The sequence below is a fragment of the Nuphar pumila genome, chromosome 10 (assembly GCF_984573655.1).
Source record: "Nuphar pumila chromosome 10, dmNupPumi1.hap1.1, whole genome shotgun sequence".
NCBI lineage: Eukaryota > Viridiplantae > Streptophyta > Magnoliopsida > Nymphaeales > Nymphaeaceae > Nuphar > Nuphar pumila.
This window is the reverse complement of record NC_143258.1, coordinates 5,463,158-5,607,336: the sequence shown is the minus strand read 5'-3', so window position 1 is coordinate 5,607,336 and position 144,179 is coordinate 5,463,158. Positions and strand designations below refer to the sequence as shown.

General features: G+C 37.0%; 5 protein-coding genes across 8 annotated transcripts in view; 3 read left to right on the top strand and 2 right to left on the bottom strand.

Annotated features, from left to right (window-relative positions):
- The first annotated feature begins 4,270 nt into the window (after positions 1 to 4,270).
- Positions 4,271 to 5,944, top strand: LOC149823338 (WUSCHEL-related homeobox 2-like). The gene is made up of 4 exons (XM_090019925.1): positions 4,271 to 4,607; positions 4,823 to 4,836; positions 5,078 to 5,144; positions 5,550 to 5,944. The coding sequence occupies exons 1-4, from the start codon at positions 4,271 to 4,273 to the stop codon at positions 5,942 to 5,944; spliced, it is 813 nt and encodes a 270-aa protein (XP_089876051.1).
- A 31,355-nt stretch (positions 5,945 to 37,299) lies between these two features.
- Positions 37,300 to 39,029, top strand: LOC149823337 (uncharacterized). 2 transcript variants are annotated; one of them, XM_090020029.1, is made up of 2 exons: positions 37,300 to 38,481; positions 38,672 to 39,029. In XM_090020029.1, exons 1-2 carry the CDS (start codon positions 37,591 to 37,593, stop codon positions 38,891 to 38,893), a joined length of 1,113 nt encoding a protein of 370 aa, XP_089876155.1. In that variant the 5' UTR covers positions 37,300 to 37,590; the 3' UTR covers positions 38,894 to 39,029. The 2 variants fall into 2 exon arrangements, with proteins under 2 accessions (XP_089876155.1, XP_089876154.1); XM_090020028.1 differs by having other exon boundaries at positions 38,666 to 39,029.
- Positions 39,030 to 51,472: 12,443 nt separating this feature from the next.
- On the bottom strand, positions 51,473 to 92,553 carry LOC149823336 (KRR1 small subunit processome component homolog). Of its 2 annotated transcripts, none has more exons than XM_090018785.1 (13): positions 92,268 to 92,553; positions 90,634 to 90,710; positions 82,486 to 82,596; positions 81,695 to 81,763; positions 78,746 to 78,802; positions 78,623 to 78,661; positions 78,375 to 78,476; positions 78,204 to 78,286; positions 78,014 to 78,095; positions 76,894 to 77,037; positions 76,643 to 76,714; positions 51,862 to 52,015; positions 51,473 to 51,779 (listed from the first exon to the last, which is right to left on the bottom strand). In XM_090018785.1, exons 1-12 carry the CDS (start codon positions 92,464 to 92,466, stop codon positions 51,908 to 51,910), a joined length of 1,143 nt encoding a protein of 380 aa, XP_089874911.1. In that variant the 5' UTR covers positions 92,467 to 92,553; the 3' UTR covers positions 51,473 to 51,779; positions 51,862 to 51,907. The 2 variants fall into 2 exon arrangements, with proteins under 2 accessions (XP_089874911.1, XP_089874910.1); XM_090018784.1 differs by having other exon boundaries at positions 51,473 to 51,745.
- Positions 92,554 to 99,665: 7,112 nt separating this feature from the next.
- On the bottom strand, positions 99,666 to 102,527 carry LOC149823335 (molybdate transporter 1-like). Its single transcript, XM_090018783.1, has 2 exons — positions 101,020 to 102,527; positions 99,666 to 99,963 (listed from the first exon to the last, which is right to left on the bottom strand). Exon 1 carries the CDS (start codon positions 102,413 to 102,415, stop codon positions 101,033 to 101,035), a length of 1,383 nt encoding a protein of 460 aa, XP_089874909.1. The 5' UTR covers positions 102,416 to 102,527; the 3' UTR covers positions 99,666 to 99,963; positions 101,020 to 101,032.
- A 40,263-nt stretch (positions 102,528 to 142,790) lies between these two features.
- Positions 142,791 to 144,179, top strand: part of LOC149823334 (beta-glucuronosyltransferase GlcAT14B-like) — a 14,692-nt gene continuing 13,303 nt past the window's right edge. Inside the window, exon 1 of one of the 2 annotated variants that reach the window (XM_090018779.1) lies at positions 142,791 to 143,558. In XM_090018779.1, coding sequence (XP_089874905.1) covers positions 143,045 to 143,558 — 514 coding nt within the window. In that variant the 5' untranslated portion in view covers positions 142,791 to 143,044. The remainder of the gene's footprint in view (positions 143,559 to 144,179) is intronic. The other variant, XM_090018780.1, reaches the window with a different exon arrangement.

The following is a 144,179-nucleotide window of genomic DNA, read 5'->3' as shown; positions in this document are numbered from 1 at the left end:
AGCAATGAAAATAGCATTTAGCGACGGTTTGACAGCTGCTGAAAACAAAGGGTCTTTGGTGGTGGTTGCGAGTAGAAAGAAAAAACAACCGAAGGACGGGCATGCGTCCACTCATATATCTTCCAGACTACCACCCTCTCTCCCTCTATATATATAGTTCAGATTTTACGATGGTTAAAACATCAACAACCTATAAGATATCAAATATTTAAACCTTAAAAATGTTTTTAAACACATACATTCAGACTCCTATTAGTTTCAACTAGGGGTTCCTTACATAGGAGGGTAGCAAATGCTATATATATATATATATATATATATATATATATATATATATATATATATATATATATATATATATATATATATATATATAGATAGAGAGAGAGAGAGAGAGAGAGAGAGAGAGAGAGAGAGAGAGAGAGAGATGGGCATTTTAAACACTTTTTTTTTTCTAAATCCAACAATGTGGATGTGCTTGGCATGGTGAGTTTGCTAGGAATCAATCATTGGACCATGTATTTTTTATGAAAAATGTGATTTTTGAATGCTTGAATATTTATAACAATTCTGAGCCACTGATTTTAAAGCCTTAAAAAAATCTTGTTTATGCATCAAAATTGGATGATTCAAATGCTGATTCTTATAAAACCAATCACATCCGTACAGATAAATTCAATAGAAAAGGATAAAAAATCCATGAAAATCAGGGTTGACACATTAGTCCTCATATTTTAGTGACTATATATATAAATGAAAACCTATGTACTGACTACCCACTAAGAATTTTTTAGGTTCTTTTTTCAAAAAAATTCACTTACAGATGTATGTATGATTGAATTACTAGAAATTGACACTTGAATAATGCATTTTGGATGAAAAAAATAGTATTTGAAGCCTCAAAAGTTTATGAAAATTGTAGATTATTGATTTTTAAACTTTAAAAAAACTTAACCATGCATGAGAATCAAATGATCCAAGTGTCAATTTCTATTAAATCAATCATGTTTATCACATCTTAATGTCATAATTTCTAAGAATGCCAAAAACTGATGGTCCCAAGCATTCAGGACGAAGCCGGGTAGCTTCCTACTGCTCATATATATATATATATATATATATATATATATATATATAGCATGGCGGTTTTAAGAGAGAGAGAGAGAGAGGGGTAAACAATGGACAAACAAAGTGTCAATTGTTAATGGATGCTTTTCCAAGGCTGATCCTTACAAATATGCTACAAAATTTTTTATACCTTTTAACGAATTAGCGACCGCCATCGTAAACACTGCTAATTCATTATTTTTTGCCCAGACCACAGGTTACAAAAAAAAAAACAATCGGACAAGCACAACACAACAGACAATTTGGCGTCCATCATGTGTGTGTGTTGGGTATAGTCGATTTACTAAGAATTGACACCCAGGTCAGATTTTTTTATGAAAAATAAATTTTAGTCTAAAATATTTACAAGGATTTTGGATCTTCAATTTTCCAAACTCTTATAAAAACCTACTCATATATCAAAATTATGTGTTGTAAGTGTGGATCCTTATAAAAATAATTGCATGATATATATACATGTATATATATATATATATATATATATATATATAGTAATGGGTAGGTGCTTGAGGCTTTTTGTGCTTACCGAATTTTGAAAAGATTGTTTCTATTTTTTCTAAAATCTGACCATATGATCTTCATGTCTGATTTTATGGGAATCAACTTTTAGATTTTTCGATTCTAACACCAACTTAGGTTTTTATAAGATTAAAAAATCAATGATTTATAATTTAAAAAAATATTCAATATTTAAAAATGCATCTTTTTTCTCAAAAAAACATGATCGCAGTTTGATTTTCTAGCAAAAAACACAGTTGTGGGGTCATATTTTTGAAAAACAACATGAAAACCCCCTATCCACTAGTGCTAGATAGTAGGCACAAAAAACTACCCATTACTATGTATATATATGAGATCTCAAAATATGAGAACTAATGTGTGAACTGTGATTTTCTTTGGATTTTTTGTTCTTTTCTCTTGAATCCAACTGTCTGGATGTGATAGTCCAATTTTGATGCATAAACAAGATTTTTTTAAGGTTTTAAAATCAATGGCTCGTATTGTTCTTAAATATTCAATCATTCAAAAATCACATTTTTCATCAAAAATACACTATTCAATGGTTGATTCCTAGCAAATTCACCATGCCAAGCACATCTACATGGTTGGATTTGCAAAAGAGTATTGAAAATGCCCATATTTTTAGTTCTCATATTCTAGTTCTCAAATTTTAGTCTTCATATTCTAGTGACTAATATTTATAAAGATTATAAGCCATTTATTTTAAAGCCTTAAAACAATATGGTTTATGCATCAAATTTAAATGTTGCAAGAGTATGTTATTATAAAACCAAACTTGTAGATCAAGTCCATACATTTAGACTCAAGAGAAAAGAATGAAAAGATCATGAAAATCATGGTTCACATATTAATTATCATATTTTCAGTTCTTGTATTCTAGTGATTATATATATATATAATCACTATAATACGAGAACTAGAAATATGATAACTAATTGTGAACCATTTTTTTCATGGATTTTTTATTCTCTCTTGAATCTAAGCATAAGGATGTGATCTAAATGCTTGGATTTATAAGAACTCGCTCTTGAATCATCCGATTTTCATGCATAAACAGGATTTTTTAAGGTTTTAAAACCAATGACTCATAATCTTTATAAATATTTAATCATTCAAAAATTACATTACTTCATTTTATCAAAAATACATGATTCAATGGTTGATTCCTAGCAAATTCACCATGCCAAGCGCATCCACATGGTTGGATTTGCAAAAAAATTTTTTTGTTGAAAATGCCCCTATTTTTAGTTCTCATATTCTAGTTCTCTCTCTCTCTCTCTCTCTCTCTCTCTCTCTCTCTCTCACACACACACACACACACACACATATATATATATATATATGAGCCTAGAGTATGAGAACTGAAAATACAAGAACTAATGTATGAACCACCAATTTTATAGATTTTTGTCTTTTTCTCTTGAATCTAACCATAAGGATGTGATCTACATGCGTCGTTTTATAAGAACCCGCTCTTAAATCATTAGATTTTGATACATAATTGAGATTTTTTAAGGCTTTGAAATCAATGATTGGTAATCTTTATAAATATTAAAACATTCAAAAATCATATTTTTCATTGAAAATGCACGATCCAATGGTTGACTGCTAGCAAATTAACCATGTCAAAGACATCCACATGGTTAGATTTGCAAGAAAAGTACTGATAATGCCAATATTTTTAGTTCTTAAATTTCAGTTGTCATATTTTAGGGACTCTCTCTCTCTCTCTCTCTCTCTCTATATATATATATATATATATATATATATAGAGAGAGAGAGAGAGAGAGAGAGAGAGAGAGAGAGAGAGAGAGCTTAGGTGCTTCAACATTTGGTTTGCAATGATTGATGGGTTTTTCAAGTTTTTTTGTTTTATTTTTAAATTCTGACTGTACAGATGTGATCTACGTACTTGATTTTATAGGGATAAGTTTTTGAAGTGTTCAATTCCGACAAATGGGTGGAATTTTATAAAGTTCAAAAAATCGACGGTCCAAAATCTTTATAAATTTTTAGGCTCCAAATATCATTTTTTTCATTGAAAACACTTGATCCAGGTGTGGTTTCCTCATAAATCAACCATGCCCAACACATTTATGGGGTCAAAACTGCCAAAAAAATAACCGAACAGCAAACAAATCCATTAAGCATGTTTCCAAACACTTAAGCTCTACTATATATATATACACACGTGTGAGAGAGAGACAGGCATTTTCACGAATGTGGAAGGACTAATCAGCCAGGAAAGGAAATAAGGAGAAAGACTCCACATCCACCACCTTTGCGTCGCCGCTTCATCTTCCTCTCCCCTCCCACCTTCGCTCGTGCCAACGTTCCAATTTCCAACGCCCTCCCTCCCTCCCTCACCACCAGAACACCTGCCCCTCCCCCCCTCTCTCTATCTGCTGTTGCGCCGCTTCCCTCATTATTATCGCCTATCACACCATCGTCCACCATGTTTTCAGCGATGTCCGGCGCTCATATCGACACGCATGTCATCCTCTCACTCTTATAAGACTCCCCACAAACCCCAACTCTCTCACCTCTCTCTGTCTGTGTTTGCGTTTTTTATACTTTCAAGTTCCAATTCTTCTTCTCGAAGGAAAAAAAAGGTGCTATGATGGAACAGTGCAAGGTTGGTGGTGGTGCAACGGTGGTTTCCGGCAGTGTTGGGGAGGTTTCAGGAGGTGGGGTGAGTTCTAGATGGAACCCCACAAAGGAGCAGATTAGTGTTCTTGAAGGGTTGTACAAGCAAGGGATTAGGACGCCAAGTGCCGAGCAGATACAACAGATAACGAGTAGGCTTAGGGTTTATGGCCATATAGAAGGCAAGAACGTCTTCTATTGGTTCCAAAACCACAAGGCAAGGCAGAGGCAGAAGCAGAAGCAGGAGAGTGTGGTCTATTTCAACCGTTTCCTTCATGCTGCGGTTCCCCTTGTTCCTTCCCCTGCTAATGGTGAATTATTTTGTTGTGTTTCTTTTGGCTTTTCCTGTTCCCTTAGCACATTATCCACTTTCTAGTCGGAAACTGAAGTGCATGAGTTGCATGAGAGAGAATGTCTTATGTTTTTAATGTGTATATTATGAATTTGAATAGAGAAGGTTTCATGGTTTGAGATGAAGATATTTGTATGTTACTTTTTTCATTTATTGGTGTTTCTCAATTCTCAGTGTTGGCTAATCACGTAACTGCCAATACTTCTTTTGCTTTTCGACTTAAATTTAAGAAATGAATAGAGGTAGTTTTGATTACTAAGGTTGTTTTAGGCCAATCTAATACCAACTAATATTTGTTTTCTCTCACTTTTTTTTTTGTGTTGAATCAATCAACTAATAAACATGCTATTGATAAAAAAAATACTAATTTTGTTGTGTAGCCATTGTTTATATGATCTGTTTTTTTTTTTCTTTAATGCTTTTTTGCAGTTGGCAACATACATGAACTCGGTGTTTCCTCTTATATGTTCTAGAATTGTCTGCCTGTACTCTCCAAGTACGCTCTGTTATTTTTCTTTTAATATATCGTTTCTTCTATGTATGCTTGCTATCCTACCGACTTACCATATTAATAACTAATGTGAGATATTTTTTTTCTGGTTGGTTTTCTTGATCAGAGTTGTCAAATCTGCCCGGGTCTAGCCCTTTCCATCTGTTTATTGATCCTTAAATTTTTTCGGTGCTGCTTTTGTACCACTACTATTTTAGTAATGGGCACTCCTATTCCTATAATATTTTTTCTTTCACATGGTTCTTGAACTCTCCCCTTCATTGTTTTGTCCTCCTTGTCACTGTTACTGCAGTGTTTCTTACGTCCTACTGTTCTCAGCATTGTCACTGTCATCTCTCTTTCTCTCTCATTTGCTGATGATGGCATTCCCATTTCTTTTTGAGTCTACAGTTGCTTGCAGCCCGTCGTATGCACCGCATGGGGGCATGGGATACTATGCCCCGTATCAGAAGGTGCTGCTGCCAGGTGCTGTGAGGAGGCACAGAGCAGATAGGATGGATGTCAAGAGAAAGTATCAGGAACACTACGTGACCTCTGATGTTGGCGTTGATGGTGATATCGACAGTACGAGTGGTGCAGCTCCAAACTCGGGTTACCATCAAGAAACCCTGCAGCTGTTCCCCTTGCACCCAACCGGGATTCTTGGCAAGGATTCAGGAGAAAGCCTCTCTTCTTGTGTTACCAGCAGTACTGGTGGGAACCCTTCTAGCTTCTCAGATGATTCAGATGTGAGCATGACAGAGAACACTGACCTTCCTTTCATCAATTTCTTCTCTCAAAACTAGAGAGTGTTTTTTCCTCTTTTGCATGTTTATTGGGGTCAGGAATGAGAAGAGAATCTGGAGAGAAATTTTTTGGTTTAAAGTGTATTAAGGTTAGAGAGCTCAGGTCCTAGTGAGTGGCTATTTTGTGGGTGAGGAGACCATATTGTGAAGAGGTATGCTTTTGTCTAGATCTTTCTAAAGACTTGATGCATGTTTTCATTTTACTTCTTCCCCACCTTGTGATTGATAATAAAAATTAAGGGTTGGGGAAAACATATATATAGAATGGCATTCCCTTTTTTTTCCTTTCTTGATTATGCTTTTCTTCTTTTGATCAACGGGCTCGGTATGAATGGTGACTGAGATACATATGTACATGGCTCGACGAATGCAGATTCAGTGATCAGGCCCGAGTCTTTACAAAGCACTCGGGACACACCAAAATACAGAAAATCACAGTGCGTGTAGTAATTTTCTGTGATTTTCTGTTTTTTTGTTTTGCACAGAAAATCGCTACATGAATTAGGTATTTTTGTGGCCCGAGTACTTTATCACTTAACCACGCCAACTCACACAGTTAAGGCGATGTGTGATTGTTGGGAACATTTTCTTATTAGCTGAGGGGGCAATCTTGGAGTTTTACTACTGTTCAAGCAGTTTGTTAATTCACATGGGTTTTGAACCCACCTATAGCATTATAGTGGTCTGAAACTTTGAACAAGTTTCTGCATCACAACTCGGTTCCACACATCCCTTATGTCATCCCGATTGTCTTACTCCTTTTTGGGATCTCATTGATGCAAGTTGTTTTGATCAAAATCTGACCCCTTACATACATGTGATCTACATGGTCCATCTAGTGAACATTGGCATTTGAATCATCCTAACCAATTATGTGCAGGTAGCAATTCAAAAATCAACGGCTTAAAGGCATGTTTGGAAGCAAGAAAGTCTCATAAGAAAAGAAAATTTTGCCTATGAAAAGTTTTGATATGAGAACTTTTTCAAACGTCGCTTATTTGTGTGTAATAAGAAAATTAGGGTTGGAAACTCTCCCTCTTTCTTTATTAGAGGAAGATAAGGAGGGGATTGATCAGACCTTGTTCCATAGAGAGAGAGAGATCTGATCGAAGTAGGTACACCAAAAGAAGACAAAGATGGAGGAAGGAAGCAAAGTGGCAGCCAATGGAATGAAATACTTTGTAGGTGGTGAGGTGTTGCTGGTAATGCAAAAAGAAAAAACTTTTGATATGAAAAATTCCTCCACTCACTAAGAATTTTTCTGATAAAAAATCCAAGTTTTTAGAAAAACTTTCCTTTCAGAATTTTTCTTTAGTTTTGGAACCGATGGAAAAGTTGCCACTTTTTCTTTCTTGTACTTTTCCTGTCATTTTCTCACTTCCAAACATGCCCTTTAATCTCTATAAAGGTTTTTCTTATGGTGATTTAAAAATCAACAGCCTTAATCTTTATAAAGTTGGGTCTAAACTTTAAGACTTGAAAAACGCCACTAATATCCACTTTTATTTAACTAAAGTCTAAATCTCATAGCGAACTAGAGGGCCGGCTAATAAGGACAGTCAGGCCTAGGGCTGAAGTAATTGGTCTACTTCGGCTTGCTTTTCCTGTGTCAAAATGTGGGACCTTTCCCTGTCATTTTGGATTCCCCAATCTTTTGGGTGACCGTTAGCATCTATAGCGACCAACCCTTACCCTAAAAAACTAACACAAGAAATGTGTGCCTTCAAACATGATGGCCATATCCTATAATGGTTTTGCATAGATAAATTTTACAAAAAGTTCTTTCAATTATATCATGGTGAGAACACATTAGTGTATTCTTTTCAAGGCATAGTTACTAGAAGTTTCCAAAAACCTAAAAAGCTGGCAAATTACCAAGCTTGGCTTCAAAGCATGACATGAGCAGTCACTATTGTTGATGAAAACCATCACAATACCTCCAATAGTGACGACACAAACTGTCACTAAAGATTTCATTGCAACGGGGAAAACCATGACCAATAGTTAAGTATTAATGATGGTTAGAGCTGTCACTATTATTTAAACAAAAAAAGAAACACCACCACCAAGATGTATCATGCAAGAATCAACAGCAGCATCACCAACATTAATTTCAAAATCACCTCATGCAACATTACCACCATAAGCACCACAATCACCACAATCACCACAATCACCAATGCTATTAAAAAACATTATTCCACCTTCAAACATATGAATAAACCAAGATTTGTGTTTTTGAGCGCTTAAAAAAAACATTGAAAGTATATAAATAGAAGAAAAATTTCCACACAATCGCAACCAAATAATAGAAATCATATAGTTCACAATAAAGTGCATATTATAATATACTTGATCACAAAACAAATCCACAATATCAAAGCTAGTTAAAGTTTATAAATAGCAAATCCAAATGAGACACAAACTTTTAGTCTTCCAAATTATGCAAAAATGTGACTTATAATGAGAATCTTCCTTCCTTTTCCAATCTAAAATTGAACTTCCGTTTATGTTGAAAATTCAATTTTCATGTCATTTTTTAAAATTATTTTTATTATAAAACTGACGTGATAGATATTTTGATCGAAAAGCTTAAAATTGCATTTAAATAAAACTGTAACTTTTATTATTATATATTTTGTACTTTCATCATTGTTTTCTCTCATTCTTGTTACATGCATCATGCATTAAGGTAGTTTTTTTTTTAATACTCACTTCTCATTTGACGCTGCATACATTGGTTCTCACGTTTATTTTTTTATCATGGTATGTTCTTTAAAATATTTAGGGACCATTTGGATGACGAGGCAAAACCTGGTTTTGACAAACCTGGTTTGCCAAAAACCAGGCTTTTAACGTAATTGGATGACAAAAGCCCTGAAATTCAGGTTTTTTATAATTAAAAACTTAAAAATATAATGATAATAAAAAAATGTTTTCAATTTTACGGCCAGGAAATTGCGGGGATGGTGGCACCGTTGCAGGAGACACCATCCTAGCCGTTTTGCAGCCATCAGGTGGCAGGAATATAAAAAAACTTAAAAAAAGGAAAAATAGAAAATAGAAATCCGGCCATTTTCTGACCACCCACCAGTTCGAAAATGATTGGTGCCGGAAAAAAAATTGAAAAAAAAATAAAATAAAAACCAAAACAAAAATCACGAGCATTTTATCGGCCGGCCACCGACCGGGATGGTGTCACCTAGACCAGTCAAGTAGTACCAGCCTAACAATTTTCTGGCCAGTGCCCAACCAAAAAATGGCCGGACTGAACTCGGTTGGGAGAAAGCACCCAAAGATATGAGGGGCTGTTGGGAGTTGGGATGAACCCATAAACTGGGTTTTCAACCTAGGGGGAAGGGTTTTTCACACGGCTAAATTTTTTTGACAAAACCTGGTTATGAAACTAGTTTTGGCATCACCCTAACGATGCTAAAACCTGGTTTTGACTCAAAACCGAGTTTTACCACCAAAACCCATGTTTAAACCGGGTTTTGGGTATACATCATCCAAAAGAGATTTCACAAAAGTGACTTGTTATGGCTTTGCTGTAAGGACGATGTTGAGTTACAACGAGATCTCACAAAGAAAGAGATTCACTATTCAAGAGTTAGACAAGTTTAGGAAAATATTAATATCCATAGGAATGAGTTAGCCCCGTGCTCACTAAGGCTTGTCATGGTTTGATAGGAAGGCATGGCCGATCCAAACCCGAATTTTTGGATATGGGCATAAAAAGTGCTGACCTAAGGAATTTGCAGGTCGAGTTTGGGTTATCATTTTGTGTTGGATACCCAATCCGATTTGAGTATTTAATTTATACATATTTTTAGTAAAAGTAAACTTTTGAAATTATATGGGTCTGGGTTTGGAATTTTATTTTCATAACTCGGCAGAACCCAAACCTAACAAATTACACCCAAATGCTTGACCTGTTGACAACCCTAGTTACTGCCCTTCTTTTATCTTCGAAAATGACCATACTATTCTTGCAAAATGGCACATTCTCTTAAATTCCTCATTTTACCAAAATCGTATCCATATCCAAAACATCTGATTCTTGATTTTTTAAGACACTTTTGCCTTCTTGTAAATATGGTATGAACATTGCAAATCATTTTTTTGAATGTCACCTAAAATGTTTGAACCTTCTTTAACTAAATACTCTTGACATATGTCCACAAATATAGTATGACCTATGCAATTCATGTTTGTGAATGTCGTCCAAAATGTGTGAACCTTTTTTAACTAAACACTCTCAACATATGTCCGTAAATATGGTACGACCTTCGCAAATCATCTTTATAAATATCACCCAAAATCTACAAACCTCATTTAATTAAACACTCTTGATGTATGTTCATAAATACAGTATTATCATCACAAATCATGTTTGTGAATGTCCCCAAAACCTGTGAATCTCCTTTAACTAAATACTCCTGACGTACATACACAAATATAGTTCATCCTTTGCAAATAATTTGTGTGAATGTCTCCAAAATCTACAAACCTCCTTTAACTAAACACTCATGATATACATCCATAAATATAGTACGACCTTTACAAATAAATTTTTTAAATGTCTCCAAAATCTATGAAACCTCCTTTAATTAAATAATTTTGACATACATCTGCAAATATAGTACGACCTTTGCAAATCATTCTCAATCTCATTTTGTGAATGTTTTTACCTTCACATGCTTTCTCATTCAAATATAGTTATTATGGTTCTTTTTATTTTTTAATTTTATTTGTTTCTCATTTGAATCCCAACCCTTTCTCATTTCTCATTTACAACAATTCATGTGAAATTCATCTTGCAGCATTTCAACGAGGTTGTGACATCCTTTTGGTCAACTTTTCCATCTTCTGGTCAACTCTAGTAATAGATTGAAAGGTGAGTTCCATATGTTTTCTTGCATGCTTAATTTTTTTTTTTAAATACCCTTATAGTATTTGTGTTTGGTTGTTGTCGATGATTTATGTTTCTTTTGCATGTGTTTTCTTTAATATTTAGCACCAGATTGTAAGCTTTGGGCTAACTATGTTTGGGGTTATATATATATATATATATGTTAGTCTTGTAATATTTATATTTAGTTATGGATGATTTATGTTTGTTTCCTTCTCTTTTATTTAATATTTGGTTGTTTTGTTTTTGGGTAATGAAGTTAGGGCACAAGCAACCAATTAGTGTACTGCATTCAATAGGGTAATGGAGTTATGGTTGAAGTGACTAGTTTTTAGAGTGACTGTTGTAAGCAGTTATTTTAAATTAATGTATAAAGGCTATATGGATGACTCTTTCTTATATGTTACTTTTATTTGATAAATAATATGTTGTGTAGTTGGTGTAGGCAAATAATGATGGCCTCATAAAGGGTTAAAGTATACTATCGTATTATTGATTACCCTCGTTGGAGATCTATAATGGTGTCAAAAAATAATATTTTTAAAGAATTTATGGCTTTAAAGTCTCGTAACACTGGATATGTGGAAGAGTTATTGAGTCTCCAATATAGTTATTCTCTAAATATAGGAAGCCTACAAATATAGATAAATTTTTGAATGATAATGATGTAAACTTGATGTTATGTAGTAGTAATGTTTATTTAATTATTTTCATTGTACAAGATGACAATGTTAAACAAGAAGTAATTGGAAGTGATTTACAAGAAACATTTGATGAACAAAATATCTACTGAAGAATCAATAATGAGAATGATGAAAATTGTGTGGAGAATATGCATTTATCTTTGACATTATCTGTTAAGCTCAATTCTAAGGAGAACGTTCAATTCTCCTAAGCAATTAGCGATATTGATGTTCATAACATGCACGTGAAGGGCATGCAATTGTCTCAACCAATTAAGAATATAAATATCATATGTGCATGCAATGAACAACTTGTACTAACAATTAATTTTGTACAAGATCAGAAGATGTGAAACTACGTCAGCAAACATGTGCTATTGATGCTCACTATAATAATGTGGATAGCATCCAACCTTCTAGAGTGGATGAATAACTAGGTACAAGTTGTTAGACTTTGTAATTTATGTTTGATATGTAGTTGTGATGATGAAAGTGTTATTTTTATAGATAATTATAAAATTTGAAAATGTAAGAATGATGCATACATGAAAGCAAACAAAGAGATCAATGTGATGATCATTGATTTAGCTTGTGCATCAGAATATCCAATTAGTGGTTGCAACAATCATATATTTAGTGAAGAATTAGATGATGATGATGAATATATCATGTTGGATGAGGATGACTATGGAATGATAAGAGAGCACATATGTGGTGGCTCATTAAGCAACCTTTAAGTGAAAAAGTGTCTTCCATATAGATTTTAGGTATTCACGCATGTCTCCATGATAACTCGAAGATGACTCCAAGAGAAATCATCAATGACAACAATCGATAGGAAAGTGTAAAGATTAGTTAGAAACAAGTATGAGGCGTAAAAGAACACACAAATGAATAGCTATATGGCTTATATGAAGAGTCCTCCAATATGATTTCTACATATTTGGATCATTTGATGACAATAAACCTAGAAACGGTAGGGATCATTGAGATTGATAAGAGATATAAATTTAAGTAGTATTTTTTATCATTTCGTTTATACATCGCTGACTTTTTTAAAGGGTGTCCTCCAGTTCTTATAGTAGATGGCACATTCATAAAAAAAATACATGGGTATATTGTTATCGGTTTATCTTATTGATCCTTGTGGTGAGATGTTTCTAGTAGCATTTATAGTTGTAGATAAGGAGTTCAAAAAGTCATACACATGATTTTTAGAGTGTCAAAGCACCAAATCATAAGCTTCAACAAATTTAGATAGAGAATAAAAATTATTTTATCTCAGATAGGCACCCAAGGCTATTGCAAGTCATCCCTTATATATTGTCTAGCAGGTATCATATTGGCATAAAGTACTTGACAAAGAACTTTGCTAGGAAATTTGGTTTATCACTCAGTGCGCTTTGGTGAAGTACGACTCGAGCAACCATAAAACAACAATACACATATTTTCTTAAAAAAATCCTAGAGCAAGATCAAACCACATATGATTATATTATCATTGACATGAAACCATAGTTTTGGGCTATCTTACTCTTCAAGAAAAAGATATGAGTGTTTGACATCTAATATATCATGGTACTTTAATTCCTAGATTTGTTTTATACGTGACAAGCTCCTAGTGTATCTTTTTGAGAGACGTTGTCTCATGCTAATGATACTATTTGAGAAAAGAAAGAATAGCGGGCAAAAAATATCAGGCATTGTTGTGTCTTAGGTAAAAGAAAAGGTAAAAACACTAAAGAAAAAAATATAACTATGTGTGGGTGTCAGACATTGTCACTGGTGTCTGTATAAGGCTCACGACCGATCTCATTGTTATAATGTTGATCTTGAGAATAATGGATGCTCTTGAAATAAATGGCATGTGAGTGGGATTCCATGCAAACATCTAATTGAATACATTTTGTATGAAGGCAAGTTACCATCAAATTACTACAATGAGTACTTTAAAGTTGATTTGTATATAGCTGCAGATCGTACATTTGCATTAGTTTTCAGAGTAGATAATGTTCAACACAATGCTCCATTGACTCTTATTCAAGTTTATCCATCGAAGGTGACATGTAAATCTGGGTAACCTATGGTGAAAAGACACAAACAATATCAAAAGATATTATGCCATACAAGTGTAGTATACCTGATGAGGTTGGCCATAAGATAAGGAAGCACACATAACAATATGTTTAACTTTTATTACAAAATGTGTGTTTGTGTTTTTATGTGTGTATTTATTAAGAATTATTTGAATAAATTATTTCTATGTATTTATCAAGAGTTTTTAATGAACTGTTTCAATGTCTTATGTCTTCTATGTATATCTTAAGTCTTTCGCGATATAACACCTAAAGAAAAACATGATAACAAAAAGAAAATCAGGTTTCCATTCCCATGCACGGATCCAGTTGTGATAAGATATATAATGAAACATGTTATGTGTATATACAACTAATGATACTATATATATGTTTATATTTAATTGCAATTGACCATTAAAACAGGTTGATGAGAATTAGCTAGAAGTAGAAGTGCTTTTTGAGCATAATTTTTCATATACTTTGTCGAACAACGATATATGTGTTAGATTTGCATGTTTGTTTGTTTGTTTATTTATTTATTTATTTGTATATTGAAGAGTTATCAAGGGTTAGGTTTGCATGTTTATTATGTTTGCATATAGATTTATTTAAATCTAATATAAATATATCATATATTTTGATTATGTAGCATCTAGAAATATCCATAGCAGAATTAAAGAGAAGCACAAATAGGACATAGCGGAATGAATAAAACTACCAAAGAACATTTACCTGATCATATATTTCTTGGTAAATCTCAAAACTGATAGTCTTCTTGTTTTTCTACCGACTAACATAAATTAACTACTTAATATTAATTGTTCACAACAAATGGTTGCATCTCCTGCTTTGTGATTAGGGGGTCGTTCTTTCTTGAAGAACAAACACTTGTTGTATTCTTTTGAAGAATGTGACAAGGTATCCGTTGAATAACATTATATACTTATATTTATATTTATAATACATATGATATGTACTTATGTTTTGAACTTGATTTATGTTGCAGATCTTAATCCCTTTCAATCGGAGCAATCAACACTAGGTTCTGTAAGAAATACTCATGAAAGAAAGGGAGCCCAGACTATATAATTTTACGGGAACTACAACTCATGCAGATGAGGATATCAAAGATCTAGTATAAACTTGTTACTTATTCAATAATATCTTTAGTTTTATCTCATATTAGGTAGGATTAATGTTGAGTTTCAATTTTTTTTTACATAGTGATTTGGATATGATGCTTACTTTGATTGGTAAAGTTAACTTATAGATGAGATTTCTCAATAAAATAACAAGTAATTATTTTGCATATGATTATTAACTCAATATGTACATGTATATTTCTTTTATTTCGTATATGATTGTTGCATGCATCATTATATTATATTTGTCCTATTGTAAATGCAATTATTAGGCAGAAATATTGACCTCAATTTAATGCATGTATATTATCATGTCATATTCAGTTAGATGTTTAGGATATAAGCTAATTAGTTGTTTGCTAATACCATTTTTTCAAGATGATGTAATACATGTAAGGGTGTGTATGGTCAAATACTATGAAAAACTGAATAAAAAGAGTTGTGAAAAAAGCAAGCTCGACAAAATATGAAGGAAATGAACATAAAATGTCAGGAGTCTAAAACAAAAGCAAGGGAAGCGAAGCCAACCATGACAAAAGGTCTACAAGCCAAATAAAAGACAGAGAAGGAGAAGCCAACCCTAACATTAGATCCATGGGCCAAAAAAAAACAAGAGGATAAGTCGATGGCTTGTGATAAGGAAGCTTATATTAAGGAGATGTGAAATTTTCTAAATCCTCATTGATATTTGTAAATCAGATGTTTTATAAATTTACATTATCCTTAATATGTAAGATTTATACATTATCTTCTATATTATGTTATTAATGTATGAATTTACTGAAAGATACTATAAATTTTATGCAAACATGAGTTTATATGCAAAATAACATGTTTTGAATTCATGATAATAACATGTGTTGTAATCAATATCTATGAATGATGTTCGCACCATAAACTCATGACATTCATGACCACGTGACATTTGTAGAGGTCATTAACCTCATAAATCGATGATGTTCACATATCACAGTATGCAAACATAGGACATTCACAAATATAGGTCACAATTTACAAACGAAGGACATTCACTTAAGTTGAACACCAACATTCATTGATACTTGTTAGAATTCATAAATATGTGTTGCGAAAGTACTAACCTTAGCAACTTTGTGATGATTACAAGGGCCACAAATACAAACCAAAGTTCACAAATATGTGTCGCGAGCATTCAAACCTTCTCAACTCTTGGATGACTATGAGGTATGCATGTTCACATCACGTATTTGCAGAACTAATGACCTTCACAAGTTTATTGCATGCAGACCTCATTTAAGTACACATTCGCTTCAGTTGAACAATGACATCCACAAATACAGGCCAAAGTTTGCAAATATGTGTTGTGAATTTCCAAACCTTTGCAACCCTACGATGAGTATGAGGTTTGTATGTTTGCATCACATATTTGTGAAGCTGAAGACCTTTGCAAGTTTATTACATGTGAACCTCCTTTAAGTATATATTCACTTAAGTTGAACAATAATTTTTGTAAATATAGGCTAAAATTTGCAAAAGTATTGTGAACGTCTCAATGTTCGTAAATTTATGATGATTACTATGTTCACATGTTTGCATCACATATTTGTAGAAATGAGGACCTTCGCAAGTTCATTGCATGCAAACCTCCTTTAAGTATACATTTTCTTAAGTTGAACAATGACATTCACAAATACATGCCAAAGTTCATAAATATGTGTGAACGTTCAAACCTTTATAAATATGTGATGATTACGAGGTCTGCATGTTCACATAACATATTTACAGAATTATGGACCTTTGTATGTTCATTGCATGCAGACATTCTTTAAGTATACATTCACTTAAGTTGAACATGGACGTCTGCAAATACATGCCAAAGCTTGCAAATATATGTTGATTGTATGCAAACCTACTTTCGATTCAAGACTGACAACTATGTTTTTGAACTTCACAAACATACATTGCGAACATCTCAACCTTCTCAAACATGTGTGTGTAATTGTCCTCATGTTTTCACACTTTGATGTATGAACGTTAACTAATACCAAAGTATGTGAATGTCCTCATGTTCGCACACTTTAATGTGCAAATGTCTAAATACCAGACTATGTGAATGTCTTTATATTCACACACTTTGTTGTGCGAACGGTCCTATTCATAAGATTAATACCAGAGCATGTGAATGTCGTCTAATTGATAAGGTTAATGCTAGTGTGTGAATAACATGAAGATATTCATAAATTCTGATATGCAAATGTCATCAAATTGATAAGGTTAATATCAGAGTATGTGAATGTCCTCATGTTTGAACACTTTGATATTAATCATGTCATGATTCAAATACAGTTTAAACATCTATTATTTACATATCCTACTTTATAAAACTTGTTATAAATTATATATGCATTCATAAATTATACATATATCTATATATAAAAACTTGTTAGTACATCCATACACAGAAAATATAGTATACACATCCACACATTCACAGTATAACAAACCTGTTACAAATTATATATGCATCCATACATAGAAACCTGTTACAAATTATACATATATTCATACACAAAAACCTGTCAATACATAAAAAACATAGTATATATATCCACACATTCACAATATATACATTCAAACATTGAAATAAAAGTATATATAAAAAACATACAAGTCTATTTTGATTTAAACATATCATTTCATTACAATTAATTACAACAAAAATATATACAAATTATAAGAGTATCTATACAACATATAAATGTTTGTGAATCTGATCCAAACTATGAAAAATGTAGGGCTTGTGACTCCTTTGGATGTTGCATATTCTGCCCTCGTGCTTTTAACTCCTCAGGCTCCTTATTTTTTATAGAGAGCAACTATGCCTTTGTGTATAAAAGTTTTTCCTAAAATCGTATACATTTGTACACAAAAAATATAGTATATACATCCACGCATTCACAATATCTACAAACATTGAAATAAAAGTATATATAAAAAATATACAAGTTTATTTCAATTTAAACATATCATTTCATTACAATTAATTACAACAAAAGTATATACAAATTATACGAGTATCTATATAACATATAAATGTTTGTGAATCCGATCCAAACTATGAAAAATTTAGGGCTTGTGACTCCTTTGGATGTTGCATATTCTTCCCTCGTGCTTTTAGCTCCTCAAACTTCTTAGAGATACTCGTATAAAAGTTCTTTATAGAGAGCAGCTCTACCTGTGCATATAAAAGTTCTTCCTGAAATTTTTGGAGTTGATTCACAGTGAGTTGCTCATCATTTGCTGCAAGCAAATTCTGTAACCTATAGATTTCACCCTTTGCAAGAGCTAACTCTGCCACAACATTCACTCCACTTGAAGTCATTCTAAGCTTCGTACTCCGCACTCCAATTTGCTCAAATCTCTTGCATTTGTAATTAAAGTGTATATATACATATATATATATATATTGTAAACCGAGTTCATTTATAATTAAAGTATAATCAAATTATAAACATTAAAGCGTACGAGAATCAAAGTATATATGTGTAAGTGCATTATTATCCCACTACCCCCATGGTGTTGGAACTACTTGCCAACTATTGATTGTGAGTAGCTATGTTCTCCTCATAGACACATACCATAGAATAGTAATCAATGTCATCACTGCCATCACATCAGTTTTCAAGTTCTATGAAGAACATGGTGGGGTAATCGTTCGACTGATCTTTCAAACAACATGAGATGCTTCTGCTAACACAAGGAGGGTGAGGGGGTTATCTTACAAATATGTTTTACATATATATATATTACAATTTAATCATTGAATTACAATATTCAAACTAGTTATCTTACAAATATGTTTCACACATATACATATATGACAATTTAATCAGTAATTGAATATAACATTGAAATTGATTACAAACATCTTATAAACATATTGCATATACTAACAAATTAAGGAAGTATCGTCCACGAGCATTGGACCTTCTTTTCCACTGCGATCTCTTCGTCAAAACATGTACTTCCTTCTCTACCTGATCCTTCTCCTCCTTATCCACCTCAACCTCCTCCTTTGCTAAGGATCCTTCTCAACCCTTTCACCGACCACACACTCGCTCTCCACCTCACCCTTAGACTCTTTCATTTGATGAGATTCCTTCTCTTTTCTCTCATTAGCCTCTTCATTTGCTAGAGGCAGGTTGCTCTATTTTTCACACTCTTTTCCACCTCGACCTTGGTATCCTCTCCTTGCTAAGGTTCTTTCTCCACCCTTCCCCTCATTGTGTTCACATTCTCCATCTCTATCTCACGACTGTAGGTTGCTAAATCTCCTACTTCATCCAATTGGACATGCAGGTTAGCAACTATTGAAGACTCATATATCAATATCTCATTTCACTTCTTTACCACTGACTGCTCTCCGTCCTTAGATGCTTTCTAGATGAGAAAAAAGTTTTTGGACACTAAAGAAAAAAAGAGAAACACAAAAAGCAGAAATGCATAAAATATATGTGGTTCAGATATGGAGATTCTATGTCCATAGAGAAGGAAAATAACTTTGGTTAACTCAATGGAGAAGAATACATGTTCTTTAATAATAAATAAATGAAAGGCAGGTCTGAGAGATAATTAATCAACTTGTTTTCATGTATGGTTATCAACTTCACATTTGGTGTTTTACGTGTAGCAACCATCTCCACACTTGGTGCAACTGACTCCACATTTTGTGGAACTGATTCCTCAACGTCATCCCTCTCATTTGATGCTATACGTGGAGTAACTGGTTCCATATTTGGTGCAATTGACGATAAGCTCTTATTGCTGATAACAGATTTCAAGCTCTTATTATCGATAATATTGGAAATTTGTTTTGACTTAGCTATCTTTGTGGCTGATGAAGATTCCAGCATCAAATTTGATTTTACCTTCACTGGATTGACCACAAATGTAGCAATATTGGTTACATTTCCTCTTTTAATAGCTGTAGCAATAGAAATCTTATTATCATGTATTATTTTATTCTCCCTCAAACTAAGCCGACTGCATATGCCAAGTTTGCTCCTCAAGGCTCCAAAAGAAGATTTTCCCAATGCTTTGGTAAAGATATCGCCATGTTTCTTATCGGATTTGATGAACCTTGTAACAAGATTTCCATGGGCAACCATTTCTCTCACATAATGAAAGACAATCTGAATGTGCTTGGACCTGTTATGAAAGACAGAGTTAACTGACATATGAAGAGCACTAATGTTATCACAATAAAGTATAGGCAGTTTTGTGACAAGGATTCCAATGTCACGCAAAAAGAAAAGGATCAAAGTGAGCTCAGCCGCAGTGGATGCCATGGCACTGTACTTTGCCTCAGAGCTAGATCTAGCAACCACCCTTGGTTTGAAAGATTAAGAACTTTCTTGTTTACCTACGGTTTTGTAAGTTGTATATCAGATCCCTCCATGTTCACATTTTGTTCTAAGCAGGACATCATGATCTTGTTAATCTATGTTGATGATATGGTTTTGACGAGCAATAACAATTGTCTTCTTAATAATTTTTTTGGTGATTTGCAAAAGAAGTTTCTAGTTAAAGATCTTGGCCATCTACATTATTTTCTTGGAATTGAAGTTCTCTATACTCATGATGGTTTGTTTCTTTGTCAAACCAAATATGCTAAGGAAATTCTGGAATGGGCGACCATGTTGGATTGCAAGCCAATGACCACACCAATGATATCCAAGGGACAAGTCAACATGGGTAGTGATCAAGATTTTGAAGACACTACCCTATATAGAAGCATTGTGGGGTCTCTGCAGTACCTTACTATCACTAGACCCAAACTTTCTTTTGCAGTTAATTATGTCAGTCAGTTTATGCATGCACCAAAAGTTGAACATTTTCAAGCTGTTAAACGTATACTTCGGTATGTCAAAGAAACCAAGCTTTGATACCATAAAAAAAAAAGAGAAACACAAAAAGCAGAAATGCACAAAATATACGTGGTTCGGATATGGAGATCCTACATCCATGGAGAAGGGAAATAACTCTCATTAACTCAATGGAGAAGAATACATGTTCTTTAATAATAAATAAATGAAAGGTAGGCCTAAGAGATAATTAATCAGCCCATTTTCACGCATGGCTATCAACTTCACATTTGGTGCTTTACGTGTAGCAACCATCTCCACATTTGGTGCAACTGACTCCACATTTTGTGGAACTGATTACTCAACGTCATCCTTCTCATTTGATGTTATACGTGCAGTAATTGGTTCCACATTTGGTGCAATTGACGATAAGCTCTTATTGTTGATAACAGATTTCAAGCTCTTATTATCGATAATATTGGAAATCTATTTTGACTTAGTTGTCTTTGCGAATGATGAAGATTCCAACATCAACTTTGATTTTACCTTCACTAGATTGACCACAAATGTAGCAATATTGGTTACATTTCCTCTTTTAACAACTTTAGTAATAGACGTCTTATTATCATGTATTCTTTTAGACACTACCTCTTCAACCTTTCATGCATTAATAATTTTTCTGAATGCCATTAAATATGTTTGTTGCTTCTTATTTGAACACAACATTCTCGACCTCCACAAATTAATGTTGCATTTTTTTTGAAATATGTTAGCTACCTATACTTTTGGCCACAGAGCAGGTTCCTTTTTTATCTACATGTCAAGCCTCTTACATACTCTACAAGTAGGATGAATCACTCAGTAAGTCATTTTTTTATTGCTCTTGCTATGTTCCTTCAACATGTGTTGGTGTAGGTGTTGTTGCCTCCATGATACTCTCTTTATAATAAACAAATAAACAATTTTATACAAAAACAAATTTGAGGATCGAGGTAAACAAGCAGGCAAAGGAAAACAAAATAGGCTAATTATAATAAATAAACAACATAAGCTATTAAAAATGCAAAAATAACTTAAAAATCATGCAAGTGTTCTCTAGTCATCTTTATAATACAAGATAAACAATAGATAAATAACCAAATTTGAGGATCGAGGTAAACAAGCAGGCAAAGGAAAACAAAATAGGCTAATTATAATAAATAAACAACATAAGCTATTAAAAATGCAAAAATAACTTAAAAATCATGCAAGTGTTCTCTAGTCATCTTTATAATACAAGATAAACAATAGATAAATAACCAAATTTGAGGATAAATGCTTACCAAATTAAGAAAAAGAAAAAGGCAAAGGAGACTACATGAAAATGACTTAAACAAAATAAAATTGAATAGGCTATTGAACATGCAAAGATAACTTCATAACCATGAAATTATTTCATAAAATAATTGTTTCATGCCAATGTTTTACAAAATAACTGACTCATGTTATTGATTCAACCGTTACAGTGAGAGAAACATGTGCTTACCATAATATCTCATTATCGATGATATGCTGCCACACGATAAACATAAAGCAATTACGATGAAGATTCACCAAACAATATTGTAAGGAAAACAACTTGGGGACCACAAAAACCATAATTTTATGTGAAAATAGCCTTCAAATGCAAAAGTGTCACATTTAATGAGCATATGGAGGTTCATACCTTTTGGGGACATTCATAAAAATGATTTGTGAAGGTCGTACAATATTTGCATACTTTCGTATTTAGTTAAAAGGAGATTCACTGATTTTGGGGACATTTGCATAAATTATTTGCGATAGTTGTATTATATTTACAAACATTAGTATGTTGTTAAAGGAGGTTCACAGATTTTTGAGACATTTACATAAATTATTTGCAAATATCGTACTATAGTTGTAGACATACTTCAAGAGTGTTTAGTTAAAGAAGCTTCACAAATTTTGGGAACATTCACAAGTATGATTTACGAAGGTTATAGTATATTTTCAGACGTACGTCGTGTGTGTTTAGTAAAAGGAGTTTTGCAAATTTTGAAGATATTCACAAACATGATTTGCGAAGGTCATACTATATTTGCGGACGTATGTCGGGAGTGTTTTAGTTAAAGGAGGTTTGCAGATTTTGGGGACATTTGCAAACATGATTTATGAAGGATGTACTATATTTGCAAATGTACCTTGGTAGTATATAGTTAAAGGAGATTTGCAGATTTTGGGGACATTCACATAAATAATTTACGAAGGGCATACTATATTTGCGAATATATGTCAAGGGTATTTAGTTAAATGAGGTTTGTTGATTTTGGGTGACATTGACAAACATGATTTATGAAGGTCGTACCATATTCGTGGATATACGTCGAGAGTGTTTAGTTAAAGCAGGTTTACACATTTTAGGTGACATCCGCAAACATGGATTGCAAAGGTGGAACTATATTTGTGAACGTATGTCAGGAGTATTTAGTTACACATTCACAAAACGTAATGATTTGTGATGGTCGTACCATATTTATGAAAGGATAAAATGTCCTAAAAAAAGTCAAGAATTGAAGATTTTAGATACGAAAAGGATTTTAGTAAATTATATGAGGTATTTCGGAGAACGCACCATTTTACAAAAATAGTAGTCATTTTTATTTTATCTTTACTTCTCAACTAAAGCACAAATGACTATTGGACAGGACAAAGTATATAGTTGGTCTATAAGCCTTTGAATGTTGAAGGCATTCTTGAGTGAGTGGAAACCAGATTTGCCAAATTGTGTGTGGTAGTGGTGCAAAACGGTAGGACTGAACTTGAATCCCAATTGTGTGTAATAGATTTTTACTTTGTGTTTTTATTTTTTTGCAAAATAGTCCCTGCCTTATTAGTGACTTGCAAAATAATCCTTGCCTCATGTCCCACCTTTTCGTTAACCTGCAGTCATTTAAGGGAAGGCAAATTAACGGTTCTGCCCTCACAGGAGGACCATTTTGCAAAAACCAAGACAAAAGCGAGTCAAAATGACTTCTACCTGAATTGAGGACCATTTTGGAAAAAGAACTAATAAAACAGGAATTGATTTGCAAAAATTGTGAACACATTTCAGAGGGCATAATGGTTAATTTTGTTAATATATAACCATAGTCAATGTCTAACCTTGGTTAACTTGATGCCAACTTAACAATAGAAGGACTATTTTGCACTAACTGTGCAAAAGGCAGGGATCAAAAAGTTCATATTTTGCAAATAGCCAATAAGGCAGAACTACCTGGGATGCACACCCAGTGCAGATTTGAACTTGTATCTGAATGAGATATGATGAACTGGTGTTGAATCCAGATCCAATATGTATATGGAAAAGCTAGATCCAATAAAAAACGACTGAAATTTGACTCCTTTTACATGTGAAAAGTTCAAACTGAATTAATTTGATTCAAGTATTTGCTTCGAATGTGAGAATGTAACAGAGCAAATCTGAATCCAACTTAAAAATATTTTCAATTCTTGTTTAGAGATCCATATCAGGAAGTCAGATTCAAATTCGATGTCCGACCGAGCATGATTCATTTGCTCCTTTTTTTTTTCGATAACTGAGGAAAAACCCCCTTGCCCCACCAATGAGTACATCCAGTTTCTGCCTCATGCACGGCAAAGGATGCGTGACTATGAGTTTCGAACTCATAATGTCCCATCAATTGGATGATGTTCAAAAGTACCTCAGGTCTCCCTTGCCCACTAAGGAGTCTCCAGCTTTGGCGCCACTGAAAGGAATGTGCAACCACGGGTTTTGAACTCGTGATGTCCCTTCAACTTGGTGACGCTCACACAAGTCGCCCATACCTACTATGACTTGGTGATGATCACAAAACTTGACCATGCCACTTTCAAAGATGACCAACAACTTATCCATTATGGTAAGACTCATCTTTATGTTATGATTATACAAACAGCAACAACAACAACTACGCCTTCATCCCAAAACAATTGGGGTGGGCGATATGAACCAAAAAAGAAAATCATTCTGGGTCTTTCACATGAATCCTTCTCCTCCAATCATTTCTATTCAATGCCATGTCCTGGGTGAGGTTCAAAGCATTCATATCTTGCGTTATGATTATGAATAAAATATATACATATAAAAATCTATTTTTTTATATAATTATGTGAGCCAAGCTTACTTGAACTTACCGAGCTTATTCAAGATGGACTACATGTTCAAGCTCCGATCATTTATTTTTTTGAATGAGTTTAAGCCAAAGCTTAAACGGGTTGAGCCCATGCTCGAGCCCGCATTTTATTTTTTTGAATGAGTTTGAGCCAAACCTAAATGAATCGCAGAACACGGGGAGCCCGAGCTTGTTCGGCTCATTGTTCATCCCTATTCACATGGGTCCCATAAGGGTCCAGCATGGCGCCAATGGGCTTGCCTAGCTTTTGCCAAGCTTGAGATAGTCTGTCCTATTTGGGCCTCTCTTAATATTAGACCCACTGCACAAAAACCAAGCTCAACCCCAACCTATTTAGAGAGAAGATCATGTGCAATGTGATTTCACATTTTTTGTTTTACTATTAAAATATCAAAATAATTTATTGATTAAAAAGTTAGTGTTTTACTTTTCAGTTTTTTTAACTTGGTGTCACGAGTTGGATGGTACCTGTTGCATAGGTCAAAAACTATTCTCAACCATGAACAGGTCTAACCTCTGTCATACAGATATGTGGACGGAAGGACACATAACAAGAGTTAGACTTGCAAATTCAAATTTTTTCAAAAAACAGGACACAATGACAGGGTCTATTTTAATTTTTAATAAATAAAAAACAAATTTTATGATATTTTAATAATAAAATTATATTTTAAATGTAAAATATAAAAATACAAAAGTATAATTACAATATTAAAATAATACCCATACATAGTGCTTATGTCACCAGGTTTGCTCGTCAACAAGGATACATGCCCAAAATGGTGTGTCCCTGTAACATAAGTTCGATTAGAGGGGTTCTCAATCTCATAAAAAAAAGGCTCAAAAGAGATAAGCACTAAAAAACATCAATCTATTGAATAATATTCTTTACTCATACTCAAAATATATAGTCCATAGGTATATATAGAGTTGGGGTTCTTTTCTACACATCTCTTGTGCATAAATGATAACTTTTGACTTCTATTTCATAAACCTTATCTTTAATTATGATTTTTTATCTTAATAACTCACTTAATGACTACTAATGACATACACCACTATAACCACTATTTGAATATCTTAATTCACATAACTCATATAACTTCTCTAGACTATTTACATGCGATCTTAATAGCTCTACACTTGACACATGTCTCACTACATCTATTATATAACTTGAGAATTACCCACTATTTTGCATTGGTAACCTACACAATAAACTCATGAATATTTTTTTACAACCCCATGATACCTATATTACATTATGCAAATGCCAACTTTGCTCATGAAATCTTCATACACCACAAATTAACAAAACTACTCATAACTCCTAATTATATGATAAATTCAACATTCACCTTTGACTAGCAATCCAAAATGAGTTTACATTTGTAACACCCATATAGCCTCCATCTTGTTGACAGGGAGACACCTCTATACCCCGAATTCGGGTCCGGTGTGAAACCCCTTTCTATAAGGAAAACAAGAGGCTCCCTGGAGGTTAGGGGCACTACTGTTTTATTTATGACAAGCAAAGTCTAGTGCAACCATTTATGAGGGTGGATTCTCCATTCCTCAGGCGAAAAAATGGACAGGAGCAAGGCTGTGTTGACCACAACACTTCATGGTTATTGAAGGTGAAGTACTCCATCAATGTATGGATAATGCTCTAAGCAGTATTAGTTCAGGCAAGCCTTTAGACAAAAAGGATAAGATGGAAACAAAGTGAAGAAAAAGAGAAGAAAGGCAACAAAACTCATCATGCACTCTTCTGTTGCCTCTTTCACTTTTTGTGGTACCACCACAAACAAATATTTCCTTTAATGATGGCTAGGCCATAAGTCCTAATGTGTATTGATTACTTTGGTTGGTTTATCACCATTTGGTTGTCCACCATGAGCACTTGTTTCCACTCATTCACCACAATAAGGGTGTGTTTGATTGCTTTGGATTTTATATTCGAGGTAGGGCTAGGAAACAAGCCAAGGCACTCATGGATCTAATCATGTTTGGCTAGTAAAGAGCTCGTTCAAACTTATGAAATAGGTTCGACAAGCTGAATATGAATAATAGATACTCGGCTCGGCTTAACTCATAGAAGCTCGTTAGGTAATAAGAAATACATTTTAGATATATTTTATGTGTTTTTCTTTTTGTAATCCTATTTCTTTCAGCTCTAAAAACAAGCAAGCTCAAACTCAGTTCCTTCAACTCGGGCTCATTATGAGCTCAAACTTGGCTTGGCTCGCCACAAGAATGAGTCAAGCTTGAACACTTCAAGCTCGGTTCGTTCAACTCATTTACCAGCCCTAATTCGAGGCAATGTGAAATCATACAGTACGATCTCAAAACTATATACAAATCATCCACCCCCCCCCCTCCCCCCAACACCAACACACACACACACACACACACACACACACACACACACACAAAAGATCTCAGAATCCTTTGTTTGCTTGGCTGTCCATGAAGGATGTGACCTCAATGGTCAGAGCATTTAGATGTACCCTAAAGCTTTTGAGCCATGGTCCAATCTGCTAGATCTTATTGTCTGCCACAACTAATAAGATGCTGCAGCTCTAGAATCCTAGTGCCCTTTCTTTAAGACCAAATTTGTCTTTTACTTGTGGAGGGGAAGGGTCTTTTATGAGACGGGCACATTTTTAAAACTCCTAGCTCAACCTTCCCATGAAAGTTCTCCTATCTAAGGTTGTACTAGGTCTAATCTAAGCCTTACTGACTTAATCAGATCCGTGTTCGAGATTTGGAATTCAGATGGGGATCAGTCAAAACTGAATTTGGATTTAACCTGCTTCAAATCCAACATTTACGTGTAACCAAATTTGGAGTTCTCTTGGATTCAGATTTTTTCCAATGCAAATGCAAAACTTGATACTGGATCTGGATCTGATTTTAATCGGATCCCATTATGGCTACTCGATCTAACAAAACAGATTCGGATTTCGTCAAATATCTAACTTGAATCCTAACGGTTTATGTCCTTAAATTTTTTATATGGAGGGAGGTACAAAGGGATTTACATATGTAATGAGGAAGGTTATGAGCAAAGCTGGACTTTCTCACTTGCGCCAACATCACACTTTCTCACGATGCTTAGATGTTTGTTTTATCTGTAGTTAAAAAAGAGAGAAAAGGGATGCAGCTCAAAAAATTTACATAAAAGCTACATGAAACAATTGCAAATAAACATTGTTGGTTTCTGCAGTGAAAAACTATGTGAAACAGGAGTGAGCAATACTTGGCTACATTTATTAATGTTATTATTTTTCCTTTTAAGCTATTCAAGGATTTGAAGATAATCCCACAAAGGGATTAGCCTAAGACCCCCTGTACAAAGCATAATTCTACTGATCAAATTATCACATTTGACCCCCCCAACACACACACACACACACACACACACACACACACACACACACACACACACACATTATATGAGAAAATATTTGCTATTAATGAGCTAAAAATCATAGGTGCAAGTTGTATCATGTCGACTCAATCTAACCACATAAATGTGTTCAGCATGGTTTGTTTGCTAAGGATCAAGCATTGGATCTTGCTTTTACGATGTCAAAATGTGATTTTTTGAGTTATGAAATTTTGGCACATTGTGGGCCATTGATTTTTGGACCTTTTTAAAAACCTAATTACTTATCATAATCACATGATTCAAAACAAGTTTTCTACTAAACAAACCATGTATATCACATCCTTAACATTTAATTTACAATAAGCTGGAATTTTTTTTAAGAAAATAATATTTTCTACTCATTAGTAGCCAATATTTACTCTATATAGCTTTGTATTTAATAAATTGATTGTAAGTGCAATCTAGTTGGGATCTCACGATAGAAGTTGTCTCGAATCAATCTAACCTCAAAGATGTGTTCATCAAGTTGAATTTGATGGGAAACGACCCCTTAATCATGTTTTCTCGATGAAAAAAATGAGAAGAAAAATCATTGTTTACAACTGTTATTTTTGCATCTCCAAAAAAATCTGTACACATTCCAGCATTTCAAGCCATAGTTCCCACTAAAAATAGCATGTAGGGCACATCCATAGGGCTATTTCAACAAAAAAATAATTCTAAGTTGTTTGCACAAACAAACGATAGTAGAAAACTTTATCCCACATATATATATATATATATATTATTTATTTATTTACTTATTTATTTATTTATTCTTCCTAACAGTCCATAAGGTGTCTAATGGTATTGATTTTCAATGTTTTAAGTCATATTTGCTAAATCAGACTTCATAGATTTGTTTAGCATGTTTCATTTTGCTACGATTCAACTGTTTTAACATGTTTTTTTAAGTATGTATATGATTTTATGAGTTTTAAATTTTATAAAAATTCTAAGTTATTGACTTTTGAATCCTTATAGAAACCTGCTGACATGTCATAAGTGGATGATTCGAAAGCCAATTCCTATTAAACAAATCACTTACTTCAATCGGTATGGTCAGATTCCCAACAAAAATTTGAAAAAAAAAATTAGATCCACACCCTTTTATTGTTAGGAGAAACCAATAACTATATATATATAATTATAATTATAATTATAATTATAATTTTGTAAAGATTAAAAATTTGGCACATTGTAGAAACTTAGATACACATTAGAATAGCAAAATCATAGCACCCATTTCTATTAACTCAAACATGTAGATCATATCTAGAGCGTCACATGTGTGAAAAACATTACCAAAGCAGTTTTTTATTAGAGAGTTTCTTGCCCATGAGAGTAGCAAACATATATATATATATGTGTGTGTGTGTGTGTGTGTGAAATAGACAGGCCCTATGTGTTGGTTACATTCCTATCTCTGTTTTTGATAGGCATTCACAGTAGCTTGCTGCAAACCATGCAGCAAGCTTAACCCAGTCATTGTGCTATGCACTAGGGGACAAACTCATATGTAAAGGTAGGTAGGCTGCTTTATCAAAATTTCATCATAAAAGTCTGCACATCGCATGCATCTCAATATACAAACGCATATTTGCATAGATAACTATGCAGATGATGATCCAAGCACTGTTAACCCAAATCCAAATAGTGGCTGCTCTAAGAGTAAGATTTGATAAACTTTTCTTTTCCTTGCCTTTTGTTTTCTACAAGGGCAAAACACTACTTGTAAACACCATAATTTTGTGCTAGTAATCTTGTGTCCAAGGGAGATGGCATAGTGGGATGGGGCCGGACTCATTGACGGGCAGCCTAGCTTTCAATACCATGGGCATCACTCCTTGTGTAAGCCGAAGCTTGGTGACTACCTGGGATCGGGGTAAGCCCTCGAAGTTTTACACCGACCGAGACAGCGACAGTATGTATGGCAGGCTGAGCCAGTGCAAGTAGGTTTATGCGGGTTGTTTTTACGAGTAAAATTCAAAAAAAAAAGGTTGCCTTTCAAAAAAAACCACTTGCCCTTAGTCTTTTCAACATATTCCTGACTTTCACTATATTTTTTGCTTACAAAACGTCTTCATGGTTTTTGTCCAAAAAAGAGTAAAAAACTATAGAGTCTTAGCTTTCAAATGTGACAAAAATCAAGTCATTTTGATGCCGGACTACAAAGTTATGACTAAAAGAGTTGATTTGTTCACCCTAAAAAATTACTTTTGGGAAGGATCTATTTTGAGTTTGATTTCCTGAATTTGGTTTTTCAAGATGGATTAAATTAGAGGATGTTATCTTTCAAACACACTCAACCGCACCAGAAAAGGATGCACAGTTGGGAAGATATGGCCAAAACAAGTCAACCTGTTATAATAGACCCAACCTGTATGTTTGACGACAAGTCACTTGTCGTTAGACCCTTCATTTGTTCGTATGATGAAAAGTCAATTGTCATTAGAAAACTTGCCGTTATACCTCAATTGCCACCAGAGGTCCTTCAATTGTCATCAAACCCACTTGTCATTAGACAAAGTTTTCTAATTTGGCCAAGGACGTGTGGGAATGAGGATAAACCTTCCTAAAACCTAGAATTTCGTGATTAGATCTTCCTAAACTCAAAAACTATCCTCCCAACCTACCAAAAACTTATTTCTTATCCTTTAAGAAACTCAATAACCAATTAGAGCTTGCCACTTCAAATTATCAATCAATCAGAATGCACAACAAACAAGTCTGGATATCTGACTAAAAAATCCCACCATTTATTATCTGAATCTTGCAGAAAACCTATAAATAAAGCTCATCTCCAACCCTCTCAGCATCTAGTATCTAGAAACTAGCACCTATAATATGGTATTTGTAGCTTAGCCCCTCTCAAAATGAAAGTATTGAGAGTCTTGCCTCCTTGGCCTAATCGTCATCGCCTTGCTAAGCCCACTAGTCATCCTCCTAGGTGTAGATTCACTGCTCCATCGGGTTCACTTTGCTAGACTCAAACCCTTTAGAGTCCTAATTCTGCGAAAGCTTTGCCGAATTCATTGGGCTCATCAGAGTGATTATAAGAGCTACCTAAGCCTATAGTAAGCATTTTTTATTTATTTTTATTTATTTTACTTATTGGGACATGTTTATCTCTAATTTTCACATTTTTATTGGTTTCTTGTGTTTTCAAGTGTTGGTGGTTTCCTGTGCCTCAACCTCACCTTTTTTTAGAAAAGTAGATTGAGGTACGTCGAATCACATGTTGGAAACCATAAAGTGAATACTTTGAGCGCACTCTTGGCATCTAGCTCACCATCACCGAAGGAGGAAAGGCTTGTATTCTTAAATAACATAACCCTTATCTCTCAAAGTATAAAATTCAGATCCATTTTCAAAATATCCATTTCAAAATCTAATGCAATGCATCTGGACCAATCAAGGTGTTTGATATAAATGGGACCCGATTCGACAGGCATCCCCGCGACCTCCTAAGCCAAAATGATTCATTTTGATCTAAAAAGGGATCTAAGGGCATTTTGGTCATTTTGAATGTTTCAATTTTTTTAGATTTTTTCATCAATCTCAGAAATTTAATGTTGTTATATGGTTTTATTTTTGTCTTTTGAAATCACTCATATATATATATATATATATATATATATATATATATATATATATATATATATATATATATATATATATATATATATTTGTCTTAGATTCTACTAAATAGTTCTGGCATCTCTTAGGCTTAACTTTGAGTACTAGAGAGTGTATGAGAAATATGGGTAGTTTTTATTTTTTATTTTTATTCAGCTTTGGATTTGGACCTTGGGTCCATTCTTTTGCTTAAGATTTAATTTTCGTTTGGATCTTGAGAGGAACCAAAATTCAAACTTTGGATCTACATTGACCACGTTGAGAGAATGCATTTATTGAGACAATGTGGATTTGGATTCATTGTGTTGTAAGGTTCACTACATGTGAGGTAAGGTGGCCTCTTATGTGGTCAATCCCTCTTTAGCCATCTCACCATTCATCCATTGGCCCCTCTTGACGTCCCTACTCTTTCTTCTTTTGAAGGATGATTTTCTATTGAGCAGTTGAGTGGGACAAAGAGAGTACATATTTTGAATTAAGGCCTTTCATTGGCCTCAAGAGTGGTTGTCTCCCACATGATCAATGAAAGGCTATGCTAGTTTTGACTTCTCTATAAAAGTATCCTGAAAAAAATGCACATGGCTTTTTGTCACTTGTTTGTAATTTTTTGAGGCTTTGAAAATGGTTGGAATGCCTCCATTGAAGGTGACGTGAGCTTGAATCCTTGAGAGTTCAGTTTTGTCATGAGTGAGAAAATTGTAAGTTCATGAGGAACTCGCGGAAAGTGTTTGGCATGAGCTTCGAGGCAGTGGAGATTACTGCTGCAGGAATTCCTGGTGAACCCTTGCTGCTGTCATAAACCCTTGTGTTGTTGGTGTTAAACTTGTGGTATTCATGGGCTACATCCTTCCCATTGCTGCCATTGTCTTGGAAGAACATCGTGCTTGAATCGACTATTATCTCGAAAAAACGAGCTGTTCATGGCTTGGCTTACTAACTATACGAACTGATCACGAATGAGTTGGATCCAAGCCGAGCTGATCGGTTCATTACCAGCCCTAGACCTAACTGCTTTTGTTTCTTATTGAAAAACTTGCGTTAGTTTGTGTGAATATAAAAAACAGTATTTACTAGATTTGCTTTGTGCGACGGATCAAGAGACAAGAAATGCATGAGAGAAAGATGCCTAATTGCTCGTTAGTTTATAAGAATAAATACAGAAACACCTTGAACCAAGAAAATAAAGATATTTTAATTGGTCATGAGTTTGTGAGAATATCCAAAAAAAAAAAAATATTCTGCACTTGATTTTCACCAAAATTCCCATGGAACTGTTTTCAAAAACCAAACGTGGAGACCTTCAAATTCATCAATATTGTTTCTCTATCTATGACCACTAGAGTTAAATATTTTCATGTATGTGTAATCAAAAGCTATTGTTACCTTGAAAAGTGATTTTCAGTTCTCATCAACTTCAGAAAAGCTACCAATGGGCTTCAAATGCTGCCAACCTACAAACTTTGTGGGACCCACCCAGAGCCGTACCTGTGTTTTATGGGGCCTGAGGCGGAGGGAAAAAAATGGGCCCCTATTAATAGTAGGAGTTTAGGAGCAGCGCCTCAGGATTTTTTTTAAAGAATTAAAATAATAATAAAATTTGTATTCACATTAAACAAATATAATATTCTAAATATTTAAATTATATTAAATAAAAATTGAAGAAGACGAGGGGGCGTATGGGTTTTTAATGTTTAATCGGATCCGGGTTGGGTAAAGGATCCGAGTCTAATCCTTTAACCGAACATTTTCTAAACAAATGGTAAGCTCAGGCCTTAAAAATGGGCCCCTAAATTTTTTTTTGGGCCAGGGGCCCTGAGGCCCAAGCCTCATTGGCCTCTTTACAGGTCCGGCTCTGGACCCACCAATCTTTGGTGACAACATTTTTCAAATTTGAAAACAAATGCAGACACACTTGAATTGGAAATCTCATTAAGAGTCTATTTGCTTTCTAGGTATAGAAACTTTCTTCATCTTTGGTTGGCAAGGTAGGTCTGACAACTCCATTATGATCTAAAATAAAATAATCCACATGGGCTCACTTATCCAGATAAACAAAGGCATTGTCTTCAACTTATCTCGATTATCTGGATAAGTGGGTGAATCCAAAAAAAAAATATTATGTGAAACCAAATATAGTGGCCTATCCTGAGGCACCCACAACATGATCCCAACTAAGCTTAGATATATTTTTTTGATGCTAGCAGTAAAATTTCAAAATAAGCTACAAGCTGGACTGCAAATAGGCCGTACATGATTAGCGTAGGATGCAACTATCAACAATTTTATAAATCTAAGAGAAGTTGGCCTAATACAATTCAAAGTTCAAAAATTAAGGACTAACCTGCCATCTTTTGTGGGAGTTGATTGCTCAATCAACAGGGATGACAGTGGATAGTGAGGAAACAGGGCCTCACCCCACCTCGCCCTCTTTGGACCAGAGATGGAGGACATGAAACAATTAAAGAATGGACCGGGGATGGAGGTTAAAATCAAAACCCGTGCGAGGTGAAGGCGGAGATGGACTTACTCTTTCTCCGTTTCGCCTTGTCTTCAATTTTCGTTAAGAAAATTATTATTAAACTCTTATATATATTCCTAACCCTAACATAAAACTCTTTTCTCGAATCTCTCCCATCTCCTTCCTCTAACAAGCCGCTCAAGCTCCCATTTCTCTCCTCTCTTTTCTCTCATTCTTCTAACGATGGAACGCGACTATGGCATAAAGCGATAGCGATAGAAGGATTGAAAAAATGGGGTCCTGCCTCGCTCCGTTTGGACTGAGGATGGAGGTTAAAATCAAAACCCGTGCAGGGATAGAGACGATGATGGAGGGCAAAATTTTGAGACGGGGTGCGGGTGACCTTGTCCCCTGACCTTTATACTTTCTTATTTATTATTCTTAACTGTTTAACAGTTTACAGTAGTAGATTGACTCAATAATTCTGTCTTTAAGATAAAAAATTGGTGATATTTTGTCTCCTAAGATCTTAATTAACTCTAGTAAAAAAAACTTTGTAACCGTGTGATTTGGGTCTCACTCCAAAGTTGCTGCTAACCCTCCTAGAAGGGCTGGTTTCTTTTAAGATAATTTTCAATTAACACCTTGGTTTCTGTGGAATTCCAAATGCACATATGTTTTGAAAATTTCAAAAATGCACCTAAACTTTGTTATGGTTAATAAAAAAACTCAAGCACAAGTTTGGCCTTAGATTTATAGCACTGTATCAAATATAACTTTTAATCATTTATTAATCACTTTCTTTCTCTTATTCAAACTTTGGATTCTCTTTTCTAATTAGTTGAACCAACTTTTTGTGAAATGGGAATGGTGATGATATAAATATCAATAATTTTGAATGATAAATCAAAACAGTAAAATAAAAATTGAGGAAAAAGATGTGAAATTAACCGCCCCTTATTCATAAGCCTTGTGAACTTAGGGACAAATGGGTGTAAAACGGTAATATTTTTGTACTGAGCCAAATAGATTAATAGTAACTGCAGATCATTTTGAAAAGGTTTGTTTTTTAATTTACATAAACAACAACTTTGGTGCTTTTTTTCAAAAAAATTACACATGTTAGGCTCATTCTGAAATTATATAAAGTTTAGATGCCATTTTGAAAAGAAGCCATCTTTTATGCAGCGGTGCAGCTCCACTAATGCTGACCATTCATCTCAACATTTCTCGAGATCAACACCACACCCATCTCGAGAAATGCCAAGATGGATGGTTGTCAGGCAGGTCTTTTTATGGGGATATAATGTGAAGTCTTTTGAAATTGTCCCTTTCTTTTAAACAATTAGCCGGACTTCACCCTCACCAATGAACATAAGTCCATAAATAGCATCATTCACATGCAACATGAATGATTTTCCAAAGGATAGCATGAAAAACTAAGAAAAGTCATGTTTATTAAGAGGATGGGGGTTAACCTAAGGTCTCTATTGAAACTAGGGGTGTCAACGGGTCGGGTTTGGTTTGGACCCAGATGGAACCAGACTTAGACCAGATTTTTGGGTAAGATATCGAGTCCAGACCTGGGATCTAATCGGGTCTACTATAAGAAAAACCATACTCAAACCCAATAAGAACTACATGAACCAGACGTGGACCGTACCTGTAAACTAATATTTTTTATCATTTTTACATTGAAATTTTGTGGGTCTTAATAGAAACTCAAGTCGGGCTTGGGTCTGGTATAAAAATTCAGAAACTATACCCGGATCCATGTATTAATCGGACCTTCGGGTTTGGACCTGGGTCTTAATCAGGTCTTTTTATTTGTCACCATACCCGGATCCTATAAGGTTTGGTCTGGGTAAACCTGACCCGATGACACCCCTAATTGAAACTTATGGCTCATGTCAGAAAATTCAGAAAATTCAAGCCCTTCTTTAGAATTATGATCGAAAGGTTGGCCCCCAAAATAAAATTTTCTATGAGAAATACAATTTAACTTTCCAAAGACAAAGCACAAAACTGGATTCACATATACTTCTTTCTGTTACTTGAATATCAAGAGGTTCGTGCTTCCACAGGGCAGGTTGAGCTGAATATTAAAGAAAAGAAGCATAGAGGTGTGGCAAACATGAAAATACCTAAGGTCACAAGGGTGTTTTCCTAATTTAGAAAGAGAAAGGACTAGGGGCATGCCAGTATTTTCTTTTCTTTTCCTGGCAGTAATGGAAAATACCTCCTAATTTTAATGTTTTGAAAGAATCATTTAAATAATTTAAATGTTGTTAAAATCAAATGAGTTCGCCTTTCTTCAGTTCAACTCGAGTCAATTCAAGCCCCCTGTGGGCCGATTCAACTGTATTGACCCTTTTCTTTATATTTGTTTTTTCAGTTGTATGTCTGTTCTTTTATTTTTAGAAAATTCATATTCTTAAATGAACCAATTCAAAATGATTCAACTCGAATCACAATGATCCGAGTCTTTTGTAACAACTGATTCGCCGATTCTGACAACACTGCATTTTGACATAAAAGCAACTGTAACTCTTTGCAGGGACATCCTGCCATCACCTAACCTACCTTTGATGAAGCAGAATCACAATTAGGCAAGAATTTGCTTGTAATTGCTACCTTTCCCAAACAAGGAAATTGGCAATACTGACTTTCCACCTTCATGCAACCCATGTTCACACACACCAATGTAAGTGCATAAGAGCTGTTTGGTCTGAAAATTAAAAGAAAGGAAAAAGAAAAGGGAAAGACAACTAATTCTAAATTTTATGTTAATCCTTTGACATTTGCTTTGAGAAAAATTGCGTTTTTTCTTCCTTTTTGAGGACCATGTGAACAACCATCGATGTGACTTTTCCAACGGTACCCCCATTTCCTTGCCTTCATCAAAACCACCACCTAAAGATAATCCCTTCTGCCATACTCCCGGGGACATCATGAAAATATCATTATGGTGGTTTTCTTCTGCCAACCACAAAAAATTTCAGAGCAACGGCTCACATATCCAAAAAAGTGAGGTCCTCATGAGTTCTGCTATGTTTTGAAGATATTTCAGGGAAGTTTGATCTTGGAAGCCTCTAAATATTTTGTTTATGTGGTCAATATGGCTTTTTCTTCTATATTTATCAACATGGTTGTTTTCTGGATGTGAATATGACTTCTTTCTGCAGTACCGGGGTCTTTGATTCAAGAGAGAAAAGATGAGATTTTTTTTCAGGTTGGTGGTTTTGTAGATAAGTTTGAAAAAAAGATGAGGTCTTTGAGTAGTTTGGGTATTGGTTTGAGTCTTGTGTTTGGATGTCTCCTTTTGGCTCTGTTAGCTGAGCTCTACTATGTTCTGTGGTGGAAGAAGAGGCTGAACAGGGAGATTGAGGATGAGTACAGCAGCTCTGCAAGGGAGCTCTTTTATCTCCTCTGCAGGAAGAAACCTTCTTTGAGTTCAACTGCACTAAACCCACAAGAGATTTGCTGTTCAGTGAGAAACCAGGGTGCCCACATCCTACATGAAGAGAACCAGCAATCAGGTTCAGGCAAGGATCTGCTTCTCAACCCTTTTGGGGAAGATGGTATTGAATGTGAGATCATGAGGCTTCACCATCTATCTGGTCCTCCCAGGTTTCTCTTCACCATCAAAGAGGAGACCAAGGAAGATTTGGAATCTGAAGATGGGAGATCAAGGTGTGGGAGGAGCAGAAAAGGGTCTAGATCAAAAAGTTTGGGTGATCTTCTAGTTGCTGTTGAGACCCCATTTGCTACCCCACTTTCCTCTCCTCAATTTTTCACTCCCCCTCTCACTCCCATGGATTACCATCACCCCAAATTCCCATTTTCAAATGGGTTCAACCCACTATTTGAGTTGAGCATAGAAGGGGAGCTCAACAGGTTGAGATCATCCCCACCTCCAAAATTCAAGTTCTTGAGGGATGCAGAGGAAAAACTCAACCAAAGACTCTTGGAAGCTCAGAAGATTCAAAGAAATTGTGGGTTTGTTTCAGAGGAGAAGGTGAACAATCCCAATAGTTTTTCTGGTCCATCACCTGGGGTTCAAGCAAATGAGGAAGAAGGGTCTTTTATTACCATCATCATCAACAAAAGTGCAGAGAACCAGCATGTTCAGCAAACCCCTTCTGGGTCTGCACAGGTACTCCCATTGCAATCCTCTCCACCAGCAAATACAAAACCAGTTACCAAAAAAAACATGTTCCATTAACATCTCAAGAATGGGATTAATCTGTTTGTTTGTTATATTTAATGATGCCTAATGAAATTTAATGGCTTTGACATTATGGATTTTCCTTTGTTTCTCCACTGTTTTTTGTATGGAGATGAAGCCAAGCTCAGATTCTTATTTCTCTGAATACCAAAATGGAAAGCTCATAATGCAAGAGGTGTTCAGGAAGCATCGTCATTCACAGGAATTAATTTCTGGGCTCGAGTCTGTTAAACTGGTTCTCTTGGCAGCTGGTCTTCTCTTCATATTGCTTTATACATCTTCCATCATCATCATCCCCAATGCCATGGAGATGGGGCTTCCAATTCTCAAAAGAAACTAATATTGTTTGATTTTTGAATTCATGGAACCCCCTTGTTTCTATTTTTTAGAGACTTGTTTTTTTGAAAGGTTCAGTGAGACTTGTCTTCATATGGTTTTTACTGTAAATATATATACTTTGTTCTTTGAGCTTTGAACTCTAGCATAAAAAACACTCATAAATTAATAAGGTTCTTCACACTCTATTGGCCAAAAGAAGGGGCATTTTGAGCAGTATCTTCTAACTAGTTTTTGACTTTTGTATCCGTTTTGGCTATTTGGAGACAAATAGAGTTGCTGTTAATCTTCTTCCTGCATGTGAATCTTTTGTTTTGTTCAGGGCGGTCATAATCAACTAAGTATTGGTTGAGGGAGATTTCATTTCAAATATTTTCCTGAAAAAAAAAAAGTTAAAATCTCAAACTGATCAGCCTGACAGACAAAATTGTCCCTCCCATTTATGTAAAATTCAAATGATAAAAATGTCTTACATGACACATCTATTCCTATATTTGATTTTGATCATTTTATACTCTTTCTTTCACTCGGAGAAGCCGCCCCTCTGTTCATGTCTGCGTAAAACTCTGAGGGCTCACCCCTCTACCCAAGCTTGGGCTTATGGAGGGAGTGACGCCCACGAGATTTGAACCTCTACTGTCATTTTATCAAATTTTAAACAACTAGGCCCGGGGGACAACTAGGCCCGCCCCACCTTGCCCCGTTTGGACCGGGGATGGAGGCGGGGATGAAGGTTAAAATCTATCCCCATGCGGGGATGGAGGCGGGGATGGACTTACACTTTCTCCCGCCCCGTCCCCATCCCCGCCCTGCCCCATCCTCAATCCTTTAAGGGATGACTATAGACCGAGGGGAAACGGGGCCCCGCCCTGTCTCGCCCGTGTTTGAACCGGAGATGGAGGACTTGAAATGGGGATGAAGGCAGGGGTGGAGGTTAAAATCCATCCCCGTGCAGAGATGGAGGCCTACTTTGTTAACTGACACTTAAAGAAGGCTTCTGCTCTAATGGTTTTCCAAACTCATGACCTATGCTTGCCCTTATTTCCTTGGCAATTTAGGTAGAGGAGCCTATGTATGGGAATTTTTTATTATTATTTATTTATAACTCAAAGAAATAGTACCTTGAACTAAGGTTCTATTTGAAAAGTGAATCTTTTTTCAGCAATATTTCACAAGCAACAAAAAAATAAAACTTTTTTTAGCACAGAATTCTAAGGTGGTGCTAACCTCTCATTATGAGTTCGAATCATATTGTGAGTGCTTATGTGCTGCTGGGGTTGGATCAAAACCGGGTTTTTCCTCAGCTTAGCCAAAAAAAAAAAAAAATGGCCAACCATCTGAATAATTTCTTAAAAGGTGAAGGGTTTTATCTTAAATATTTCAAACCTGAAGCCTTAAATGTAAATTTGTCATACTTTGGGTGCCTCTCTGTAAATTACCCTTATTTTCTTCTCCTTTGTTATCTTGTCCTAGCATCATCAGGTAGGCAGCCTTTTCAGAATTTTCTGTACTGCACACCACCATGGAATAATGATGTTAGGAAGAGTGAATCACGGGCTAGGGATGGGAAGTGTCATGGTGGGTCCCACAAAAAAGACTTGACGCTCTCGTGACCATTTAAATTACAAATTGAGCAATAATATACATTGATGATAAAATATTAAATAATGGACTGCAAATTACAAATTAAATGAGCAATATGCATTGATGGCAGAATATTACATAATGGACTGTATGGAACTATTTTATTACATTGAGTAGTACTCAAGAAATGAAATTTTAGGACTCCCTAGGCAGACTTGACCACTTTCTCACGTGGTGGTGGACTTGATTTTACCAAGGATGAATGAGATGTTAGCTTGAAAGAAAATTTTACTACCCTCTCATTTCAAGTGGAGGTTTTAAGGGAAATTTTTTATAAAAAAAAAATATTAATAAAAAATATTTAAAATTAAAAACACATGGTTTTTTCACGATAAATAGCTATTTAAAATGTAAATATTGTGTTTAAATCATGGTATTTATGTTTTTTCATAAATCTCACAAGAATTTGCCATTTATCGCAAGATTTTCATAAATCTCGCGATATTTGTTACCGAGTTCGTGACATGCAAACGGGCTCTTAGTGCATCTCACCTTCCAAAAGGTGATTTACATGTTTGGTTTGATAGGAACCCTCTTTTAGAATCCCAGTAAATCAAATTTCCATTGGCATTTGAATGTGATTTATGCATTGGTGTTGCAAACATGTGAAAATTACTCGATGACCAATGTGAGTAAAAGATTCACATTTAAATACCATTTACACATAAACCAATGTGAATCCCATATTGATAGGTTTGAATAAGATTCACATGCATCTGATTCTCATGTGAATCTGATGCTTGTGAGAAGGGCCAAGCAAAAGTGACAATGGTTGCTGGAAGCTACTTAATAGCATAGGCGTTTTCCTTGGAAAGTGTGCTTCTAGAAAAATAAATGTTTGCTTTTTAGGTAAAGCTGCCAAGTAGGGATGGCAGTCGGGCGGGGCGGGGGGACAAGGTCTCCACCCCCGCCTCCATCCCCGGTGGGGAATGGATTTTATCCTCCATCCCCGCCTTCATCCCCGTTTCATGTCCTCCATCCTCGGTTCAAACGGGGATGAGGCGGGGCGGGGCGGAGATATTGCGGGGAAAAGTGGTCGGGGCGGGGACAAAGCCGGGCGGGGAAAAGTGTGCGTCCATCCCCGCCTCCTCCCGGACGGGGATGGGTTTTAACCTCCGTCCCCGCCTCCATCCCTGTTTCATACCCTTCATCCCCGGTCCAAACGGGGAGAGGCGGGGCGGTTCCCCGCTTTCCTCTTGTCCACTGCCATCTCTACTGCCAAGCTTATTAACTATTTTAGAAAGTTGCTTCATATTTTGATAAGTACATTTAACTTTTTCTTTTCATATTTTATATTTTAGAGTCCCACTTGGGGTTTGGCTCAGTAGAAGGGAGGCTTGGCCACTAGGTGGGTGGTCAGAGTTCCATAGATAAGCATTGCTCGGCCAAAGTCAGGCAACTAGTTTGAGGCAACGGGTGCACCACGGGTTTACACCATCAGGACAACGATCATAAGTACAACGGGCTTAGCCAGTGCGACTAGGTCTTTGTTCCAAGAGTGATTTTTCCATCATTAAAAAAAAAAGTCCCACTTGGGCCTTAAAATCATTTAGTTGACCTTTAGTCAAATAAAGGGACTAAAGCACCCTCATTTTTCTGGCTAGTATGACATAAGATGAGTTGTACAAAAAAATGAACAAACTATAATTTTATACCTCAATGGGGTATTGAAAATGGTTTCAGATAAAATAGGCCATTGAATGTAATAACGCAAACATTAGACAACTTCTTATGACTTTTTTTTTTCAATATGAAGTCGAATATCCTCGAAGGAGCCCCCCCCCCCCCAAAGATGGTTGTTAGCTACATCGTGTGTTTGGGGGTCCCAATGAGCGCCACGTATGTAAGCATGTGTGGCTCGTATCCCCATGTTTGTCAGCATCAGTTAGCATGCAATTTCAAAGACTTAAGTACTCTTTCCTTTATTAGTGCCATAAAACGACGATTTTAGAAAAGGAGCGGTTGCAAAGACTTACGTACTCCAAAGACGGTTATTTAAGACCCACTACCTGCACTGCAGGATTATTCAAGAAAGGAATCCCTCCTGAAGAAGGCCATGAACATCAACCCTCTCTCACTCTCTCCCTTCTCTCTTTGCCTTTGTGCACATCCAACAGACGATCCTACATTGCTTCACCAAGCACCGACTGACCTGCACACTGCCTTTGTGCACATTTAGCAGACGATTCTATATTGAAGCATGGTTCAACTTGATCAGTTGTGGAGCCTGATTCAGAGTTTTTGCCCTTACAGAAGGGGGGTCCGGGGGCTCCCCCCGACGTGGGGGGCACCCCTGGCGGGGTCTCTGGGGGGCAACGCCTTACAAAACAATTTTTTTGGGGGGGCCTTGTATAAATTCTTTTTTTTCTTTTTCTCTTGTAACTGTCGAAAAAGAGCCATAAAGTGTTTTGTTTAATCGTGGTGCTTATATGTTTCCTTCGGTTGTTTTTGCTTGAGGTTTTTGTAACACTTTTTTCTACGAATTTTTGTTTTTTTTTTGCTATGTAATTTTCGTAAATCGCTACTCAATTTAGCGATTTTTTCTTTTTTCTTTTTTTTGCTACGCAATTTTCGTAAATCACTACTCGATTTAGCGATTTACAAAAATCGCATAGCAATTTGCCATTGATTTGGCGGGGAGGTGGGTCCTGTCGAAGAGAACGGCGTCGGAGGTCGAGATGGGGACTTCGCGGTGCCAGAACCCGACGAATACCCGCCAACACTTGAGGGTGCGAACGTCCGTTTTGAGCAGCGTCAGGGTGGCCTTAAAGGCATAGCCCTGATCGGAAGTATTGTCGACGTAGGGGTAGACAGATTATACTTTGAAAGACTCTGTTGTAATTGTACTAGAGGAAGATTTTGTTCTAGGTGTCCCTCGAAGGCAGCGAAGAGGCCGCCGCTGTGGGTTGCTTGCTGGACAAGAGCAGCATTTCGACCACTGCTAGCAGAAAGACGACAACGATCACCATCGGATTGCCGACTCTTTGCCTCCCTTAATACAGTGTTTCACGGAGAAAGAAGAAGAAGAAAATGATGACGAAAAGTTCAAACAGAAAAGAAAGAGAGAGTGTTTCAAGTTTGTTTCGCAGTTTGGACTTTGAAGAGTTAACATCATCCTCGACTTTCTGGATGAAAGATATTTTTATCCTTTTTTCGAACAGTCATTTTTTTTAATAAACATTTTTATCATTTTCTCAAATCGTTATTTCATGGCGAGAATAGCAAGAAAGGGTATTTAAGTCTTTGCAAGCGCACCGAACTTTGATGCTGACAAACATGGGGATATGAGCCCCATGTGCTTACATACGTGGCGCTCATTGAGACCCCCTTGAACACGCGATGTAGCTAATAGTCATCTTCGGGGGAGAACACACACCACCCTCTCAATTTCCTTGTATTGGAGATATATTTTTCATGCCTTATTCATTGCTTCTTGCTTCTACTTTTTAGTTTGGTAAGTATGGCTTTAAACCATTATTTAGAGTTTAAGTCATAGTTATTTTAAGTTTCTTCCTAAAAGGGGAAGCGCTCTTCTGAAGCATGAAGTGTCACGCTTTTTTTTGGGGATAAAGAGTGGGAAAAGTCACTTTCCATTTTGAGGAAGCATGCCCAAATTGCTTCCTTCTTGTATCCTTTTAGTTTCTCACATGTTTTCCTTTAGCTTACCACTCACTTCTCCCTTGGTTTTTCTTAGCTTCTACCTCATTTCATCCTCACTTGTACTTTTTTTGTGCTTTTTATGTTATTATTTTGTTTCCTCGCTTTTTTTTCCTTTTCTTCCCACTTGTTTAGGGGCAGATCCTAAAGTTTTGAAATTTTCCTACGAGGGGCGAGTTAGGTCTTAGACTATTTGACAATTGGGAATGGCATTTCAATAAGCAGTAGACTCAAAGTTCACCAAACCGCGTGAACTTTAGCTTGTGGAGCTGGAGGTGTCAATCTTTTAGTATTTCATTAATTTAGTCAATTTTTCGTCTTTATTTCCGAATTTCTGATATTGGGTGTTCCAAATTGATGTATTTCCATGAGATAAGGCTCATAAATAACCTCATTTTGGACTATCTTATTTTATTTTATTATAAAAAAAAAATTTGCTCCCCATTTAAGCAAAATCATGGATCTCCCACAGCTCTTGTTTCCTTTTGTACTTCTCGCATACTTCCACTATCTCTTTTAAAATGAATCCCTCTTTAAGCTTCATACTGCTTTTTAGTGTGTGGGTGTGTATGCATGCACACTTGTTTATGTACGTGTGGTAGGATGACATTTGGTCATAGCTAGGGGTGGCAATCGGGTTGGGTTGGCGGGTTGGCGTGTCAGCATACCTCAACCCGAACCTGACCCGTTTATTAAACGGGTCGGCTGTAGCAAACACGAACCCGACCCGTTTAATAAACGGGTAACCCGACACGACCCGCCAACCCATTTAATAAATGGGTTGGGTCGGGTAAACAGGTTTTCAGGTTCTCGGGTCAGGTTGGCGGGTCGGGTTGGCAGGTCGACCCACCCGCCTAACCCGTTTATTAAACGGGTTGGCGGGTTGGCATACCCCCAACCCGAACCCGACCTGTTTAATAAACGGGTTACACAGGTCGACCCGTTTATTAAACGGGTTGGCTTAAGCCCAACCCGAACCCGCCTAAGAGGCGGGTTGGTGGGTCGGGTTGGCGGGTAGTGTGAGAAATTGCCACCCCTAGTCATAGCATTATGAGGTACAAATGCATCTATTTTTAATTTGAGTATTTTATAAATCTAACCTTATAGATATGATCTACACTGTTTTGTTTAGAAAATCTGCTATTGGATAGTATAAGCAGGTTTTGGAAGGCTTGGAACTCAATTGTTCTCAATATATAAGATTTTTTTCAAATCCTAAAATATCTCTCTCTCTCTCTCTCTCTCTCTCTCTCTCTCTCTCTCTATATATATATATATATATATATATATATATATATATATATATATTACAAATGTTTTTTTTTAGTTCTGGTTGTTTTTCATTAAGCTAACCTCACAGATGTGATGTACATGTTTTTCTTAATGTGAATTGGCTTTTAGATCGTCCTGATTACAATATGCAAGCAAGTTTTTATTAAGCTTTAAAAATCAAAAGCCTACAATTTTTAATACTTTCATAGCTCATAAAGTCTTGCTTCTTCATTGAAAAAAATACAATTTAAATGTCATTTCCACTATTTTGGGTGTTGAACCCATCTATAAGGTCCAATTGGATCAAAGGAATCTATGTCATGGAGATCAAGAGGTGTTTGTACCTATATATATATATTATTTTTATTTTTATTTTTATTTTCATTTCCATTTTTATTTATTTATTTATTTATATATTTTTTATATTTGCTACAATCGCTTGTATGTACACACAACTTGGCAAATCTTTTTTTTTTTACATTTTTTAATCCTACACATGTGATGTACATGGAACATCATTTAGTGAAGATTAGCATTTGGATGGTTGAATTTGGACTTGTGGGAATGATTTTCTGATAATGTAAAAAATCGACAGTCATAAATGCACACAAAAAAAAAACTCACTTTTTTATCAGAAAATAAACACAATTTAAAAGTCAATCCTTAAGAAGTCAAATATGTTGAACTCTAGATTGGATTGAGTCCAACAAAATCCTAACTCATTTACACATTCAAACAATTGTAATAAATATATTATTTATATAGCAAATAATTTTTCATATATAAATGGTTCCCCTTAATAATGCATATGGTGTAGAGTCACAGTATTCATTTTTCGATATTTCAGGCCACCCATGGTAAATTTGACCTCATGGATGCATTTAGCATGATCCCTTTACTAGGAATAGACGGTTGGATCATGTTTTTTTAATGAAAACTATGATTTAATGAGTTTTTAATTTTATAAAGTTTTTTTTAAATGAACAAATTTATAAAAGTTTTGAATCGTCCATCTTTAAATCCTTGTAAAAACCTACTCAAATGTTGTAATCGGATTATCCAAAAGCCTATTCCTACTAAATAAGCCATGTACGTCACATCTGTAAGGTTAGATTCTCCAAAAAAAATAAAAAAGTAAAAGTTAATACTCTCTCTCTCTCTCTCTCTCTCTCTCTCTCTCTCTCTCTCCACAATCATGCTAGATAGGGTGCAAACGGGTCAGATTAAGCTGGATCCTTTCAGATCCAAATCTTAAATGAAAACAGCATATCCAAATAAGATCGGAAGAGGTTAGATTGAATCCGAATCTGAATCCAAAATACATGTGGTCGAAATGGATCCAGAAAAAAATAGAATAAAAATGCTATTTACATCTAAAAACTGCATTAGGGTCAGATTTTGGTTTGGATCACCTCTAGAACCGAATTAAAATGCCATTTACATCTATTCAGGTCAGCATTTTAATTTGGATCTGATTGAAAAGATCCAAACCCACATTCTGATTTTACTTAAAGGATCCACATCCTAAAAAAACATGTTAGACTCGGATCGGATATCCCGTTTGCAGCTTTAATGCTAGATCTTCATTCATAAATTTAAAAATCTAAGTAAATAACAATTCCAGGATGAGAAAATTGATTTGATGAGCCCATAGTGACAAAGGTTAAAAACTGCAAAATCTCGTTTTCCAACAACTCGCGAGAATTTGAAAAATGTTCATAAATCTCATGTTTTTTGGGCAAAATCTCGGCAATAAAAAAGTAATTAAAATATATAAAATGTATTTATTATAAGAAAATATTAATACAAATTATTTAAAAATAAAAACACACTGTTTTTTCATGATAAATGGATGTTTAAAATGTAAATATCGCATTTAAATTTGTTTTTTAAAAAATCTTGCAATATTTTAAAAATCTCATGAGAAATTGCCATTTTAAACTTTCAGGCAATTTCTCATGAGATTTTCATAAATCTCGCGATATTTGTCACTATGGATGAGCCTCATCTTGGCTTCATGACCAAATCAAGACTCAAGAGCATGTTTTCCCAAGCTGTCTCTGCTCAAATCCAATCCAGATGGTAGGCATCACAAGAGAAGAAGTAATTAACAAAGGCAAAAACTAATGAGAAAATTAATAGTGAGCTGTATAATGCAAAATTATTATAGGATGGTAAACAACTTTTTCAGAAACAAAGGTGAAAATTGATCTCACTAAAGCATTTTTAACGCAAACTCAATGGTTCTGACCTGAATCCAAATCCGATTAGTCGTATTCAGTAGCCAAATCCAGAACGGTTAGAAATTGGATTCGGGTTCGGTATTGAGTTTTTCATTGAAACCCAACCTGAACCCGATTAAGTGTAAATATTAGGTTTTAAGCTAGTCAGATCCGTATTCAATTTTGACTTTTCCATCTGAATCTGAATCCAAATCCAAATCCAATTAGATCGGACAGTAGGGATGAAAATGGGTAGGGTTTTGGATCCCAAAAAATACATTGGGACTCGTGTCAAACCGGATCTGGGACAGCCAAATTTTGCAAAATTCTCTTCCTGGATCCGACTCTTTTGCAACCCTACTAATAAGAGGTTCTCTAAGGGTTGAAAGGGGTGTCCATGGAGTTTTAAGCTGCCTAAACAACAACTGTCCATATGTGATGTGGTGAATAAGAAGATCGCTCCTGAACCCCGAAAAATCGATACCCTAACTAAAACCCTAATCACCTATGAAAGCAAGAATTAATAGAAAACAACCGAAAATTGATGAAAAAATCCTTTGCAATGATCATTTATAGCCAACAAAAGAGAAACCTTGATCCTAACATGAATATGAGATAGATCCAGTATCAAATAAGATCCAAAACATGATCCCAAACTAAGATCCAAACTAAATAAATAAGCAAAATGGATCTGAATGAACCCGGCAGTGTCTTGGTTCGACTCCTACATCAATACGGAGCATGGTCACGATTTCAACCCAGGGTGCAGTTTCTGTGTGTAATAAAAGAAAAAAAAAACTCATACTTTGGCCTATTTTCATTCTGCAATTCTCTACTTTCAATTATTGATAAGTGCACACACAATTCATCTTTTGACTAAAATTATGGATCTTAACAAGGCGATGGTTGAGCAGGTAGAATGAAGAAGACATTCATCACCAACTTTCTTTTTTTTGGAGACACACCAAGAGCCAAGCATAGAGATAAACGTTAAAAACGGCAAAATCTCTTTTTTCAAAAACTCGTGAGAATTTGAAAAAAAAAAATCATAATTCTCACATTTTTTTGGCAAAATCTTGGCAATAAAAAATTAATTACAAATATAAAAAATATTTTTATAAGAAAATATTAATAAAATTATTTAAAAATAAAAATACACAGTTTTTTCATGATAGATAACCGTTTAAAACGTAAATATCGCGTTTAAATCACAGTATGTGTTTTTTCATAAATATCACGATATTTTGAAATTTTCACATGAAATTGTCATTTTAAACTTTCATGCAATTTCTCGCGAGATTTTCATAAATCTCGGGATATTTGTCACTATGCTTCCAAGCCAAAATGTAGTCACTGCCCAAAAGCTACACATCACTTTCAGCATTTCCGTGCAACAAAGAACAACAAAGAAAACACCGTGGATTGAGGAGCCCTCTCTCTCTCTCTCTCTCTCTCTCTCTCTCTCTCTCTCTCTCTCTCCTTTGGTTTTCTCTTTTCTTTATCATGTTTTCTTACCCCCAATCATCAAATGGACATGCTATGAAATTGACTTGGAGGTAGCTATCTTTAAAGTAGAAAGTACCCAATTTGGAGGTTGTCCTTGGCAGAATGAGATATTGATGCAGTGAACAGGAGGGTCCCACAGGATTCGATACCGAACTACTTGAATCAACTATGAAAATAAAAAAAAATAACTAAAATAATTGAAAAGTAAGAAAATACTAAATTCAATATTTCAAATCAACTTCATTTTTTTTACCGTCCATCTACAAAGGTCTCCTCATCTATAAATAGATCATGATTCTAATCCAAATAAACTTTCTCTAATAAATTCTGGATATTGAATGTAATGCATAATCTAATATCTATTTCAAATGAACCAAATACTAAAATGATCCAAATGATAAAAAAAATCTAAAATATAAATTGGATATAAATGGATCCTTATGAACCTGGGTCTTATGCTTCAATCCTAAATCAGATACTAACTTCGCTCTCATGATATAACGGGGTGTTGCCTTGTTGAATAGTTCACAATATCCGCTTGTTCAGACTGAAGATTCGACATGATCATCCAAATTGTCCTCTTGAACTGAAAAAAAAAATTATGCAAAATGAGAAAAAGATAAGAAAACTTGAAATTTTTTAATCTAGAAATGTTCCGAGGGGTTTGAGTTTATATAGGGTACAGTGAATGATTGCACAATGGTTAGGTCAAACAGTCGGGTAGGTTTGGGTGTGGTGAACGATCAAACTGATTTGTGAGCAGGTCTAGAAAGAAAATTGTTAAAACATTAAAAAATATTCAATGTGATCATTTAAAGGGTCAATAACTATCTCAAATGGTCAAGAAGACCCATGCAGCACCACACCCACGAGAACTGTGGTCTAATTACAAGGTTCAATATCCAAGCCCAAACTCCACCTGAAAATGGTTAGCCTAGTTGGAGCCGGCCTTAGCTGCCAGACAGTCGGTCAAGGTTCGACTCCGGTGGGCGCTATTTTATATCACTTTCACGGTATTCTGTCTTTAACTATATTCCCTTTCCTTTTTTTCAGATCTTTCATCTTTTTATTTCAGACTACTATTTTTGGAACATGAAATCCTATCTCATATTTGTTGTTTTGATGCTCAATTGTGAAGAATAGCCAATATGGTCATCTTTAACCCTTTTTTTTTATAACCAAGAAAAAAAACACCCCCCTCACCAAGCTCATTGGGCGTAAAACCCCAGAATAATGATGAATATTTCCATTTTTTGCAGAGCAATTCGAGAAAAATAAAAAAAAAATCAATTTATCAGGGGACTTTGGCTGTCCATATTTACCCAAGAAAACATTTTGTCACTATGAACCCCCTTGGTCACCAGGGAGTACACCCATCCATAGCCACCTATGAACCCAGATGGACAGAAAGAGGTTACAATGACTAAATGCAGACAAACCAAAAAGTCCTTTAAATTGAACATCATTCCAACACTAATATTTTTACCTACCAAAAAAAAAAAAAGATAACCGAAGGAATGCCATTGTTGTTGACTGGAGCTGTAAAGAAATATTTGCACAATGAACAGATCCCCATGGTATACTGTTGTCAACAGAACTTTTTAAAGTCCCCCACTGCATATTTGTTAATGTTAGGGACATCAATGAACCTGATGGCTACACCACCACTGGTGAGCCACTTTTGAACCTAGCAAATAGTAGTACAACAGCAAGTCATGAGAGTGCATACTTAAATAAAAAAGACAAACATATAAATCATATCCACAAGATCCACGTACAAACAACTTGGCGAACTCGTTTTTTTTTTTAGTCCAAACAACCCCATATATGTGAAGTACATGCTTTCAGCGGGAACCGACTTGAATCGCCGGAGTCCAACCTGCCTAGAAGCTTTTCTGACGATGCAAGAATCAATGGTTGTAGATGCACTGATTTTTTTTTTTTGATAGGCAGATGCACTGATTTTTTTACTAAAAAAACATGTTTTTTCATTGAAAAACATGATCCAAGGGTCAAATCCCACTAAATCAACCACGTTGAGCACACCCATGAGGTTAGATTGAATCAAAACAACCTGCATCCTAGATTCCCACTAGAATGCGTCTACAATCGACTGTATTAAACACACACACACACACACACACACACACACACACATATATATATATATATATATATATATATATAGAGAGAGAGAGAGAGAGAGAGAGATTTACTGTGAGATAAAAGGTGACCCCCAGATGCTGTTTTCTTGCAGTTTGCTTGACACTTACAAAACCATAAAGAACTTCCAATTTCTTTTTATTTTCTTTTTTTGTTATTCATGTGTAAATTACAGAAAGCGTACAAGAACAAAACTTGAAACAATCTTCTAAAGGTGTTACAATCAATCGCATTGTTCATTAAAGTTCAGGAACTCTAATGTGATTCACAAAAAAATCAAGCATTTTGCAACTAGCATTTGCCTGATTATTTGTCAGACCTTCGCTCTCCAGTTGATGTATCCAATGCAGTTGTCCTCTATCAACAATGATGACCAGCAAAGAGGGACAAAACTGAAGTAGAAGAATGAGTCTCATTCAGTAACCCCTAAATGTAATTGGACGAGTAAGCAGTTCAATATTATGCAATATAAATAATCTCCAAAATGAGGCAGCATCAATCACCAGACCTTTTGTGCATGTAGGAGAGGGAAAATCCCATATAACACCCAACACTCAAGTCTCTTTCCTCCTCTTCTTTGAATATTTTTCTGGTACAGCAAGGTATTCTTCTGCATTTATATTTTCAACCTTATTTTTTTGGCGATGAGCCTTTGCCTTCTCCTGCAAAAGGAACATACCAATGAAGCAATGAGATAGCGTGCCCACAAACGATCCACATAAAAATACAATGATATTTGAGTGGTGTACAAATAAATCAGTCAAAAGTGTGAATTGCAACAGCGTGCAGTTTAAACCAGTTTATGAGTTGCATGCACACACACCCATGCACACACGCCCACAATTAGCAATATAAAGCAATAAAGCATGATTATCATCTTTGAGTTTCACACACAAAAAAAGCACACACATGCACGTGAATATAGGCTATAAGTGGAGCACAGTCACCTAGCAATTATTAAACTGCAAACAGTAAATAGAGAACTCCTTGTGTTGAATTTTTGAAACTTCAAAACCTAAAAGACTTGAGAAACTTCAACACAATTGGACAAAGTCACCTTAACGAAATCCAAAAAAATGGACAATGTTCTCAACGTTGACCAGTCCAAAAATGGACAGATTTAATCAGGGTTTCTTGACTGGACCCAGCAACATAGCAGTCAATAAAGTGCTATGTGTCCTCTAACATGGGTACTTTTGAAAGGCCAAAGTATCCATGTTGACAGTGCGACACAGGTATGTGTACAAGTAGTGGCTGTGGGTGTGGTTTGGTGATTAATGCAGAGTCGGAATTGGTCATGAAACTCAAGACCATTATTTTCCATTCTAAGATGTGGCAACGTTGACCGGGATGATTTTGACTATTTGTGGATTTAGTCATTGTTGAGTTGGGTCAATGAAGAGGCATTTGTGATTGAGATTTGTATTTAGACCCATAAGTGATCCTTGTTCATGTGTATGGTTCTTGCCCACAAGAGGCTTGTACTTGTGCATTGGGTATTTCATTACATGGTATCAGAGCCTTGACACTATCATTGAAAGTTGCATTGAAAGAGTGGAGCAGAACCTCAAAGACGAAGGAGACTCGGTTTGTTGCCTTGAGAAGTGTTCCATCAACATTCTTCATTTTCTTCCATTCTCTCTACCCCTTATCCCTCCATGTTTCTAGCTATTTCTTCTTACCTCTATGACCGAGAAAGAAGTTGTAACCGTTGTTCCCATCAAATTTGATGGGACCAACTACAATGTATGGGTCACGACAGTAAAAAGAATACTAGTGAGAAATGAGCTATGGCATTTGGTTGATGGTTTCACTCTCGAACCTCAACCATCTCTTACCAAAATTATTATTGAAGATAGTAGGCCTAAAGAAGAAATTCTTAAAGACCTTGAAAAAGACAAGGTTCTTCTTGAATACAAGGAGCAAAAAGCATCGGAAGTAGGTCATGTCAAAGTCCTTTCTGTCTTTATGGGAAGTATGTGAAAAGATGTCACGACTGGGCCTGGATCTCAAGATCCATACCCAATCTATTTTAATTTTATTTAAACACATGCTCATTAATGGCATGTTGTAATTTTCACACTTTATGTAATACCCTAATTACACTGTACGTGTATATAGTTAATGAAGCAAAACCACAGACCCTAATTTTTGGGTTTTCTGCAGCCACCGACGCCTCTCTCCCTCTCTACTCCTCTTCCTCTTGTGATTGACGGTGGAATACCATTACCTAACATGGTATCAGAGCATCAGATCGTTCCTTGAAGATCGTGTCCAGCCTCTTTGTCATCTTCTAAGGTATTTTTCTCTCGGTTCATATCGTTTCTTCTTTTCCTTCACAATCCAAAATATTCGATTTCTTCTTCTCCTATTTGTTTCTTCTCTCACTATTCTTTCTTCCATACTGCTGCATCTGATTTCACCCATACAATAATCTTTCCTAACCACGCAATATCAGAAAACTCGTTCTTCCCTTTCTTCGTATTGACGTCAGAACTGAATCTGACCTGAACCTGATCTCTAACTGATCTTTGTACTGCCTTGATTGATTAATATCACTCTATCTACCTCTCAACTTTGGAATTTTCCCTTTTAGAAAGAAAACACGTTATTTTCATATTAACGTGTTTTCTTACTGATTGATACTTATTTTTTCTGCCTCGGGTTTGCAGGTTATTATTATTTAAAAAAAAAAAAAAGCAGGCAGCCGAGTTCTCTAAAATTCAATTATTTGTTCTAAGTTTTTATTTTGTTTGCTCTAAAGTGACTTCTCTTTCCGGTCTCTTAATCCTTCTCATTTTTCGCTTCCCACTGACTATGGATTTATTTTCTTCTTCGCAATCTGGCATTTCTTCCAACTTTCTCAGTCAGCTTGTGTCTGAGAAACTGAACAATTCCAACTTTTTAACCTGGAAGAGACAAATCATCCCATTCATAAGGAGTCATGATCTTTCTGTACATCTGGATGGCTCTATTCATGTTCATCCAGACTTCATATCACAAGAAGGCAAGAATGGTGAGGGTGACACTTCAATTGATTTTGTTAGAAATCCAGAGTATGTATCCTGGATGAAGCGAGTAAAGGCTTTGGTTGCCTACATCACTTTAACTCTGTCACAGGAGGTGCTTGTGGCAATCCCAGATGATTGTTCAGCTATGCAGTTATGGCATCGTCTTGTTCAAACATATTCTCAAGTTTCTCATGCTAGAATTTTATTTTTAAAGAAAGAGTTTCAAATGTTGAGGAAGGACTTCATGACGGTCATGAAGTACTTAAACAAAATGAAGACTATCACGGATCAGTTGGCTATCGTGGGTTGCGCGGTCAGTGACAAAGATATGGTACAACAGACTTTGAGTGGGATGGGACCCAATTATCACATGATGGTTACTTCTTTGTTGTGTTTGCCAGACTTACCTACATTTGAAGACCTTCGTGCTAAGCTCTTACAGTATGAGATGACCTTAAAGGAATTTTCCGAAGGTACTCACAACCCCATTGGAGCACACGATGTTCTTGCCACAGAAGTTACTTATGGTCGAGGACGTGGCAGATATGAATCTCGAGAAAGGGGAGGTCAAGAGAAGAATGGACAAGGAGCCCGTGGAATATTACCTACTCCCAGTATGCCTCATAATCTGCAAAGGCAAAGGACAATACCTACCTACTTTCTCTGCAACAAAAGGAGGCACATCAAAGCAAATTGCTGGTATAACCCGTAAAACAGAAGAAAACAATTGAAGACAAGAAAGGGAACAGATACATTGAAGAATACTGGAGAAGTCAAAGATTTGTTGTTATCTGCCTTGACTGAATTGAACATCAAACAGAATGATCAAGGTACTTGGTATGTTGATTATGGTGCAGCAACTCATGTCACTGGTGATGCTGATAAGCTCCTAAATCTTGTTCCTTATGTTGGTAGAAATAGTATTGTCACTGGAGATGGGTCTCATCACCATATTTTTGTTAAAATGTATCTCTAAAACCATTCTTGTAAGTATATATATATACTTATTCTCTATATATATAAATATATATATATACATATTTTATTTTCTTATACCCAAAAAGGTTATTCTTGTAATTTCACATATTGCGCATATTCCACTTGGAATATGTTGTAATTTCTTTTTATTTTTTTGTATTTCCTTTTTTCTATTTTTTATTTTTTATTTTTTCATAAAGGTGCATTGAGGGTCCCCCCAACGGTCGTTGGGGACTCCCCAACGACTCCTTTGGGAGCCCCCTTTGTACCCCTTTGCTTTTGTATAAATAGGGGTGTTCCCCCTTGTTATTTCTTAAGCTTGAGAGTCTCAAGCATTTGCTCTTTTCTATAAAATACATGCCTTAGTGCATGTTTGCTACTTTTACGCTTTTGTGTGTATTTTGTTCAAGTGTTGTGTGAGTGCCTTCGTGCACATCTTTCATAAATTATTTGTGCTTGTATGTGTATTGTCTCTTCATAGACAATTTTACATGGTATCAAAGCAAGGTTGGTGATAGAGGATCGTGGGATTCTTCTTTTTTCGAGTGCTTCAAAAAGTGTGCCTTCGGATCTTTGAAGTTTGAAGTGGTGGATCTTGCTTCTCAAATATTTTAGAAGAATCTTGTGCAAGTCAGATTTTGAAATCTTGTATTGGTACGCATTTTCTCCCTTCCTCTTTACTCCTTAATGGGCAAAAAAGAGACTCATTTTGCTCTTGGCTTCAAACTAAATGGGTCCAACTATCATGTTTGGGCCAGGAACACGGAGGCTCACATAAAAGGAAAGGGGCTATGGGGTTACGTGCAAGGCACAATTCCGGAACCGGAACCCAAAATTATCGTGATAAAGGGAAGTGAAATCAAGATTCTTGAGGGAGAAGAAAGAATCAAAGCCCTTGAAGAGTATTCTAAGAAGCATGATGAATGAAAAATGAAAAATTTCAAGATTCTTTTTTTGTTTTTCTCATCCGTTGAAACTAAGATTAATGCCAACATTATTAAGTTCAAGAAAGCATCGAAAACTTGGCATTATCTTGAGAAAATGTATACGTCAAGGGACTTATCTCATAAGTATTACCTTCAAAAGAAGGCTCTCTCTCTTACTCAAGGTGAAATGACTATTAGGGAATATTTTACCGATCTTTCTTCCATTTGGGACGAGCTTGCTATGCTTGAACCAAAATGAAGTGGAGAGGCGATTGAACTCCGTCACAAGCAACTTGAAGAAGATCGGTTATTCAACTTTTTGAATGAGTTAAGGCCCGAATTTAAGCAAATAAGGTCATCGTTTACTCCTCCCTCTCTTGAAGATGTACTCACCAAATTAAGTATTGACGAGACTCGTATGGGTTTATGTAAACAAGGATCAAATGTTCTTGTGGTTCCTTGTAATTATGAAGAAAACAATAGGGTCAATGTCGTATCAAAACCCGAAAACGATGTAAAAACCTATCGTCCTCCTCACTTTAAACCACAAAATCAAGGTGAAGATGGTGGGCAAAGAGGAAAAAGGGACTATAGCAAAATTATTTGTCATTTCTGTAAAGAATCGGGCCCCATATGTCCCAAATGGAAGAAACTTCTCACAATCGCTACCACCGGTGTACCGCAAAAAGAGGTGGCATCTTCAAGTGGATCTCTCTCCCTAAGTCAAATAATGGAAGCCCTTCAACCTCTCCTCAAGGGAGCTACCTCCGGTGCCGCCGTGTCTACTCCTTCCTCTCCAGGTAAAGTCTCTTGGCTTTTGGACTCCGGTGCATCTTTTCACATGTCCCAAAACATATTTTCGTTTTCCAATTACTCAAAAAATGTTTTTTCGTCTTTTGTTTCCACTGTTGATGGAACCTCTCTTGAAATTAAAGGCATAGGTAATTTTGAAACTCAAGATTTTTTTATTCCAAAAATTAGATTTATACCTAATCTAAACTTAAACCTTCTCTTTGTTTCTCAATTCTAGGACCATCGTTGCGATATTAAATTTTTTTGTGATAAATGTTTAATACAGAATCGCCAGTCCAGGAAATTGATTGGGGAAAGCTATAGGAAGGGAGACTTATACTATATGGACTATCTTCAAGTTCCAACTTTTTTTTGTAATGTTGCCCGACACAAAGATATAAATGTATGGCACAAAAAACTTGGTCATCCTAATATCACCAAGTTATCTTATTTACACTTTACAAAAGACCTATGTAAAAGTTCATTTTCTTGTAATGATTGTATTCTAAGAAAAATGCGGAGTTTGCCTTTTAAACAAAGAACTATATTCTCTTCTAAAACTTTCAAAATTGTTCATTCAGATGTTTGGAGACCCGCACCTGTTGCTTCAAAATGAGGCTTTTCTTATTATGTAATTTTTGTGGATGACTTTTCCAAATATTCGTGAATCTATTTTCTTAAGTTCAAACATGAAGTATTTTCGTGTTTCAAAACTTTTCATACAATGATCAAGAATCAATTCAACAGTAACATAAAGATATTTAGAAGTGATTCTGGAGGAGAATATCTCTCCAATCAATTTAAAGAGTACCTTGAGGATAACAGAATTGTTCACCAAAGGTCTTATGCTAAAACTCCTCAACAAAATGGGTTGGCCAAAAGGAAACATAGGCACATCATTGAGACCACTAGGACCCTTTCTTAGCTCTCAAAACATTCCTAAAAACTTTTGGGTTGAAGCAACTCTTGCTTCTGTTTATCTGATAAATCGCTTACCATCTAGGATATTGGGAAAAATATCTTCTTTTGAGGTATTACATAAGCTTGAACTTGATTATAATAGGTTACGAGTCTTTGGGTGTAAGTGTTTTATACTTACTGATAAAAATGGCAAGCTCTCTCCAAAGGCTATTCCATGTGCTTTTCTCGGATATTCTGAAAGTCCAAAAGGGTTTCGTTGTTATGACCTTAGAGATGATAAGTTATATGTCTCAAGAAATGTTACATTCTTAGAAAATGAAAGCGGCTTTGAAAAAAATATTTCTCAACAAGAAAATGTTGATTATTCCTTATTTGACTTATTGTCTAGTAATGATGATATATCTAGTGATGATGATGTATCTGTGAAAATATCTCAAAAAAGAGATAAAGTGTGCGATAAGCACAACACCACCAATGTGCACAAATGCACAAGAACACTTAGAACAAATGTACACAAAGGTACAATAAAGAAACTCAAATGCACAAAGGCATACAAAATATAAAGAATTTTATTGAGAAGAATGGAGAACAAAAGCTCCAAGAAGTGCATTTTACAAAGGGGGAACTCCCCTATTTATAAGAGGAAAAGGAGCCTTGGAAAGGCGCCACTAGCTGTTGGAGCCCCTCCAACGGTTAGAATTCTAACCATTGGAGAGGCTCAACAGCTAGTGTTGAGCCCTCCAAGTTGACTTTGAGTCAACAAAAATAAAGACAAAAAAAACTGAAAAGAAAAAAGGAAAAAGAGGAAAAGTAAAAATACAAAAAGAATTACAACATATTCATAATTATGAATATGCGCAAAAGAGAAATGACTAAAATACCCTTGCGGGTTTTACAAGAAAAAGGAAACATATATATTTACATATATATATATAGAGAGAGATAGATACATATACATATATACATAATGTATATATGTATATGTATCTCTCTTTATATATATATGTAAATATTTACATAAAGAGAGATACATTTTAACACCCGCCCTTAAACTTAGGGCACAATCACCGAAAGTTTGCTAAGGAGAAAGTTGAATCTTGGAGAGCAAAGCGCCTTGGTGAAGAAATCTGCCAACTGATATTCTGAAGTTACATAAGGAAGATCGATGACTTTTTGTAGATATGCTGCTCGGACATAATGGCAGTCCATCTCAATATGCTTTGTCCGCTCATGAAACGTGTGATTCTTAGCAATATAGATTGCACTCTTATTATCACAACACAACTTTGTGGGCTCTTGAATTGGAATCCCCATGTCTTGCAGCAACTGATGAATCCAGACAATCTCCATAGTTGTAGACGCCATGGCTCGATATTCTGCTTCGGTGGATGATAGAGACACCTTCTGTTGTTTCTTACATCTCCATGAGATCAGGGATTCACCTAAAAAAATGCAAAATCCTGTAGTGGAGTGACGATTATTTGGATCACCTCTCCAATCAGAGTCAGTATATGCAATTAAATTCAACTCAGAAGATGAAAGGAAAACTCCCTTGTTTAAAGTTCCCTTTATGTATCTGACAACTCGGAGAACGGCACTCATATGAACGGATGTAGGAGCATGCTGAAATTGGCTTGCAGTATGCACGGCATGAGAGATGTCCGGCCTTGTGATGCTAAGATACATTAGAGATCCCACAAGTTGCCGGTAGGGGGTAGGATCCTCCAAAGGTTTCCCATCATCGATCTTCATTTTTTATCCCACAATTTCAGGGGTCTCACAGATTTTATCATCATTAATACCTGATCTGTCAAGAATCTCACAGGCAAGTTTAGTTTGAGACAAAAAATAGCCTCTATGAGAGTAGGCTACCTCGATACCAAGAAAGTAAGTCAGATACCCCAGGTCTGACATTTCAAACCTTTCTTTTAAAATGGTTTTAATGTTTCTGATGCCCTTTATGTCACTACCTGTTATGAACATATCATCAACATACAACAGTAAAATCACAATTCCTGCATCAGACTTTTTGACGAATAGAGCAGTGTCAGTGTAGCATGAGGAAAAACCATTTTGAACCATCACATCATTAAATTGATCATACCAAGCCTTAGGGGCTTGTTTTAAACCATAAAGCGCTTTTTGCAAACGAAGGACTTTCCCCTTTGGTACGTTCATACCAGGAGGAGCATCCATGTAGACTTCATTAAGGTCCTCATTTAGAAATGCATTTTTAACATCCATTTGATAAATATTCCATTTTTTAATAAATGCAATGGTGATCAGACACCTTACAGTAACCATTCGTGCAACAGGAGCAAAGGTTTATTCGTAATCGATGTCGTATTCTTGACTATATCCTTTTGCGACAAGACGGGCTTTATATCTTTCGAGAGTGCCATCACTCTTGGTTTTGACTTTAAAACCCCATCTACATCCTATTGTTTTCTTTCCTTCTGGAAGACATTGAAAAACCCACGTTTTGGCTTTGTTGAGGGCTCTAAGTTCGTTGTCCATGGCATCCCTCCATTCTATCATTTCCTTAGCTTCTTTAAAATTTCTAGGTTCTTGATATGAGTGAATGGCACTAAGACATGCCCTATGCTTTGGAGAAAAAGACTCATAGGATATAAATCTAGAAGGATTTTTCCTAGATCTTTCAGTTCTTGGAGAGTTGTTGGAAGATTCACTAAGCTCACTATATTTCTCTATAGCACTTCTAAAAGTGTTTTTATCTCTATGAGTATAGGTAATTGGTTCATTTATCATTTCTTCTTCATCATGAATGGTTTGAGGAATACTTTCACTTATATCCTCATTCTCATTTAATTCATCATCGCTAAAAAAATCTTCATTTCTAGATAATAGTTCAAACAAAAAAGAATAATCGGCATTATCTTCATGAGTTTTGTGTTCTTCAAAACCACTTATGTTTTCTAAAAAGGTTACATTTCTTGAAACATATAGTTTATCATTCTTAATATCATAACACCTAAAACCTTTTTGGGTTTCCGAATATCCTAAAAACGCATAAGGAATAGCTTTGGGAGATAATTTATCATTCTTATCGGTGAGAACAAAACATTTACAACCAAAAATTCTTAACCTATTGTAATCGGGTTCTTTTTTATACAAGATTTCATATAGAGATATTTGATTCAAGTTTTTGGATGGAAGTCGGTTGATGAGATAAACCGATGCAAGAGCTGCTTCGGCCCAAAATCTTTTTGGAATTTTTTGAGAAATTAGCAAAGTTCTTGTAGTTTAAATTATGTGTCTATGTTTTCGTTCGACCAACCCATTTTGTTGGGGAGTTTTGGGACAAGACCTTTGATGAACAATCCCATTATTTTCAATATAACTTTTGAAATCATTTGAAAGATATTCTCCCCCAGAATCGGTTCTAAGAATTTGTAATTTACTATTGAATTGATTTTGTATTAACATGTGAAAAACCTTAAAAGTAGAGAAAACCTCATGTTTATGTTTGAGGAAGAATATCCAACTATACCTTGAAAAATCATCCACATAAATAACATAATACGAAAAACCTCCCTTAGACACAACGGGTGCCGGTCCCCAAACATCCGAATGCACAATTTCGAAAGGCTTAGTTGAAAACATAGTTCTTTGTCCAAAAGGTAAGCTTCTCATTTTACCAAGAATACAATCATTACAATTGAAATTGTCTTTACATAAGGTTTTAGCAAAATGTAAATACGAAAGCTTGACAATATTTGGATGCCCAAGGCGTTTATGCCAAACATTTATATCCTTATGTTGGGCAACATTACAAAAAGAGGTTTTTGGAATTTGAAGAAATTCCATGAGATAAAGATCTCCCTTCCTAGAGCCTTCCCCAATCAACTTTCCGGACCGGCGATCCTGTATCCAACATTTATTTGATGAGAATTTGATATCACACCCATGATCCGATAGTTGAGAGACGGAAAGCAAATTTAAATTTAGTTTTGGTATAAATCTAACTTTTGGAATAAAAAAACCTTGTCTTTCAAAATCACCAATTCCTTTTATTTCAAGAGAAGCCCCATCCGCGGTGGAGACAAAAGACGGTGACAAATTTTTTGAGTATTTAGAAAGTGAAAAAACATTTGGAGTCATATGAAAGGATGCACCCGAGTCTAAGAGCCAAAGAGTCTTACCGGGAGGAGAGAAGGTGGTCATGGCGGCTCCGGAAACGGATCCCTTGAGGAGTGGTTGAAGAGCTTCCATGATTTGATTGAGAGACAAAGTAGCATAATTGGAAGTAGAAGGACCTTCCTCCTTGGTTGATTGGAAAGTAGTAGACATAGCCACCATCTTCTTCCATTTAAGGCATACCGGTTTAATGTGACCCGGTTCTTTGCAAAAATGGCATATGATCTTACTATAATCTCTTCTTCCATAATGCCCACCATTTTCTCTTCCTCCATGATTTTTGTTAAAATGAGGGGGTTTATAGGTTTTAACATTATTCCCCGGTCTTGAGACGGCATAAGCACCCTCATCCTCATCTTTAGAAGGAACGGCCAACACACTTAGATTGGTTTTATTCATTCTCAATCTAGTTTCTTATCCACTTAATTTGGTAAGCACATCTTCCAAAGGAGGGGAAGAGAAAGAAGATAAGAGAGAGGATCTAGTTTGTTCAAACTCGGGTCTAAGCCCATTTAAAAAGTTAAACAAATGATCCTCTTCTAATTGTTTGGCTCTGAATTCAATAGCCTCACCACTCCATTTAGGTTCTTGGAGGGCAAGTTCATCCCAAATAGTGGATAACTCGGCGAAATACTCTCTAACGGACATTTCTCCTTGTTGAAGGGTTAAAGCCTTCTTTTGGAGATAGTATTTATGGGACAAATCTCTTGAAGTATACATTCTTTCAAGATATTCCCATACTTGATATGCCTTTTTAAACTTTAGAATGTTGGCATTAATTTTGGTCTCAACCGAAGAGAAGAACCATGAGAGTATTTTGAAATTTTTCACTTCCCATTCTTCATGTTTCTTATTGTAATCTTCAAAAGCCTTTTCACTTTCTTCTCCCTCAAGAACCTTGATCTCCCCTCTCTCAAGGGTAGTAATTTTTGGTTCGGGTTTGGGAATAGTTCCTTGAACATATCCCCAAAGACCCTTTCCTTTTATATGGGCCTCCATATTCCCGGCCCATACATGATAATTCGTTTCATTCAATTTGAAGCCAAGAGAGAAGTGAGAATCCTTTTCGCCCATTAGAGAGGATACAAAGAGAAATAAATGTGTACCACAATGCGAAATGAGTCCCTTCTTGATGTAGGAAGCTTCTAAAATATAGAATGAAGAGCCGAGCCTTCACTCCAACCACCACAACTTAATGGCACGCTTTACGAGGTACTCCAACGAAGAGAGAAAAAAGCACGATCTTATTTTCCTTTAAGCCTAGTTCTGATACCATGTGAAAATATCTCAAAAAAGAGATAAAGTGTGTGATAAGCACAACACCACCAATGTGCACAAATGCACAAGAACACTTAGAACAAATGTACACAAAGGTACAATAAAGAAACTCAAATGCACAAAGGCATACAAAATATAAAGAATTTTATTGAGAAGAATGGAGAACAAAAGCTCCAAGAAGTGCATTTTACAAAGGGGGAACTCCCCTATTTATAAGAGGAAAAGGAGCCTTGGAAAGGCTCCACTAGTTGTTGGAGCCCCTCCAACGGTTAGAATTCTAACCGTTGGAGAGGCTCAACAGCTAGTGTTGAGCCCTCCAAGTTGACTTTGAGTCAACAAAAATAAAGACAAAAAAAACTGAAAAGAAAAAAGGAAAAAGAGGAAAAGTAAAAATACAAAAAGAATTACAACATATTCATAATTATGAATATGCGCAAAAGAGAAATGACTAAAATACCCTTGTGGGTTTTACAAGAAAAAGGAAACATATATATTTACATATATATAGAGATAGATACATATACATATATACATGATGTATATATGTATATGTATCTCTCTTTATATATATATATATATATATATATATATATATGTAAATATTTACATAAAGAGAGATATATTTTAACAGTATCATCAAACCATGATGGGGGAAATGATGGTGATGTTGGTGAATATAACTCACCCAATGAACAAGAAGGTAGAATTTCAAGTGATCCAATAATCTATTCTCGAAGAAACCAAGATACCTTTAGAAGTGTTATTGATCAATATAGTGAGTTTGTTCTTACTCTCGACCACAGAAGATCTGAAAGGAATAAGAGACCTCCAACTCGTCCTTCTCACCCCGATATAGGGCTTATCTTAGTGCTATTCACTCTTATTTTGAACCTAGAAATTTTGAAGAAGCTAAAAAATGTATAGAATGGCAAGAAGCTATGCAAAATGAACTTAACGCTCTTAGGAAGGCTGAAACCTGGGATTTTCAAACTCTACCCATAGGAAAGAAAATTATAGGTTGTCGATGGGTTTTTAAGGTTAAGACTAAGAGCGATGGATCACTGGAAAGGTATAAAGCTCGCTTAGTCGCAAAAGGATACGGGCAAGAGTATAAAATTGATTATGGTGAAACTTTTGCTCCTGTAGCCCGAATGGTTACAGTTAGATGTCTTATTACTATTGCATCTATTAAAAATTGAAATATTTTTCAAATTGATGTGAAAAATGCTTTTTTGAATGGTGATCTTACCGAAGAAGTTTATATGGATGCTGCACCGGGCATGAAGATTCCTAAAGATAAAGTTTTTCGTATTCAAAAGGCCCTCTATGGTTTGAAACAGGCCCCCAAAGCCTGGTATGATAGATTCACCAGTGTAATGCTGGAAAATGGTTTTTCCTCCTGTTATACTGATACTGCTTTGTTTACTAGATAATCTGATGCAAGAATTCTGATACTATTTCTCTATGTTGATGACATGTTAATTACAGGTGATGATGTTCAAGGAGTCAAGGGTATTAAGTCCGTCTTGACTTCAAAATTTGAGATGTCAGACTTGGAATTGAGGTTGCATATTCTCAACGTGGTTACTTCCTATCTCAGTCTAAACTTGCTTGTGAGATTATTGACATGTCAGGGATTTCTGATGACAAAGTCTGCGAAACTCCTGAAGTCGTGGGATCAAAAATGAAGATTGATGACGGTGTTCTTCTAACTGATCCTACTCCTTACAGGCAGTTGGTAGGCTCTTTAATGTACCTTAGCATTACTCAACCTAATTTGTCACATGCTATTCACATCGTCAGTCAGTTTCAGCACACTCCTACAACAGTTCATATGAGTGTTGTTCTTCGCATCATCAGATATTTAAAGGGAACAGTGAATAAGGGAGTATTTCTATTTTCTTCTTCTGAATTAAAATTACTTGCTTATATTGACTCGGATTGGGAAGGTGACCCTAATAACCGTCACTCCACCACTGGCTTTTGTGTTTTCTTAGGAGAGTCTTTGATTTCATGACGATGTAAAAAGCGACAGAAGGTCTCTCTGTCATCCACTGAAACAAAATATACAGACAGGGCATCAACTACCATGGAAATTGTATGGATTCGACGCCTTTTGGAAGATATGAGAGTGCTTATCAGAGAACTAACTAAGCTATGCTGCGACAACAAAAGTGCAATTTATATTGCCAAGAATCACACCTTTCACTAGTGAACAAAGCATATAGAGATGGACTGCCATTATGTCAGGGAAGAATACTTGAAGAAGGTCATTGATCTACCGTACGTGACGTCTGAGTATCAACTTGCGGACTTCATCACAAAAGCTCTTTGTTCACCCAGATTTCATTTCCTTCTTAACAAACTTGCGGTTATCGCACCGTAAGTTTGAGGGGGGGTCTTAAAATGTATCTTCAAAACCATTGTTGTAAGTATATATATATATAGAGAGAGAGAGAGCTATGTCACAGGGATTCGGCTAGCAGGGTGTCGCACCCGCGTCGATGCTACTCGACGCGGGTGCGGGTGCGGCCCCAGGTGCGGTCAACCCGATCCTGGGTGCGTTGACTGCACCCAGGGTCATTTCGGTCCATTTTTGTTTGGATTTTTTTTTAAAAAAAATTGCCCTACGAAATGGGTTGCAAAATTTAAAAAAAAAAAATTGGACCGCTGCTCTTGTTTTAAAAAAGGGGCACTTGTGTCCACAACATCTTACGAGCTTTGTTGGCATCCCATGCTATTCCTGCCTCCAAACAATTAATTCACAGTGTTGGAAAACATATTGTTAACTTGGAAATGATGATCCATCTTCCTCAAAAATTAAAACCAAAATTCAAGAGCCTTTTGAAGTCTTTATGCTTCAACCAACCAAATCCTTTTTCGTCAAGGATTTTCTCTCTCCATAATAAATGATAATGGTGGTGGTAGAGTAGAGCCTTGGTGGCTATTAGTATTCACTTTTCTCCTGACGAGATGGGTGCTCTAGTCGTAGCCTTGTGTAGAGCTCTCTTTTCCACATGTCAAATCCAATAAATTTCTTTTAGCTGTCATCTGTGTGCAACTGTATATAAAATGAAATTTGAAAACCCCTAGGCAGTGGCGTGGCAGTGGCAGTGGCATCGTAGGCCTCGTGAAGACTTTCCAACAAACCACGTCAAACCTTTCGCTTATATTTTTTTTCGTGAAGACCAGGGAGTTTCAGACATGATTGAATCATGACAATCAGCAGAATGCAGCAGGCTGGGTCGATCAGATTGCCAATCCTTCTGGTTCATCAATTTTGTCCCGTTGAGCTAAAGTACACAACAAGCAGAACGTGGGTAACAAGTCTTCAAACAAACACACCAGCAAAAAAAACTGAACCTCGACCCGTGCCGATGGAACCCCCGACCCCCTTCTATATATATATATATATATATATATATATATATATATATATATATATATATATATATATATATATATATATATATATATATATATATATATATATATATATATATATATATATATATATATATTTACATTTTTTCCCCTGCCGCACCCCCGCACCCGGGTTTTTTGGAAGTGCCGAATCCCCGCACTCGCACCCATGTGACATAGATAGAGAGAGAGAGAGATACATATACATATATATCATATATGTATATGTATCTCTATATATATAAATATATATATACATATTTTATTTTCTTATACCCGAAAAGGGTATTCTTGTAATTTCACATCTTGCGCATATTCCACTTGGAATATGTTGTAATTTCTTTTTATTTTTCTGTATTGTCTTTTTTTTCTATTTTTTCTTTTTTCTTTTTTCATAAAGGTGCATTGGGGGTCCCCCCAATAGAGTCGTTGGGGACCCCCAACGATCACAAATGTGACAGTTGGGGGCTCCCCAACGACTCCTTTGGGAGCCCCCCTTGTGGGGGTGTTTCCCCTTGTTATTTCTTAAGCTTGAGAGTCAAGCATTTGCTCTTTTCTATAAAATGCATGCCTTAGTGCATGTTTGCTACTTTTACACTTTGGTGCGTATTTTGTTCAAGTGTTGTCCCTTCGTGCACATCTTTCATAAAGCATTTGTGCTTGTATGCGTAGTGTCTCTTCGTAGACAATTTTACAATTTCGCACATTGGAAATTCTGTAATTCATATGTCCAACTATTCCCTTGCTCTTTCAAATGTCATTTATGCTTCTAATATCAAGAAAAATATTGTTTCAGTCTAAACTTGTCGATGACATTAATGCTTCAGCTGACTTTACTCCCTTTTCTGTTCATGTTAAGGACCTTCACACGAGGGAAATGTTCACTGAAGGAAAACGATAAGGGAATATGTATGTGTTCCAAGAGAATCCTTCCTCTCGTGTTCAACCTGTTGATTCCATCTTGAAGCTCGCATCATCATCTTCAGCCCCTCCTGAGAGTGTCCTTAATATTTCTGAATGTATTGAGTCGAATCTTTGGCATGGTCGTCTGGGTCATTGTAGTAATCGTTTTATTGATAAGCTTGTTTCAAGCAGTCTTATTCCCAAGTCAAGTCTGAATTTAAGTGTCATTAATAAAAAATGTTCTAGTTGTCTTCGGTGTAAGAGTCATGTTCTTCCATTTCATTTCATTAATAAAAGAGCTTAAAGACCATTTGAAATTATATGTTCCAATGTTTGGGGTCCGGCTCCAGTTCCTTCCATGTCTGGCACTAGATATTATCTCATTTTTGTTGATAGCTATTCTCGATATACATGGATCTTCTTTATGAAAAGTAAATCTGAAACCTTCAAATTGTTTCAGAATTTTCATTCTTTTGTTCAAAATAAATTTTCTAAGAATATTACTTATTTCCAATGTGATGGAGGGGTGAGTTCTCTTCATGACTATTAATTTCCTCCAGACAAATGGAATAAGTAGGCACCCTCATACACCTCAACATAATGGAATTGTTGAACGGAAGCATCGCCATATTGACGAAAGTGCAATGAACATGATGCATGATAATAATCTTCCAGTTACCTTTTGGGCAGAGGCCTTTCATACAGCAGTCTATGTCATAAATCGATTGCCCATGAATATCTTGGAAAACAAATCACCCTATTTCTCTTTGCATGGTGTGCATCCAAATTATCATGATTTGTGTGTATTTGGGTGTGTATGTTATGTTCATGTTGACAGTTCAATGCGACACAAATTTCAGGATAAGGCCTTACAGTGCAAATTTGTGGGATATGATTACAAAGGATACAGATGCTATGATCCCGTGAGCAAGCACATCAAGATATCCAGAAATGTTGTGTTTGATGAATCAAATTTTGGTCATAATGTTGACACTCCTGAAATTGAAATCTATCACCCTTGGTTGAACTCATATCTCTTTTCTAGTATTGACGGTGTTTGTTCTTCAGACTGTAATCAAAGAGATGAGGGAAACGTGTCTACTGTTGCGCAAAGAACTCAGGAAAGTGTGATCTTTGAACCATCATTGGCCCCCGAAAGGTATAAAGGCATTGTTTACTCTTGACGTGAGAAGGAGATATTCCCCAGCTCTAATCAGGAACTGAATTCTCCTTCTTTTTCCATTCAATCACCTGTTCACAGAAGGTCTACCCGACCTCGACATCCTATTGATAGGTGGGTTAGTTACGAGAACTTCACAATGGATTTTCAACTTTTCTTAACCTCTTTGGGCAAGGAAGATCAACCCACCACGTTTTATCAAGCAATAAATTCTAAAAGATGGATTGAAGCTATGAACGAAGAAATGGAGGCTCTTTATGAGTGTGGCACTTGGGATATTGTTCTCAGACCACACAATCGAAATGTGGTTGGTTCAAAGTGGGTGTATAAGATAAAGTATAAGCCGGATGGTACTATCGAGGGATACAAGGCTAGACTGGTTGCCAAAGGCTTCACACAGGAGCAAGGGCAAGACTATGATGAGACCTTCAGTCCAGTCGTGAAAATGAGCACTATCCGCATCATATTATCATTGGTTGTTGAGCACCAGTGGACTCTCAGTCAACTAGATGTAAAAAATGCATTTCTCCATGAAACTCTGAAGGAGGAAGTATACATGGAGCAACCTACTGTGTTTGCCGAAGAGAATTTCAAAGAATGCGTGTGCAGGTTAAAGAGAGCTATATATGGTCTGAAGCAGGCATCTCGATCTTGGTTTGACAGTTCTCTCTTGAAGTAGAAAAATATGGCTTTTGTCGGTCTCTTCTTGACCATTCTCTTCTCATATTAAAATGCAAAGATATAGTTACCTTGTTATTGATATATATTGATGACATTATCATTACAGGTAACTCTAATGAACATATTGAACAGGTCAAAGAACTTTTGAGTCATAGATTGAAGATGAAGGATCTTGGTAAACTGTGATACTTTCTTGGAGTAGAAGTTGACAGGACTCCCAAAGGCATGACACTTACTCAACATAAGTATATTGTTGATGTTCTTAGCAAGGCAGGTATGACAGATTGCAAGCCTCTAAGCACACCCAGTGTACTTCATCAGAAACTCAGTTTCCAAGATGGAGATTTGTATGAGGACCCTACAGGATATCGCAGGGTAGTAGGAATGTTTTAGTATCTTACCTTCACTCGGCCTAACATTGTCTATTCGGTCAATCAAGTATCTCAGTTCATGCATGAACAGCATATTGGACATATGGAAACTGTTAAATGCATTATTCGATATTTGAAGAGAACTATTGGAGAAGGTCTTTTGTACAGAAAGAGTATGTATGGCCATCACATGCATGAACTTCTTACTTACACGATGCAGATTGGGCAGGAGATCCAGATGAGCGTAGATCAGTCTCAGGATACTGTGTTTTCATTGGCCAAAATCTTGTCTCCTGGAGTAGTAGGAAACAAAAGGCCATAGCCAGGTCGAGCACAGAAGCTGAATATAGATCAATGGTAGCTGCTACAGCCGGAGTAACATGGATCAGACACATGTTGGCAGAAGTAGGAGAATCGATTTTTAAAAGTATTCTCTTGTGTGACAATCAAAGTGCTATCAACATGTCATTCAATCCTATCTACCACAGTCGTGCCAAGCATATTGAAATTGATCAACATTTTGTAAGACAGAAGGTTGAAGAGAAGGAAATTAAACCAGAATACGTTCGGACTGCTGATTAAGTTGTTGACTTGTTTACAAAAGGACTTATCAAGGACAGATTTTGGATGTTAAAAGGCAAGTTGTTCATGGTTCAAAACCATGTACAACTTGAGGGAGGGTGAAAAGATGTCACGCCTGGGCCTGGATCTCAGGATCCAAACCCATTCTGTTGTAGTTTTATTTAAACACATGCTCATTAATGGCATGTTGTAATTTTCACACTTTATGTAATACCCTAATTACATTGTACGTGTATATAGTTAATGAAGCAAAACCACAGACCCTAATTTTTGGGTTTTCTGCAACCACTGACGCCTCTCTCCCTCTCTACTCCTCTTCCACTTGTGATTGACTGTGCAATACCATTTCCTAACAGTATGAGTACCGAGCAATGTAAAAACATTCTAAAATTTGAGAGAACGGCCCTAGCTTGAGTGTTTATCAACCAAACTTACACTAAAAAAGATGGTGCTCACAAATAGGAGATTCGCAACAAGATCTATACTTGCAAACAAAATGACAAAAATGTAAGTAAATATTATAGCTCCCTAAGAAACTATGGGACCAAATCGCCAAGTTTGAACCCATTTGGGATACTTTCAATGACGCTTGTGACAGAAAGGAACAAATTTTGGAAGAACAATTTTTTCAATTTATGCAAGGCCTTAGACCCGAATTCGAACAAGTACGAGTCAACATCACTCACCGCAACAAGGGAAATTTTCAACCTCTAGATGAGGTTTTGGCCAAAGTATGTAAGAAGCAACAAGGTTGAACATCTTGAAAAATGTCTGAGCCAAAAGAAACCAAGAAAATATGTTGGCGGTCTCAAGACCCGAAGCGAACACTTACCTTATAGGCCTCCTCATTTCAACAAATTCAACTATGGAAGGCCACGTAGTGATAAAAGGAAAAAAAAGATTATTTACCACAATTGGGGCAAACCAGGGCATATCAAGCCTTATTATCTCGAATTCAAAGGAAGAGATGAACAAAGAGCGCCAAGTGTAGATTCATCACAAAAAGACCGAAATGAAACCAATGGAGACCTCAAATTCGTTGAAACCATAATTGTATCTCAACTAGTGGAGGCTCTACAACTTCTCAAATGTTCATCATCTTTTACTACAGGTGACGATGTTTCCCCATCTTCTCTCCCAAGTAAAATATGTTGCCTCTTATACTTTGCTGCTTCTTTACATATAACCCCTAATATTTCTTTACTCTCCGATTTAAAAAAACAATTCAAGTAGATCTAATGTTTTTACTGTGGACAGCTCTTCTCTTGAAATAAAAAGCATTGAAATTTTTAAAAAAAATTCAAAATTTTCTATTCCAAAAATTAGATTTATCACAAAACTTAATTTAAATATTCTATCTGTTTCTCAAATTGCCAACCATAACTGTAAGAACTCTTTCTCATCCAATCAATGTGCAATACAGGATCTCTAGTTCGGGATGCAGATTAAGGAAGGTCATAAGAAAGGAGATCTCTACTACATGGACCGACTAATTGATTCTACCAAAAACTCCTTTTGTCTCAATGTACAAAATTTGGATATTATTTTGTGGCATCAAAGACTAGGACATACTAGCATTTCCAAATTATCCAATGTACCACATTTGAGAAAATTTTGTAATGAAAAAAATTTATTGTACTGATTGCATTCTTGGCAAAATGAAGGTCATTCCTTTCCAAAACAGAATTTTTTTCTAAACCACCTGAATTAATTTGGATATTATTTTGTGGCATCAAAGACTAGGACACCATAGCATTTTCAAATTATTCAATGTACCACATTTGAGAAAATTTTGTAATGAAAAAATTGATTGTACTGATTGCATTCTTGGCAAAATGAAGGCCATTCTTTTCCAAAAAAAGAACTTTTTTTTTCTAAACCACCTAAATTAATTCATTTGGATGTATGGAGTCCGGCTCCTGTTACATTTAAAGGTGTCCTTGCTTATTATGTGATATTCATTGATGATTATTCACGATTTACATAGATCTATTGTCTTAGGCACAAAAATGCAGTTTTTGAGACCTTCAAATCCTTTTATAACTTAGTTAAAATTTTATTTCAAACCAATATTAATATTTTTTGCTCTGATTCACGGGGAGAGTTTATGTCAAATGATTTTAGAAAATACTTAAAAACTAATGGCATTGTTCACCAAAGATCCTGCCCTTGTACCCCCCAACAAAATGGTTTAGCCGAAAGGAAGCATAGACACATCATAGAAACCACCAGGACGCTACTTATTTTCAAAAATATTCCGAAAATGTTTTGGGCCGAAGTCGCAGTTACTGTTGTTTACCTCATAAATCGAATTCCTTCAGTAAAACTTCAAAATATCACTCCTTTTGAAAAACTTTACAAACTTCCTTCTGATTATGCTAGATTAAGAACTTTTGGTTGTTCATGCTATGTTCTTGATAAACAAAAATGATAAGTTATCCCCTAGAGCCATTCCTTATGTTCTTTTTGGGTATGGTGAGACCCAGAAAGGATTTAGATGTTATGACATTAAAAATGATAGACTATATGTTTTCAGAAATGTTACCTCTTTGGAAAAAGAATGTCCTTTTGATCAAAATGTGCCCAAGAAAACAAGAGACTATTCTTTCTTATTTGAGTTACTTCCTAATAAAGATTCTATTAGTTTTGGTCGTCAAGATGAACTTATTATTCATATTCCTGCTAATGAGGACCATGATTTAGATAGTAATGAACCTAATCTCCTTCATTATAGAAGAAGAGGTGTCAAGACGCAATCTAGTGCTTTAGACAAATATTCCAACCTTGAGTCACAAGATTATAGTAACCTTAGGAAAACCATTAGGGAATCTATAGATTTGTTTCATATGATTCTTTTTCTTCCCAACATAAAGCTTGTCTAGCTAAAATCTTTTCTTATTACGAACATGTTTCTTACAAAAAAGCCAAAAATCATCCCGAACAGATAGACGATATGAACCATGGTTGCCAGTTGAGGAAGCGGGAGCGGGAAGCGAGGCACTTTCCAAATTTTAGGAAGTGTGAAGCATGGGACGACTTAGGAGCGAATCAGGAATCGTCTCGGAAGCGAACCGAAAGCAACCTAAGAAGCGAGGGGAAAGCAAAAAAAGAGAAAAATAAAATAAAATAAAATAAAAATACAAAAAAAATGAAAAAATGGGAGAAGCGAGGGGAAAGCGCAGGAGAAGCGACGGGGGAAGCGTGTTTCCCATTAAAGGGAAGCATGCTTCCCCATGCATTTCAAAAGCGCGACGTTTTGCGCTTCCCCACTTACCTAGGCGTCTCTAGTAACTCTGATATGAACCATGAACTTGAAGCCTTAAAAAAATCTCACACATGGAAAATAGAAGATTTACCATCAGGAAAAAAAATTCATAGGTTGTAGGTGGGTTTATAAAGTAAAAACTATTCTTTAGAAATATATAAGGCTAGATTTGTTGCCAAGGGATATTCACAAGAATACGACATTGATTATGATGAAATGTTTGCACCTGTAGCTAGGATGACCACAGTTAGATGATCTAACTTAGATCCCTTATAGATTTAGTTGCCATTAGAAATTGGAATATCTGCCAAATGGATATTAAAAATGTCTTCTTGAATGGCGAGTTAAAGGAAGAAGTTTATATAAATCCTCCGCCAGGATATGAGATTACTACAAAAAAGGTTTTTCATCTTCATAAAGCCTTGTATGGTTTGAAACAAGCCCCAAAGTTTTGTTATGATCGTTTCAGTATTGTTAGGCTTAATATTGGTTTTAAATTGTGTTATACTAACATTGTTATATTTGTTAAGCATTCTTATGCAAGTGTTGTAATTCTTCTTCTATATGTTGATGACATGATCACTACTGGAAGAGACAAACGAGGAGTTGTTCATATTAAAAATGTTTTGAAACAAAATTTTGAAATGATTGACCTAGGCTTTCTTAGATATTTTTTAGGGATTGAGGTAGCATACTCAACTAGGGGATATTTTCTAACTCAATCTAAGTTTACTACTTAGATTATTGACTGGTCAAGCATTTCAGATGAGAAGATGGTGGATATTCCTGAAGTTATCAATGCCAAGATAAAAATCGATGATGTGACACTCGTGGATGACCCCACTCCATACCACCAAATGATGGGGCTCTTACCTACTTGACCATTACTCGACCTGACATCTCTCATGTTGTTTATACAGTAAGTCAATTTTAGCACTCTTCTACTATTGTTCACATGAGTGTTGTTATGTGTATTGTTAGATATTTACAAAATTCTATTTTTAAATAAATTATTTTGTCATCTTCCTCCTCCCTTGAATTAAGGGCATATACTAACTCTGATTGGGGGAGGAGATCCCAATAATAGACGCTCAACCACTGGTTTTTGCGTCTTTATAGATAACTCGTTGGTGTCTTAAAAGTGCAAGAGGTAGCAAAAGTTTTTTTGTCATCAACTGAAGTTCAATATCGCGCATGGCTACCACGACATCCGAGATTGTATGGTTGAGACGATTATTAGAAGACATGGAAGGGTTGATGAAGTCACCCTCGTGGTTATGCTATGACAACAAGAGCATCATTTATATAGCGAGCAACCACACATTTCATGAAAGGACTAACATATAGAGATAGACTACCACTATGTTCATAAAGAATACCTTAAGAAAACTATTATCCTGCCATATGTAGCATTGGAATTTTAGTTAGCCGACTTCTTCACAAAGGCGCTTCCTTCTTCCCGGTTTCAATTCTTGACAAAATTTCGGTGATTATACCGTAAGTTTGAGGGGGGGGGGGGTGTTAAATTGTACATATATATATAGGTGTATAATATGGTTGTATATGCAAATATATACATATAAATATGTATATATATTTTTCTTGTGCTTGTAATAGGTAATACCCATTAGGGATATTGTTGTCACTTCACTTTGTGTAATAGGCTGTGCCCATTAAAGGCACTTTAATATTTTTACTTTTTTACTTTTTATTTTGTTTTCGTCTTTTTATTTCTAGCTAAGGACATAATGGTCCTTAGCCATTAGAATTGTTGGGGTGGTTCCCAAGGTCCCAACAGCTATATTTATAGCTGTTGAGGTGGTTCCCAAGAGCTCTATATGACCTCTCTTCTCTATATATAAAGTGGAGTAATCCAATTCTTGTTGTATGTTTGTTTTCAACCAATTATCCAATAATTCCTATATTTTTTATGTGTTGTTTTTGCCCATCAGAGGCATTTGTGATTGAGTTTTGTATTTAGACCCATAAGTGGTCCTTGTTCATGTGTATTGTTCTTTCCCATAAGAGGCTTGTACTTGTGCATTGGGTATTTCATTACATATTCGTTCTTTTACTATGTCACATGGACATGGCTAAAGGATATGGGGACATCTATTCTTGTTTTGTTTCACATTAAGAGTAGTCGATAGGGGGATGCAACATAAGAGTAAATTGGAGTATCCACTATGCCACATGGGCAGGGGTGTGGGTACAGGGTACAACACCGGAATGTCTAAAAGGATAGGTACAGGAGCATGGCTATATATATATATATATAGATAGATAGATAGATAGATAGATAGATAGATGCACAAAATGCTCTACAACAGAGTTTTACTAAAGGTTTAAAACATCTTATAGATGAAGAATTAACTAACAATTAATAATTAAAACATTTGGGATCTTTTAATCCCCAGTGTTATCTACACATTGATTGGATCATAAATAGACAAAATGATTCAAGTCTAAAACTCAGTTGGCCCATACCTGAAGTACCCAAGTACCAGTGTGGATACAAGACAGGTACAAGGGACTGGTATTAGTACCCATATTACTTAGATTCAGAGCCATAGACCACACAAATAACAATCAACAAAAATTGAAGCTACTAATTTTTATGTCCAAGAACCAAGTCCACGTTTATATTTATTTGTATTTTGCATAGCATGGATAAATTTTGCCTCTGTTCAACTCTGGCCTCTGAAACTAAAAGAAAATGCACATATTTGAAGGTACTTTGCCATGAGGAAAAATGATAAATTTAGTCATATAGCTTGTGATGCAAAAACAGAAGAATAAGGGCATATTCTATAGACATACCTTCAAGGATGCAGCCATCTCGGCCAACTCACTGTTGCCATCCCCAGATGGCTTAGAGTGGGAAGATATCTCCTGCATAGAGAGTCTCAAAGGCTATCAAAAGAAGAATGTAAAATCATTGAAGAAAAAAATGCAGCAAGTATCTCTCATGTACATGCATGCACACAAGGATGAGAGAGTGAGAGAGTTGACCTGCACCAGGAACATACACAATTCAAAAAAAAAAGAAGGAAACTAATTCAAGATTGAACCTTAGGAGGAATAAATGCAGCCTCTCTCTTTCTCTTCTTTTCTGCCGTCTTTTCAGCTTGCTTTTCCTGCTTCTCCAGCCACTTCTTTTTAGATTTCTTTTCAGCTTTTAAGAAGTATTCACCGCTCTCTATTTCGAGGTCAATCTAAAAATGCAATATTTAACAGTAACTTTAGCTGCTCTTGATGTTTATGGATGGTAATAAACATTAAAAATCAAGCGTACAGAATAGCAAGCAAACAGTAATAGACTTCATTTAGGCTCTGTATGGAGCCAAAGATGAGAAGGGAGACAGTATTTAATGAGGATTTAATAAATACCACCTACCCCCACAGGTGCTTGGGAACCCTGTTTTGGAAGAAGAGAATGGTGTTAGGAGTGGAGATGGCCCATTTTCAATTACACCCCCACAAGGATGTTGTTGACAACTCCAGCCTCGTCTCCTATTTTCTTCTGCACTCCCATCACCACTCTCATCTTCTCCCCAACACCAGCTCCCAAACAGAGCCTTATTGAGGTTTCACGGGAAACAGAAGAAACACAAATAGATGAAAAAACTCGTGCCACAACTATGCATCAAGAGCACTAGGTGATACCCAGGCACCAGCGTCCTAGCTGCCCAGGCGTCACTAGAAACTCGAATAAATGCATTATTTTACAAAGCATAATCTTCAAATTGGCACCTAAGTTTTCAGCGTAATTCAAAAATGCACCTAAACTTTGTTCTGGTTAATCAAGAAAACTCCATGGACAGTTTGGACATTAAATTTCTATCAAGTATCAAAGATGACCTTTAAGAATTTATTAATCAATTATTCTCTCCTCCTCTACAAAGTTTGATCTGTCTTTTCTATAAGTTGAACAAATTTGTTGTGGCATGGGGACAACAGTGATCTAAAAATCAACATGTTTTATAATATCATATTCCTCATGATTTTTATTTTTTTCAGATATCGAAGATCACTAGGAACTATAAGCATAAAAACAAATTTTGCATCTGCAGGGCAAACTGATATCCAGAGATGCAGTAGAGAAATCTTAAAACAAAGATCTCACCTAAAAACCATATAACATTAATCATATTTCAAGGACCATGTACACAGGAGTGCAAAGTATCTAACCTTGCTGGGTTGTGGTGGTGGAGGGAATGGTGTATATGGTTTCTTCTCTTTAGCCTTCACCTTCGGTCGCTTAACATTTTTCCTAAATAAAGAGAGGATGTAGTACTATTAGATGTGAAAATAAATAAATAAATAAAACAAAAGAGTAGCAGCAAAGAGCAATCAGTAGATAGTTTAAGAGATATTGCACTTTTTATATTTAGGAAGGAAGTTGTCCCAGTTCTCATTTGCAAGTGCAGGGTTCTTCGCAAGCTCTCGCTTGATCATAAGAGTCTAGCAAGAAGACAAATATTAATGCACGTCTCTAGCAACTGCAGACAAATTTTTACTACCAGAAACAGAGGCAATTCCTTGTGTATACCTTGATATGATATATTGGATGTGTATTATGCATGCAATCTTCCACAATCCTTCTAACCTGTTTCAAGCCCTTGAATGACCCCATGGAAGCAACAGTATATCCCTGGAAAAAGGTATTACTTAGCCCATGGAAAGAGAATTGATCCCACAACTGGATTCAAATTGAATATATCAGAAAGGAAAAAGAAAAAGTGTATGACTTCACAATTGGCTGATGCCAAAAACAAATAACAAACCATGCTTGCAAACCTGAACCAGAACATAACAACCAGTCACCAACTCAATGGCCTGCATTTGCCAAAAGGGATTCATTTTAAATTTTCCAAGAAGGGTTTAATTTCATAAATTGCAAAGAGTGAATCATCTACATACCCTCAGAGTGGTATTATTGGTACCCAAGAGGCGTTGTCTTCTCTTGTGGAAGCGTTCCTACATAAATTAATTTCCATCAAATGATATAGCTTTAGTTAGAAGAATATTCTTTTCCAATAAGAAGAGAAGAAAAGGAAAGCATGCTTATCTATCAAATGCCTTATTCTAGTCTAATACATCCATATACAGGAAAAATATTGAAGCCCTCAGGAGTTCAGAAGTTGATGCTTCATACACTAATGGCCTGCAAGGTAACTCCACTCTCCACTATTTACAGAAAGCTGATTGGTTTGCAATGCAAACATAAGCGCCAAAGGGGCATTCATTAAAAAAGAAGAAGAGACACCTAAGAATATGTTTTGCTGCTATTGCCCAATGTATGTCATCCTACATCTCAAAGGAAAAAGGCTTTGAGTTCTGTTAGAACTGCAAGAGCTGCCATCATTACCACAAGGTACACCATGTCGCCCCTGTCAATAGACCCAACTTGAAGGCAAGAGTGATGCAGGGTCCAGTCCCAGGTTTCATATAGTAACAAACTCCACCTAGCTCAATTAAAACATGGAATGGCCGCTCTTTAGCTTATAGAAATAACCATGGAAGTAGGGGTATAACAGGGTCGGGTTGAAAAGTGAGACCCAAACCCGATCCAATCTAATCTGAGTTTGGGTTCGGGTGCAGCTAGAAATTGTGGACCATATGGGTTAACAGGTTCGGGTATGTATCAGGTTGGGTCTTTAATAGACCCGTTTTGATTCAGGTCAGGTTTGGGTTCGGGTTTGGGTATTGCTGAAAAAAAGTAGACCCATATGGGTTAACGGGTTCGGGTACGATCGGTTCAGGTTTTCACTCGGGTATTGATATGATTGGTATTCTAGACCTAATTGCCCGCTTATAAAAAAATATGTAAATTAATGGAATCAACTATTCATTAAGAAGATTATATCCTAACAAATGAGAAGCTTATTAATTATTCTAAATAATGCCAAATTTTAAATATAAATAAAATATTTCTATACCAACCAATCATTTCAAGTTGAAATAAAATGACATCAATGATAATATCATATTCAAAATGTATTAAATTCAATGGGTTCTTGAGTATTATTCTTTAGAATTGGGATTCACTTTAACCCAACAATTTCCATGATATAAGGCAATAGGAAGTATCAGAAAAAAATGAATTAAACTTTTGATTACTAAAAGGTAATGCATATTAAGTTTATCAACATTTTTAAACATTTAATTGATTATATAACATAATATTTACAAATTATTCTAGTTATTTCCTCATACTACCAATTATAAAATGGGTTTGGGTACATATTGGGTTCAGGCCAGTTCAGGTACGAAGCAGGTTTGGGTTCAGGTTGGTTCAAGAATAAAACAGGTCCGGGCTGGTTCGGTTGTACAATACGAGGAACCATTTAGATCGGGTATAAAAGCGGGTCGGGTACAAACGATTTTGGTTTTTTTTTCAATACCCAATACCCAACCCATTTTCGTTACGGATCTATATTTTGGACCCGACCTTAACCCATGCATCCACTAAAATCATGTCAGGTAGGATATAATTGATTTGGGACACCCCTACGTGCCAGCACTTATCCTTAGGATAAGCCATGAGTCTAAGGGTGGCAATCGGGTCGGGCCAGTCTGATTAGGGCTTGATAAGGGCCCGACTGACAGCCAATCCCAAGCCTGCCCGACCTAGTTACAATTGGGCTCGAGCTCCGGTCGGGCTAGGGCCTTTAAGCCTGACCCAATTAACGGGTTGGGCTTGTCAAGCCCAGTGCATTTTGCACATGGGCCGAACCAGATTTGGGCCCGATTATCTAATTGGGTCGGGCCCTGACTTCATTCAGGGATGGGATGCAAAGTGCAGCCCAAGCCTGACCCGATATGGGCCAGGTACCCGACAGCTCGTCGGGCACCAGATCCAATGGCCATGCTTAGCCATGACTTCATTTACAGTCAACATTGCAGGTTCTGAAACAGTGGCACCAGAAACAGAATTTGTTGTCCCATTTATTGGAGATAAATCCAATATCACCATACGAAGTTGCATTTTTTCCATGTAACCATTAGCTCAAGTCAACCTATGAACCCTTTTCAAGGATCCATTGCACCTCATCCACAGCCCATCCACCAAGAATTTAGACCTTGCGGATGGCTTGATCTGTGAATAGCCCTACGTGACTCAGCATGAAAGTCGCCTCATCCAGCAATAGCTCTAGCCAAAAAATCATTTCTCCCTCCCTGAAATGGGTAGAAGAATGAGAATCATCAGCCTTCACCTAGCATAACCACGACATAAGGTTCCTATATTTGGGTTTCCTTTGGAAAATCGACTGAAAATTCCCAGTGCCCTCAGATTCTTCTTTGAGCTCCAGGGTGACAATTACTGTCATTCCTAATTTTTAAGAGCAACTTTTCTCCCCTTTTCTCATCGTGTAACATCTCTCAGTTGAAACCTTCCCTCTTCCCTTTCACCCACCACCATGTTCATGCATGTGCAATCCCAAAATGGCCAGAATGTGACTTAACACGGATAGGTTCCGCTAGGATAGGTGGTTAATGTTGTTTGTCTATGCTTTGTCTTCTAGTTTTGGTGATTTCTCATCACCCTATTGTGAAATAAGATTTTATTATTCCTTCACAAAAAAAATGTCCTAAGTCCCAACAGCATTTTTTTCTCTTTCTGGGAGAGGAAGGGTTGTTAAGGTTCGGGTTGGGAGAGTGAGTGTGTGAGAGAGAGAGAGAGAGTAACAAATGCTTGAAGGCAGAAAAGACACCAATAATGCAACATTTTGACACAGGTTTTTTGGAAATTGCCTACGGAAAAAAAGTGTGAAAGGACATTCAGACATGCATGCATGCATATAATAATTAATGAACCATTAGCATAAAGAGGTACAATAAAAGAGGGTGGAAAAGAAAGATAGGTACCTTATTGCGAATAATGTTACCAATCTGTATGATGTCACATTGTATTTCATCATCCAAAATTTTGATTGCCTACAATAAAAAGCAAAGAAATTAGCAATTTCCTAGCCTTAAATCTATAATCAGAATTTATGCACGGGAAGCACAGCCAATTCAAGTAGATGTATGAAACTGCAGTGAATATATTAAGGTACACACATTGATGACAGAACAGGCCAATAAATAAAAAAACAAGAGTAATTTACAAAAAGCCACCTAACTATTCAAGTTATCAGCTGCCAAAAGTCACCCAATATTTGTGTTATTACATTTAACTGCCTACCTTATCTGAATGCATTTCAAATACCTGCCTGAGGTATAAAATGACATTTTTGTCCATTTTTTAGAACTACACATCTCATATCATGTTATGGTCTTTTTTAAGCAAAAACTGAAGGAGTTTTAGTCGCTTTCTTGGATAATAAATAAAGGCCAACTAAGTGATTTTAAGAGCATCTGTGTCTTTGAAACATAAATTACAGAGCAAATGGCTAAATAAATTTAGCAAAATGTTAGGCGGATTTTTGTAAACAGCTGATACATTAGGTGGTTTTTTGTAAATTACTCGAAAGAACATGTCTTTTCAATTATGGTGAGAACTTGCTTGACATAATCACAGGAAATATAGGAGAGAAGGGTGATTGTATGTGTGTGTGCACAGACGTCTGCAGATGAGAGAGAGACTATATTTCTGAAAATAAGAAATTCATTATTGGTAGAAAGTATTAACAAATGGAAGCACTTTATGTATGTACCTGAGGCGCAGGGACACTACGAGCTAGAAGCCGCAAAAGATCTCTAGCCTTTATAATGATGTATGGGTCCCTTGTCTTCCGAGTTGTTGAAACGCTCATGGTGCCCTCAACCTGCAAACAAATATAATTTGTAATCAAACTCATATTAACCAACAGCAACCTTCTGATATAAATATAGCCAAATCCCTTGTCATACACAAGATAATACATCAGTATATCTCAATATCATTCAAAAACAAAGTTCATTTGAGATATCAATAATCCTAGAACCTGTTTGACCAACAACTCGAAGAAACCACAGGCCTACATATATTTTATTAATATTAGAAAATTTTGTAGTTCTTTCTCAGACCTATCTCACAAGTGCACCTATTAAAAAACAAGTATGAGAAGAAGATTCCCCAGAAAAGTCACTCTATCTGAACTCCTAAAAGAAACAAATAAAGAAAAGGAAAAGATGCTGCCAAACTTTGAACTTCTATGGACCTTCACCATTTACATCTTATGATGTTTCCAGAAACTATATTACATATTCTCTATAAGTGAAACTAAACAAAGTAACAAACAATAGCATATTACTTAACTTTTGACATTGTACAAATCAGCATAACTTGCTCAATCACACTCATAACCACAAGCTCAATGAACATCCATCCTCAAATTGTACATCAGAATCAATCAAGTATTCACAAGTTTCAAATAAAGATGTTGATTGTAGCAAGGGTTTGTGCCCGTAGTTGGACTTGCACCACCTGAACTCCAGTCTCCAACGTTTGTGGATTTCCACATTTGCAGTTACAAAGTGGTTTTCTGAAAGTGGCATGTGCAATAGCACTCAGGTATCAGTTTAGATCACAATAGTGTGTACTGAGTATCAATACAACTCATCCTGTGAAAGACAGCTTGCATTGTTTTCTATTTCATTCTTTTTTATTCCATTACTGGAATTTCAAATTTGCACTTTTTCAAACTTAAGCTGTGCCTTAGGCAAAGTTCACCCATGCTACTGGAAACACAAAGAAGTATGGTTACCCTGGCTTGGGTGCAAATAATCCAGCAACCAAAAACTTGTTCCCTTCACTTGATCAAGAACAGTTGTTTCTCCCCCAACATTTCTAGACAACCAGATGACATCAGAATTTTATGTGCATGGATAAGTTGTTAAAATGTAAACTGTAATATATATATATATATATTATTTAATATTTAATATTATTATATTTTCTTTTATTATTTTCTTTTTCTATTTTTCTTTATTTTCTTTTTTAGCATCTAGTTCAATAGAAACTAGATATTTGATCCAGTCAAGTTCCTGCTGGAACTTGACTGTGCAAATAGCTGTTGGACTGTAGTCCAACAACTATAATAATAAATGCTGTTGGACTGTAGTCCAACAGCTATATTAAGAGACGTTGGACTTCCAACGTCTCTTTTGGAGAGCTCAAAATGAGCTCTCCTCTCTCTTCCACTTTTTTGTATATATAGGGGTGAAACCCCTTCAATGTAAACTACTATGCTTCTTAAGCATTTTGTTCATGAATAAAGTATTATTTATTTTTCAAGTGTTCTTCCTTTTATACCCTTTCAAGGGTCATGCTTGTAGTGTCTCCAATAGACACTTGTTTGTGAGTTATTCGTGCATTTGTTGAAGACCACCATTTCATTACATGGTATCAGAGCTACGAAATCCTTAGATCTTGAAGTGCTTTCGCCTCAATTTCCGTGCCACATTTACAAAAGGTGTTTCATCACCTTGTTCTTGGCTCACGAAGATTTGTTTGAAGAAAGGTGAACTTGTGCTACAAAAATTTTGGTTTTGTATCCTCTCTTATTCCTTTGTCTACTCTTTTTCTTTTCTTTTATTTTTCTCTCTCTCTCCCCCTATTTATTCCTCTCTTACCCTTGTAAAAGATGGATGACAATGATAAGATCACCATCATTCCTATGAAGCTAAATGATACTAACTATGTAATGTGGGCTTCGATTATGAAGCACCACATTTGGGGAAAAGGTTTATGGGGTATAGTGGATGGTTCCGATTTGGAACCTAAACTATCTCTTACCAAGAAAGAGGGTGATAAAGAGGTTCCTCCAACGGAAGAAGAGAAGAGTAAGGCGTTAGCCACTTATGAAAAGAAATGGAAAGAATGGAGGATAGGGCATGCAAAAATTATGTCATGGCTCATCAATAGCATAGACATTAAAAAATGCTCTAGTCTAGCTAAGTTTGAGCATGCCGATAAGGCTTGGGAATACCTCAAAAACATGTATTCCCTTAAAGATATTGCACATGTATGCAATTTTCAAGATAAAGTTCTGACAATGACTCAAAAAGATAAAACTATTCGAGAATATTATAATGAGTTGTCCGAACATTGGGAAGAGTTGGCTCTTCTTGAGCCCAAATGGCATTGTGCCGAAGATATCGAGTTCGCCAAAAACAACTCGATATGGAACATTTCTATCAATTTGTGAATGGTCTAAGGCCGGAGTTTGAATCCACCAAATCGGCCCTTTTACATCGTGGAAAAAATCCTTCTATTGTTGATACTATAGAAGAGCTCACTATGAAGGAAAATAGACTTAGAAAAAGTACTCCAAAAGTTGATGATGACTCTGTTTTAGCTGTATCTAGACCGAGGAATCAGACTCGTACTTATAAGCCGCCTCATTTTAGAAGACAAAACGGCAACTTTGATAAAAGAAAAGTTATTTGTCATCATTGTCATGAACCGGAGCACTATAGGCCTCAATGTCCAAAGTTAAAAAGAAGAGAAGAAAAAAGAGTTGCATCTGTTGAATCCGAGTCAAAAGATCAAGATGCACCTGTGTCTATGGCTCAACTGATGGAAATCCTTCAACCTCTTCTTAAAGGGGTATCCTCCTCAACCGAAGCCTCAACTGGAGCAGCAGTTGCATCTTTCTCTGGTCCAGGTAACTTTCCTTGGCTTTTAGATTCTGGTGCTTCTTTTCATATGACCCCAAATGTTAATAGTCTATCCGAATGTCTTAAAAATAACTCAAGTGTGTCAAAGGTTTTTACAGCCGATGGCACATCTCTTGAAGTAAAAGGATTAGGATGTTTTTTTGAAAATATTTAAAAATCCAAAAAAAAATTTATCCCAAAGTTAGATATATCCCTAAACTTAATTTGAATCTCTTATCTGTCTCGCAAATATCTGATTATAGATGTAATATCTCCTTCTCTTTTCATGGTTGTTGAGTACAGATCACCAGTCAGGGAAGCTAATTGGAGAAGGCCATAGAGAAGGAAGACTCTATTACATGGACTTTTTGGAATTACCCAAGAATGCATTTTGTTATAATATTCAGAAATTAGAATTGGATTTATGGCACAAAAGGCTTGACCATCCTCATATGTCTAAAATAGTAAAATTCAATATTTTCCAAGTTTGGAAAAATTTTGTAATTCTGAAAATTTTTCTTGTAAAGACTGTATTCTTGGCAAAATGAAAATGTTACCATTTCTTAGTAGAACTTTTGTTTCCTCACGACCACTTGAGTTAATACATTCGGATGTTTGGGTCCCGCACCAGTTATTTCCAAAGGTGGTTATACATATTATGTCATTTTTGTTGATGAATTTTCTAGATATACTTGGATTTATTTTCTTAAACATAAATCTGATGTTTTTGCTAACTTCCAAATATTTCATAAAATGGTTAAAAATAAGTTTCAAAATGATATTTTTGTTTTTCGCACTGATTCAGGGGGAGAATTTATGTCCAACGAATTCAAAGACTATCTCAATTTACATGGTATTACACATCAAAGATCATGTCCACACACTCCACAACAGAATGGCCTAGCCGAACGCAAACATCGGCACATTATGGAAACTATTAGGACATTGTTAATTGCAAATCAAGTTCCAAAAAGTTTTTTGGCTGAAGCGGTCCTAACTGCCACCTACCTCATTAATAGGATGTCATCTTCCTCATTAAAGAATACAACTCCAATAGAAAAGCTTGTTAATTTAACTCCAGATTATTCTAGATTAAGAGTCTTTGGATGCAAATGTTTTGTTTTCACCAACAGAAATGACAAACTCTATCCTCGTGCAATCCCATGTGCCTTTTTAGGATATGCTGATAATCAAAAAGGCTACAGGTGTTTCGATTTTCAAAATGACAAATTACATGTGTCAAGAAATGTATCTTTTTGGGAAAAAGAAAGCTTCTTTGAATTTGAAAAATCCAAGGATGTCACTGAATACTCGTTTTTAATTGATCCAACTTCAAAATCCAATGAATGTGATGTTGGATGTGACCTTGACAATGATCAAAGTACTATTGTTGTTGAAAATGATGATAATGAAGAGCAAATCCATAGGGATGTTAGTCTACAATATTCAAGACGTAGAGAGCAAAATTTTCCATGTGCATTACAAAAATACTCTAAAGTCTCAACTAGAAGAACGTCTAGAATCTCTAAACCTCCAGAAAAATTTGTGTCTTATGAATCTTTTTCACCCACGTATAGGGCCGCCATTACATTAATACAATCATACGTTGAACCATCATCTTATTCTCAAGCCAAAAATCATATAGAATGGATAGAAGCCATGAAAATAGAATTGGATGCACTAGAAAATGCCAATACTTGGACGATACAAGATATCCCTCTAGGTAATAAACCTATAGGTTGTAGGTGGGTATACAAAGTCAAAACCAAAAGTGATGGGACCCTGGAAAGATATAAGGCCCGTTTAGTAGCAAAAGGATATGCCCAAGAGTATGGCATCGATTATGAAGAAACATTTGCTCATGTGGCCCGTATGACCACTGTTAGAACTTTAATAGCCTTAGCCTCCATTAGAACATGGCCTATCTTTCAATTAGATGTCAAAAATGCTTTCCTGAATGGGAATCTCGTTGAAGAAGTATACATGGAAGCCCCACCTGGTATTAGTATCCCTAAGGGTAAAGCTCTTCGTCTACAAAAAGCTCTTTATGGTCTTAAACAGGCTCCAAAAGCCTGGTATGACCGATTTAATCATGTTATGCTTGATATTGGTTTTCAACCTTGTTTAACTGACACTGCTTTGTTTGTTAAGAAATCTGATGCAGGCATCATTATTCTTCTTCTCTATGTGGACGATATGATCATCACCGGAGGCGATAAACAGGGAGTTGCAAATATCAAATCTTTTCTTAAAACTCACTTTGAAATGACTGACTTAGGTTTATTAAGATATTTTTTAGGCATTGAAGTTGCTTATTCCCCTCGAGGATATTTGATATCTCAATCTAAATTTGCTCTTGATATCGTTTCCAGGTCTGGAATTACAGATGATAAGAAAGTAGACACTCCAGAAGTTGTCAATGTTAAAATGAAAATTGATGATGGAGAACTTCTTGATGATCCTACTCCTTATAGACAGCTTGTTAGAGCTCTTTCTTATCTTTCCATTACTAGGCCAGATATAACTCAAGCGGTTCATACAGCCAGTCAGTTTCAGCATGCTCCCACCTCCGTGCACATGGGAGCAATTTTGCGTATTATTAGATACTTAAAATCCTCTCTTTCACGAGGACTCTTCTTGTCTGTTTCATCTTCATTAAATTTAATTGCATATATTGATGCTGACTGGGGAGGTGATCCCAATAATAGACACTCAACTACTGGTTTTTGTGTGTTCCTAGGTGAAACCTTAATTTCGTGGAGGTGCAAGAAGCAGCAGAAAGTCTCTCTTTCCTCCACCGAAGCTGAATACAGAGCCATGGCAACCACCACTATGGAGGTTGTTTGGCTCAAACGATTGCTAGCGGATATGGGAGCTAAAGCAACGCAAGCTTCAAAGATGTGTTGTGACAACAAAAGTGTGATCTACATTGCAAGCAACCGGACATTCCATGAGCGCACTAAACACATTGAGATGGACTGTCACTATGTCAGAGAAGAATACTTACATGGAATCATTGATCTGCCATATGTTACATCAGAATATCAATTAGCAGACTTCTTCACCAAGCCTCTCGCTGCTCCCAGATTTCACTTCCTCTTAGACAAACTTTCGCTCATTGTACCGTAAGTTTGAGGAGAAGTGTTAAAATGTAAATTGTAATATATATATATATATATAATATTATTATATTTTCTTTTATTATTTTTTTTTATTTTTCTTTATTTTCTTTTTTAGCATCTAGTTCAATAGAAACTAGATATTTGATCCAGTCAAGTTCCTGTTGGAACTTGACTGTGCAAATAGTTGTTGGACTGTAGTCCAACAGCTATAATAAATGTTGTTGGACTATAGTCCACAACTATAATAATAAATGTTGTTGGACTGTAGTCCAACAGCTATATTAAGAGACGTTGGACTTCCAACGTCTCTTTTGGAGAGCTCAAAATGAGCTCTCCTCTCTCTACCACTTTTTTTTATATATAGGGGTGAACCCCTTCAATGTAAACTACTATGCTTCTTAAGCATTTTGTTCATGAATAAAGTATTATTTATTTTTCAAGTGTTCTTCCTTTTATACCCTTTCAAGGGTCATGCTTGTAGTGTCTCCAATAGACACTTGTTTGTGAGTTATTCGTGCATTTGTTGAAGACCACCATTTCATTACATAAGTAGTATACCATACTATATACATGCAATGTTAGCGACCTCACCAAATATAAACCTTATCAGCTAGAGCAAAGTAAACCTCCAACATGCTCTTGAAACCACAAATATCACGAGATTTATGAAAATCTCACGATAATATCGCGAGAAATTACTTGAACGTTTTAAACGGTAATTTCTTGCGATATATTCAAAATATCATGATTTTTTCATCAAAACATAAATATTGTGATTTAAACGCGATATTTACATTTTTAACGGCTATTTATCAACTGTGTGGTTTTTTTTTAATATTTTTTATTTATATTTTCTTATTGCGATATATTAAAAATATTTTTTTATATTATTTTTTTTTTATTGCCGAGATTTTGCAGAAACAATGCAAGATTTAAAAATCCTTCTTCTTCTTCTTCTTCTTCTTCTTCTTCTTCTTCTTCTTCTTCTTCTTCTTCTTTTCTTCTCTTTTGCCCGGCAGGGGCGACGCCCTTGCCGCCTGTGTCTGACTAGTCGGCAGGGGCTTTTGTCACGGTTTGAAAATGATGATAATATCAAAATATTGATGACAGTGGTTAATATCATAGTCACAAGGGTCCTCCATTACAGGTAATGGGTCACCAAAGCAACCACATCCAACATTGGGAGTAGGATCATTTGAAATAAAAAAAAAAGGATGTTGGTTTGTAAGTCACGGGACAAGGGTTGCTACCAAAAATATAGAAACTGGTAAATGTGGTTCAGACAAAAACAATGCTTCTATATTGAAAAGCACATCTCTCATGAATAGTAAACTACATGTATATCGAGAAGAACTTGGTAGAAGGTTCAAACTTCAGGCTGCTGCCACAGATGCACAACAAAATATCATTAAAAATGGAGAAACAAATGACTTCTAGAATCTAGACATTGCTCAAGTGCTTTTACTTGGTAGGAATGTCATGTAGTCAAAAGTCATATGTGCTAATGCATACTTGGCTGATTCAATGCTCTCAAGTTTTCTCAAAGTAAAATATCCCTTTCACATAGTATGCTTTCAGTTCGATACAGTTCATGTTCATCCTAATGCTTCTATTATCATGTGTTTTGTGCACATCCTTATGCCTCATAAAATCACACATCACCATGATGCATACAGTGGAACCTATTCCCATAGTGTTTCAATGTTGCATTCAAACTTCTCATCAAGCTACCGTTGAAATCTTATATTGGACCAAATGATGTACTTCTCATAGAAATTTGTTTCGTCTGCTAATTGAAAAAGAGAATTGAGAAAATGCATTAGAAGAAAATATAAAGGTCCAGAAAAGAGATGCACTTGGATGAACGAAAACAGCTGATCATGATCCCACTGTGTATTGGTTGTCTTTCATATGCTCTTTATTTCGCATGCATACAACTACAATAAGAAAGCAGGAAAACAGCCAATAATTTCACAAACTTATCCAAAAGATTGTGTAGGACATAAAATACATAATTCCAAGCATATTTACTAAGGTAACCAATCCATCATAAGTTTCTGTAACTGCCATAATATCGCAAAAAAGACAGACTATTCTTACCAAGTTGAGCTCACATGCAACACCATACTCTTTCAGTGCTTGCTTCACGATATGCCATGCTTCTTGCAAATATTTTTCTGAAACAAAATAACCACGAAGATGGTCAACAATGAGCATATGCTCATTGCTGCTGACATATCTGCTAACACTAAGAACAAATGTTCAGTTTAGAATTTAGAACTGTCAAGACATTTTAACCAAATCCTATGCACTGAAAAAATAAATTGTGCCATTGATAGCCTCATTAGTAATGGAAACTGAGCCAAAAGCATTAATAATGTGTCAAATTCGTTCACAAAGCATTTTTCATTGTCACGCAAGCCTGCATGAGACAATGCACTTAACATGGGTGCTCCATTTTGACTCCCATTCTGTATCCCCTTATATAAAAGTCGTATTCAAAACTTGATAAAAATGGTTGTATCACCATATCCTCAGCAGTGCCCATGCAACATAAGTAACAACCTTTGGCCATTCCAAGCTGTGAGTTACCCTTATGCGTGTACTGAACATATAAAATGAAAAATCCAAGGTATCCAACAGGAAAACAGCTGATCATTTGTTTCCACATTCTGGCAAGTAAGTCTTGCAAATTTTCTTCCACATAATGATCATAAGTTAAGACTTCCAAAAGACTACGCACGACCTACAGCCACGTGAAAACATTCAGCAACAAACTTCATCATCCATATGTATGGAGTGGACGCATTGGAGATTACATACCATCAGCCTACTGCAGAACAGAAATCCTGTTGTCACCAAGGATACAAATCCTTGTAGTGAACTTCAACTTCGAGGCAGCATTTTTGGGGAAGATAATAGAAAGCCTATACCACCATTTTGAATAGAAATCAGAGACAACAATCCATCTGTCTAACACTATTAAGAGGGCCTCCAAATGCATCCACTTACCGAGAAAAGTGGGATAGTCAGTAATTTTACATCATGGAGTAAAATGAGATTTCCAAACTTATCCCACTCTTGCTGATAAGCTAGCACAACCAAGCACTCTCTAAATGCCCAAAAAGAACCGACAACGAATGGTCATTACTTATTGGTGAGTGTGAAAAAAAGAAACCGAAACTGCACCAATTAGCCCCAGTAAAACCACCATCACGAACATACCAAACCAAAAAATCATACACCACCTGCACAACCTCAGTTAGTCATAAACCAATCCCCAACCAATGCATATACCGATACCACTGTGCTAACCTTGCTTCCCTCACAGGGCAAGACATCCCAGAAGTGTTCATTCTCAACGGAACGTGAACCCGCAAACCATAAAAGCTCAATGTTATTGAAGCAGCAGCAATAACTATTCCAATTTCTACGATACGAAGGTTCCGCAACCAGACAACCAATGCATCATCACCCGTGAATGCCATACAAAGCCCGAGTATAGAAAACTAGGGTTTTTCAAATTCAATCCTACGATTCCACTACCGCAACGAAGAGATGAGAAGTTCAAACACATTATACGACGCCGAGATTCCAGAATACTCGGGATTTCAGTTTTTACGATCGTATTGACGGAAGAACGAACGCACGAAAACGGGGAAAAATAAAGAAGAGGATCGAGAGACGAGGACGAAAGGAGATCGGGTATGAAGGGAAGGTTTTGGTTGTTATACCTCTATAGCTGGGGAACATGACGGAGAAGGAGCTGGTTTCGAGCATGCCGCCTTCGTTCCAGGAGGGTTCGAACTTCTCGATCTTCCAGTGGTCGATGGAGGGGTCGTCCCACGGCTTCGGCTTGTCGTGCTTCCCCTTGTGCCTCGGCTTCCGCTGCTGCTGCTCTCCTTCCCCTCCGGCGACTCCATCCTCCTCCATTCCCCTCGCTCCCCTCCTTTTCTTGCCCTAACCCTAACCCTAATTTCCTGCTTTCTCTGCTATTCTGCTTCACCTCACCTCTCTCTCTCTAGGGTTTTTCTATGCCCTTGCAGCTGTTTGTTCGGTTCGGTTTTTCTGCCGGGTGAAGCTTCCAGTTCCTGACTACCACCGACCAACGAGCTCAAAGGGGGAGAAATCTATGTCACAAGGACACGTTGACACGAGGACGCGTGATTCAGATTCGACGGGCAAATTCGGAAAACAAAAATTGAAAACGGGACACGGAATTTTTTAATTTGTTATCAATAGAAAACTAATTTTTTAATACTAATACTAAAAATAAGTTTTTTTTAGTTGAAATAAAAATACGTCTATCCCCGCATGCGTTTTGATTTTAACCTCCATCCCTGCTTACATCCTCGTTTCATGTATTCCATCTTCGATCCAAACGGGGCAAGGCGGGGCGGAGCTCCATTTACCATTTTAGTTATTTTACTAAAGGGGATTGACGAAAAGGGGCAGGGGAGGAGAAAGCGTAAGTCCACCCCCACCTCTATCCTCACACAGATTTTGATTTTAACCTTCATCCCCGTCTCCATTTTCTTTTCATGTCTTCCATCCTTGGTCCAAACAGAGCGAGGCGGGGCAGGGCCTCATTTTCTCCCGATCCACTGCCATCCCTAGGGGGAGGGGGATGTTGTTGGGTGTGGCGTGGGGGCTTGTTAACGGTCGAGTTTGGTTGGGAGCCAGATGGTACCATGAGACCCGATTTTTGGTTATGGTATTGGGTCTAGACTTGGATCTAATCAGGTCCACTATAAGAAAAATCTTTTTCTGACTTGATAAGAACTACATGAACCAGATATGGATCTTATCCCGTAAAAAAAAAATATATATTATTTTTACATTGAAAATTTGCAGGTTTGAACTTGGGCCCAGTCTAGTATAAAATTTCACAAATTATACCTGGGTCCATGTATTAATCAGACCTTTGAGTCACCCGGGTCTTATTATTTATCACGGTACCCAAACCCTATAGGGTTTGGTTTGGGTCAGGTCTGAGTAAACCTGACCCGTTGATAATTGACACACTAGGTATAAGGGTACGTCCCACGTAACGTAGGGATGGCAGTGGACGGGGGAAAGCGGAGCCCCTTCTCGCCCCGTTTGGACCGGGGATGAAGGTCATTAAACGGGGATGGAGGCTAAAATCCATCCCTGTGCGGGGATGGAGGCGGGGATGAACTTATGCTTTCCCCCACCTGCTCCATCCCCGTCTTGATCCCCGCCTTGCCCCGCCCTACTCCATCCCCAATCCTTGACACTAAACCGAGGAGAAATAAGCCCTGCCTCGTCCCGTTTGGACCGGGGATGGAGGTTAAAATCCATCCTGTGCGGGGATAGAGGTTCGGATTTTGAGATGGGGCGGGGGTGGATACCTTGTACCCGCCCCCGCCCCTGTCCATTGCCATCCCTAGTAACTATTGACGTGGATTCAAATTTTTTAGGAAAAGAGAAAAGAACACGAGGACATGGATTTAAAACCGGTTTTTATACTTTAATACAATAAAAATATAACTAGGTTGAAATGAAACTATTAAAGTACAGGTCGCCAGGACATAATTCCGTGATCTTCTCTAAAAAAAAAATAGCCAGGTGGTAGCTGCCGTGAAAACATAGTGTGATATGATTGCACAAATATTTGTGCATTAAGCACCTGATCTCCTTTCCATCTTGTGGAGACCCGCCTGTCAGTTGTGGGGGGCCAAGGCCTGATGAAGTCAGGTGTTTAATGTATAAATTTTGTGCCATGTGATTGAACCTGATCGAAACTCGTAGCTGCCTACTATCTTGTGTGCTAAACAGTGATGAACCGCGGTCGCTAAAGCTTTTTGGTGGACAAAAAATTTTGACATGCACATTGTTCGCTTGTGCATCCACTCAGGTCTAACTGAAAAAGTTGTAGGCAGCTACCACTTTCTCTCACTTTATATATATATATATATATATATGTGTGTGTGTGTGTGCACATGAACTGAACATATTAGGTTATATTTTCTCTTTTACCCCATTAGGCTTCATAGTTTGAAGTGTTTTATGATAGATCTGAACTGTTAAATATGTCTAGCATGCTCGATTTAGTGAGAATCGACTTTTTTATCATGTTTTTTTTATAAAAGTTTTATTTTTAGAATCAGCGCATTACTCTCTCTAGAGAGAGTAAACCTTTTCTCGTTCTCCCCTATTAAGCCCCTTCAAAACTCATAATTTTTTGTGTTTTTCTCACATCTAACACCATAGATATGATCTAGAGGTTTTGTTTAGTGGAAATCGACTTTTGGATCAACGAAATCTGACCTGTATGTAGGGTTTTTCGGTGATCTAAAATCAATGGCTATTGAGGGCATCAATGTTTTTTTACTCATATTTTTTTTTGTCTAAAAAAACATGATTCAAGAGTCGATTCTTATTAAATTGAGCATGCTAAACACATCTAACTGTTCATATCTATCATAAAACACTTCCCTGTAAGGCCTAACGGGCAGAACAAGAAAAGGGGGGCTAATATGACAGTTTTGTACCTCTATGACAAATTAGATTTGATTTGTTTTTTTTTTTTTATAAAGAATTGGATTTGACACCCTAATTAGGGGTGTCAATGGGTCAGATTTAATTTTAAAGGCACCCTAATTAGGCGTGTCAATGGATTTGGTTTACCTGGACCTGATTCGGACCAAACCCTGTAGGGTATGATGATAAATAAGAATACCCGATTAAGACTTGGATCCTGACCCAAAGATCCGATTAGTACATGGATTCGGGTATAGTTTATGAAATTTTATACCAGACCCAGGCCCGACCTGAGTTTTGATTAAGACCCATAATTTTTCAATATAAATATGATAAAAAATATTATTTTACTAGGTACAGTCCGGGTCTGGGTATGGTTTCTCTTATAGTGGACCCGATTACACTCGGGTCTGGACACAATACCATACCTGAAAATTGGGTCCAAGTATGGTTTCACTTGGGTCAGAACCAAACCCGACCCGTTGACACCCCTAACCCTAATGCATCATTTATAGAAAAAGCTTAAAGGTCATTTTGGTTCCTTTGCAAGGGAATGATATATTATTTAAATAATCTCAAGCTAACAACTTTTTTTTTGAAAGGCAAGTTGGGGTTAGTCCAACCCCTACCAGTTAAACAACTATACCATTGGGTTTTGAACTTGTAATGTCTCAACACAAGGTGATGTGCACTAGTGGTTCCTACAAGACAAGCAAAGCACCGTTGGTCCAGTTATCTATAGTCCAATATCCAGGAACATTCTAATGCAATGTTGTTAAGTACCTGCGCCTTGAGGCATGAAGCACACACCTCAGGCACATGGCTAAACTTCATGCGAATCATGCCTCAAGAATCATTGGTGGGGTGCATGTGTAGTTGAGATATACGCCTTAAGCCGTGAGGCGCATGCCTCGCTCAAAGATGTGCCTTAGGGCGAGAAGTGTGTGTTTTTATGCCAATTTCCAAGTAAAAGTTTTAATAAAAAAAACTTTTCAATTTAATATGTTTGCATGGTAATCATGCACATATTTATGTTTATTTTCATGCATTTATACATATTTGGCTTTGATGGCATTAGTTATCCTCTCTCATTGCCAAACATTTTTTAACTTGAGTTTGTCATATGGTTTGCTCTGTTGAAGTGAACTGAGTATATGCCTTTTTCACTTTTTGATTCTGTAAGCAGACCTTGACGACTCATTTTGATCCACCATGTTCTCTTGTTGTATTGGTCCTATTGATATACTTGTAGATGAGATATCAAAAACTTGTTACTATTGTACATAGCTTCTCATCTTTCCAGTATTTGAGTTAGCTTGTTAGTAACAGGTTTTCCTCTACTCTGCACATAGAGAGAAGTCATTATTCTACATCTAAAAGGCTTTTCACCTTGAAATCATTTGATATGGGCTATTATACTGTTCATCTTTTATGGAGTCTCACTTGCAAACTCAATGTGACTAAGCTATTGAAAATCTTTAAACACATGGATGACTGTAGTTTATGCTGTAAGAAAAACTCTGATAGTGTGTTTGCTTGTTTTTCTTTGTCATGAAACTCTCACTATTCAAAGCAGTGACTAAAAGTCGGACGGGTTTGAAGTTTATGAATTCCTGAATCAACATTTTGAAGTTCAAGAAATTGTGAATCAACTGTGCTTTTGAGATTGTGTGAATGAAACACCTGCTTGAGATGCTGGCAAAATTATATGGCATCATCCTGAATGCTATAGCTGGAATATTTAGCAGGAACAAGGAAAGGTGTTAAGAGTGTCCAAATGTTAATGAAGATGTAAAACAATTCTTTGTGGAATAGTTAAAGCGCCAAAAAAAGGAAAAATGAAAAGAAGATTCTATTTTATAGATTGGCAAAGATGAATTTTTTTATGAGTCAATACTTAAGCACTTAAACAACACAAAACAATGATTTCAAAAGAAAAGAAAGAAAGAAAGTTTATGGTGCCATAGGAAGCTTTTTTTTTTGCAAATACATTATCATTTGATTTATACAATAGTCCATATTTTAGGCCTATATGGGAAGATGTTACAAATTTTGGGCAAGGTTTAAAAGCACTAAGTTATCATGAAATTATAACTCTAAACGCATTGCTTGCAAGCCAAACTGTTCAAGTATTTATTTACACTATTATTTGATATAACATATATGTACCACTAGGGATGCACAACGAGCAGAGCTAGCTTGGGCTTGGCTTGAGCTTGACCCATTTAAGCTTGGCTCAAACAAATTCGAAAGAATAAATGAGCCGAGCTAGAACACAAGTCCAAGCTCGGTGTGGATAAACGAGCTAAGTTTGATGAGTCTTTGAACTCGTTTAAGATCGAAAAGCTTGGTAAAGCTCTCATAAGGTCTCTCTCTCTCTCTCTCTCTCTCTCTATATATATATATATATATATATATATATATATATATATATATATATATATATATATATATATATATGTGTGTGTGTGTGTGTTTGCACTGTAAAACACTAAAATCATCATTTCATTAATGGGTAGGGGTTAGTTACTTTCTTAAAAGGTGTTGAGTTCGAATTTCATGCTTGGGGTTGAATTCCACATTTGCAAGACCCTTTCCTGGTAATATTTTTTGGAACAACGGCCAAGCTTGGCGTGGCTTGAGCTCGGAATCGAGACGAGTTTGAACAATGTTGTTCAAGTTTTGAAACGAGCCGAGTTCAAACGGCCTAGGATTGGCCCAAACTCGGCTTGTGTGCATGCCTATGTACCACATATTTATTACATTTTTTTTAAAGTCATGATGGGGTCAGGCAACAACTATACCATTGGGTTTTGATCCTGCAACGTCCCAACACAAGATGACGTGCACTACTTTCTCCTACCCGACAAGTGAAGAGCGTCTACTAGTAGATTCAAGCTGAATACCTATTGTTTGTGTTTTGATTTGTCAAACCTATTTTTATGAGTTTCAACAAATTCTTTACGAGCCAAGCACAAACAAAAACATGAGTAGCTTGTCTTGTATTTCACTCTTGTCCACGGGTTTAGAACTAGGTCGGATCATGTCTTGCCAGTTTAGGACATCATACTCAACATGGTGACACCCCTACAAACACCCGAAGTGTTACTACCCAAATTTCAAAAGATGGTGCAGATCCGAGCTCTAGGATCTACATACCTTTTCCTGCAAGCAGTGAAAGCCATCTAGCCCTAGGTGGGACCCAGAAGAGTGATAAACTATCTTCTGAAATTCGGGATGTAACACAAAGTATGGTTGTCAACGGGTCAGATCTGGTTAGAACTGAGGTGAGTATGAAACCATATCTGAATTTGAGGTGTGGGTAACAGGTCTGGAGCATGTGTGATCCAGTCCACCATAAAAAAAAACCATACACCAGTCCTATAAAGATTACATGAACCAGACCTCGCTCATACCCAATAAAATAATATATTTTACATCTTTTGTATTGAAAAATCACACGTCTTAATCAGAAATCAGGTTGAGCCTGGGTTTGATATGAAGTTTCACAAACCATACCCGACTCTATATACTAATCAAACCCTTTGTATCTGACCCCGTTTCTAATCAAACCACCTTTATCACCAAACACTAGGGATGGCAGTGGACCGGGGGAAAGCGGGGCCCCGCCCCGCCTCGCCCCGTTTGGACCGGGGATGAAGGGTATGAAACGAGGATGGAGGTGGGGACGAAGGTTAAAATCCATCCCCGTCCGGGGGTGGAGGCGGGGATGGACTGGCACGTTCCCCCGCCCGCCCCGCCCCGCCCCGGCCCTGCCCCAGCCCATCCCCGCCCTGGCCCCGGCCCATCCCCATCCCGGCCCATCCCCGCCCCGGCCCCGCCACATCCCCACCCCCAACCCTTTATATTTTTACTGTTTACTAACCCTAACTCCCTTCCCTAATTTCCTAACCCTGGAGCCGCCGGGCCGTCGCCTCTTCCCCTTCCCCATCCGCATTATCATTGTAGTCGGGCCGTCGCAGGGGGAGGCCTCCACCCTCATACTCAGCCTCCTCTGCAAGCTCGACGGGAGGGCGGAGCTCTAGCGAGACGTACCCCTCTCCTACCTCTTCCTTACGAACAATCTTCAGTACATCATCGTTAAGGTGCAGAGCTTCGATCTCCGACTCGTCCTCGGCGACGCTTGGGTGCGAATGCACACCAAGAAGCTTCGGCAGTACGTCGCTAACTACGAGCGCATGGCGTGGAGCGAGGTCGTGGTGGCCATGGCGGAGATGCCGGTGGTGATCGATGCCGAAAGCACGAGGCAGGCTTTCAGGCGGTTCAACTCCGCCTTCGAGGAGGCATACCGGGCGCAGACTGCGTCGATCGTGGTGGAGGACATGAAACGGGGATGAAGGCGGAAACGGGGACGGGGCGGGGGTGGAGGACATGAAACGGGGATGAAGGTGGGGGTGGAGGATAAAATCCATCCCCGCCGCGGAGGCGGGGCGGGGGTGGAGGATAAAATTTTGAGGCGGGGCGGGGGTGGAAACCTTGTCCCCCGCCCCGCCCCGCCCCACTGCCATCCCTACCAAACACTAACCCTAAAGGGTTTGGTACGGGTCGAGTCCGGGTCCAACCTGACCCATTGACACCCTTAACCCCAAGCACCGTAGGGAGAAATCTGACTCAAGGAAAAGCACTGTAAAATTAAATATCATGAGAAACCAAATATCACCATATCATACAATGCAGATTTAGCTACTAATACAATGGCCACTTATGGGCACTAGAAAAGGATATCCATGCACTGCTGGTTGGTGATGGGTGTACTAATGCTCCACGAAACATATGGAATATTTGATGACTTAGAGATATGATACCTGTCTAGCAAGCACATGTAATGGAATAAAGTCTTCTCTTATCAGCATTTAGCCAATGTTTGGGAGCCTTGCTGTTACGGGCATAGAATTTTTTGCAAACCTGCGACGCGGCAAAAAGGCTCGGTCCGGGACACTTGCAATAGGATGAAAAAATAAATAAAACATTTAAAACACACATAATGACATAATATTTTTATGAGTGTTCTTCTTTTGATTAACATTGGCCCACTTCAATAGTTTAGTCCATAAGCCAATCTTCTAGTGAGCCATTGATAAAGAATCAATTATCTTATCTTATTTACTTATTCTTTATTGTGCTTATGATAATTTTATAATGATGCATATTTATGAAAATGTGGTAGCCACAATACTTTGGTCATTTTCTTAGCATTCAACTATAAAAGTAACCATCGTAAGCCATAGATTAAGTTGGGCCACAAGGGTTACTTTTTATTTAAAGAAAATATTCGGCTTCAAATGAAGGGTCAACTAGAAAAGGTATGTTTTGGTATTTTTATGTGATCTAAAAGATTTTTTTTTTATTAAATTATTAATTATTTCAGTATTTTTTAATAAAGGCAAATAAAAGCAAGTTGAAGAGTTGGAAAATGAGAGTGTGAATGATGATCAAACAGAAGATGAGGAAGAACTTATTCCTTATATGGATGAATCAAATGACAACAAACTATCCAATGAAGATGCACCTCAAAATGAAACATCAAGTCCACTATAGTTGAATTTTTCATTTTAATTTCTCTTAGACATTGAATGAAAATAAATAAAACATTTAAAACACGCATAATGACATAATATTTTTATGAGTGTGCTTCTTTTGATTACCATTGGCCCACTTCAATAGTTTAGTCCATTAGCCAATCTTCTAGTGAGCCATTGATAAAGAATCAATTATCTTAGCTTGTATACTTATCCTTTATTGTGCTTATGATCATTTTATAATGATGCATATTTATGAAAATGTGGCAGCCACAATACTTTTGCCATTTTCTTAGCATTCAACTATAAAAGTAAGCATCGTAAGACATAGATTAACATAAGGGTTACTTTTTATTTAAAGAACATATACGAAATCGGTCAACGAGATATGATTGACCAATAAGTCCTCTAGCTCAAACATCAAGGGATATAAAAAACTCACAGCAGTTTGGTCTTTAGGCATCGGTTCGGTCTCGGTTGAGATCTTTGACTTTAATGAACAAATGAGTGGCCATCCCGCACAGGAACCCAAGGGCAGCATTGGACCCAACCAACGAGACCGAGCTCACCACTAGCATCACGAACCATTCTGCCTTAGAGTTCATGTCCCTCGCCGCTATGGCAAGCTCGATCCCGGCGAACAGCAGCAACACCCCCAACAGACCCACCGGAAATTCCTTTAATATCCCCACGAGAGAGCCACCTATGACCAAGCCCACAACGAACTTGACCACACCCAGCAACGCGACACATGCCCCGGACCTACCCCCAAACTTGTACTGCCCGGCCAGCCCGCCTGCACCATGGCAGCACGGCAAAGCGCCGAACCAACACCCTACTAAATTCATGATCCCGACGCTGACCGAGATTCGTGTTGCCGAGAATTCCTTTGCCGGGAAGAGGTCAACGCCGAGCTTGCAGACGGCGATGACCGAGTTCAGAATCGACAAGGGCAGCTGAGGGACCGCGCCCTTGACGAACCCTTCCTTCCAAGCGTGCGAGGAGATCTTGACCACACGTGCGCGAGAGGGCCCCACCTTCAAGTCGCTGACGACGCTGGGCTTCCCGATTATGGCAAGGACCAACCCGAGAACGAACACGATAAAAGCGGACGGCAAGTACCCTAAAATTCGTACCACCCTATCACTAATCGACACGTGTCCTTCGTCCTCGTGCTCTGATGCCACGTCATTCCTCTCTTCGTTGACGGAGCTCACGACAACGATGAAGCAGAAACAGAAGAGTGATAAAATCAAGCCATCTAAACCCAACCATGGTCGACTTCCCCCTGACTTTCCTTTGGAGAAGTCTTGGTTATACCTCACGTACTTAACCGCGGTTAGAGCGAAGGATAAACCCTGGGACAGCTGGATACCACGGACCACCGGAAGGGGGATGAGGCGGTAGGCGAGGCGCATGAGGCCGGTGGCGCCGAGGAGGAACAGGGCGCCGGAGGTGAGGATTCCGGCGGCCATGATCTCCGGGACGCCGAAGGAGTTTCCGCCGGAGATCGCGGCGGCGGCGATCGACTTCATCGGCTGGACGGGCATCGGGACGCCGAAGAGGGCGCCGGTGGCGATGTTGTAAATCCCGGTGAATATCAGGGTGGTGCCGAGGTCGAGGCCGTTGACGAGGGTGAGGGAGATGACGATGGGGATGAAGGTGCCGAGGTCGCCCATCGCGCCGTTGATCTCCGCCCACCGCGACCGGAATGCGAGGTTCGTTCTTAGGGCTTTGAGGAGCGTCGACAGGAAACCGGGGAGCGGATCATCGGTTTCCGGCAGGGAGATGGCGGTTTCCCGGCAGGAGGATGTAGGAGGCAGGCAATTTTGGGCCATTTCGTAGGGGACGGTGGCTCAGAGTCTGACGCTCACGGCCACTTCGGCTTGTGTGAGGTTTCTGGCTGCGCGGTGGGGTTTTATTATAGCGGTGCCTGGAGAAACGGGATCCCTTGATATCTTCACTCCACACGTAGGCGTGGCCTCTACTCCACACATCCCCAAGTGAGATGCACGGTTCCTATCGAGGGAGATTGTCTCATCTTGCGAGGTTTTTGGTTGCCAAAATTTTATCATTTTTAACTTTTGTCCGAGTATGGTATGGACAGCGTTAGTTTTCGTATAATGGATTTAGATTTTGGATCTAAATCCAAATCCAAATCCAAATACCCAAAAAGAATCATAGTGTTTTTGGCTTGTGTAAAGTTATTTCACATTGACCACAAGATACCAGACGGAAAGAGGGGAAGGGGGGAGACGGGTTGTGATAATGGCCATGGGATCTAGAGCAGTGGGTGTAGGGGTGGCAAAACCTGACACGACCCGCCAACCGGCCTCTTAGGTGGGTTCGGGTTTGGAAAAAATGAACCCGTTTAATAAACGGGTCAACCCGCCTAACCCGTTTATTAAACGGGTCGGGTTCGTGTTAGGGGTATGCCAACCCGCCTGACCCGTTTAATAAACGGGTTAGGCGGGTGGGTCAACCCGCCAACCCGACCTGCGAACTTGAGAACCCGTTTACCCTACCCAACCCATTTATTAAATGGGTTGGCGGGTTGTGTCGGGTTACCCGCTTATTAAACGGGTCGGGTTCGTGTTTGCCACAACCAACCCGTTTAATAAACAGGTCGGGTTCGGGTTGATGTATGCTGACCCACCAACCCGACCCGCCAACCAGACCCGATTGCCACCCCTAAGTGGGTGAGTCCATGGGGAATAAAGGAGAAGAAGAGGTGAGGGTGTTGTAGGAAGATGAGGATGAGGAAGAGGAAAAAGAGGAAGAGAGAGGGTTTGGTAATGAAGAGAGGAGTGGAAGAACGTTATCTGGTGGTGGGTCCATAGCTCTATAACAAATATTGGAAGATTTTATAAAAATTTAGCTATAATATCACCAGAAATTGCTTGAAAGTTTAAAACGGTATTTTTTTGTGAGATTTTCAAACCGTGACAAATATCACAATATTTATGGTTTTAGCATATATTTATTGTGAGTTTTTTATTTTTAAATGTATTTTATTTATATTTTCTTATAAAAATTGCTTTTTATTGCCAAGATTTATGAAAAATTTAAAAATCTCTTGAGTTTTTGACTCCCAAGATTTTGCCCTTTATAGCTTTTGTCACTATGGTCTACAGTAGAGCTGTAGAGGAGGAAGAAGGGGGAGGTCATGTCATGGCCATGGTAGAGAGAAACCTACTGTCTGATGGAAGTGCAGGTCACACATCATTGTTATATATATATATAAACAAGGGAGAGAGGGAAAAGGGTAAGTGCCTGACTCTATTTATGTCTATTGCATGCCTACCAACCTTGGATATGGTTTTTAGGTTGACCCTACTATATGTGCATGATCAATTTATTCGGAAATCATACTTGGATTATACTTTTTTGAGAAAAGAAAAGTTTTTTTAAGTATTGGTTATTTTTTGAAATTGTATCCTTCATTTTTTTAATCTTATAAAAAACTAACTGTGTTAGAATTAGACTATCCAAATGGTCCAATTTTAGAAAAAAATAAAAACAATATTTTCAAACTTGATAAGCACACGGTAGGCACAAAGAAAGGTCAGACACCTACCCTCTCTCTCTCTCTCTATATATATATATATATATAAAACTTTTGGAAGTCATTTTTGAAGAAAGAATAAGGTACAATGTGATTGGACAATTTTACAGTGCTGCTGTGTCTGATCATCCATCATCGTTGGGATACAGGCTGTAACCTGTGGGTCCCCATAAGAAGTGGGGGGTGATCAGGTGCAGCAGCACAGTAAAAGTGTGCAATCACATTGCACCTGATCTTCTTTTGGAGTTAGCATTTCAAATGGATCAAGAAAATTGCAAAATTTGGCTGTTTGGGATTCAAACCAACCCGACTTCTCAATGTATTTTGAGATTCCAAACCCGATCCGTTCGCATTCTTACTGCCTGGATAAATGGATATTCTATTTCTTCGTCAATCAATGGAACAAAGGTAGGCTTCCATTACTATAATCTTTTACACATCACTTCTAAGCTACTTCAAAGTCAAACCATATACTAAGCAATGCTGCCAATGGGGGATGAGTTAAAAGATCTCTACAAACGCTTTTCCACCATGTTTAAAGTTGTAAAGTTATAAATAATATGGAAATGACAAACCTTTTTCTTTTATGATAGGCGAAATGAGGTCAGGCAAACCCCTATTAAATATACAACAAGATGTATCTATGATAGGGATGGCAGTGGACCGGGCGAAAGCGGGGCCCCGCCTCGCCCCGTTTGGACTGGGGATGAAGGGTATGAAACGGGGATGGAGGCGGGGACGAAGGTTAAAATCCATCCTCGTCCGGGGGTGGAGGCGGGGATGGACGTGCACTTTTCCCCGCCCCGCCACGATCCCCGCCTCATCCCCGCCCCAACCACTTTTTCCCGCAATATCCCCGCCCTGCCCCGCCTCATCCCCGTTTGAACAGGGGATGGAAGACATGAAACGGGGATGAAGGCGGGGATGGAGGATAAAATCCATTCCCCGCTGGGGATGGAGGATAAAATCTTGAGGCGGGGCGGGGGTGGAGACCTTGTCCCCCACCCCGCTGCCATCCCTAGTCTACGAGCATCAAAGTTGTCTTGGAGAGAAGATGAGACGAGTGATGAGAGTGAAAAATAAGATGGGAGATGAGGTTATAGTTGTCAAGTATCAACTATAGAGGTGGGCAACAAAACCATGGGCCAATTTAACCTGCCCGCCATGGGTTGGGTTTGAGTCAGGGTTTTAGGCTCGAGCCCATTAGCCATCAGGACGAAACCTGGTCTGTTGTATATGTGGGCCGGCTTCGAGTCAGCCTGTGGTTTATTGGGCCAGCTCGACATGCAATATCCATGATTTTTGGCAAATATTTTAATATATATTATTGAGTTATGCGGCGGTTAATTGTTTACTTTGTTTATTTAAACATTTAATTAAAAATTTATAAGGTTTTTAATAAAGTATCTCGATCTAGATCTGAATTTGAATCTTAGAGAAGATCCAAATTAATCAATCTATGTGATTGGGATTGGATCCCATTAGGGGACCCAATCTGAGTTTGAACCATTGTGTTTGGACCTGAGAGGGGTCTAAACTCAAACGAATCCATATTGGTTTACGAAACTTTGATATGCACTATTTAGATCTTTGAATGTGTCAGGTCAACCTAATTGGATATCGCTAAATGAATAAAGTTTTTTTTTATCTATTTGAGACCCAAATGGATCCTATTACAAAAAAATAGTTGTTCGAATCCGCCTAAGATGCAAAAAGATCTTTCTTTAAAGAAAAAGTGATTTGGATTTATTAGGAGACCCAAATGTATCCCACTAAGCAAAATAATATTTAGATTCATTTGGATGATCCAAATGGATCCCACTAAAGAAAACAAGAGTGTGGATATGCTTGAGTCCCAAACGAATCCCATTTAATAAGAAAGGATTTGAGTTTGTTTATGGTCCAAATAAATCCGATATGTGTGTGTTACAGATTATGCTAATGTAAATAATTGTATCTTTAGTTCAGTCATCTTTTGCACTATATCATGAATTAGAAAGTATAATCATTTTCTTAGAATGATATAAATTTCTATGCTGGTTATATCTATAGTTGTTGCACATACTTGTACACAGGACACTGAGCACCACATATAAATATAATGCTTCTTACGCAGACAGGGGAGTCTGACCCTTCTGCTTTAAATATTTTTCAGGTAGTAATTAAATCGGAGCATCGTTGGCATCGCGTATGGAAGTAGTCAAGAAATCTCAGTTTTTCAGTGTTTACTGTTCGAACTCTGATTAGTAGATTTACATTTCTGTTATGGGATGTAATTAATGACATTAATGTTTCAATTAATGAATGGTATGTTTAGTACTTCTCTGTTTTACCCTGTAATGCACCCGACTTGTGTTTTCGCACTTCCGCTATTTCAAAAAAAAAAAAAATTTACTCTAAAATTTTTACTATAAAAAGTCGGGGCGTTACAGTTTTTGGTATCAGAGCAGGACTGAATAATCTGAGATCTTGGCTCTTACAGCGACCGCGATGACTCTGTAAGTATGTAAAAAAAGTTGTTTTTGTAATGTAGAGATAAAGATCATATGAGTGTGTACGATTAATTCACAAAATCATAGCTCAAGTTGTAACGAATTTTATTTGCTCGAATAGATGGCGTGGGCAAATCGTTGCAACGATATTATGGAAACACTACATAATCTGGCCGAAGTAGTAGGCCAGCAAGCTATGACAATGCAGCAGATGGGCGACAATCTACACCATGTGGCCCATGAGAAGAGTACAAACGGTGGGACTATGTCCTACAAGAAATTCATGGACATGGATCCTCCTGCTTTCTCCGGAAAGACGGATTCAGAAGCTGCTGAGAGTTGGATTCAGGAGATTGAACGTATCTTCCGTGTACTGGAGGTGCCCGAGGAGCGTCGGGTGGACTTTGGGACTTATCGTCTCAAGGATCATGCTGAAAAGTGGTGGAAAACCACCAGGGCAATCAAGTTCCAGGACGGCCCAGTATCCTGGACTGAATTTGTAGAAGTCTTCAATGCCACCTATTTTCCCAAGCATGAGAGGGCAAAGAAGATGCAGGAGTTCTTGGACCTGCAACAGGGTGAGATGTCCCTAGCAGACTACATCACTAAGTTCCACAGTTTGGAACGATATTGTCCGAACGTGTACACATCGGACGAGGATCGGGCAATGAAGTTTGCTCGAGGCTTGAAGATGGGCTTGAGGAACCGTCTATACACTCGAGGGCCTAAGAACCTAGAGGAGGCTATTCAGGTAAAAGATCATTTCTCTCCGTGTCATAAATTACATAAAAATTTATAAGGTACCGTTAACCATTAAATGGTAATGAATTGTTCCTGTCTGTCCTGGACACACAGGTGGCGACTCTCCTTGATGACGACTGGAAGGAGGGACAAAGATCGCAGAAGAACAAAATCGGGGTTCAAAAGCCCGAATTCAAGAAGAAGTTTGGTGGGAGGGGATTCCACCCTCAGAACAAGAAGCCACGACACGAGAATGACACCAAACCCAGGCCAGGACAGAATCAAAGGTGTCAGAAGTGCAATCGCTTTCACCCCGGACAACAATGCCCCCGGGAGACAGGAGGGTGTCTTTACTGTGGAAAAATGGGACACTATATCAAGGAGTGTCGGAAGAAGCAAGCCGATGATGCACGACGTGGTACTGGAGGACAACAACCTCAACAACACCGTGCACCACCACCACAGCCTCAGGCTGCTCCACAACGCGTAGCAGGACGCGTGTATGCCACCACAGCTGACCAACTGGAGACGGGGAACCTTGTGCAAGGTACCGTGCTTGTTTCGGGCCAAGCTGCGTTTGTCTTATTTGATTGTGGAGCTTCACATTCCTTTATATCTGTTAATTTTGCAAAACAACTTAGAAATCCCACAGAATCACTGAACCATGAATTAGTGGTATACAACCCCATAGGGCTCAATGAAATCTGTGTGAACTATATGCCAGAAGTAGAGATCATATTAGGGAATCACAACCTACCTGCAAATTTAGTATTACTCGATATGACCGAGTATGATGTCATATTAGGTATGGACTGGCTATTTGAACATTACGCCAGGATTCTCTGTAGAGAAGGAAAGGTTGTCTTGTCTCGACCTAACATGCCAGAGGTTGTATTTCGTCTAGCAAGACCAGGTATTCAAAAAAAGGTTGTTTCGACCCTCAAGGCCCAAAAGTATCTCCGTCGTGGAGATATGGCCTTTTTAGTCAGTATGATCGGAGGAGAAGGAAAGCTGACTCCGATTGAAGAGCTGGAAATCGTCCGCAATTTTGCTGATGTATTCCCAGAAGAACTTCCTGGACTTCCTCCTCAGCGGGAAGTCGAGTTTGGGATTGAACTGATGCCAGGTACAAAGCCAATATCAAGAGCACTTTATCGGATGGCACCAGCAGAGTTGAAAGAACTGAAGAAGCAGTTGCAAGAACTGATGGAGCGTGGTTTTGTACGACCAAGCACGTCTCCATGGGGAGCACCGGTTCTGTTCGTGAAAAAGAAGGACGGGTCTATGAGACTATGCATAGACTATAGAATGTTGAATCAAGCAACAGTGAAGAATAAATATCCTTTACCCCGTATTGAGGATATATTTGATCAATTGAAAAGAGCAAAGGTCTTTTCTAAAATTGATTTGAGGTCAGGTTACCATCAGTTGAGAATAAAGAATGAAGATATCCCAAAATCAGCATTTCGGACCAGATATGGACATTTTGAATTTGTGGTGATGCCATTTGGACTCACGAATGCCCCAGCGACATTCATGGACCTGATGAATCGGGTATTCAGGCCATACTTAGACTCCTTCGTCATTATCTTCATTGATGACATACTGATATACTCAGAAAATGTGGAGGAACACAAAGAACATCTGAAGATCATTTTAGAAACCCTCCGGACACACCAGTTATATGCCAAGTTCTCAAAATGCGAATTTTGGCTTAAAGAAGTCATGTTCCTTGGACATGTGATCTCGAAGGATGGAGTTTCAGTAGATCCTGCCAAAGTCGAAGCTGTGATGAATTGGTCACAACCAAAGAATATCAGTGAAATTCGAAGCTTCCTAGGATTAGCCGGCTACTATAGGCGATTCATTCAAGACTTCTCTCGAATCGCTATGCCAATGACAAAGCTTTTACGAAAAGGGGTAAAGTTCGAATGGAATGAGAAGAGTGAAGAAAGTTTTCAAACCCTTAAAGTTAAGCTTACCACGGCTCCGGTGTTAGCCTTACCATCTGGAAGCGGAGGATTCGTGGTGTACACGGACGCTTCTGCTACTGGACTGGGGTGTGTACTGATGCAACACGTCAAGGTCATTGCCTATGCATCACGACAACTGAAGATTCATGAGAGGAACTACCCCACTCACGACCTGGAGTTGGCGGCCGTGGTTTTTGCTTTGAAGGTTTGGAGACATTATTTATATGGGGAGAAGTTTGAAGTCTTCACTGATCACAAGAGCTTGAAGTATCTGTTTTCTCAGAAGGAACTTAATATGCGACAAAGAAGGTGGCTCGAGTTCATCAAGGACTACGAATTTACAATCTCGTACCATCCAGGGAAAGCAAATGTGGTTGCTGATGCCCTTAGTCGTAAGGCTGGGGGAAATCTCTCTAGCCTGGTAAATCTTGGATGGAAGATGATTTCTGAGTTCACAGAATGGAGACCTTTCTCCGATGATCAAGGCGTACTTAGGTTGGCTAGCATGACTGTACGATCAGAACTACAAGAGCGGATCAGGATTAAGCAAAAAGAAGATTCGCAGTACGGGAAGATGGAGGCGTTTGCATTGCAAGAAGACACTGCTTTCCAGCGCAAAGAGGATGAAAGTATATGGTTTAAGGATCGACTATGGGTGCCGAGCGATCCAGAGACCAGAGAAGAGTTATTGGCAGAGGCACATAAGAGCAAGTATACCATTCACCCGGGCAGTACCAAGATGTTTAAAGATCTACAACTCGGGTACTGGTGGAATGGAATGAAGCGTGATGTTGCAAAATACGTTGCAAAGTGCTTGACGTGTCAACAAATCAAAATTGAGCATCAAAGGCCAGGAGGAACGATGCAGCTGATGGAAATTCCTCAATGGAAATGGGAACATATTACGATGGATTTCTTGATGGGGTTACCGCGAACCCGAAAGAACCATGACTCTATTTGGGTAGTGGTTGACCGACTTACTAAGTCAGCGCACTTCCTACCGATGAGGAAGGGTCAGTCACTGGAGAGCCTGACTGATCTGTATATCCAGGAGATAGTGCGACTACATGGGGTGCCAGTCTCGATTATTTCTGATAGAGACCCTCGGTTTACCTCACGATTGTGGGGGCAGTTACAAAAGGCATTGGGAACTAAGTTGAAGTTCAGCACTGCCTTTCATCCACAAACCGATGGACAGTCAGAAAGGACCATACAGACACTGGAGGACATGCTACGAGCCTGTATGTTGGATTGGAAAGGCGAATGGGACACTCACGTGGTACTAGCAGAATTCGCTTACAATAATAGCTACCATGCGAGTATTGGCATGGCGCCCTTCGAAGCACTGTATGGGCGGCCTTGTAGGTCACCAGTATATTGGGATGAAGTTGGCGAAAGAACAGTTGAGTCGCCAATGGTACTTCAACATTACACTGAACAAATACAGAAGATACAAGATCGACTTAGAGCAGCACAGAGTCGACAGAAAAGCTATGCGGATCAGAGACGCAGAGAGCTTAGTTTCGAAGTGGGAGATGCAGTGTTTGTCAAGGTATCGCCGACCAAGAGCGTTTTCAGATTCGGAAAGAAGGGAAAGTTGAGTCCTAGATACGTCGGACCTTTCCCGATATTAGAGCGGATCGGTGAAACGGCTTATCGAGTTGAGCTACCATCTCAACTTGCCAAGATTCATAATGTATTTCAAGTATCGATGTTGAGAAAATACATTCAAGATCCATCACACGTGATTCAGTTTGAGGACATCAGTGTGCAAGAAGATCTGACCGTAGAAGAGAGACCGATTGAAATCGTAGATCGCAGTGAGCGAGTGATACGAAACAAGATCATCCCACTAGTCAAAGTGAGATGGAGACATCATGGCTTAGAAGAATGCACGTGGGAACCAGAAGCAGCAATGAAGGACAAGTACCCTCAATTGTTTGATTGATATGTATTACAAATTTCGCGGACGAAATTTTCTTTTTAGAGGGGAAGGATGTAAAACCCGTGAAATTTACAAAATTCTAAATGAAAAAAAAAAAAATCCAAATATGACATAAATAGAATTTTCTTGCAAAAAGTAAACACCAAGTGATGGTGTGTAGTGGTAGGATGCACGGTTGTGGGGAGCCACAACCCAAGTTCAAAGCCCCGGAGTGCCTACCTAGAAATGAAAAACATTATTTTTTTTCATAAAATCCGAAACAAGACTAAAGAGTTAAATACACTTTAATTCACACACTTTGCAACGAAAAATAGTGTAGCACAAGTGGTGGGGCTCGTTACCCCGTAGGTTGATGACCCCGGTTCAAAACCCCTTGTGCATGGATTCTTCATTTTTGCACAAAAAGGGGATAATGTAGGGAAAAAAAAAACTGCTATCTCATAACCACCTCCCACCAAAAACGTGTGGGAGTTGGTTTGAACTCCACTTTTTTCAAGAAAGTAGTTAGAGAAACTTGTGTTGAAGGTAAGTGGGGGCAATTTAGGAAATGTATACACCCACCAAAAACATGGGATGAGGGTTGAGAATTGAATACTTGAAACTCCCCTAAGAAGGGGGGGAATTAAATGAGAACATTAATTATGATGGGGAGCCACACGAGACTACCCATCTCTCTCTCTCTCTCTCTCTCTCTCTCTCTCTCTCTCTCTCTCTCTCTCTCTCTCTCTTGTGTACAACCACCATTGTTGGAAGGTGAAAGTTTTCTTCTTCGTGACCAAGTGTGCTCCAACGTGGAAAAAAAAAACCCACCATCGTTGTCGGTCAAAGCTTCGAACGAGGTAAGGAGTATTATATTTTATTTGTGCAAGTGTTCGATGTCCTGTAGCACAACCTTGTTGCAGCACCACCTTGTTGCAGCACCACCAAGGTTGTTTGCGACAACACCATCGACTTATGCAGACCATAAGATTATTGAGGCCACTTGTGTTTGGGGTTGAGCCACCTATCCGTCTATATGATGGAACGCAGTGGTCCTGCCAATGGTTTTGGCCATGATGGGCATTGAGTAAGCTAGGTCTTACTGCTACACGCTTATACCCGAGTCAGCATTGTGAGTGGGCGTTGATTTGGTTACACTATATGTATGGGCGTGCACCTGTATGCCAATCACTATGATGGAGTTAAGCATTCAGCAGTATATGCAAGCTGGTTTGCATATTTTGTAATGAATACAGACCAAGACAATTCTGGAAAAAAAACGTTAGGTAGAATCTTACCTACGCACAACCTTATGCATGCTGAACATTATAAAATTTCATATATAAAAAAAAAAAAAAATTAAAACAATAACAGGCTGAAGGGAGCCGTCACATGCCATCGTGTAACCTTATTGATGCTGGTGTAAAACTGCTATACATATAATATATATATATATATATATATATATATATATATATATATATACAAGAGTACCAGGATAGAAATATATAGATCTTCAGGTTTGTAAGTTCAGAAATTTATATATTAGAAATATAGCACAAACAACTTGTTTCATCCCTGTTGTATCATGCTAATGCACAGGTCGATTACGGTAGTTCTTGTTTAATGAAATCTGCAATTTAGGAAAGCATTAAAGAGGTTTATATGTGTATGGCATAGCATTAATTAAATGCTTCTTTTTCTTCACCTATGGCTGAACGTTGGACTGTCATAAAGGTTCTTGTTTTCAATCAAATAAAATTATGTGCATAGATGTAATTGTAAAAGCATGTATATTAGCTCCTTGTTGTAACATGCATTGTGGTGATTACGTTACCACTATTTAACATGAGAAGTGAAGATTTCTTTTATGCTGTGTATGACAACCAACATATATAGTTAAGTTGGATTGGCATCAGCCATACAACTATCCACCTCGAAGGGGTGTGACTGATGATATTAAAATATATATATATATATATAGTTATCTACCTATACTATTGTTGTTAAAATCGGTTCTGTACATAGGTGCAGGGAGATCGGGCTGGTTCGCTCGTTCCTTGTTGGAGTGAACCCAACCCACTGTGGGGTTAGATCGGATGGTGGCTCCTACCATCGTGTGGGGATAGTAGGCTAAATTAGTAGTATTTCAGCATTGGTGATGAAATTGGCCATGCCAAAGTAGGACTGGAACACCAATCTTTTGTGACGTGTTGGGCTGAATACCGATGCTAAATTTTCAATAGGTATGGGTGTGCCATAGTTAGCAGTGCCCATACCAGGTTTTGGGCTGGGGTCGGTTTGACTCCAGTCTGGTTCGGCTCATACCATGGCCGCAATACTGAATGGACCATGTGGGCAGTAGGCATCCGGAATATGGTTAGGTATGGTGCAGCCACAACGTCTAACTCTTCTCAAACCGGTAGTTGTAGCCTTGTACCAGTGAGGGTGATAACCAGACCAAGTGGTCCAACTCCTTTTGAACCAGTGGCGTTAAAGAGGTTACATGTTTCGGGTCTCCTACATCATGGTGGTAACTATAAGACCACCTCTAGTCAATGGTTCATGGTGCTGGAGCGTGCCTAAGGTTTTACCAAATCATGCAGGAGCCTGTAAAATATATATATATATATATATATATATATATTAAGCCGCGTGGGTGGCTTGGTACGCGGGAGGCAAGTGCATACACCTTGCTCCTAACTTAGATGATGACTGTGGGCTCCGAGTCAAGCCTTATTCCGAGATATACTATCTTGATGGTGTTCATGGCACCCTGACAAAAAAAAAATATATAAGAACATATGATGTGTGTGAACCCCAATGCGGGTTCGGGATTTTTAGAATCCTCTGTGGTGCAACGACTCGCACGGGAAAATAATTGAGAAATCAAATATGAGGCTCTGGGTATACCTAAAAGAAGGTATATGTTACCGGACCCCTCGTAGTGTGATAGCTCGCACTTGGTTATAAAGAAAATTGTAAAATGAAATATAAAACCTTTGAGACTCTGGGTATACCTGAAAGACGGTATATGTTACCGGATTCTTCGGGCTCTGGGTACACCTGAAAGATGGTGTATGTTACTGGACCCATGATCTACCTCGGAGAGGGTAGGTGGTACAAGCTTCGTGGACATTCTTGTTTTCGTGAGAGCTAGGCGTCTCACTGGGTCCCCAGTCCACGAAGTTAGGGGACCAGGACTACCAGTGCGTCCTAGGTGGTAGATCCAAGTCTTCTGCAGAAGTACAGGGTGCATCCTAATTTTTGTTCTAGCCACTGGGGAGTTCTCTCTCGGTCACTGACCGTCCCCTTTGGATATCCGTACGGCTAGTCATACGGGTTATTAAAAAAAAAAAAAAACACCCGTATGGTCTCGGTCCGCTACGAGGTCTATGCCTGTGCGTACCCACAGGGTAAGAGTAAGATAAACATTAAATATATTAAGTTAAATGAAATACTCATTCTTGAGGAATCGTGAATTGTTGATATGTCTTTCGTAAAACTTGTAGAATCTACAGATTATGCTAATGTAAATAATTGTATCTTTAGTTCAGTCATCTTTTGCACTATATCATGAATTAGAAAGTATAATCATTTTCTTAGAATGATATAAATTTCTATGCTGGTTATATCTATAGTTGTTGCACATACTTGTACACAGGACACTGAGCACCACATATAAATATAATGCTTCTTACGCAGACAGGGGAGTCTGACCCTTCTGCTTTAAATGTTTTTCAGGTAGTAATTAAATCGGAGCATCGTTGGCATCGCGTATGGAAGTAGTCAAGAAATCTCAGTTTTTCAGTGTTTACTGTTCGAACTCTGATTAGTAGATTTACATTTCTGTTATGGGATGCAATTAATGACATTAATGTTTCAATTAATGAATGGTATGTTTAGTACTTCTCTGTTTTACCCTGTAATGCACCCGACTTGTGTTTTCGCACTTCCGCTATTTCAAAAAAAAATAAAATTTTACTCTAAAATTTTTACTATAAAAAGTCGGGGCGTTACAGTATATATATATATATATATATATATATATATATATATATATATATATATATATATATATATATATATATATATATATATATATATATATATATATATATATATATGAGGTTTAGATTTGATGAGACCTCAATAGGTCTCGCCAAATCCAACACAAGGACCCCAATGAACTTACCCACTTAATTTGGATTGGGTCCAAATAGGACCCAAACCCATCCCCTTTCATTTTTATTTCAAAGCTTATAACAAGGTTATTACCTCAAGTGTTTTTTTTTATTATTATTCTCTGCCTGACACCCACCACCACCTGCTTGGTGGGCCACCGTCGGCGCGGTGGTGCTCCCGCCACCACCATGCCACCCGACATGGTGACTTGAGTTATGCCCCAGCGGTGGCTGATCACGGCGGTCGCCACTGCCGAGTGGTCTGGCATAAGAGGTCTCGAGCAACACCGTAGGGGGAAGGGATCACTACACCTGCCACTCTGTAGGGGAAGGGGGTGGAGGTCACCTCCCCCACCACCCTCGACAGGACCCGAATTGGGGGCGGGGCCGCGGGAGTCACGTCTCCCGCTGCCGTCCTTGTCACCCTCTTTCACGGAACGACGAGGGTCACATCCCCCGCCACCTGCTCACCTCCCCCTCTCCCTTATAAAAGGGGCTCAACCCCCTCTCTCTGCCCCACGATCCTCTCTCTCTCTCTCACGCATGAGTGCGGTAGTTGGCACCACCAACCTGGCTACGACAACCTCGACCACCCCTCTTTCATGTGGCAGTGGCACCAACCCATTATTGCCTCCCTCTCTCTCCCCTGGTGTGCAAAATAGAAAGAAAGAAAAAAAAAGGAAGAAAAGAAAAAAAAACTGAAAGAAAGAAAAAAGAAGAGTAAGGGGGCTCACAAACAGTCACCGCCACCCGATTGAGTGGGCCCACAATCGCAGCCTCTACATCACTGCCATTCGCAGTCGTCTCGATAACCATGTCATCGCCATTTTCATCGTGGTCTCTTCCCGCTCCTCAAGAACCTACCTGGATTACGCATTAAGGTCATTACACCATTTTTTTGATAATTATATAATATATATAAATACTTATTTTCATATATATATATAATGCAAGAAGAAATATTAAAGATCTTTTACGAGCATTTTGAATAAATTATAAGCTTTTAAAATATTTATGAACTTTTAAAATATTTATGAGCTTTTAAAACATTTACGAGCGCTTGCACAATTATGAGCTTTCGCGTGTTCATGAAGTTTCACATGTTTACAAGCTTTCATAGACTTTACTAACTTTAAAGATACATGTATAAAATTTCTTATGATTTGATTCACATATATTATTTATGAGGAAGATTATAATTCATATATAATTGTATTACAATGTTAATGCATGTGATGATATGTTTTTTAAAATGATACATAATGACGCGTGAATATAGTGAATTGTTTAAACTCAAATAGTAGAGCTATGGGTTACAAGAGCCCTGCTAACTATACTTGCATGTAAAAATATTAAATAATTTCGATATATGGTATATGCATAACTCCTAATAAAGCTGAAGATTCATAGAACCCGTCAAGACAGGTGAAACATGATTTTATTCTTTTCTTTTTGGCATATGAAATGATACATTATCTACACATATATTGGCTCATGTTGAAACTGTGAGTTTAAGTGTTATTGGATGGAGTTTCAACTAAGATCTGCAAATTTTAAATGTATATATATATATATATATATATATATATATATATATATATATATATATATATATATATATATATATATATATATATATATGGAGTATGGTCCGAATCTGGTTCATGTAATCCCTATAGGATTTGGGTGTGGTTTCTCTTAGGTAGGCCCAATTGGATCCAGGTCCTAACCTAGTGCGAGCGTTATTTTCGACATCATTGCCCTTAAAAACAAATAAAAATGAGGTAGCTGCTACTAAGCTCAATAGGGAGAGAATGATAAGCTGTGAATGGCATTTTCGACATTTTAAATATATAAGAAGTTCTTATTTTGTCCTTAACATGAAAAACACATGATTGCCCTTTGAAACAAAAGAAAATGATGTAATTGCCCCTACGTTAATCAAAATAGGGAAAGAGGAATGATGTGGACCGGTCAGAAAAGAAAGTAGTGAAGGGTGTTTTTGACATTTTAATTGTTAGTTCAATAGTTGTTACAACAGGTTCCTCTTTGACCATTGTCTGAAAAAGTTTGGCTATATCAGAAATTTTACGAAAGATGGTACCCCACCTGAAATATCACGTGAAAGGTGGATCCCTATCAGGAAATTACCCTATTTTAACTTGTAGGTGAAACAAACATCACGTCATTTTTACGATATCTTCATAATATGACCGATATTTTTTCACACTAGCGTAGCCCTTCCACCATATTGACAAAAGTTAAGAACGGAAAAATATCGAAAGATAAAAACTTGCGAAAAATTGAAAAGTTTTGAAAAAACTTGCATTTTTGGCAAAATCCCGGCAATAAAAATTAAATTAAAAATATAAAAACATTTTTATAAGGAAATATAAATAAAAAATATTTAAAAATAAATATCACATGATTTTTTTCATGATAAATAGCTGATAAAAACATAAATATCGCGTTTAAAATGGGAAGACAAACAAGTCATGAAGTACGAACATTATATATATATATATATATTTAATTATGCATTTTTAGAGCTACATAAAACTTGATGCTCTCTAGTTCACAAGATGGATGAAAATTCTTTTATAAAATAGGAACATCGATTTTGTTTTATTTGTCAACTAAAAAACACATTTTTTGATATTTTAATATATTCAAAATATTTTAGTTAACCATGAACATACAACCAAAATGGCATATCCATGTGACAATATTTTTTTTTTATATATATATTTAGTCGAAGAAACCACCCCTAGGATCATAGACCTAGCCACTGGCTCTGCGTGCTGTACTCCATCAGCCCACAAGAGCTCCGCTCATTTGGTAGGATTGACTAGTGAAAGTAACCAAACTTAATGGTCATCACCACCATTTCAGAATTCACTAGTACACATCTTTTGCTTGGTGCTAAAGTTGGGTGTACTCCCTGGTGGAGAGAGCTTTTTATTCACCAATGAGCGTGCAAATTTAATGGAAAGAAAAAAGAAGAAAATGACCCAAGGATGAAAATCTCAGAGTTCTCGCGGAGAGGAGAGCATCCTGTCAAATGCCCGATGAGATTAGCAGTCATTGGATTTTTGGTGTTTTTTTCAAAATTCCGACCTTACATATGTGATCTATATGCTTGTTTTTATAAGAATAAGTTCTTGGAGCATTTGATTCAAATGCATGATAGGTTTTAAAATACCAATTTTTCTATCCAAAACTCATGATCCAAGTGTCGATTTCTTGTAAATCGGTCATGCTACATCTACATAGTAAAAAAAAAAATACCAAATTTTTTCCATTGAGTAGGTTTGAGACCACACACACACAATATATATATACCCACCCACTAGATAAAAAACACTACCAAACCTACCCACTAAGACATATTTGATCAAATTTTGGTGTTTTTTTCAAAATTCTAACCTTAGAGACGTGTTCAGCATGATTGATTTACTAGAAATTGATACATGGATCATGCATTTTGGATAAAAAAATGGTATTTAGAGTCTCAAAAATTTCTAAAAATTGTAAGCCATTGATTTTTGAAATGCTATAAAAACCTATCCATGCATCAGAATCAAATGCTTGAAGAATTGATTCTTATAAAAATAAGCACATAGATCACATCTATATGGTCAGAATTTCAAAAAGAACACCTAAATTCCGATAAGAGGTTTCTTAGTGAGTAGGTTTGGTAAGTTTTCTAGTGGGTATGTTTTCATTATATATATAATAGTTGCCTACGCCCTTCCTTGCATACGCCAATCGACGGACATGCCATGACACATTGCAATTTTTTTGAAAGGAATTGTAGATCACCCTAAAGCTATCTGGTCATAAGGTGACTGTTGGAGGCTATTCCAACGGTCACAATGCTCAAATGCAAAGCGATGTGTCTCTTGGCGGATGAAGGGATTTCTCCCAAGGGTGTGTCTCAAACTTGAACTCTTTATACAACTATAAATGCAAGGAAAGAGTATGGTATATAGACGAAGTCATACCAGAGTCATATACAGACATTCACAGAAAAGTAACAGTTACAATTACTGAAAGGCATTCAAACTGTGAAAGAGTTGAGAGTGTGAACCTCCGTGGTGATTTTGAGCGTAACAACGACTTCTTCACCCCCGCTGCAATTCTGTATCTGAGCATATAGGTTCCTACATTGGTATTAGAGCAGGTTCGATAGATTCCTGATGGTGCTGAAAGCAGTCTGTGTGTATGAGTGTGTTGATGCAGGAATCAAACACTGATGATGCCAGACCGAAACATCCCCTTTTACGACAACAACTCATCGCTGGAAAAGAGCACATAAAAAAAAAGTGGTCAGTTTTATTTTTTTATTTAGACAAATCGGTGAACCAAGGGTTCTCGATTTGCGTAAACTCAAAAGAAAAAAATAGGTGAAAGGGTATGATCCTCTTTATTTTTTTTTTCAGGTAGAGAAAAAGAAAAAATCAGCATCGGTGGTGGCCGGGTCGTTTTGACCCTCTCTCTATGTGCGATGGACCATCTAATTTCTTGGCGATCGCAGTGCCGAAAGAAAAAAAATCGTGAGATAAATAGGGTTCAGCTCCCTCTTTCCTCTCTCTTTGTTGATCTATCAAGAAAAGGGACTCGACCTGTCGAAAAATGCCTGAATCAACCATAAGAGGCATCTACTGAGTCATTGAAATGAAAAATAAAAAAATGAAAACAAAAAGAGAGAGGCATAGTACCATGCCAGATTTGCCGTCAGAGGTGTCGTAGAGGCGCAGTTTCCAGGAAGAGGTTGGCCAGATTTTTCTAGCCCTTAAAACCTCACTGACAGAGACCTCAAAACCTAAGGTTGTGCAGTGACCGCCGGTCACCTTGTTTGGTGTGGTGTGCTGGCGTCGGACCAGTCACCGGGTTTCTGCCTGCAGCGACAGATGAACACATGAAAAAAAAAGAAAAATAAAGGGAAGAAGAAGAAACGAAAAAATGGTTTTTATTTTACCTTGCCTGGGCGTCGGCTGACAAGCTGGAGGAGGTAGCCCATCCCTTGCTGAAAAAACTCGTCACTCTATCTATCAAATTTTCCCTCTCTCAAAAGAACAAAAAGAAAAAATGAAAAGTAAACCCTAATCGGGTTTCCCTTTCGTTTTACGTATAAGCGTTCTTTACATAAAAAAAATTCAGTTTGAAACTGATTTTTTTTGAAAATTCTGAAAAAGGGTTTATGTTAATTCAGTTTTTCTGAAAAACAAAAAATTAGTATACCAACTTTTCTGAAATTACAGAGAAGTGGTTTGTTTCTTTTCTGTTAAACTCAAGAAATTTCATATACATATATAGCTTGCTGGATAATTAGGAAAAAGCTACTGATCTTTTTTGAAATTACAGAAATGGGGTTGTATCTTTCTGTTTAACTAAAAAAAATATTCTTTTTAAGGTTTTAGTTTTTGTTTTTGCTTAAAAAAGGCTTCTACCTTTCTAGAAATTACAGAAAGATGGTTTATCCTTTCTAATAAACTTAAAAATTTTAGAAAGTGTTCTGCTTATTTGAATTTTTGTAAAATAAGGTCTCTGATCTTTTTTGATATTGCAGAAAGAAAATCAGAGCTTTCTGTTTAACTAAAAAAGTTGCAGAAACATGTTAATATGATTTTTGTTTACACAAAACCACTTATTTTATTTTTTGAAATTGTAGAAAAATGGTCATGAGTTTCTGAAAATCACCTATTACTTGTTTTTGTTAAATAGTGCTTAATATTTAGCAATTTATATGATTTTTTTGTGTACTTAAAGATCATATTGTATGCTAAACTAGTTTAAAAGGATCAAAATTATTATATTTACAAATATTAGTTAGAATAAGCTTTATTAATTCTAATATTTGTTCATAATTAAGAACATGGCAAATCGAATAGTCATGGTTGAGTTATCCAAAATCGAAAAACTCAATGGGACAAATTTTGTAATATAGAGAAGAAAGATGAGATATCTATTAACACATGAAAATACTCTATACGTATTGAATGATGTAAAGTCTTAACTAACTGACAAATCAAGTGAAGAAGAGAAGAAAACTTATAATAAGTTTATCGACGATGATAAACTTGCTTGAGTAACTCTTCTAACATTTATGCAAGGTGACCTCATCTGAGTGTTTGAAGACTTTGTCATTGTAACGAGGATGATAAAAGAAGTCAGAAAGAAGTATGATATGACTTCAAAAATTCACATTCAACTTCTTCTAGAGCAATACAACTCATGCAAGATAAAAAAGTCAACAACGTAGTCGATCATGTGAATCGAATGCTGGTAATGGCTAAGGACTTAGCCATAGCTGAAAATGATATTCCTGAGCGAATGCAAATATCTACCATACTAAACAATTTTTTTTCAACTTAAAGATGATGCCAATTGCCACGAGATTAAACCAGAAAAACCTTATTCTAACTGAGCTCCCTCTACAATTAGCCCTTGAGTAAGAGCGCCAAGGCAAAGGGTACTCCTATAGTAAAATGCCAAAAACTAAGTAAGAATGACTGTCCAAAAGATAAACAAGAAAAGTTGAATATTCCTTATGCTCAGACAATTGGAAGCCTGATGTATGCAATGCTTTGCACTAGACCTGATTTAAGTTTTGTTGTCAGTCTAGTAAGTAGATATCAAAGTAATCCTGGGCTTTCTTATTAGGAAGCAATGAACAAAATTTTTTGATATCTAAAGGGAACTAAGAAACTCAAGCTGTTCTATCAGTAAGATACTTTAAAGCTTATAGGATACTCATATACTGAATTTGCTGGTGATATTGATGAAGCAAATTCTATCTCTGGTTATGTATTTATGTTATAAGATAGGGCAATTGTATGATCATGCAAGAAACAAGGGTGTGTGTCACAACATACTCAAGAAGCTGAGACATTTGGTGTGTGGATAAATTGTTTCCTAAATAAGTTAAAATTAAACATTCTAAAAGATTCAATTCAACTTTATTGTGACAATAAAGTTGTTATAAGACTAATACAAACAAGAGCTGATAACTCTAAAATTAAGCATATTGAAGTTAAATATCAATATATTCATGATATACTTATGAAAAATGAAATAACAGTAGACTATATTCCTTCAAGTGACATAATAGCAGATCTGCTAACCAAGGCAATCACTGAGGATGTTTTCACTAGACGTGAGTCAGATGAGACTCAGATATGTCTAAGTGGTGAGTAACTAAGATTACTCAGAAAGTGTGTATGCAAGTTTTCGATTGAGAACAAACATATAAACACATGAAATCTCTTATGGTCAAGTGGAAGATGTAAGGCTATGTGGCCATAGGATAACTGTTGGGGGCTATTACAATAGTCACAATGCTCAAATGCAAAAGCGACGTGTCTCTTGAGGGATCAAGGAATTTTTCTCAAGAGTGTCTCCCAAACTTGAACTCTTTACATAACTATAAATGTAGTGAAATGGTATAGTACACATACGAAGTCATACCAGAGTCATAGACAGACATTCACAGAAAAGTAACAGTTACAGTTACTGAAAGGCATTCAAATTGTGAAAGAGTTGAGAGTGTTGACCTCCTTGGCGATTTCGAGCTCAACAACAACTTATTCACCCCCGCTACAATTCTGCATTCGAGCATATTGGTTCCTACATTATACTAGTAGACTGATGGTGCACAAGTGCAGCAAAAAAAATAGTGGCATGACAAATATGGCATTTGGCAGCCATGTTGCATGACATTTATATGTTTTAAAAGCAAAAATAAATTGGTGAGGTAAAATGTATTACTCTTAAACAAGTTACAGTCTCCTGGACATAAATTGTTTTTGAGATCCATCCCATGTTTGAAAAAAAATAGTTTTGTCATAAATCTATTCCATATATGTATATACCATAGCAAAACTCCATTCAAAAACATGTCTCCAACAAAACTTTGAAAATAAAATAAAACAAGGGGTTTGGTGCAGTGGAAAGGGCCTTAGCCATTGGAAGGGTAGTCAAGGTTTCATTCTCATAAGTGTCAAACCTCTTGCATTAAAGAGAGCAAGGGATAAAAGCCACAAGGGATAACCCCTTGTTTATCTCTTGCTCAGCCGAAGCCAGGCAACTCCAAAGGGACAAGCGGTGTGGCATGGGTTTACACCATCGAGAAAGCAATAGTAAGTATGCCAGACTTAGCCAGCTCAACTAGGTCTTTGATCCCAAGGGTGATTTCTCTATCCTTTATAAAAAAATAAAACAAATAAAATTGTTCTTTTAAAAGTTGGCAAAAAAACTTGTTCATTTGAGAAAAAACCTTTGCAACATAAAAACTAAATTTATAATTTTTTTTTAAGAAAAACTCAATGATCAACCCAATTGGGTCAGATATGGGATTCTGATCATGGTGATTCTTGAACATGAACCAAGTAGTTCCTACACGCTAACTTGATCTTCAAGGAAAAATCTCATGTTTGTTTTGCCTTCACCTTCGAATCCAACTCAAAGTCTGAGATACCACCTCGGTGGTGGATCTAAAAGATTTTTATCTTTAAGCTGGATGGCAACGTGTGCATTGTTTACGCACATAGCTAGACAAGGGAGATGAACGCGTTGGTGATGGCGAAGTCCCCAAAGGCTAATTTTGTTACCAAGTTCGTGAACTCGAGTGATTCAGTTGCCTTAAGGTCATGTCTTGCACCACGTGAATGCAGACCAAAGCATGAACTTGGTTTGGTATCGTCTGATTCCAAACGCGCGACTAGAACAAGCATAGCATGCTGGACGTGTTTCGAATCTTTGGTACAGGTCGTAGTGATACGATAGAGAGAAAAAGGGGAGAAGAAATGGAGGATTGTGGCTTGCACTATGCTTGACAATGTGAAGCTTCACAAGAATTATCTCACTTGTGCCTTTCACAAAAAAGTGAAAGCACCAAACAGGGTGTGTCAACGCACACTGGGGAGTGTGCATGCACATATGCTTAAGAGAGAGAGAGAGAGAGAGAGAGAGAGAGAGAGAGAGAGAGAGAGAGAGAGAGAGAGAGAGATGCTGCCCTCCAGGTTATTGCACAGTTGGCTGGGTAGGTCAGCTTAAGGCATTCAAGTTGAAGGGCATCAAGTTTGATATTAGTTATGTGTGCCTGTTGTCCCAAGGTCGAAGCTAATTGAATGCTATGTTCAGCAGCTAGAGTAGTACTCTTGTGCAATTTTATACTGCAGACACCAGGATTTTCATACCATAATAATGGTTTTTCCTCCTTCTAAAAAAAACAGTTGCAGGGCATGTTCAGATAGATAGACGCATCATTGATCTCCTGCAAAAGGGATAGAGAAGAGAAGAGAAAGTGCTAGCCTGCAACTATGAAGCACAAAAATGATAAATCACTGCTTACAAGATGATTGAGTTGCAAAAATTATAACCACTACTTGCAAGACAATTGAAATATCGACGATTCTCTTTTGAATTGAAGAAGACATGATTGGACATGCAGTGGTGAGGACTATTTTGCAACTTGGCAGCAATCATGAATTTGAAAATCAAAAGAGCCAATAGCATCCTGGTTTCATTTGCACTTGCCAAAGATTACAAACCTATACCGAGTGTTATAACGTGGGAGGAACTTCACCACTGCTATCAACTATCAACGATATTGATGAGAGTAATCAATCCATCAACAAAGTGATCCTTCTTCACACACAGAAGTCAGCCGTCCCACCAATTATATGTAGAACCTGTTAGGAGGAGTTTGGATGGTACAGATCAATCTTGTGTTTTTAGAAACTTGGGTTTTGATAAAGATCGGCTCCGGTAAACCAAAGTTTGCCAATCTGAACTTTCTTTAATTGTTTGGTTGACAAAACTCAAGTTTTCTAACCTTTTATAAAGTTTTTTTTTTGCAGAATAGTTATCGAACATATGATACAGAATGTTGGGCTGCCAAGAGACATCATATTCAAAAAATGAGTGTAGCTGAGATGCGTATGCTGAGATGGATGTGTGGAAATACAATAAAAGATAAGATTCGGAACGAGGAGATACGTAAGAAGGTAGGCGTTGCACCCATTGAAAATAAGATGAGAGAGAATCGTTTACGGTGGTTTGGACATATTCGACGAAGGCCTAATGATGCTCCAGTTAGAAGGATGGAGAAATGGGGAAATATATTAGTTAAAAGAGGTCGGGGTAGGCCTAAGAAGACATGGATGGAGGTGATAGGAAAGGATATGAATGCTTTGAACCTCACCGAGGACATGGCATTGGATAGAAATGAATGGAGGAGAAGGATTCATGTGTAAGACCCAGAATGATTTTCTTTGTTGGTTCATATCGCCGACCCCAATTGTTTTGGGATGAAGGCGTAGTAGTTGTTGTTGTAGTTATCGAACATATGAGATTTTTCAAATTGGCCCCCGTCAGCGCAAAACAGTCCTGTTAAGTTGGCATCAAACTCACTACTGTTAGGGGTTGACCATGGATATATTAACAAAAATGACATACTCTCGAACATGTGTGTTCCATTTTCTCCAATCAGTCTCCGATTTATTTGTTCTTTGCAAAATGGTCCTCGATGAGTAGGGATGTAAACAGTTAGGATCCGGGTTTGGAGTTGGATTCTGATTCGAAAGATAAAACCAAACCCGGATCCTTACACTTAATCGGGTCGGGTTTTTATTCAGTTTTGGATTCGGGTGTGAGTGCAAAACTTAATACCAAACCCAGAAGCAATTATTAATTGGATCCAGATATGGCTCACAAACCCACTTTATGGACTCGTATTCAGTTGCACCCCAACGTCTGCATTCCCCATCGAACAGTCATTTTTTACTCACCTTCTGAAAATTAGTGCCTGACTTATTTGGTTTTTGCAAAATGATACTCCCATCAGGGAAGAACCATCAATTTGCGTACCCATAAATGGCTGTTAATCAAAAGGACTAATTTGTGAGGGATAATAAAAAAAGCGGACTGTTTTGCAAAATACCCTTTTATAAAATACTAAAAAAATAAAAATAAACTTTATATTTGTTTTACAATTTCTGACTGAAAAAACTGAGAATGATACTTTCAGTTTTCGGGCTGTTGGGTGCCCAAAAAGTAAACAAATGACGAGATTCTGATATTTTTCAGGCACCCACTGCCGGAAAAATTGAAGGAATCGTACCACCTGATATGAATGGTACTATCTTGGCTCTGACCTATAGTAGCCAGAAATCAGCCATAATAATAACAAAAAAGAGCCATAAACTTTTGATTATTTTTTCCTATCACAAACCAGACAAAAAATAACTCGACTGGTGGGAGGTGATGGACACCCCTCCCCCGTGAAAACCAATTTCTGCAAACTGATAAAACAGTGGGGAAGCGGTTTTTCCACCAATTGAGTAAAAACCTGGCTTTCTTTTTTTTCAATAGGCAGAGTAAAACCTGTCTTTCTTTTTTTCCCAATAGGCAGAGCAAAACCTGGCTTTCTAAAACCTTGATTTGCGGCACTCAAATAGTGCATTAAACTGAGTTTTCTGTGGTAAACCAAAAGAGTATCCAAGATCTGATTTTTTAACCACGCTCTGAACATCATCAAACTAAACTTTATAAGAGCAGACGTTTATTTAGGTTGGTTAAATCCTTAGGGGCACCAGAAATTCCTACTAACAGTAGCTTCAACTCTATGCCACGCCATTTACACAATCTATATCATTTCTTACTTGCTTGTTCCTTTCTAGTGGGCCCTTCTAGCAACTTGGGTGCTACAAAATGGACAGGCTAATTATTTTGCCTCCTTTATATATATATATATATATATATATATATATATATATATATATATATATATATATATATATATATATATATATATATATATATATATATATATATATATAGAGAGAGAGAGAGAGAGAGAGAGAGAGAGAGAGAGAGTCTAGTGAATGCTTATGGTTGTTCTTTTCACTATTATTCCAAGTTTTCTAGGAATTGATAAATTAAGGCATTAAGTCTGTTTGCACTCAACTTGCATTTGACTGGGGAAAAAGAAATCCCCACTATGAATATGACTCAATGCATGATAGCTGCCTTTGTATTTTAGTCTAGAGAGAGAGAGAGAGAGAGAGAGAGAGAGAGAGAGAGAGCATCTAGCCTTTCCTTTTCTTGATCCATATATAACTGCTAACTATAACACCACCAAAGTTGCCTTCTTTTAGGTCAAGCACAAATAGATCTTGAAACTGAAGCTAACCAAAGACTTGCCAAAATGGTCAAGGGTGATTTTACCCATCTAAACATGGAGAAATTCATGAAATTCAATGCCGTACTAGCAGAAATATATGAGTTATTTGTCTTTAATTCAGAATTTAACCAATATTCCATCCATTGATTCACTGTGGATAGTTTTTCATTGGCTTCGACCTTGCTGCAAGAAACACACACTTCAGGTACTGAAGTTACTATAACTTAAGGCTATGTGGTGGGAAGTTGCAGGTTCAAAACCGAGTGGTACGTTGAATAACTGGTGGGGTTTTATGCTATCCTAAATTTTGCAGACCCACATGTGAACGTAAATTTTGCATACCCAGATCCAGCTTTTAAAATTCAGAAAGTGCAAATGAATCTCTTGCAAAATGATTCAGATCTGTTATTCAAGTTTCACTTATTACAAGTCATGCCACATCAACCATCCATCCAGCCACCTCATCAAAGCAATCACCTAGCGTGTGGGACCCCATTGAATGCCCCTCTCATTTATTGGAAAGTGGAACTCACATGGGGGGGGGGGGGGGGGGGGGGGGGGGCGTTCGAAGAGAAGAGTGGGCCTCACTCATTAGTCTCACCCAAGAGCCTTCACTGCTCTTCCAGAAATCGTACAGGCCCTTAGAGTCCCCTCCTTAAAGAATTTTGTAAAACCCCAAGTAGGCTATGGTGAGTTGGACCTTCTTTAAGGTGACTTGGGGAGGCTTTTACTAAGGAATTAGGAGTTGATATTACTTTGTTAGATGTGTGGGTGCTTAGGATTTTGTGATTACTTTTATTATGTTTCTTTAGCCTATATATAAAAGTTCATTTTGATGTAGATGATGATATATGAAATTAAATCAATATTGTCTCTTTCTCTCTTTTTTCAAGAAATCACCCCCCCTCCCCTTCTTGGAGGATGACTCTCCCTCTTCCTTGCCCTCTAGGCCCTCTTTCCTTACCCTCTTGACTTGTTTACCCTGTCTCAGGATTTATCTGGTTCGTGTAAGGTAGTACCAGCCCTTCCAAAGTCTGGAACTTACTTAAGAGCTAAGTATATTCACACTCTACTTAATTGGCATGTAGACTACACCAACATTCACGAAGGACTCCATCCACTCGTGTCGTGTATGTGGTTCTTGAGTTTTCTAGAACGATCCAGCCTCATTCTCAACCATAGGACATTCTCCCCCAACCATATAAGTCTTTATGACTCATTTTCCTAACCCTCTCTAAGCCTAAATCTCTTATAAACCCAAAACTAGAAAAACATTTTGTTGTTGTGATTTCAAAAAATCACTTAACTTAAAAATAATGTATCTCTTAATTCGTACCTAATTCAAACCTACAAATATAACTTAAAATACCCCTATGTGTCTTTAACCAACCCATAAAAAATTGAATTATATTTTTTCTCGGTTAAAAAGAATTAAATCCGACACTAAAACATGTTCTACCCAAAACCCATTCCAAAAATAGACTTGATTCAAACCTCTGTCCTGACTGTGCCAAATTTTAATTTCAAATCAGACTAACCAAGACTCTCTAATTTTATCTAGACCATATCCAACTTGTTCCTAGCTTAACCTTAATTTTTGTGAATTTTTTAATTTTTATTCTGAGAGAAATTATTTACTCTCTTATGGTCTGTTCGAAATCAAACAAAATCCAGTTCCTAAATAAATACAGATTTTATTTCTATAACCCAGAGTCTCCTAAACCTAAAATTTTAACTCAAACTTTTTTGACGTATCTTAAGTCATTTCTTGGTTTTTCAGCATTTATTGTGTTGTATTTTGAAAAAACTCATTTTTTCTTTAAACCCTGCCCGAACTCTACTCGAATATGTTTAATAACCTTGACCTTTGACTTGACAAAACTTTACCTAAACTCTAAAAAATGAACTTAAGCCCACCAAAAACATCATGATCTAGCTTGCCTTTAAAAAATCTTTGAAAATAGAATTTATGGCACAAAAGGCTCAGATGTCTTGTCCATTCCGTCTATTCTATCGATGAGTTGAGTTGGGTTTCCTGATTCGGCACAATAGCTAGTATCTTCTTGGTTCTTTTGACAAATCAAGATAGATAACGTTATTAAAATAGACAGCAGTTGGCATAACTATGGTGTCAGCATTCAATCTTTGTCAACACCATCTTGTCCCTCTTCTAGGCATTGCAACATGCAATCAATTGGAATTTTCTCTAAGATGAACCCACTAACAAGCTAACAACTACCAATAATTATTCTAATTTTTTATTTGATGAGGTGATTGTTGGGGGCTATTCCAATAGTCACAAAGTTCAAATGCAAAAAGACATGTCTCTTCAGAGATGAAGGGATTTCTCCAAGAAGTGTGTCCTAAACTTGAATTCTTTACATAACTATAAATGCAGTGAAAGGGTATGGTACACATACGAAGCCATACCGGAGTCATACACAGACATTCACAGAAAAGTAACGGTTACAGTTACTGAAAGGCATTCAAACTGTTACAGAGTTGAGAGTGTGAACCTCTTTGGTGATTTCAAGCGTAACAATGACTTCTTCACTCCCGCTGCAATTTTGCATCCGAGCATACAAGTTCTTACATTGGTATTAGAGCAGATTCGATAGATCTCTAACGGTGTCGGAAGCAGCCTGTGCGTACAGATGTGTTAACGTAGGAATCAAATGCTGGTGATGCCAGACCAAAATATCCTTTTTTACGGTAGCGACTCATCACCGAAAAATAACACATAAAAAAATAAAAAAAAAATAAGTGGTCAGTTTTATTTTCTGATTTAGATAAATCGGTGAACCAAGGGTTTCCGATTTGTGTAAACTTGAAAAAAAAAATAGGCAAAAGGGTTCAACCCTCTTCATTTTTTTTGGGTAGAAAAAAAAGAAAAATCACCACCGGTGGTGATAAAAAACTGGTGGTTGCCCGATCGTTTTGACCCTCTCTCTCTCTCGGTGTGCACCAAACCACTCAGTTTTGGTGGTTGCAATGCCGGAAGAAAAAAAAAATTGTGAGAGGAAGAGTGTATGACTCCCTCTTTCCTCTCTCTCTGTTGATCTATCAAGGGAAGGGGCTCGACCCGTCGAAAAATGCCGAAATCAGCCATAGGAGGCGTCGGCTGAGTCGTTGAAATGAAAAAGAAAAGAAAAGAGGCACAGAACCATGCTAGATTCATCGTCGGAGGTGTTGTAGAGGTGTCATTTCCAGGAACAAGGTGGCCAAAATTTTTTCAGCCCTCAAAACCTCGCCGACGGATGCCTCAAAACTTGAGGTCGTGCGGTGACCACCGGTCACCTTGTCTGGTGTGTCATGTTGTCGTTAGACCGGTCGCCAAGTGCCATCGGGTGCGGCGTTCTGTCGCCAGACCGGTCGCCTGGTTTCTGCCTGCAGCGACAGATGAACAAATGAAAAAAAGGAAAAAAGGGAAGAAGAGTTTTTTTTATTTTACCTTGCTTGGGGGTCGACGGATAGGCCGAAGGAGGTGGCCGATCCCTTGCCAGAAAACCTCGTCACTTCAACTGCTGATTTTTCCCTCTCTCAAAAGAACAAAAAGAAAAAAAATGAAAAAGGGAACCCTAATCGGGTTTCCCTTTCATTTTTACGTATAAGCTTTCTTTACATAAAAAATAATAATTCAGTTTGAAACCAAAATTTTCTAAAAATTCTAAAAAAGGCTTTCTGTTAATTCAATTTTTCTGAAAAACAAAAAAACAGTATACCAACTTTTTTGAAATTACAAAAAAGTGGTTACTTTCTTTTCTGTTAAACTTAGAAAAATTCATATACATATATAGCTTGTTAGATAATGATGGAAAGGCTACTAGTCTTTTCTAAAATTATAGAAAGAGTGTTGTATCTTTCTGTCTAACTCATAATTTATTTTTTTTAAATTTTTTATTTTTATTTTTACTTAAAAAGGGCCTATGCTTTTCTAAAAATTATAGAAATGTGGTTTATCTTTTCTGATAAACTAAAAAATTTCAAAAAGTGTTTTGCTTTATTGATTTTTTATAGAACAAGGCCTCTGATCTTTTTTGATATTACAAAAAGAGAGTCAGAATTTTTTATTTAACTCAGAAAGCTGCAGAAACATGTTTTTATGATTTTTGTTTACACATAACCACTTATTTTATTTTATGAAATTGCAGAAAAGTGGTCCTAAGTTTTTAAAAACCACCTATTACTTATTTTTGTTAAATAATGCTTAATATTTAGCAATTTTTGTGAATTTCTTACGTACTTAAAGACCATATTATATGTTAAACTAGTTTATAAGGATCAAAACTAGTTACATTTATAAATATTAGTTGGAATAAGCTTTATTAATTCTAATATTTGTTTATAACTAGGAATATAGCAAATCGAATAGTCATGACTGAGTTGTCCAAAATCAAAAAACTCAATTAGACTGATTTTGGAATACAGAGAAGGAAGATGGAATATCTATTAACACATGAAAAGACTCTATACGCATTGAATAATGTAAAATCTTCACTAACTGACAAATCGAGTGAAGTAGAGAAGAAAGTTTATAATAAGTTTGTCGAAGATGATCAACTTGCTCGAGCAACTCTTATAACATTTATGCAAGATGACCTTATCCAAGTGTTTGAAGACTTTGACACTGCAAACATGATGATGAAAGAAGTCAGAAAGAAGTATGATATTACTTTATAAACTCACATTCAACTTCTTTTAAAGCAATACAACTCATGCAAGATGAAAGAGTCAGACAACGTAGTCGATCATGTGAATCAAATGTTGGTAATGGCTAAGGACTTAGTTATAGCTGAAAATGATATTTGCGAGCGAATGCAAATCTCCACCATACTAAACAACCTTCCTCCAACTTGTAAGATGGTGTCAATTGCCAAGAGATTAATCTAGAAAAGCCTTACTCTAACTGAGTTCCATTTACAATTTGCCCTTGAGCAAGAGCACATGTCAAAAGACAGAAATAGAGAAGTTATGAATACCCAAGATTTTTTCTTGCCAACCTCTCACAAGTTCAAGCCTAAAGGCACATTCTTCAAGAAATTTAAGAGGAATAAATTCAACAAGAAGCGTCCAGTATAAGCTAAAAACTTCAAAACTACAACCTAGGAAGCATATTTTTCTCGTAAGAAAGTTGGGCATTTCAAGAATAATTACCCAAATAGAACCAAGAAAGAGAATCTAGGAAAGCAAGTAAATGAAGAACGAGAAGTAGTATGCATTGTGTCTGAATCATTGATCGCATATAGTGATCTCTCACGATGGTGAATTGATTCAGGGGCGACGTGACATGTGTCTAAGTCAAAGGATATACTTGTGAAGATAAAGGAGTTGAGGCCTAAAGATCATAAGGTGTATATAGAAAATAACACCTATAGTGATGTGGTCGGGATAGGGACCTACATGCTTCACGTAAAAAGGACCAGTCTCTTACTAACAAATATACTTTATGTATCTTCTATGAGAAGAAATCTTTTAGCAGTGAAAGATTTTGCTAAAAATAGTTTCAAAATTCATTTTCGGAGTGACAAGGTCACTATTGGAAAAGATAAAAAAAGTAAAGCTCAAGGGTCGCTATGATGCCGACCATGGTCTCTTCCATCTAAGTTTAACTCCTTCTATAAATAATACAATGAATATTTATGGTTATATTTATTATGCATTTAATGTCGATGCATATTTATGACATTTAAGGTTAAGGCATGTAAATGTCAATAAAATAAAAAGAATAATTCGCATAGGATTATTACTTGCTCTTAAAAATATAGAATTTAAAAAATGTGAACCATGCATATCAGGTAAAATAGTCAGAAAACATTTTCTTAAGGGAAGTAGATCATGTGACTTAATAATTTTAGTACAAATAGATATATGTGAATCCTTAACAGTAGAAACACATGGAAAAAAATCATATTTCATTATACTTATAGATGACTACTCAAGATATGGATACATATACCTAATCTTTAAGAAATCTGAAGCTCTAGAAAAGCTTAAGATATATAAACATGAAGTTAAATTATTAGCAGGAAGAAAATCCAAGTTATTAGATCTGATAGAGGAGGTGAATATAACTCTGATGAGTTTAAGATCTTTTGCAATGATAATAATATAACTCATCATACAATTATGCCTTATACACCGCAACATAATGGTATAGCAGAATGAAGGAATATAACCTTAATAGGCATGATAAGGTCCTTGTTGGCAAATGCAAATCTTCCCAAGAAATTCTATCGAAAAGCAATTTGTACTACCATGTATATCTTAAATAAGGTTCCTTCTAAGGCTGTAGAGCTTGCACCCCATGAATTATGTAGAGCTTACACCCCATGAATTATGGACTGGTAGAAACTCAGACTTGAGTTATTTGCGAAAGTGGGGGTCACCTGCTCATGTTTTGATTCCTAGTAAAATGAGAGACAAGTTATATAGCAAAACTATCATATGCATCTTCATGGGATGCCCAAAAGAATCAAAATGATATCATCTATATAATCGTGAAAAGAGATTTATAGAGAGTAGAGGGGTAGAATTCTTAGAAACTCAAAAAAACAATTTTGATCCTAAAGATAATGATGTATTTCTAGATATCGTAAATGATCCTGAAGTACCAAATCAAAACTTAGAGCATAACGATCCTGGTGTGAATAATAAACAAAAATCGTAATCAGTAATTGAACAGAAAAGAACAAGAACTCCTCCATCTTGTTTGAATGATTATTATATATTCTTGAGTGAAGAATTATATTATTTCATGAATTTCTATGAAACTCTTGACAACTTGAGTTTTGAAGATGTAGTTGCTTCTAATGAGTCTGAACTATGAAAGGAAGCAATGAAAATTGAGTTGAACTCCATAGAAATGAATGGAGTTTGAGAATGAGCCACCTTACCTAGTGAATATAGTACAATTGATAGTAAGTAGGTTCATAAGAAAAAACTCAAGGCAGATGAATCTATTGATAGATTCAAGGCAAAATTAGTAGCAAAAGGCTATTCTCAACGAGAAAGGATTGATTATATAAAAATTTACTCTTATGTAGCCAAACTGACATCCATTTGTATTATTTTGGTATTGATATATTATTTTTATCTTGGCCTATATCAAATGGATGTGAAAATGATTTTCTTAAATGCTGAACTAAATGAAATTATTTTTATGCAGCAACCAGAAGATTTTGATATTGAAGGTCAAGAGGATAAGGTATACAAGTTAAATAAATCCTTGTATGGACTTAAGCAGTCACTAAGGTATTGGTATTTGACTTTTCATAATGCTATAACTAAATTGGGTTATAAGGCAAATAGTCTGGACTACTGTGTATATACCAAGAATAGTGGGAGTAAGTTTACTGTGTTATTCTTCTATGTTGATGATATCCTAATTGCAGAAAATGACATAGATATGATAAATATGACTAAATCATGGTTAAGTTCTCGATTTGAAATAAAGGATATGAGTGAAGCTTTATATATCCTTGAAATTAAGATATAGAAAGATAGAAAATCGATATTGCTATATCTAAGTTGAGAACAATATCTTGACCACATTCTAAAGAAATTTAGAATGGAAAGTACCAAGGCAAATTGTACTTTTATAGTAAAATGCCAAAAAGTAAGTAAGAATAACTGTCCAAAAGATGGACAAGAAAAGTTGAATGTTCTTTATGCTCAGGCAATTGGAAGCTAATGTATTCAATGCTTTGCACTAGACCCGATTTAGGTTTTGTTGTAAGTCTAGTGAGTAGATATCAAAGTAAGCCTGGGCTCTCTCACTAAGAAGTAGTGAAGAGAATTTTTCAATATCTATAAGGAACTAAGAAACTCAAGCTATACTATCAGTCAGATAGTGTAAAGATTGTAGGCTAATGAGATGCTGACTTTGCTGGTGATAGAGATGAAGCAAAGTCCACTTTTGGTTATGTATTTATATTAGGAGGTGAGGCAATTGCATGGTCATGCAAAAGACAAGGGTATGTGACACATCATACCCAGAAAACTGAGTATATTTCTTGTAAGATGGCAGTCACATTTGGTGTGTGGATAAATCATTTCCTAAATAAATTAAAATTTTTACATTCTAAGAGATCCAATTCAACTTTATTGTGACAATAAATCTGCTATAAGACTAATACAAACAGGAGTTGATAACTCTAAAAGCACATTAAAGTTAAGTATCAATATATTCATGATATGCATATGAAAAATGAAATAACAGTGGATTGTATTCTTTCAAGTGACATGGTAGCAGATTCGCTAACCAAGGCAGTCACTGAGGATGTTTTCACTACACATGTGAGTCAGATGAGACTCATATATGTCTAAGTTGTGAGTGAGTAAGATCACTCAGAAAGTGTGTATGCAAGGTTTCGATTGAGAACAAGCATATAAACACATGAAATCTCTTATGGCCAAGTGAGAGATATAAGGTTGTGTGGCCATAAAGTGACTGTTGGGGGCTATTCCAATAGTCACAATGCTCAAATACAAAAAGACGTGTCGTTTTTGGGATGAAGGGATTTCTCCCAAGGGCGTATCTCAAACTTGAACTCTTTGTACAACTATAAATGTTGTGAAAGGGTATAGTACATGGACAAAGTCATACACAGACATTCACAAAAAAGTAACTATTACAATTATGGACCTAATGTGCTCTATCTATAGGATAATCCTAAGATAGAACTGAGTAAGTTTTCTAATGGGTTAATCGAGTTCGTACAAGAAAACAAGTTAGAAGAATGTAAAATGTAGTGCATGAAATGTATATGGATGTGAAGATCGAAAAAAATAATGTATTTCTACGCTTTGATATTCTGGGCCTCGTGCACAAGTATCTCAGAGTTTAGGAGGGTGATATGGTATGACATTATCCTTTTTTGTTTTTTTTTTCCTTTATATATTTTTCTTCCTTACCTTTTCTATCTGGACTTCTTAATGGCAAAACACGAGGCACTTTGTGGCCTCTGCTGCTTTTCTTGGCTAGTTCTATTTATGGGTTGTTGAGTTTATTTCCATCTATCAGGGTTACTTATCAGAATACCACTTGCATCAGGCAGCTCGCTTGTGTGACTTTCATGTGAATGACAAGTTTATTACTGCCCTGGTCGAGAGGTATAACTCTGGTACCAACACCTTTTGGCTTCCCATGGGGGAGTTGATTGTTATATTGGAGGAATGTACATAGATTCTTGGGCTCTATTCTCCTCCATAGTGTAAGTAAGTCAGTTTAGAATCATTTTTTTTCTAAAATCAAAACCTTGCGATGAGCCAATAACTTTGAGGAATCTGACAGACTTTTTCTCAGTGGCCAAGGATAGTAACTCATCATGAGGTTCCCTGCCTAACTCTGAAGGCTTTGTGGGAAGCTTACCAGGAGATCATAAGCAGTCACAATATGTCTGACTAGTGTATGATGTGACTGAAAAGATGTTCTACTGTTTGTGTTATGGCTTTTATTATCCTGAGAGAGACTCATGAAGCTAAGAACTTTCTACATGTGCATCTGTTTCGTCTTGGGAAACACCTGTTTTTAAGCATCTTAGCATGTCTCTACCAGGGCTTGAGCACTTTTGATTACTGGAGGGACAAGTGCTTTTTGGGGAGCAAAGATTATGCTCAAAATCTGGCATTGCGAACATGTCCTGAATAGGCGATTCCCATGAAGCGTATGTGGATACGATAGAGATTCCCATGAAGCGTATGTGGATACGATAGAGAGACTTTGACGAGAATTTGAACTGACAATCCTTAAAGATATACCAGTTATTGCTGGAGAATCTTTACAAGGGCGTCGTCACTTGGGATATCATGTCCATTCACACATATTGGAAGCCAAAATTTACCAAGTCGTATCCTCAAAGGGTGCTCTGGCTAGTTGGTCTTTTCTATAAAAACCAAGCATCTAGACCACATCGGTACAATAAAATTTAAGAAAAAAATAAAAGGACCATGAAAATCTTTTCATACTCTTGTTCACATATTTTTAGTTAATATATTATAATATATATACAGAGGGAAAGAGAGAGGAGGGGCGTAACATCGGACGTTGGTTGGGCGTACCTAGCACACCCATTTATTTTTTTTCATGTTTATGACCTTTAGCGACAGTCACGACCCCTGCTAAAGGTCTTGGTGAAAAAACAACATTTAGCGGCGGTTGTGACAACCACTAAATGTTGTTTTTTACAAAAGAACCGCGCTCTCTTGCTGATCTTGCATGATCAGCGACAAAAAATCATCTGATTTTCATCAGACGCTTTGTTTGTTTTTTATGATACACTCATTTATATATATGAGTTTATGTTTGCTACAAACTTTTGTATGGGAAAACGACCCAGCAAATGGGTCAGAACCCTCTTTTTTTGTTTTTTCTCACATCTAACACTGTAGATGTGATCTACAAGTTTTTGTTTAGTGGGAATTGATTTTGGATTGCCATAAACTGACCTGCATACAAGTTTTTTCAGCTATCCAAAAATCAACGGCTATGAATATATTAATTTTTCTTGGCTCATAAAAAAAAAAATTTTTGTCAAAAAAAACATGATCCAAGAGTTGATTCCTACTAAATCGGGCATGATGAACACATCTATGAGGTTAGAGTGCGTCAAAACAACTCTCATCATGAGATTCAAAAAACTCTCCCCTTCATGATCGCTCCTTCCTCCTTATTCTTTATGTTTTTCATAGTCTTTGCAGAGGATCACGAACATGACTTTGTCTTTCTTCTTTTTCTTTCTTGGATTACAATTTGAGGCCAGTCATCACTGATTGACAAGATTCTTGCTTCTTTCTATTTATCCTTCTTTTGGGAATGAATTTGTGACCCTCTAGGGATTTTTTCCGTGGTTGATTGGGTCAATTGATCTTTCTCTCTCAATGAATTTACGGTTTTGTTTTCAAATTTATCCATGAATCACTTGATAGAGTTTTGATTTTAAGGTTTTGTTTTTTTATTCAATTAACATAATGCATGATGTTTGATTGGGTTTATGCTTTTTATTTTATTTTTTAATAGTGTGAATATTTAATTAAGGTTTAGGTGTTTTTGCCTTTTTGTGTTTTTTTAGCATTAAGCATGGCATACATATTTAATTATTGTTTTTCTTTCAATCAACATTAAACATATTACATGAATGCATGCTTATTTTTGTTAGACTTTTAGGGCTTTTTTACAATTAGCATATTAATGAATGATGTTAGGATTTGGGGTCTTTTAATTTTTTTAATTGCATAAATATTTAGTTTTGTTTTAGGGGTGTGTGTTTTTTTTTCCAATTAGCATTAAGCATGACATGCATATTTAATTAAATAGCTCTTTGCATTTTTTTCAATTAACATTAAACATGATTCGATGAATGCATGCTTGATTTTGGTTAGAATTTTAAGGGTCTTGATTTTTTTTCTAGGAATGATGTTTGTATGTTCGTTACAATTTAGTGTTTTTTTTAATGTCATAAATATTTAATTATGGTTTTCGAGTTTTTGTGTTTTTTCAGTTAGTATTAGGCATGGAATACATATTTAATTAGTTATTTTTGCGTTTTTTAATCAACATTAAACATGATTTCATGAATGCATGCTCGATTTTGGTTAGAATTTTAGTTTTTTTTTTTTAATTAGCATACCTATGAATAATGCGTCTTAGGATTTATAGTTTCAATTTGGTTTTTTAATGTGCATTTGCGCCCACCCTAGTTTAGATTCCCGACTCTGCCCTGCACACAACCTATGTTACAAGGATACTCCATTTTGGGTTTTTTGTCTAGATGACATGGTACAACTTTTAGATATGTTGGTCGCTCTCGGCATGGTGGCGGTGTGGCAGGAGAAGAACACAAGGATTTTCGACGGTTGAGTTGTGTCCCTAGATGTGTTGATCGGGCATATACGATTTGATGTTTTACGTTTGGATGGATTCAAGTGGCCTAATGATGATCTCACTCGGCTCAGTCCTCTTTTTTTTATTCAGTGTCCAGGTATTCTCTCTCTCGAAAAAAAAGATGACATGATACAACACATACAATGACACATATGAATTTTATTTTTGATAATTTTTTAATAATAAATTTTATAGTATATACAACGATATATGTTTTTATATATAAAAAATCAAAATATTCTTCGCCCACGTATCCTTTTTATTATTAATATTGTATTTTTAAGATGAGTTTGCACCTTCAACTGAAGGCGTGTTATAAATGGAGTTTTGCTAATTACGATTTGCATGACACCATTGAGAGCAAGCTTAAAAATGACACATGTTATCATATATTTGAATGAGGCCCTCTTGGTTTGTCCTCTAGCGGCTTTGCACTTTTTAAGGTTTAGATGATACATGTGATTTTAGCCTTGTGTTAGGGACCCCTTCTTGTATGGACCTATATCATAAAGGCACGACACATGAGGTAGAGTAATTTTTGAAAAATGAGTTATGAAGATTTTTTTTTAATTATAAATCAATAAAAAGTATTATTATTTATTTTTAATATTTAATATTGTACTTTTATTAAAAATTATTAAAAAATAAAATGATACCTATATGTATGTCTATGTATGAGCACGCTATAGTGTGTTGTATAATGTTAGCAAGAATAAGCCGCTAAAATGGCATGTCCATGTGATACAAAATTGAATTTGGGCACGGTTTGGAAGGTTGAACCATAGTGGCAAATATCGTGAGATTTATTAAAATCTAGCGATAATATTGTGAAAAATTGCCCGAAAGTTTAGAACAACAATTTCTTGAGAGATTTTCAAAATATCGTGAGATTTATGAAAAAACATAAATATTGCAATTTAAATGTGATATTTACGTTTTAAACAGCTATTATTCTTAAAAAAATCTGTTTTTTATTTTTAAATAAATTTTATTATAAATTTCTTATTTTTTTATTTTGTTTTTTATTTCTAAGATTTTGCCAAAAAATATGAGATTTATGAAAAATTTTCAATTTCTAATATGTAATATTTTTTGAAAACTCGCCATGGCACATGAAAACAATCCATAATTAGAGAACCCCAAGGGGTTTGACGTAGTGGGATGGGGCCTAGGTTGCTGGCCTGGTGGTCTGGGTTCAAAGCTCATCGGCGTCACCCTCATATGACATACGCAAACCAAAGCAAGTTGACTCAAATCATAACTGGTCTAGGACTAAGGGTGGCAAAATCTGACCCGACCCGCCAACCCGCTTCTTAGCCGGGTTAGGGTTTGGCTTAAATGGGTTCGTGTCGTAAACGGGTCGACCCGCCTAACCCGTTTATTAAACGGGTCGTGTTCGTGTTAGGGGTATGCCAACCCATTTGACCCGTTTAATAAACGGGTTAGGCGGGCGGGTCAACCCGTTTAATTATTTATGTTTATCTTGATGATTGTAAGACAACTTGGTGGATATGTTTGTAGTATGGTTGTAACTTGTAAGACAATTATATTGATGTTGTCTTTATGTTTGTGACTTTATGTTAATGTTGGTAGTACAATTCCATATTGAGATTTGCAGAAAAAAGTCTCTCTCTCTCTGTATAAATATATATATATTTGTGTGTTTCTAATTGTGTTATTCGGGTTAGACAGGTTACTCGGGTCGGTTATCGTGTCTATGTTATAGGGTTGACCCATTTAATAAACGGCTCGCCATGTCGTGTAACCGTGTCATGTTGACCAGACCTGTTTATTAAATGGGTTAACCGTGTCGTGTCGGGTTACCCATTTAATAAATGGGTCGTGTTCGTGTTTGCTACATCCGATCCGTTTAATAAACGGGTCATGTCCGTGTTGAGGTATTCTGACCCGCCAACCCGTTAACCCAACCCACCAACCCGACCCGATTGCCACCCCTATCTAGGACTTCACTGTGAGATCCAAGTCGGATTTAAAAACTGGATCCATTATCCAAAATTTTTGATGCAATGTTGGGTCAAGCCGTCAAGCATGAACAAATCCAGGTAACCCAGATTTGCATCCTTTTCTAGGGGTGTCAATGGGTTGGATCGTGTTTGGACCCAAGTGAGCCCAACCCTAATCGGATTTTGAAGTGGGTACCAGGTCCAGACCCGTGTTTGATCAGGTCCTTTATAAGAAAAACCATACCTGGATCCTATAAGGATGATATGAACTAGACCCAGTCCATACCCGGTAAAATAATATTTTTTTGATCTTTTTATGTTGAAAAATCATGGGTATTAATTGAAACTTTGTGGGAACTGGTATAAAATTTTATTAAATCCATACCCTGCTCCATATACTAATCGGAGTTTTTATATCCAACCCGATTTTTAATTGCACCTCACTCTTTATCACCAAACCCTGACCCTATAGTGTTTGGTACGGGTGGGGCCCCGAACAAACCTAACCCGTTGACACCATAATAATGGAGAGGAGGGTCAGGTGCGATGTGATTGCACACTTTTGGTGTGGGGAAGCAGTCAGTGCACGTCACCACCTCTGACACACCCTCACAGGCGCCTTAGATGCCGTTCATTTTTAGATCAACAGCATCCAGAGGTGCTCTGAGGGAATACGTCAGTGCACACTCTGACCTTATCCCATCTTTTTGTTAATTGGATTGGACCCATTCAAAAAGATCAGATAACCTTATAAGGTTTGGTTGCTAGTTGGATCTCAAGGGTTTTACCAACTAGAGAATCCAGGCTATATTTATTTTAGTTTAACCTATGATTTAAGAAAAATTCAAGGATAATTCATGAAAAATAATCCAATGATTTATTCATTTATCTAAAAAACAACTATCAACAGTGAATATTTATAAGAAAATTGGAGAAAAATATGAATTCCAAATTCCAATTAAGATCCCCAAAAAATTCATTGTAAAGAGCATAAAAAGTATAGTTTTTTATACGTTTTTAGAATTTAAATATGCTGATATTTTCTCAACATTTTTTCAGAAAAAATAAAATTGATCCCTAGATTTTCCTTTGCCAGAATATTTTAATAATGTGATTCCCAATTGGATATGGATATTCGAGCCGTTTGGACCCACTGGATTCGGACCGAAGCATGAATATTGCGGACAGCCCAAAGACGAGTGGCATTTTAGATATAAAGTGAAAATTAGGGGGCTATTACAAACCGAATTATACCCTCGTCTCTTCGATCTTCCCACCTCAAAACGCGTTTAAAATGCACAGAGGGTGGGACTGGGACGTACCATCCAAACGGTACTCTCTCTCTCTCTCTCTCTCTCTCTGAAACCCTCTGCTCTTGAATCTGGGGTTAGGGCTTCGTCTCCTAAGCGAATCTAGCCGTAGGATTTCTCTCCCGTTCAATCTCTGCCGTCTGCATTCCTCATCGCGGTCCTCAATCTCGCTCGATTTCGTCCTTCCTCTTCGTTCCATTTTCTCTAGGGTTTGGTGATGAGCCTCGCAGCATCTTGACCTGGAATATGAAGAGGAAGATCCTCCCGATCACGCACAAATGGGCTATCGTTTTGATCGGGAGCTTGGCCCTGACGCTTTCCCTGCTTCTGCTCGTAAGTTTAGTGCACGGCGGGCTTTCGGCGGAATCCGGCGCCCGGAAGCCGGTGGAGTCGTCCGATCAAGGGCTACCGAGGACGCCAAGGTTCGCGTACCTGATCACCGGCACGAAGGGGGATGGGGAGAGGGTGATGCGGGTTCTGCGGGCGGTTTACCACCCAAGGAACGTGTACCTTCTGCACCTGGATCTAGAGGCGCCCGCGAAGGAGAGGCTGGATCTGGCGAGGTTCCTGAGGTCGGAAGAGGTTCTCCGGGAGGCTGACAACGTGCAGATCGTCGGGAAGGCGAACCTCGTCACCTACAAGGGCCCGACGATGATCGCGTGCACGCTCCACGCCGTGGCCGTCCTCCTGAGGCAGACCAAGGAATGGGATTGGTTCATCAACCTCAGTGCCTCGGATTATCCGCTGATGACACAAGATGGTTAGTGTTCTTGACGTTGATGTGTTCATTTCTTCATTGTTATTTCCTTTTGTTGTAGTGATGTTCATGACATTTTGGCTGTTCGATTTTTTTTTCAGAGTTTTGGGTGATTTGTTTATTAAAAATAGGCAACAACTGTCTCATCTTTGATTCACCAACCATACCGGGGGATTGAAAACCCCCTTACAATCCCCCGGGAGGAGAATCAGAGATGGCGAGGGCCCTCGTACTACGATTTGGTCTAAGCTATGGTTGTTGATTGAGTTATTGTTCCTTAACCTAAAGGTTAATGAGCTACTATTACATCAAGGGTTTTTTAGTTGATTGTGTTAGAAGCTTATTAAAATTCTGTATCATGTTATAATGACGAAGAAATTGCGATCAATTAGTTATTTACATGTTATTTATTGGGTGATTATAGTCATTTCCCCTTATGCTCAATTTTAATTTACCAGTTAATTACATGTGTTTCCTTCGTTTCTTTTGACTGAAGGGGATTGTACCGTAAACTATCATTATATGTTTCTTTACTGTTTGAGAGTTTTTTTATTGTAATTTCGATCCATGTTTTCTTTATTGCTTTAGTTTATTGACTTGACTGTGTTATTATAACGTGGAGCG

What these genes read in the sequence shown, in the direction of transcription:
- LOC149823335 (XM_090018783.1), bottom strand. Translation starts at nt 102,415, where the DNA reads ATGGCCCAAAATTGCCTGCCTCCTACATCCTCCTGCCGGGAAACCGCC.
- LOC149823336 (XM_090018785.1), bottom strand. Translation starts at nt 92,466, where the DNA reads ATGGAGGAGGATGGAGTCGCCGGAGGGGAAGGAGAGCAGCAGCAGCGG. An exon ending in CATGTTCCCCAGCTATAGAG is followed by an intron (nt 90,711 to 92,267) that starts GTATAACAACCA and finishes ATTTTGTTTCAG; the next exon opens with AAAAATATTTGCAAGAAGCA. An exon ending in GTAGTGTCCCTGCGCCTCAG is followed by an intron (nt 81,764 to 82,485) that starts GTACATACATAA and finishes TTTTTATTGTAG; the next exon opens with GCAATCAAAATTTTGGATGA.
- LOC149823337 (XM_090020028.1), top strand. Translation starts at nt 37,591, where the DNA reads ATGAGGTCTTTGAGTAGTTTGGGTATTGGTTTGAGTCTTGTGTTTGGA. An exon ending in CCCCTTCTGGGTCTGCACAG is followed by an intron (nt 38,482 to 38,665) that starts GTACTCCCATTG and finishes TTTTGTATGGAG; the next exon opens with ATGAAGCCAAGCTCAGATTC.
- LOC149823338 (XM_090019925.1), top strand. Translation starts at nt 4,271, where the DNA reads ATGGAACAGTGCAAGGTTGGTGGTGGTGCAACGGTGGTTTCCGGCAGT. An exon ending in TGTCTGCCTGTACTCTCCAA is followed by an intron (nt 5,145 to 5,549) that starts GTACGCTCTGTT and finishes TTGAGTCTACAG; the next exon opens with TTGCTTGCAGCCCGTCGTAT.